The sequence below is a fragment of the Xenia sp. Carnegie-2017 genome, unplaced genomic scaffold (genome assembly GCF_021976095.1).
Source record: "Xenia sp. Carnegie-2017 unplaced genomic scaffold, XeniaSp_v1 HiC_scaffold_3, whole genome shotgun sequence".
Taxonomy (NCBI): domain Eukaryota; kingdom Metazoa; phylum Cnidaria; class Anthozoa; order Malacalcyonacea; family Xeniidae; genus Xenia; species Xenia sp. Carnegie-2017.
Genome location: NW_025813493.1, coordinates 8,721,905 through 8,842,656, shown reverse-complemented (window position 1 = coordinate 8,842,656; position 120,752 = coordinate 8,721,905). Strand labels below are relative to the sequence as shown.

Here is a 120,752-nt window from a genome sequence, read left to right as displayed (position 1 = left end):
GATATACAGCACCGAGTTGCCTACGTAGTAAAGTGGACATACTGTTTATTCTTTACACAGTAATAGTGCAATATTGACTTCAAAATTGTGCATGGCATTGCACAATTATGGAACACATTAATAATTTTGGAACAGATCAACTGCCTTGGTTTGTTTTAACGGTCGTATTCACAAGAATATTCTTTAACTCAAAAGTAATTATTACTTTTTAACTGCATAAGACCAAGGAGAACAGTATGTTTTGTTTGACCGAGACCCCGTTGTATCTCGAGGCGAACAATGCCTGTCGATATATCCATCTAGGGTCAATAAAACATATTGTTTCCCGAAGTTAAGTCCTACAATGTAAATTTTTCAGCAAAATTAGTATCCACTTTTTTAGAAAATTATTTTCATTTATTGTTTTTCCAATAATTTGCATTGCATTGTACACTTGTGAAAAACTGCTGGCTCCACCACTGTTTCCGAGATTTCAGTCAACATATAATTTGAAACAAATTGGAAAGAAGCAAGACATCTTGAGATTGCAAAATATGTATCAAATTAAGACGAGAAGTGAACTGTAAATTTTCGATATTTAAAACCATACATACACATATATATTTACAATGCATGAAATAATTAAACGGAAGTAAGCAATAGAAATTAAATAGTGTGCTTACAAAGGCAGAGTTGGAAGAGGTGTAGTATTTCAAAGGATGAATTGAAACTGCCGACCCGACTAGTAAAACAAGAGTACTCTTCTTTAAGAGAAGTTGTAATTTTTGCTAGCATTAAGTCTCGTGTTGAGAAAAGGTTTGTTATGTTTGATAAGAGTGCTTCAAGAAAAGCAAGAATGTGGTAGTTGTTAGATTTGGTTGAGTGATGTATTTTATAGTTGTTGACTACAAGGTTTTATAGGAGAGAGTTATGGGAGGTGGAGGGAGATCATTGTGTTGTGAGGACTCGATGTGCTGAATGTTGTGATGAACTAGATGTGTTGAAACTAGGACTCAGATATGGTCTTCCCATTTGACTGAACAAACTAGAAATCATGGCTATTGCTGAAGACGTCTGGAGACAAATTTCAAGACTGGATTCTTTTAAGGAAGGACGATATGTTGAAGATAAGGTTAAAAACTTCCTTCGCTCTTTTACATACAATTATATTGATTTATACCTAAAAGAATTTAAGTTAGGGCGCATGAAGTGATATATTCTGAACAAATTAACCGAAACTTTCGCCATTCTCAAACCTGACAAGGGAAATAGCATTGTACTTATAAACCGCTCTGATTATCTATCTTATGTCGAATTCCTGTTCTCTAACCCCTCTAAGTTTAAGAAATTAAATCACGACCCGGCACTAACCAGTCTGGTAACTTCATTCTCTTCAAGACTACCTTCGTAAACTCAACAAACGATCATTTTGACTCTCTTGAACCTGTTACAGCACAATTTGGTAGAGCACATGGTTTACCAAAGACACACAAGAAATATAATACTTTACCAAAATTCAGACTGATAATTGACAGAAATAACACTCCTCACTCCATCTTGGCAAATTTTTATCTTCCCTACTACAACCTCTAGCTTTAAATTATTATTCCCTTTTTGACTCTTTTAATGTAGTAAGTAATATTAATAATATTCCTAAATATCTGTTCGCTGAAGCGTGTCAATTTGTTTCATTCGGCGTTGAATGCCCTTTTACCAACGTTCCATTGTCTTGCACAGTCAAAATCATTTTAGACCGCATTTACGATTAACACATAATTTCAACAACTTTAAAAAATTCCACACAAAAAACTCATATTAGATTGCTGCAACAAAACTGCCTTTTCGTTTAATAACACCATTTCTACCCAAAAAGACGGCGTTCTTATGGGTTCCTCATTAGGACCTGTCCTTGTTAATATAATTTTAACCGAATTTGAAAAATTACTAGTTTCCGATCTAATTAATGATGGCACAATAGTGAGTTTAAGATGCAATAGCTACGTTAAACGACTACCGTTGACCGAGAAAAAAGGACTGCGATGAGTAATAATGCGCATGTCTGAAATGCTAAATTATACCGTCATTATTCTACGACGGTTGGTTTTGGAGCTGTTGAGCGCAGTAAATACGACGGTCAAAATCTAGTTGAAAATAATGACAGGTAAGATTAATATTCATATAATATTCATAATAGTCATGTCTTCCGAATGGTTGAATTTGATCTACTCGATGTAATGAATCATACATTATGTGGATGGCTATACATAGTTCTAGTATGTTATGACAAATTTATTTATGATATTGATATGCTTATACTTTTAGTACGATTTTCTTGCCAGCAAATCCTTTAAAAAAAAATTGGTAAAAGAAGAGCTACGAAATAAGTAAGAAGAAGAAAATTATTGGCTTGATAACATGCTAACAAGACAAATATTTGTATTATTGTTTGTCCTTTCAATGTCAAGTTTTAGGCTTCACAGTTTTCTGATTTTTTTTATAATCACTGAAGTCAATATGTGTACATGCTTTTTGTTTCAGTGGAACATTTAAATGGACAAAGGAAAGAGATGTGCTATTTCTCAGATAAGTGTTGTTTACTCAACCATTTGCTTATAAACCTGGGACTCAAGAGGCTGGTGTTAAGTGGACTGAAGTGTCCAATAAGATAAATGGCTATCCACTTTTCTCTAGTGTACCTAGGGATCAAAAAAGTGTAAGAGAACACTTTTCTCGGTTATTGACAGAGCACAAAGAATTTAGAGAAGAGGAATCAAGTAGTGGTATTGCCCTAGACGCAACAGAAAAGAAGGAAATAATGGAAGAAATAGTGGAGATTATGAAATCACCTCAATACCGACAAAGAATAAAAAGAAAGAAGAGCAAAAGAAAATTGGCTTTGGATTGTAGAGATAAGGCTATTATAACATGGGCCAAAGCAAAGAAGAATGAAGACCGTGATTCAGACGCAGAGGAGGTAAGTGAGAAGGAAGTCCGAGTAAAAAGGCGCAAGAGAAGAGGTAGCTCTGATGCCCTGACATTTTTGGCAGAAAAAGCAGAGAGAGACACAGAGTTGCAAAAAGAAAAACTTGCTCTGAGAAGGGAAGAATTACATCTTCAAGGTGAAGTTTAGAGGGTTCAATTGAAAATGCAAAATGACCAGCTTAAGTTGATGACAGACATTTTGGGGAAATTAGCCAAGTAAATTTTTAACTACCATTTCCTAAAACATTATACTCACTTCCTTTGTTATCTATGTCAAACATTGAGATTGAATGTATTGTTATGTTTAATAAAGCAAGTAAAATACATATTTGAATACCCTGTAACCTTTCGTTTAAGCTAAATAATGACAAACTGTTGGATGCTTCATGTGAGTAACGTTTCCATAAAAGCAAGTAAGAATGTTTCTAAACAAAGCACTGACTATGTATTGTTTTCTTACAGAACTTAACTCTAGCTTCAAATTCTTCTTAAAGTCAATGAACTTAAAATAGTCAGACACATCTCTGAATAAACAGTCAACACAAACTCTCACAGAGCTCATACTTTCCTTAAATGCTTTCATATTTGCTGTAAATACAGGAACCTCTCCAAAACGGTAGGGACACATCAAATTTGGTCGCAGTGGGTATGCAGAATCACCATATATGCATAGCAAACCTCCAGCAGGGTAAACAGCAACTTTTTCCAACAATTCTAGAAGATAAGACTCTCTTAGCATGCGGGAATCATGGCAACTGCCTTCAACAGGGCCATAGAGATTTCCTATCAAACCATTAGAGGAAGTGCCACGGATTGCATGTAAACGTTTGTGCCCATTATACACAATTCTTTGGTTCTTTCCTGGTCTACAAATAGGGCGAACTGTCCCATCCACGACGCCAAAGCAATTATTTAAAGGACATCCTTTCCTCGAAATGGAATTGGTGTATTCTTGCAGAGAAACGTTTGACAGAAATGGTTGAATCCAAGATCTTAGACAAAAGCCATGATTTTCGTAAATCCAGTCTAATACAGAGTTCGATAGCATACACAGTTCGGCACAGGCCTAGAAAATGTTGGAATCATGTCAAAATATCTCCACGGATACGCCAACCTCTTTAACAATGTACATGGCCACTTTAAACCACTGCATCGAGTCCCTTGGGAGCACACAAAGTGATCAGGAAGGCGTAGATATTCGACTAACAGTGGAATATCTTCTTTTGCTAATCTGAAGTTTGATTCACATTCACACAAAGTTATGCTATCCAAAGAAAAAGAATCATATTCCAAGTAAGGGCACGAGGGATTTGTTGACTTATACTCGTTATATAAAACGAGGAACTCTTCTTCAGTCGAAAACCTATCCGCAAAAGCCAAATTTAAAGCTGTTCTAAGTTGTTCAAAAGACATTTTATATTTTACCGTCGTGAGCACCACACGTTTCTTAAAGTAAACAACGGTTAAATTTCGCGTGCACATTGACCGTACTCGCCTCAGTCTACCTATTACACGGCCACCGTAGCCGTTAATCGTAGCAGTTGCATCTTAAACTCTCTAATAAAATTCTACAACCGTTACGTTGATGACACGCTTCCTTTTGTCAAAACCTTCAATATTTCCGCTGTCTTATCAAAATTTAATAGTTTTGAGGCCAATCTCACATTCACAGTTGATACATTTCACAATGGCATAATTGATTTTCTAGATATAAAAATTTCGGTTGATGGAACTGACATTTACCGAAAAGACACTCACACTGGTCAGCACTCACATTTCTCTAGCTTCGACCTTTTCATCAAAAAATTGCATGGGTAAAATCTCTTTACCACCGTGCCTTCAAAATTTGTAGCAATAAAACACTTTTCCACAATCAAATTGAAATAATCAACTCTTACATGTTTTGGAACGGTTACCCTAACAGCGTTATATACTTTGTACATACAATGATTCTATTCCCATTACAACCGCTCTTCTATAGATGATAACCTCAATCTAAGGAATATCAATATAAGGAATACGAGCGTGCGTGGCGATTTCCTCTTAAAGTCCTGTGCCCATTAAAGTCCTGTGCACATTATTCAACGCCCCATGTGGAAATCAACTTGTATGTTGACAATGGTAAGCGTGTTAAAATAAAATTATCTATCTATCTATCTATCTATCTATCTATCTATCTTTCCTGTTTTAAGAAAATGCAAAGACATCTTTGTCAACCGGTGAAATTTGTTAATATTTATGACACTAAAAAACTGTCCTATTTTGTCTATAACATCGACAAACTTCCTTCACTTTTTCGCAGCAATCTTCTATACAAAATAACTTGCCCTGGCTGTGGTAAAACCTACATCATCATGACACGAAGACGTCTGTCTGTACGGCTGAGAGAACATGAAACCAGACTCTCTTCTAGTGCAGTTGGCCATCATTTCTCTGAGTGCGAAAACGCTCAATTCATGGCTACTCTACAAAACCAGTTCTCACAACTCAATGATCTCCCTCCACCTCCCAGAACTCCCTCTACTATGGAAAACCTTGTATTCAACAACTATAAAATACATCACTCAACCAAATTTAACAACTACCACATTCTTGCTTTTCTTGAAACACGAAACACTTCTCATCAAACATAACAAAACTTTTCTCAACACGAGACTTAATGCTAGCAGAGAATTACAACTCTTCTCTTAAATTATAATACATTTATTTTACTAGTAGGGTCAGCAGTTTCAATTCATCCTTTGAAATACTACACTTCTTCCAACTCTGCCTTTGTAAATATCACACTATTTAATTTCTATTGCTTACTTCCGTTTACTTATGTCATGCGTAGTAAACATATATGTGTATGTTTGGTTTGAAATATCATTCTGTCTGAGGATGACTTTGAAATAAAGTCGAAAATTTACAGTTCTCTTCACGTCTTGTTTTGATTTATATTTTGCAATCTTAAGATGCCTTGCTTCTTTGGAATTTGTTTTATATTACATATTTTTTGGTCATGGCTTTTTCAGTCAGCATGTGTTTTATTATGTACCAATTTTTTAAAGAGAAAAGTGACAACAATGTAAATATTGACTTTCCTAAAAGAATATGTGAACAAACAACATAAAAATATTTTTGTAAAGGCGCTGACCGAGGTCGGTCATATTTTTGACTCACACGTGACCCGCTCTCGACTAATGAAACAGTAGGAAAAATAAACTTTCAAAATTAGTAATATGAAATTATTATTCGCTTATGCAAATAACTCCTTTGTTGTTCACTCATTGATCACAGGAAAAAGTGAGCAGAGAAGAAAGAAAACTGTTTCCAATTTTAACACTAATGGGAAATGCATTCGCATAAAACAGTATTTTTTCACCTAATGAAACAAATCCGGGCGAGTTATAACAGTAAATAATACGCATTGTAAAGATTACTGTATTATAATAAACTAAATAGTAACAAACTTTCCCAGTAATTTTGTATATTTTAAAGTGTGTTCCTCCCTCTTATCGTTTCTCCCTGATTAACATATCTCCTATTTACAATTTAAGATACAAAATAACGCGCGGAAGCAATAAAATTATTATTCGCTTATACAAATAACTCCTTTGTTGTTCACTCATCGATCACAGGAAATAGTGAGCAGAGAAGAAAGCGCCAATTTTCACACTAATGGGAAATGCATTCGCATAAAACAGCATTTTTTCACCTAATGAATTAAATCCGGGCAAGTTATAACAGTAAATGATACGCATTGTAAAGATTACTGTATATATACGTTTTTATGTGCAAAGTGTATACTTTTGTACATTTTCCTATAGGCAAAGGAAATGTGCAAAAGGAAAAGACATATTATTTATAGCGAGCAAAGAGTTTCTTATGTTATATTTTTCCACAATGGAAAAATAGTTTTCCTAAGCCAAATGCTTAAGATCAGCTGTCCAGTTGGTTAATGTCACAAATCACACCTCAAAACATTTTGCATAAAAGAAAATTTGGCATACTTATTCAAACTTCAACCATACTAATCACAATGCTAATTATATCACTTATAACTAATTATAAGTGTTTTGTTATTTTTTAAAATTGATTGATTTATGGAATTGATTGAAAGAAATCAAATTTACAAAACGAAATATACTTGGTTCGCGTGCTTTTTCAATGATGTTTGAGAAAAACTCGTGGAGTAATTAATCATAGCTGAAAGTCATATCTATTACCATATCCGTGTTTTACCCTTTCTGGTAAAAACCCTTGAAACACACGTTTTGTATGATATTAGCTCCTACGTCTTTCCGTCCGTCTTCGAATGTCATCCGTCCGTAATTTTTCATCCGCAGTAATTGTCCATCCGTCCGTATCCGCGTTTTACCCTAACCCTTGCCTAGACCGCATTCTTTTACTAGTGTATATTTATACCAAAGTGCGCTCGGAAATATACAATCACCTACATGTCCTCAGTTGCGAAATAAACGTAAGTATAAGCACAAGATTACCCAACTCTCCGTTATTCTTATGTTTATACCAATGTTTATGTCGCAAGTTAGGACCAGGAGTAAGTGCTGATAATTGAAATTCGTTTCGTGCTGTCGAGTTTATTTATTGTAATACCTATAGTAAGATGTTGTAATACCTTAAGACAATCTTACAATCTGTAAAATCGTCATGTTCGCTGAAATCATCTTGCAAAAACTGTTTAAATGCAAGTGTCTGTGTGAATGTATTAGCTATGTAAGTGAAAACATTTAGCACCTATGTATCGCTAAAACAATGTATATTAACGTCATATGCAATCACTTGGTTAAACGTGACCTTGTGCCTCAAAAAGCAGTGAAGTGTAGCAAATGACTACGTGTAAAACATTAGAAAAGTTGTCTTAAAGGTCATTACTGATTTGATATCATCAGGCTTCGGAAGAGCTTGCGATAAGAAGTTGACAAGTTTGCTAAAAAGTCAAAGGTAAGCTTGCTAATTTTTGTTATAAGATGCTTTCTTTTCTAAATCTAGTGGTCGCACTTTGACAATTAACGTAAATTAACCAAAGTAAAGAACTACTGCCTTGCCACGTAGTAGGAGGTTTAATTTCAATACGTTTTGTCGTAGAACATTTCAAATAAAGATTTACAAAATGTCCGTAAAAGCGAGATGACGGTGAAATGGGAGTTTGTGTAAGAATGTAATTGAAAACGAATGAAAATCTTGGAAAATCCTGTTCACAAATTTGATTTGAATGAGTAAAGATTTTTAATAATTTAAATAAGCCAAGGTTTGAGCGGAAATTGTAACAAACTGCGTCGACATAAGCACAAGAATTAACTAAAAGAGCATAAACCGAAAAAAAATAAAAGTAAAACAATTCTGGAGCGAAACAAAAATTAAGAGAAATTCTGGCTGTTGAGGCGTGCTCTTGGGTAGACCAAATAATTTAAAGACAAAAATTTGCATAAGCAATCTCGTACAATGATTGCTTTGTATTCTTTTTCTGAGTGCCACTGACTTAAGACAATCTTACAATCTGTAAAATCGTCATGTTCGCTGAAATCATCTTGCAAAAACTGTTTAAATGCAAGTGTCTGTGTGAATGTATTAGCTATGTAAGTGAAAACATTCATCACCTATGTATCGCTGTAAAAATTTATATTAACGTCATATGCAACCAATTGGTTATACGTGACCTTGTGTCTCAAAAAGAAGTGAAGTGTAGCAAATCACTCCGTGTAAAACATTAGAAAAGTTGTCTTAATGGCCATTACTGATTTGATATCATCAGGCTTCGGAAAGCTAGCGATAAGAAGTTGACAAGTTTGCTAAAAAGTCAAAGGTAAGCTGTCTAATTTTTGTTATAAGATGCTTTCTTTTCTAAATCTAGTGGTCGTACTTGACAATTAACGTAAATCAACTAAAGTAAAGAACTACAGACTTGCCGTAGTAGGAGGTTTAATATCAATACGTTTTGCCGTAGAACATTTCAAATTAAGATTTACAAAATATCCGTAAAAACGAGATGACGGTGAAATGGGAGTTTGTGTAAGAATGTAATGGAAAACGAATGAAAATGTTGGAAAATCATGTTAACAAGTTTGATTTGACTGAGCAATGATTTTTAACAATTTAAATAAGCCAAGGTTTGAGGGGAAATTGTAACATCTGCGTCGACGTAAGCACAAGAAGTAATTAGAAGAGCATAAACCGAAAAAAATAAAACTAAAACAATTCTGAAGCGAAACAAAAATTAAGATAAATTCTTGCTGTTGATGCGTGTTCTTGGGTAGACCAAATAATTTAACGACAAAAATTTGCATAAGCAATCTCGTACAATGATTGCTTTGTATTCTTCTTTTGTGCGCCACTGACTTAAGACAATCTTACAATCTGTAAAATCGTAATGTTCGCTGAAATCACGCGAAATCACTTAATGAAGCAGTATAGTTTGATTCAGTATTTACCCATTATCATCTCATTATTGAAGACAAGAAATGTTGTCTGAATTGTTCAATACCTACGATGTTTTGATTATTTGTACAATACCTTTATTAAATCGCATGCTATGTTTTAAGTATATAGTATTACTGATTTTACGTTTTACATACGTAAAAATACTATATAATATATCTAGGTAAAACTTTACGTATTGCTTAAGAAGTACCAAGATAAATTAAAACATACGAGGCTACGAGTAGAAACAGCTGAGTATACTCACAAAATATCGCATTCAAATTGTGTTGTAAAATTAGATTTTTAAGTCAAAGAGTCAACAAAAGAATCGTTTATTACCTTCTGCTGCGAAGTATTAATAGCGCGTCATAAGGAATATCAAATTTCTTTCTTCGTCAATAAAATGCTATCTTTAATAGTTTCCACATTCACAAAACCTATTATTCTTTTTATTAAATAAAATTTTTACCTTAAAACTGATAATTCGCATTAGAAAGATGTTAGTTTCTGACTTCCAACCAAAAAATGAGAAGATCGTTTAAAATAAAAGAGTCTTTGTCATAAATATTGTGCTCTTTGGCGGAGGTCACAAGCATTGACTGCAAAAATTAAAGGAAAGGCCGACTCGCGGACATAAATATATATAAACGCCTTTTTTCACTTTTCCGGGCTAACATTTACTTTAATTGTATCCAGTCAATAACCAAGACTGCATTTAATAATGATGAAGTATTTAGTGGGTTTTACAAAGAGCTTTTCTTGAAATATTCCATATCCTCCAGGAAATTCACGTAATTCCAGTTATTATTTCAAATATAGGTGAAATTTCATTGAATTTGTTGCTGACGTATACAACAACGTAAACATTCTTGTTTTAGCAAAATGCCTGGTAGGTCGTAATTATAAAGTGTTATATATAGCTATGTCACATATCTCATTTAATTTCCGGTTCACTTTATGATTATAAATTGTAAATATTTAACAATAATATGAAATGAAAGTCGTGTTTCATAGGGCTTAATCTTGGATTTGAATTATTTGCCGAAAAGTTTGGAAAAAAAGAGCTCGAGAGGAGGATAAAAGATGAACACACGGTATATTTTTACCTTTTTTGAATTTTATGTGTAAAAATTGGCACACCACATTCCACAAGATAACTATGAAGAGACTTGTGTTAGCTGAAGTTTTTTTTTCTTGTATTGAAGTACTAAGATAGACACGTACCATTCTACTTCTATAACTTTATTTCTACTCCTATAAACAGTATAAAATACCGTTTGATCCTGGATTTCTTTGTAGTGTTTAAAACTGCACTAAAAATTCTCAAGTATCACGGGAAAAAAATTCCAGGTTGTCAGAAGCGTTTCCATCTGTAGCTAAAAGTTACTCTGCAAGTTTTGAGGAATTTAAATTTGCACTAAAAAAACTCAATGGGCTATTTTTTCTCTGTTATGTAAAATGGTTTTTACGTCATACCCAGAACCTGTTTGATATAATTTCCACTTCTTTCTTTTAAGCCACCACGGAAATACCCAATATTTGGAGGACTTAAATTAGAGCTTCAAAAACAGAAGTTCGAAACTATGTTTACACTAGCGACAATGTTGGGTGGTTTTCGTAGAGCAACACACACAGTTGGAACTGGTGGTGTTGGCAAAATAAAGATTGTTGATGATCCGAAATTTCCAGAACATGAATTTTTTAAAGCTGGTGAGAACTAAATCACATTTTTTAAATACTTTTTTTACAATCTTTGGTTTTGGTTGCCTGTTAACTTAAAGTAAGATTCCGCACATTTATTTAAAATCATGATAATTTGATGTGATTTCTTTATTTCGTAACAAATATATGTTTTATATGAGCAATCATGTACATTTTAAATCTGTTGGAGGTGCTCATATCATGTAATTGGGTAATAAGACTTTTGCATTCAATATCTTCAAAAGTATGTGTAGTTGTCTTTTTTTATTACACATCATTATTCTTAAAATTTTGTTATTTTCGCAACGACATTGAAGGGGTCCAATGGAGGGCTCTAAAAATTATGCTTTCTTTAATGGGGAAGATGTTCGATTTACGAGCACCCTTCTGTTGTAAGAAAGACGTAAGATGTCGTGTGAAGAATTTAAATGCACTTTTGCATGAAAAGCTTTCATTGTCTACTGATATCAGAAAGATCATGAAAACCGTGCATTCACAATAATTAAAACTAGAAATACGGTGCATTAAGTTCATACCATGGATTGAGGCAATTTATAGAAATAATTAACTAAATAATTTATAGAAGCTTCCAAAAGCATGTATAAGATATCGCTCACAAAAATAACGCAGTTTATTTTTTAAATTTTTCTTTTTTTAAATTTTATGCATGATGTGACATGGACCACAAGCAACTTTGCTCTTATACACATCACAGATAAAAGGAATGCATTGTAGCTATAACTACAGAGCCACGCAGATGAAGCAGAAACTACATATAGAACTAAAACTACATATGACTCATCAAAGACAATATTGTTTGTAAAAATTTTAAAGTTGATAAAACCATTTTTGAACAAATAGGTCGCCAATTCGATGCAAGGTTGCGACATGGAAATCTCAAATTCACTGATGATGCTGGAGCTGACGCCAGATCATTTTCAATAAAATTTGCGGACGCCGACGACAAAAGTCCTCTGGATATCGTCATGAATACAGGCGAGGCCAACATCTTTTGGGATGTCAGCAGTTTAGACGACTTTGTTCCAGTAAATGAAGGAGACACAGCAAAAGAATACGTTTACAAAAATCCTTACTAGTAAGCATTTGTATCACCAGATATGCAGCCGAAAACTTTAAAATAAATAAAGCTATGCAACTTCATTTAATATGGATATATCATTTACTTATAGATTATTTCATTTACTAGCCTGCTAGCAGTAGGATAGCCATCCTGAAGATTTACTCCAGCTATGTAAATTTTAAATATTTACCATCATTCATTTCTCTAGAAATATATTGTTCTCACAATATTAACTGTTAATACAAAAATATTTGCATAGCGAGTAAAGAGTCGGGCTAGCTACGCTACAGCCTGCAAGTAAAAACAACGATTATCTTTATATTTTTCTTTATTCTAATAAATTTTTCAAAATGAAACTAAAAATCTCCTGACACCATCCTAACTTTCACATTTTCATAAAGATCATGGTTCTTGCATAGTTTCTTATTTGTATAAAAACGTATTATGGACTATATTCACCATGCATAATTAAAACCTGAAATCTTGATCATTCGAAACATTGTCTGTTTTGCTAGTTACTACAATTTTGTGGAGGCACTACGTCGAGCACCTGACTCATTTGCTCATCTCTACTATTATTCTCAGTTAACCATGTATTTCAAAGCAAAAGATGGTAAAGTTCGATATTGCAGATATCGAGCAGTTCCAGGTGATATCAATATTAAGGAAGAAAATGAAAGCGGAAGATTGACTGCAGACGAACAAAGAAATATTTGGTTTGTGTATTTCTTTGGAAAGCATTTCCTATTTTAAGTCATACACATATGCTTTCTTCATAATACTGAACTGAAGAAAAGACGAACAATGTTGTTTGATTATTAAGTAAAGAATACATTAAATGAAACGTAAACTAAATAGTTATAAAATGTGCTCATGAGTTAACGACACCCATCTCTACTTGAATTAAATGATAGTTTCACAGTAATATACTTCTATAGCATGAGCTAACATGGTTTGGTCAGACTAAATCATAACAAGAACGTCCAAATGTCTTTTAGCAATACGAGAGTATGCGATTCAATCTAACAGTAGCTTCCAACACATTTGAATTATTTTGGCAGATATCAGGGTGATGCAGGCTTATAACTAATTGTGTTCATTGTAGTATAGTAGAATGTGGATTTGATATAGATTCATGGATAATAATAGAGATTATAGAATTAGAAATAGAAATTGAAAAAATAACTTCAAAATTATTTAATAAAATACACTCTCGTTTTTTTTAAGGATTTTTAGTCGTCACGAGAATGAGAAGCGACCAGATGATTACCTTCGTAAGGAATACGTTAAACGTCTGAAAAACAAACCGATTACTTATCACTTGCAAATCCAAATTCACGATAAATCCCCTGAAGACACAGCAACCATTTTTCACGCAGGGATCTTATGGGATAAGGACACACATCCATGGCTTGACTTAGCCACTGTCACCATAAAGACTCGTTTATCCCCAGATGTAATAGAACGGTTAGTTCGACAGCAGCAAGCTATAATTGTGAACATAATTTTGTGCTGCAATTACCAAACTAGTCTCGATAAAGAGCGTTATGTGTGTGTATTGAATATTAATATCGATTGATTTAAGATCATTTATTCCTTCTAATTAAATATTAATGTTCTAAATTATATGTAATAAGATTAATTAACAAGCCTTTACAAACAATAATTTTCACTCATCATGTCAAAGCTATTGTATAAAAGTTTTAAAAGATTTTGTTACTCTTCACTCTTCTGTGTATGATGAATGTAGCAAAGAAAACGTATTTAAGTCATTGATAGTGTGCAAAATACACTACTTTACGTGGCAAATAATTTTATTAATTCAATGTTTACATTTAGTACGACTTTCAATATCGTGCGTCAGCCGGAATCACTTGGATTGTTGGAAGCCGAGTCACCCGAAGATTATAACAGCATTGGTGAAATAAGAGTTAGAGTTTATGATCGTGTGCAAATGCTAAGAAAATTGAAGATAGGCTCAATTACTCCAGCTGATCAAAATGCTATTTACACAATTGAAATTAAAACGGGCAACAGAAAGAATGCTGGCACCGATGCCACCGTGTATATCAGACTAACAGGTACCAAAAAGGGTGTATGTTTACCATACGAGGATTTAGAATGGAGAAATCGTTACTGTTCATTTATACACATCATAACTTATAAAACTGTTTGTGCATTGTGCATGGCATACCATTAAATTAAGATTGTATCATATTTTTGTCATTAAGGTTTAAAAGGTCGCACAGAGTATTTGAAACTTGATAAATCATTTCACAATGATTTTAAACGTGGAAGTAAAGAGGTTTATAGAGTGGAAGCATTGAATGTTGGTGAAATTGAACTGGTTGAGCTTAATGCACGTCCGGCTTGGATTACAGTTACAACTAAAGACCCAGACTGGTTTGTTGAAAAGGTATAATTTGATGGACCTCGTGATTAAAAAAATATTGACTCCATTGCAAATAAAAAATTTCCAAAAATATTTTCTCTAAGGTAACTGTCATGAGTTCAAGACATAGTGGTGTTTTTTCCTTCCCTTGTTACAGATGGGTAATCAATGAAATTGTTCTGCTGCCTGGAAAAGGTAATGCGTTATACATTTGTTATTTTGATCAGAGATATTTTTCTATATGATTGGTTTACTTTGATCTTAAGTGGAAGGAAATCAGGGGATGTCTGTGATATGATTTCGATAGTTTAAATTACAAATAAGTCTTCACACTTATCAACAATTTACCTGAAGAAAAAAGTGCGTAAGATTCTGATATTCTTCTCATCTCAACACAGGCAGATACAGTTAAACCTAATATATTGATACAGAATACATTATTTCATGACAAATTGAAAAAAAAACTTAAGCAAACTAATTAACTGTTACTAAAAAGCAATAAAGTATTCATGTTTGTGGATGAAGAACGTCCAGGTTAGTAGAGTCTTGAGAAGGACTGTTGGTATTGATGTAGACTGACGTTTTGACATCCTTGGCCGGAGTCATCTTCAAAGTCACTGGCAAACATGTTACGATACTCCCTGGGTTCAAACCATTTATTTTAGTATTCATTTTGTTATATAACATTGCTATTGGTAAGATTAATGTTGAAGTTTTTAAATGAATGTGGCTTTAAAATTACAAAACAATCAGCAGTTACAACATTTAAAACAATCAGTAAAGGCTTTCGTAAAATGTTGCCAGTTCAATAAAGAGTAAAAGTAAAATTTGAATTGTCAAATTTCTTGTTGCGTTTTATTCAAACATGAATGGTATAAAAGTATTCACATTATGAAAAATCTAATCCAAACATTTGTATACCGTGTAGCAACTTTACCATTCCATGATATGCCACCGGTAGTTGCCGAGCAACGCCAAAAAGAACTAAAGCAAAGAAAAGAAATATATCAATGGGATTGGGTAACAGAGCACATGCCTGGGAGCATTAAAGCTGAAACTCATGCCGATCTTCCTAGAGATGTCCAGTTTACTGATGAAAAATCAAGGTCAGAGCAGGGAATTATAAACTACGAATGCATTATTAAATTGGTGTTTTTGTATTTGTTTATGTGCATAAACATGTTAATTGTTGAACATTTTATTTAATGATAAATCTGTGCATTTTTTAAAAATAAGTCAAAATTCAACCACCGTAGAGTTAAATTTTTACAATGAAGTTATACAATGTGTTACTGACGCAACCCTTGCCATATTTATTTAAAAATTCGAAAGTAATGGTGTTACCTATATAATGTATCTGATGTTATGCTAATTATGTTAATAACTGTATTTACACCCTGAACTCTCAAAAAAAATTTTTCATAGATGATGGTATGGATGTTTTGATGGAATATATTATCACAAAAGCAAATATTTTAATCCATGCTTATTCATGGTCTTTGATAACTCCAATATATATGACTAAATGTGTAATATTAATCTACAGCTGTGTTGTAAAATAAACTTTATATCGCACATCAGCAATATTATGTTCAAAAAATTCTATTTATATACTTACCAGATCCTATAAGAGGAGCAGATTGACTGCTTTAGCCAATTTGGGCCTCAGTAAATTTGCAACGCTATTTGAAGATTGGGACAATTTTGACGATTACAAAATTCTATATCACAAATGGCTACTAGGTGATCTTCCAGTTTATGAAAGCTACTGGGATCAAGATCGCTGGTTTGCCTACCAGTTCTTGAATAGTGCTAATCCAGTTAGTATCACACGATGTGACGCTATACCAAAGAAATTCCCCGTAACTGACAATGATGTCAAGGCGTTTCTTGATAGAGGAAAGTCTTTGAAAAAAGAAATAAAGGTTAGCAAGTCATATATGTTGTACTTGTGATACTTTTACATAGAGAAGTGGTTTCAAATTCATGAATTACTCGACCTTTTTATATGTTGGTTACAGCACAATAAAAGATCTGAATACTTACTTTGAATCTACATTATGGCACTGTTGCTACATCACTATGGAAACTCCTTAGCTAATCTGGACTTTAAATTACAACCTTCTTACACAAAATGTGATATTTAAAGTTTATAATAACACTTTGCTGTACCACGATGCATAGTTTTCGAAACGGGGGCTATAAGAAAACATATTCTACAGACTTATGAAATCTTGCTAAGATAGAAAAATATGCTCAAAAAACATATTATGTCACGTTATAAACATTTGTCTTAAAAATATTTCGTCATGCTCTCAAGCAGCAAAACGAGACATCATTTCTCCATGCATGCCCCGATCGACAATATTTTAAAGTTAAGTATACTTAACATCCCTAAAACGATTAGTTAACTGCTCACCCAGCTTACGTTTAAAAAGAAAAAATGGAGATATATCATTATATTTATAACCGTACATCCTTTGTCCCAAATGCAGGAGTCACCATTGCACTATGGTGATAGCCTTGAGGGCACATTGTATATACATTTTGTATATACTCAGAACTGTCATATTTTATTAATAAGTATAAAAATTTTGACTTATTTTATGTAGAAAGGCCATATTTATATTGTTGATTATGAAATTTTGGTTGGATGTAAAACATACGGTGGACCTGTTCTTGATGATTTTGGTTACCAAGCCCCTGATCATCTTAAACATGATAAAGCTGATGTAAGATACTGCGCAGCCCCAATTGCTCTATTCTATGTGAATAAACAAGGACATCTCATGCCAATAGCAATCCAAATTAATCAAGAGCCAGGTCCTGAGAACCCAATATGGACGCCACACGAACCAAACCCATATGATTGGATGCTAGCAAAGCTTTGGCTTCGTGTTGCTGAATCTAATTTCCACCAGGTTTGTTTGTCTGAGTTTACACAGCAAACTACGGACTATTTTTTTCAGCTACATAATTCATCTGCACAAAGATGACTTGAACATTAAAGTGCATTCTTTCAAAGTTAAAAGACTTGTTAAATATTACACAAGAATTTTATTGCAGATAATTGAAGTATTTAACGTCTTTTTTGTAGCTTTGTACGCATTTACTGCGCACTCACTTAACAACCGAACCATTTGCATTGTCAACATGGCGTAATCTTTCATCAGCTCATCCAATATTTAAGTTACTTCAACCTCACATCTATGGAGTGCTAGCAATTGATACTATTGGCAGGAAAGAGTTGATTGGTAAAGGAGGAATTGTTGATCTGTCTTTGTCACTGGGAGGTGGTGGTCACGTGACGTTCATGGAGAAATGCTTTAAGCAGGTTTGTTGCCTCTTTTACAAATATAACATCAATCAAATTTCAAATTAAAATTGTATTACGAAATCATTTGGCAAAACGTTTTCATACATTAAATTTCCCTTTAAAAGACCACCACTTCATTTGCCTTTATTAGACCACATTTCAGGATTACAATTTACCAAAGAATCTAAAAAAACGTGGAGTTAATGATCCATCAAAACTTCCTGAGTATTATTATCGTGACGACGGACTCGCCCTGTGGGAAGCCATTGAAAAATTTGTAGGTGAAATAGTTGGTATTTTCTATAAAAGAGATGACGACGTCAAGAAAGATGATGAAATTCAGAATTGGATACTTGATGTTTATAAAAATGGCTGGCGTGAGACGCTTGGAAATCCAACCCACGACCTCCCCGCCAAGTTTGAGTCTCGAGAGCAACTTGTAGAATTGTTGACTTGTTTGATATTTACGTTTTCTTGTCAACATGCAGCAGTAAACTTCAGTCAAAAGGATCATTATGGTTTCACACCTAATGCTCCTGCTATCATGCGTAAGCCACCGCCAAACAAGAAAGGAGAAGCAACATTAAAGTCCATTCTATCAACTCTTCCAAATAAATCTCAGGCAGTCAAGGCAATAGCGACAGTTTATATATTGACCAAATTTTCAAAAGACGAGGTATTGATTTGTTCCTTTGTTATTAATTAGTGACAATTATTTATATTCCTGTGATTGCTTCGTTCCGTCTAAGTAAGAGTCAAAGAATTTCTTGAAAGGAAAAGCACTATCACATTTACACAGTCAATCTAATGCATTTTTGTATTTCTAGTTACTCATGACCAAAAGTAATACTATTAATCATTGTCTTTTGAAAACCCGAGTTTATGCATTTAATTTAATATTAATTGGTATAGATTTTGTGTATAGAGTTATGTGTGTATGGCCTAGATAACAATACTATATTAAGACTCTAACTGGTAAACTAGCTCTTTTAAAAAATTAATTAATTAAGTATTTCTATATATTTTAGCGTTATTTAGGTAATTACAGCTGCACTGCTTGGGAGGATTTGGAAGCCCTTGGTGCCATATCACGCTTCCAAAATAATCTGGAGAATATTTCCGAGAAAATCAAAAAGCGAAATAAAGATTTGGAAATTCCGTACATTTATCTTCTTCCTGAACGTGTTCCAAACGGAACAGCAATTTGAACTTCACTCAATTTTTGTCAAGTTTCTCATTTTCCACGTGACTGCTAGTAAACTTATCGATATTAGGCCTAATAATTTGAAGGAAACGTATAATGTAATTATTCTTATACATAATTATTTTGGTCCTCACTTGGACAGCTTAGATGATCTGACTGCACACCATAATTCTGGGTATAGTCATTGATTAGTTGATATAACTGCACAACACCTTGTGGTACAGTCATGGCAAAGTTGATATCACCGTACATCATTTTTGTGAAACAAATATGAATTAGTTGATATTAAAAAAGTTTCCTTATTAATTTTCTTTTAATTTCCTTCATTTTTTTGTTCTTTCCGTTTATGCATGTGCATATGTCGACTTGATGAGTTATGGAGTTTTTTATTAACGGCTTTTTTCTATATTGCTTGTATTTATTTCATCAGTGAGAATAAAGCCTTAAGACTGCAGTTTTTAAAAGTGGAATATTTTATTCTAAGGCCCAGTTCAAACGTCGCATTTTACATGCGCCGAATCAAATGCGAGAATTATGTGCATGTAAAATGCGACGTTTGAATCAATTAAATTCAACGGATTTTAATTTAATGCGACTTTAGTCGTATATTCGACAGAGTTAGTCCAATATTCGACGAAAATTCGATGTTGATTCAAACGTCGCATTTTACATGAGCCGAATTTAATGCATAATTTTTTTAAAGATATTTCTAAGCAAAAAGCAATTATTTCCATGCTAAATGCCATGCGCAAAGTTGTAAAAACATGGCGGCGGCGAGTGATGGTAATGGCCCTCGTATTTCGTGCACAAGTTTAACAAAATACACTTGTTTAAAGTGCAAAATTTTTATGTACAAGGTGCTCTATTTTGAAGACGACGAAGAGAGTGTTGGTTGGAAAGCAGAACGAGCGGTTTCTCGTTGCAATGCATGCTTTCGTGAAAAGATTGGGAGTGAGGAAGTCCATCAGTAAATTGGTAGGAGTACATATTTTCGGGCGAGCATACGTTCATTTCGACTGTCCTCTTGTGAGAGCACCGAAGGCGAAGTAGAATCGACCAAGGCCATTAAAACAATTGAATAAAAACTCTTGTAGTTATGATATTCTTTGCACGCTTGAAGACCACCGGAATTTTATAGGAATATGAAAACAATCCAAAGCATCCCAGATACAGGGAAATTGCAATAATTCTTCCATGTCCACGATTTTTTTCTTGAAATCAGTCTGACATTTCGGCATGTTTTTTGAAATGATTTCATTCCATAAGTATTCAACGCGAAGTTGACATACCTGCTGCACAATAGTGCTCACCGTTGATACCCCTCCTCCTGCCATTTCAGCGATGGTGTAGAAGTAATCTCCTCGTCCCAATCTGTAAAGGCATATACCAAGTCATTCCCCCGGAGAAATGGGTACCTCTGTGACAGTTTGCTTTTGAAGTATAGGTCGAATACGACTTAAAATAAAAAGAAAGTTTCCTCGAGATACACGAAATGTTTTTTTGAATCGAAGATCAGAAAAAATACTCCCAACTTTCTTCCACCAGCCGGAATTTCTATCTTGTCTTCGACATGATCGATAAGGAGGGCTACGTATGAAAGCATTTTTTTTGACCAATTAACCGTAGAAAAACATGGGAAATTTGCAGAAGCTGCCGTCTCGTTTCCAATAGTTTATTTGCTGTAACATGCATCAATATTCGTCTTTTCCTATTAACACGAATTATATTTGAAATGCATAAACTCAACATTTTCCTGTTCGCCATTTTAGGAAATTAGTACAAGAAAATGAATAAACTATGAAAAAGTGGAAGCATAACAATAATAAGTGCGACTATTAAATTCGACGTCTGAATCAAACTACGCATAAAACTATTTTAGTCGACTAAAACTCAGATTTGATTGGCGCATGTAAAATGCGACGTTTGAACCGGCCCTAAGGTCTGTTTCAAACGTCGTATCTCACATGCGCCTAATGCAATTAAAACAAAAGATATTGAGGAATTTTATGTCATTTTCTATTGTTTTAAATGCATTCCGCGCGTGAAAATTTGACGTTTGAAATGGGCCGAAGCTCAGAATACATTACAGAAGCTTTTGTAATAGACACTCCCAAATGCGTATCTAGGGCACGTAAAAATAAATTGCTACATCGCAGTTTTGAATAAATTCACATTTCTAAGCACCTTAGAGGCAAATAATCCAAACCCATTGTTATAATGTTGTGCTTTCAAAATTCACAACAAAAGTATTATTCTAAAGACACTTTGAATTTAAAATTGGCAGCTATAGCTTCTTTCATGAACGCTAAGATCCGGTATAGTGGCCCACCAAGCGAAGAAATATTGGTTTTCAAAGAAGTGAGATAAAAGTCAATTTATAAAACAATCACGGCTTTTAAAGGACCGGTAATTTGCAGCAAATTTGATAGTCTGTTAGCCACATATCTAAACAATCTACTAGAAAGAACATTGACTTTGGGATGATAAAGACATAAACTTTATCTTTTTGGTGAAAAATGAAATATTATTATCATTACAGCAAATTACTTGAGTAAATATAACTTATCAAGCATTTGAAGCATTTTTGATATCTTAATTATATTGCATAAAAATTGCAAACAAACAAAAAAACATTTATATCTATAGCGTTGGTTCATCATCATATTGTTATTCCATTTGGAACACATTCTGGCAGAAGATAAGTGTAGGGAACTTCCAATGTTTTATTTCGTTTTTCAATCTTCTCAGAAATTCTTTTTAGGCTATCCTGAAATCGAGAAATCGCACTTCGTACATCTTGCTCGGTCCAGTGAGTGCCACGGTAGTCACCCATACAATACTGCAAAAAATTCAAAAAACTTAATTTAATAAAATACCACTGAAATAAAATGTTACAATGTTATTGCTTAGCTGAGATAAATAGCTCATATAAAAACAACAACAAAACAACCATCTGCATCCACTCGTCTGGTACATAAAACACGGCAATGAATTGCGTTTAAATTTTCTCATTCTAAAAGACTCTCACTTTTTCTATATCTTGGTCAGTAGAAATGATAAAACAAAGTCTTTCTTCATTATAATCAATAACCGAGTGCACTGCCTAAAACAAGTTTTTTGTAATACTTTAAGAAAAATTTCTTAGTACTCAAAGCAATAATTCAATTTGTGTTTTTACAAGAGAAATGCAAAAAAATTGCGAATATTCTTACTCAACGGAAAGAGTGGACTACACAATCACACGTTCATTTGAAATGAAAACGTCCCTTAAGCTTTCCTCAGTAAGCAATGTTGCTAGTATTGGTGTTCATCATACCTCATCTTTTGAAAAGTTTGAAATTACACTGATTGTTGATATTGCTTTAAATGCCTGCTCTTTGTTTGGAAGTGTTAACAAAATGGACAAATTTGATGCCTCTCCTCTTTTTGTGGGTGGTGGCTTGCGCATGATAGCCGGAGCGTTAGGTGTAAATCCACAATGATCCTTTTGACTGAGTTTTACTGCTGCATGTTGACAGGACCAAGTAAATATCAAAATAGTCAAGATTCTTACAAATTGTTCCGAGATTCTAACTTGGATGGGAGGCCATGGTAGGCAGCTTTCTCCCTCCAGCCATTTTCATAAACGTCAAAGATCCAGTTTTGAACTTCATCATCTTCATTGACGTCTTCATCACTCCTATAAAAAATGCCAACCATCTCACTGACAAATTTTTGAATGGCTTCCCACAGGGCGAGTCCATCGTCACGATAATAATACTCTTGAAGTTTTGACGGATCATCAACTCCACGATTCTTCAAAGAATTTGGGAAGTTGTAATCTTCAAAATTCATCTGTTTAATAAATCAATATGAAATAATTTAGCGGCTTTGAGAAATGGCAAAATGATTTACATATTTCCTTTTTTCATAAACGACGCGGTCTCGCATGCAGGGACGTAATGAAGTCTAGGTGCTTTAGAGGAGTCTGGGCGTAAAATTTTCTGATAAATTGGGCGTGGCATGGGCGTTATTTTGGTGTAGTTACTAATATAATACTGAAATTTGTTAAAAATTATCGATAGAGGAACATGAGAGGGGGTCCGTTACTCCCCTAGACCCTGCTAACTACGACACCCCTGCTCATATAACAAACAAACCTTTTTAAAACATTTCTCCATGAATTCCATATGACCACCACCACCAAGAGATAGGGTTTGGTCGACAACGCCACCTTCACCAAGTAGTTCTTTTCGACGTATTGTATTACATGCCAGCAAATCTTTGATATGTGGTAGAAGTAGCTTAAATATGGGGTGTGGGGATGCAAGATTGCGCCATGCCGATACTGCGAACGGTTCTGTGGCCAAGTTAGTGCAGAGTAAATGTGTACAAAGCTGAAAATAGAGGTATACACATACATGAATATTACGCCTTTTTGAAGTCAATACAGGAAAGCACGTCAACATTTGGGTCAAAGACCATTCAATAAAACGTAAATGCGTTGATTTGTGACAATTAGACAATAACTAGAACAAAAAGTTTATTCAATAAAGAAATTTGAATATTCTCAAGCATTCATTAACGTCTTTGGGAGTTCAATGCAAAAAATAAGCGTACAGTAGCGTGGACTTTCTATTCATGCGCACTTATTCATTTCTCATCAGCGCAAAACTGCGATCAATTAAATGAATATATTGTTTATTAGGATTTGTTTGCACGAACGTTCATTCAATAACGTCAATGAGCAGTCATTAAAAAGGTTTTTATTATCAATAGGAGTTTAACTATAACATTGACGTCTTTGGTTCGTTCATTAAACACAAATAATTTTTCAATACAACATAACGTAAAATGAAAATCTACGTGAAAATGCTCTCTGTATACAATCCATTATCAATACACCAAGTGCTGAATACCGGTTATACAGAAGTTATATAAGAGAGTGATCACTGCGATGTAGCAGTTGGATCCTGATGAGGAAGTCATTTTCGTATTGGATGGTGAACCAGCACATAACTATTTCACCAATTCAAGGCTCTCATACTGAATTACAAAAACTACCAGCATACAGTCCATTCGTAAATATAGTGGAGCAAGCTATCAAATCCCTCAGAGAAGCAATACAAGTCAATTTTGCCAGACCTGAAATTTAGCTTTTTGTCAGCAATAGAGTGGGCAGCAAGGAGTCAAGGCTTACAATTATGAGAATTTATGACTCGCCTTCTCTTTTGAAGCACTCCACCGTAATATTAGCACGATAACTGCAGCCACGTGCATCCAATGGTACCGTTTCATGAGACATACATACCACGATGCTTAAACGGCGAAAACATTCCCGTCCAAAAGAATTTAGGATCGTTTACAAGACATTTTGCGTTGTGTTGTATTGAAAAATTATTTGTGTTTAATGAACGAGCCAAAGACGTTAATGTTATTGTTAAAATCTTATTTACTCTAAACACGTTTTAGCAACTGCTCATCGACTTTATTGAATGAACGTCCTTACATACAAATCTAAGGAGTTGTTTACATGATCCCGATTATCCGGGATTCAGTGAGGCGTAAAATGGGATTCGAAGGATTGATAGGGCAAAAATTCAAGGTTAAAATTGGAGCTGTTTGTTAAATTCCGCAATTCATTCCTGTTGTAATTCTCAAATTAGGCCAAATTGATTGTTTTAATTTTAAATATTTTGCGTAGTTATTAAATCAGAATATTGTGAAATTGCTCGAGAAGATTTATCTGATGATAAGTATCGAATCGTTTCCATTCGCTAAAATCATTTAACGCTTGGCTGGATCCCGGGAAGCGTAGAACTTTTATAGCACTGCTTAAAATATATACAACAATGAGTGCATGACTAGTATCTGCAATGTACAACTGGGATTCTACCGAGCTGTGTGAAATATCATTTCAAAAATTTTGTCGTCTACTTTACTTAATTTTGCAATGTGTTGGCAGGTCCGCTTCAAACTATAGCAAGAATAACCTGGTCGTTTCATGGAAGGAATTTCATATTTGTCACAGGGGTAGTGCCAAAAACTTTAGAGGGCTGAGCTGTTAAGTAAGTGACGTAAGACAATGTAAGGGTCCAGAATTAGGCCGGTCTAATATAAAGAAGTGTATAAAGTTGAAATTATGCTTTGAAAAATTCAGTTCAACTGTACTACTGATTTATTTTTCTAATAATTGAGGAGGAAGTGAGAATTTTTCTTAGAGAGGTGAACAATATAATTAGGGGGGTGAAATTTGATGTTTCAAGTGGTGGGATTGCAACCCCTGCACCTCTATTAAGTCCGTCTCTGTATGCTCGATGTCCAATTCATCTTTGTACAGATAAATTATGTGGCTGAAAAAAGTTCGTGATTTGCTGTGTAAGCTCGGATAAACTAACCTGGTGAAAATTAGATTCAGCAACACGTAGCCAAAACTTTGCCAACATCCAATCATTTTGGTGTTCTTCGTGTGGTGTCCATATTGGGTTCGCAGGACCTGGCTCTTGATTAATTTGGATTGTTATTGGCATGAGATGTCCTTCTTTATTCACATAGAACAAAGCAAGAGGGGCTGCGCAGTATCTTACATCAGCTTTATCATGTTTAAGATGATCAGGAGCTTGGTAACCAAAATCATCAAGAACAGGTCCACCATATGTTTTACATCCAACCAAAATTTCATAATCAACAATATAAATATGGCCATCCTACGTAAAATAAGTCAAAATTTTCAAAGTTATTCATTTGAAATTTAAATTCCTAAAAAGATTAAACTAACATTACAAGAAAATATGAACGTCCTCTTTCTGAGATAATTTAAATGATATTATACAAATAAATATGATTATCAATACAAAACATTTGAGTCTAATTGATTGAGGGCAATTCTTGAGAACAGATGCATCATAACATGTACATCCAAAAAAAATTTCAAAGTTTACGATGTAAATGTGGCCATACCACGAATGACGAAACTTCGTTTTGATTGAGATTAAAAACCGTGGTGCTGGCAAGATTTCTTTGGAGGGGGGCAAAATCCCTAAGATGTCATTATAATTAGATGGCATATATTTCACGCATTGTTTGATATTACTGACATTGTTAAGCAACATATATGAACACCTTAATATGGGAAAAAATATACAATCTTCTTACGTTTATTTCTTTTTCCAAACTTTCTCCTCTGTCAAGGGACGCCTTCACTAAATCATGGGTTACTGGAAAATTTTCAGGAAGAGAGTTACAGCGAGTTATTGAAACTGGATTCACACCGTTTAAGAACTGGTAAGCAAACCAGCGATCTTGTTGCCAACGCTTTGCCATAGTTGGATGTGACGACCAGTGATCATGTAAAATGTGGTAGTCACTATAGCTATCCCAGTTTTCACAGTAGCTCAAGTTCACAGGGGTACCTTTTCCTCGTGCATGGTAGGATCTAGAAAAAATGCAAGTAATATTTACTTCAATATAAATATACCAATTATACTCCTTCATAGTTTAAATCTACGTTACAAGGAGGCTAATGTCATAATACAAGCTATCCTATTAATGAGTTAAGTATATATTCATGCACCACTGCAAAGATCGACAATTGGAATGTTTTTTTAATGGTCATAAGTACTTCGAAAAGTTTATGCAATGTACTTCGAATATTATGTGTCTGGATATTTTGGATTAATATTTGAACGGTCGACATTAACTTTTTTATGCATTAGATCTATTTTGGCGGTCTTCATGTTTATTTGGCACATTAAGGGAAATTTTCATATTTGCACGTGATACTTGGAGTTCATAAACATGCGAGCCTCTGGTAGATATCTTTGCATCTTTAACTTAATTGTGTTAAAACATGCCGAATTTTGCTTTGTGCTGTTTTTACTTTTGCTGCAAATCAAATATAGAGAGAAGCAAATATTTCTTATTTTGTCGATAGATGCATAACAAAATAATTAAATAAGCATAAAGCTCGCCGTTTGAATTGACCACACACGTTGTGCCAACAATGTGATAAGTTCGACTTATTTGACCATAAGCTGCGTCAAACTTAATTTAATGATTAAGTTCGCTGTTTGAACTACAGTAGGCCTAGACGTAAACGTATACTACATAGTAAATATCAGTTCAAAATAGAAGCTAATCAAACCTTTTAGCATTTCCCCCATTAACAGTTCTCATAAAATTGTACAAGATCGTTTTGTGTGAAGACGTTTTTTCTCCAGTTCATTGTAGTCATGTTCTAGTTGCTTATAGTCATTGTTGTTCGGATTCTCAGCTTGACCTTTTTTGACCAGTTTCTCAATTCGTTTTAGCTCCTTCTCATACTCATGAAACATGTTTCTTGTTTTCTATGAAACAGGTATAGCAATGAAAATTATGCAAACGTCGTAAAAGACTGGAGAATGATTGAATGATGACATACATTATGAATATTTTGGAATCTAACAATAAAACACTTTTATAATGTAAATGATAGATTGGCTATTTCATTGAACATTTTGTCTTTCATCATTTTTCACAAAATTTTGCACACGTAACACGAAGAAACTTTTGCGTTTTATAATTATCTTTAGTGATCAGTTGAACAAAAAGATGAAACTAAATGTTAGCTACTCAAGATACACGAGACTCATTTAAAAAACGATTTCATCTATTCAATCCCTTCATTTCAAAATTAAAAGATGTGTACTGTCTTTGCATAGGCTTATGCAAACCGGGGAGACCTTTGGGACAACTCAAGAAGTGATCAGTGCAATAAACTGCTTAATTGCATTAGAGCAAGTATACTTGAATTTTCCAGCTGCAGTTACAGTAATGGTTCCTGATGAAATGAAGAATTATTTAATAAAAATATAAAGATAGAGCGATAATAAAGCTTTTATTTCCTTCTTCCATTCCCTCCTCTAATCTTAAATTCAAGTCCAAGTTTTAAACATTCGACAGCCGAAGTTCGAGAATCACAGATTTGGTTGGTCGAAATTGTTCCTCATGAACCATTTGTTATAATTTGACAGCGGATTGAACTGGCAGATTATTGTGTTTTCCCTACTTTGAAATAGGCGAAACGTGGAGAAAAACGAGAGCAAGTTCTTAGTTTGCAACCTCAGCGTTCATTTTCATAGGTTACTTTATATTCTAATAATATACATGAAAAAAATTTCTCAATTCTGATTGGTTAAGAGAAGTGCAAGTTATCGTAAATACCAGTGCAAAAATGTGAAACACAGTGCAAAAAAAAAAGATATACAGTGCAATTTCTTTTTGGAAAATGCGCTCCTGATTGGTTAGTCAAACAAAGAAATGATGTAAGAGCCAATGAAATTAAAACATTTCAAAAGCTGGAAAGTTAAATTATTGTAAACAAGCAATTACAACGGCTGCGTAAGTTTTAAGTAAATTTTCTTTAGCGAAGCAGTTTACAGTTCACCGTTTGCAAGATGTTTTTGGATGAAAATAACAACACTGCTCAAAGTAGATACTTTGCTCAAGCTGCGTGTGCGGAAGCTATGGTGTTGTGAAAAGTAATATCCGACGGAATTGAAAAATACGTCAATTTTGATAGTTTTGAAAAACTTACTCGTGCATGTTTTTCCCAATTGCACTCGAAACCATGCTATTACCTATACAAACGCATCAAACCAGATAAAAAAATTCAGCTAGCTCTTTCATCAGCACAGAACGTTTATCTAAGACAGACATTTATTTCGATGGTTGAATCACTCGTCGCAACAACATACGTCATGTCACATTGGAATTATATATTTCAAAAGTAAATATTTGTAATCATAACCTAAATTTGAGTAAATTTCTATTCGCGTTTTTGTTCTGCAAGTTTGATGACAATATACCAAAGTGCTCAAGAGCGATTCGACTATTTAATGAAGGTAAAATATAATACAATTTTCATCCAGTAACATTTTGAATTCCTCGAAATTTATTTCCCAATAAAGAATTTAAGAGCAGATCCACGATTTCAGTCGGGGAGGGTGTGTGATTTCGAAATGCTTACCGCGGAATCCCAGTTGTTATCTTTAGCGTCATTTTCTATATTTTCGAACTTTTTTTCAAGACACATCATGTTATAGCGTATCACATCTAACGATTCTTTACTTTCAAAGTACAGGAAAAATTCCTCCACAATTTCTGTGACAATCGTAATTTCTTCATTGACAGAAGCTTTCAACAGAATCTTTTAAGAGAAAAGATGGCAACAAATGAGGCAAACAGCATCAAGCAAACGAATTCGCATTCTACTTAAATAATTTACTTACAAGACTCTAGAGAATATTGCTCGTCCTTAAACTGTTTTATTAACGCGTTGGAGCTTTCCTTAATGAACAGCAGAGATTTGCACTCCCAATAGGCTAATAAAACGCTGTAATAAAAGAGACATATACGTCAAATACCGAGAATGTTTAATGCAATACTCGGAAATCTCTGAACGGCTGAAGAGGCTCATATTCAAATAAGGATGATATGCTGTAAGTTTCTTTCGAAATCAATTGTTTTTTACTTTTTTACTGACTATCATAAGAATGTGTCAATATGAAAATTATCGACCTTCGGAGGTCTTGCAACTGTTACAGTATAGGTAACAGACAGTAGGGCCACTCAAATGAATTTTTAGTGCCACGCATACCTCATTTTGCACGTGATCAACATAACGGCAGCCAGTCAATTGAATTTTCTGACCAATATAAGAACGCTGAGATGGTCAACCGCAGGCGGTAATTTAGTAAGATATACAGATGCCTACGTAGTAAAGTGGACATACTGTTTATTCTTTACACAGTAATATTGCAATATTGACTTCAAATTTTACACCAAGTATATTGGCGAATATTGATGTGTTCCAAAATTGTGCATGGCATTGCAACACATCAACTGACTTGGTTTGTTTTAACGGTCGTGGTCACAAGAATAATCTTTAACTCAAAATAATTATTACTTTTGACTGCATAAGACCAAGGAGAACAGTGTGTTTGTTTGCAGAGACCCCGTTGTTTCCCGAGTTGAACAATGCCTGTCGGTATAGCCATCTAGGGTCAACAAAACATACTGTTTCCCGAAGTTAAGTCCTACAATGCAAAATTTTCAGCAAAATTAGTATCCACTTTTTTAGAAAATTAATTCCATTTATTGTTTTTCCAATAATTTGCATTGCATTGTACATTAGTGAAAAACGGCTGGCTTTAACACTGTTCCCGAGATTTCAGTCAACATGTGTTTTATCATGTACCAATTTTTTAAAGAGAAAACTGACAACAATGTAAATATTGACTTTCCCAAAAGAATATATGAACAAACAACATAAAAATATTTTTGTAAAGACGCTGACCGAGGTCGGTCATATTTTTGACTCACACGTGACCCGCTCTCGACTAATGAAACAGTAGGAAAAATAAACTTTCAAAATTGGTAATATGAAAAAAACATTTGTTAAAGTTGTCCCAAACAATGCAATGGCGAATCTAACGTAAGTCAATAGATTAGTTTTTACAATTCTACATAGACTGCTAGTTTTTGGAGTGGTAAAAATACACTTTCTCAAAATTTCACAATCAGGCAACATTGTTTTGAATTTGCATATTTTGTACTTCCATGTTACTAGCAATGGTTCATTCTTGACATAATGTGTCCAGGAAAATTAATCTTCAAGGAGATAAATTGTGGAAGGTAATTACAAATAATTTAACACGTGAAAAAAGCAGCTCTCAGGATCCTACTTAAGATTTTCTTTAAAAATGTACTAAGAATTTTTTAGGATCTTGCTTACGATTTCAACCAGAGTTGGCTCAATTTACTATTACAATTACTACTTATAAGGAGTATAACTTGTGTCAACTAAATAATTGGTTTTTAACTCTTTAAACTTAAAATTAACTCTAAATGAGTGGAAAAAATTATTTAAATAGACCACATTAGGCTTTAACATAACTAAACAATCAAACATCAATACTTATAATCTTCCATAGAAACCAACCAATCGATACTTAAAATTGTTAAATTTGACAATGCCCCCCTCCCACTGTACATACACACTTGTGAGAAATATTACTGAAGTGGCCTGGTTTAAGATGAGCCCCCTAGCATTATAATCAAACCCAATTATTCAAACTGCAAAATAATTTACTAACTACTTAGACAACATATAAACATATAGGATGGAAATTAAATTTCAATGAAGACAAATGTATAAGTTGAGATGTGGGGGAGACAAATGTGTGTATTTAAGATGTACATAATAGTGAAGTATATATTGTAAGTCAAAATTTCTTATAAAAGTTTAGTTATACAATTTGAAATTGCCTATCTTGATAAAAAAGTATTGGCTACAAATTTGTCTAGAACATAATTTTACTGATGTACAATATGAAACATACTCTGAATAAAAAGTTCTTGTTTAACTTAATAATTGAGAACAAGGCAATTTTTTATCTTACCAGTAATATAATTTCAAATTTATTGCAAATTCATCAGACCTATATGCAGTTGTTTCGTACTATACTTCATAAAATTGCTTGCTTTTAATGGATTTTGGTTTAATTCTACTGCTTCATTTGCCTCTGAGGTATATAGAGTGGTAATGTATGTCGGTAAAATAAATCCATACAAAATTGAGTTGCAATAATTTAGTGTGACATAAATTACATACAACACTTGTGTGGGTGATCATAGCTAAACCCTGACAACTGAACTTACCACCAGGCTTCACCATATTATTTTAAGTAGGTTAGCTGCTAAACAACAAACATGTACCACCACACTTGTGAAAAAGTTCCATCAATACAAGTCTCATTGTACCATTATACTCAGGTTTATCTCTAGCTCTATAGCTACTCTATTTGTACTTCAAACTATTTGCAATTCAAAAATCACATTGAAATAAGACATTTTGTCCCTTTTCATATGCAAGCAATACCAATATATTGTAGTTAAGATTCTTGAAGCATTTCTTAAATTATAATTGACTTTGGACGCTAAGTCATGGACAGTTGAGAACTTTGTATCAACAGAGGGTCGTACGAATCTGATCAGTGGGAAGAAATAGCTTTGTGTCAATGTTCCTGATGCCAGAATCCTTATTCATACTGATTAATAAAACATCTTGTCGCCGGTGGCAGGCAAAATTAGCAATGTCTATCGTGTACCGTTTGTACAGAAGACAAGATGTTACATCTCATTCATTCTTTATCGCTCTTAGCTCTGTTCGTTGACGCGCTCTTTACACACATTTTTATTAAAGAAGATCATTTCAACACCAACTTACCCCGAAAAGACAACGTAAAGACCACTAAACTTCTCTTCTGACAAAAATAACATGAACGTGAAGCGAAATTGATTGTTATTCATGACATGCCACAGTTCATTGCAATTTTGTCATGTCGACCGGATGTTTTAATTTTTGAGTCCTTGAGAAGTTGACCTGGAGGAATTAGTGATGGATTGAATTTCACTTGACGCCGTAATATAAATTTTTAACCACAGGTTCTTTCTCTGATCGTTTTACTCCTTAGCTTTGGGAAATGTTTGAGAGAAGAAAAACTACTTTGACAAATTTAAATTAATAATGGCTTGTACGAACTGATCTCGAGAACATTCGATCGTTGTTTAGCATCTTTTTATGCGTACAATCCGTATTATAATGTTGGAAACTTTTACTTTATGTAAATTAAAGATATAATGGTTTGTCATTTCCGAAAATATTTTATTCTTTACAATTATTTTCGTCAAAAAAACTGAAAACAAAGTATCTAACTTACTTGACCTACAATGTAAATAGCTCAACACGCTAACATTGTTGGCAAAAAATTCATTATAGTCATGTAATATCTTCTATTTAGAGGCGTTAAAATTGGCACTTTCAGCCAAACATTTTTTATTTTAAAAAAATATTAGCACCAAAAACAAATTGATAAAGACATCAATGTCTTGAGAAAGAAATGTTTCATGTAATAACATACGATGCCTTTAGCAGGAAAATCTGCTTCATTATGTGTGTAAAGCGAGGTTTGATTAAGTGTTGCCTTTCAAAACAAAAGAATCGAAAAGTTGAGCATGCCGCATGCTGTTCCACCTATCATGAGAAATGTAGTGATTACAAACCTACTACCAACTACTTGCTACAGCACAATTCTGTGCAGATACACGAGAACGATACCAAATTTGATCACCTATACTTACACCTCAGCATACCAAGGCACCGCAACTAACGTACCTCATATGTTTAAATGCACTAGGAACACGCTTCCATCCTGTTCCTTGGGGATTACTGATTGAGATGCCTAAAAAATAAGAAACATGCATTTTTAATAAATTATTGCTGGTGCTTTTTGCTCAAAACTGCGCTTATTTATTGGAGATAACAGTTAGAATAATCTTTAGTAACTTTATCGTGTCTTAATTGTGTTTAATGGTATTTACATACAACATATATTTAAAAATGTCAGTATTGTGAGAAAATTTTGCAAACATCAGCCATTTATTTTAGTAATAATTAAATACCTGTACGACAATAAATCTTATTGTAAAATCTGTTCACTCCATATACAATCCTTTCTGGACCAGAATCAATTTGTTTGAACTTTCCTGAGATTTGTTTCCAAGATGATCCTCACAAATAGAAATAAATGTCATCATGCTTATATACTCCCCAAACACCAGCTGCACCAACAGAAACGTGTTTTATGCTTCCATAAATTTGTCCACGAATAACCTTTGTTAATGCGGAAAACATTGCCATGACGGTTCACACCTCACTCACGCTCAGAGAGTCCGTGATCAATCTGTTTCAAGGAGCCTGCGTTCAAACGCCATTGTTCTGTTTGAAGATTATCAATAGAAAAAATGAGTATAGTATGATTAAATGCGCATGCAGCTTGTTACTCGTTGTCGGCCAGTCTTTAGGGAGAACGTAAAAATGAATGCCCGTTAATCTGTAAGCTTTATACAGAATAAATACGTGCGAGAAGACTACTATTAATCCCTGTTTAGCATTTTAAATAGTGTCATTAGACGGTTTGATTTTAAACGGTGGATAGGCAAAAATTAAGCGGTGGAAGGAGTTATATGGGCTTTGTAGAACGCGATATTTCAAACGTTTGAAATTTATGCATAAGATAAATCATGAGAAATCTTTTCATTTTTCATACGTAGCTAGAATGCATACAAAAACCGGTCATGTCTTTTTTTCACAACGCAAATATATACGTACATAGAAAGATTAAGGAGGAAGTCCATTGGACAAATAATATTACAAGAGGCACCCATAATATATTAAAATCGGGTAAAATTCATGTATAAAATTTATTTTATATCTATAACTCTTTACTGCTAATCCTTTCGTAACATTTAAGTTTTTAAATATTCTTTAGAATTTGGCAAAAAAACAGTGTTGTTGTTGTATTTTCAACTAAAAACACCTGCCATAATGTATTATGACATAACCTAGATGCTAGATCACCAATGTGAAAACAGTTTGCCGCCCACTGAAACAAAAGAGAGTAAAATCGATAATTTGAGACCTGCTCAAACATATTCTGGAAGGAGAAGCAAACGCATTCAAGATTGACACATTTAAATGTAAGTGAGTGGTGCTGTTTTTAAAAATAGAGTGATGTTTGTAGATTGTGCAGAAATACCCTTCTTTCATTTTCAGAAAAGGAGAAGTGTCTCCTTATTTTGAATGGCAAAAACTGGCATTTAAAAAATATATACAAAATTTATTTTGTTTGGACATAACACATAAGTATCAGCAGCAGCTGAATGAGTTTTAGAGTTACGCCACTTAGGAAGTTGAATTCCAATATTTTCTTTTTGTCCTTTCTCTTTAGTGAAATTCCTGCAATGAAACTAATAACCTGTAATGCCATTTTTCAAACATTTATGTAGAATGAATTTAATGACAATTTACATGTACTTCATTTGCATGAAAATTTTCTTATTCACTCTATACAACGAGAGTAAATTGGTTTTGTTTTAACATTTGTTACAAGTATTGCAAATTCTCGAAAAAATATCACAATTATCAAAACACGCTAACCTCAGATAATTAATGATAAAATGACCGGATACAATAGAATCAAAACACTGCTTCCATTGAATCCTTTAAGCAGATAAGGTTTGATGAAAAAGATTGGATATTAGGTATGATAAATGGTATCTTCATTCAAAGAACAGTTAGACCATTTGGCCATACTGTATATTATATTAGATCATTGGCAGCGCTTGGCTAGCTCATTGTTCCTAAACTTCCTATTGATCAGACAGAAAATACCATGGTATGGGTACCATGAATGCATATTCATAGATTCCATTGTGCCCAACTGATTTCTTTTGAAAGTGATTTGAATTTCAAAAGAGGTCAGTAGGGCACAACTGAATGTATTAATATACACACACACCCCAATTAACGTTCTAGTAATACCATGACCTCCATAGTATACCATGGTATTTTAAATACATACATGCCTGATAAAATAGGCGTTAAAAGTATGGAAATGCTCTATGCTCTCAATACTGTGGGCATCTTACTAAACAAAGTATCTGAGTAAGTACTTAATCAGTGTATAGGTAATAAATGCTATTTGACATCATATCACATTACTGATATCGCCATTAATGCTCAAAATATAAATAAACTATTACTGTCTACAATGCCTCACAGAAAGAGCATATTTTGTGAGCGACAGATATATTGCTGATGATATCCAGTATACTATTTGCGAGCTAAAAGATCTTTTGCGTTCTGGGTTCGGGTACTCTTTGTGTCAACAACAATCTAGGGATCCTATAAGGATAATGCAAACATCACATTTCGATTCAAAAAGCAAAAAACGCTCAACATGCCAAATGTATTAGCCTTGATAAGATAAACTAATGAGAATAAATGAAGAACAGCAAAGTTAGTAAGAACCTTACGAAAAAAACACACTTCTGGTGCAACACCAATATCATAGCTAAGTTTCGATCGACTGACCAATATCATAGCTTAGTTTCGATGAGCACCATCATGTTCTTGGTCTTAAGTGAGATTGCTTTATAGTATGAAAAATAATAGAAATATTAAAAAATCAAGATTAATCAAAATCATGATTATGTATAATTTTTTTAAAATAGCTGGGCTATCTTTGTCAATTAAAAAGAAGAAAATATACGTTTAGTTCGTAACCTGTTTGAAAGAGATCAACAGGAAATCCCATCCAAAATAGAAGAAATTAAAGACATATGCTCAAAAGAAAGACCGTCTATTTGAAATTTGATGGAAGATCTGAAGTTTTACAAATCAGAAAATTGATTTATAAAATAAGTGAATCTTACGTCTAAACTATCATCTCAGACTATCTAGAGTAAATATAAAAAGAACTCTAGCTCACATAGTACTAATTGAAGATATTCAAATATGCTTACAGAGGCGTAACTATAACGTTAAGTGGGGTGTTTGTGTATATTTATATATTCAGTTGTGCCTTTCTGACCTCTTTTGAAATTCAAATCACTTTCAAAAGAAATCAGTTGGGCACAATGAACTATGAATGCATCCCTCCCAATTAACATTCTAGTTACTCCTCTGTGTGCTATGGATCATACATAGGTTTCTGATACTCTGCATTAGATTCTTTTAATTCAAGCTAAAATCAGTGATCTTACGCATGAGTATTATTAGCCTTCATTGTAGATTTGTCAAATCATCTTTGAGACTTCAACAGTAAAAATAAAACTTCCTACAAAATGTACACAAACAGTAGAGGGTTTTAGCTGTTTGTAGGTGTTAGAGGAAACCTATGGGAAAAACTATAAGTGCACTGGAATTGTAGGGGAAAGAAAATCCTTTTAAAATGAGAAAGTCTGTTCTCATTTTTTGTCCAAAATACTCTTCTCTTCCTGTGTTCTTACTATTTGACAAGTGTTTGCAACAGAATCTTTCATTTGGGTCATTTTGTGACCATATATGGCAATAGAAGATTAGGAATTTAGCATAAATTGTGAATCATTTGCGTCACTTGTATTTGATTACTTCCTACGCCAAATTACTAACTTAATCATCCAGATGTTCTCAGTTTTCTATGTGATCTTATTTATGTATTACTTTTTCAATGAAACATAGGTATATAATAGGGGGATATGTTGCTGTGCAGTGGAAAAGTAGGGAAAACAAGGAAAATGGTCGTAGGGGGATTCTAAATTGTAGTAGGGGAAATGTGCATGTACAAAGAGGAAGCCTTTCTCAACACATTATATGCGCACTTGAAAGTCATTGTACAAAGAGTGCGTGACGGCACTTCAAATATGAGCCCAACATTCCTGTTTGGCACGAAATTATTTCAATACTTATTGCTTCAATACTTGCTCGCGTCTTTGAAGTTGTAATTTAATCCTTTGTTTAGAATTTTAGTTTGCTGTTAAGTTAGTGGTTTGCTTGAGATGTTTGTGACCCATTCGTTTGATTTAGGATGAAGTTGTTTGAATGATCTTGCTCCTGTAATTTCCGTTGGAGTTTGTGGTATCTTTTGTTCTATATGTGGATGTTGCTTTTTTCATATATTATTAGTATATTATTATTACTTTTATATATATTTATCAAACATTGCATTTTGTATTGCCACACGTAGCTTCCGTATGTGGTCTTTGATTAAAAATAATTTTTTGCCAAGAAAAAATTGTAAACAAAGCACTTGTTCTTCTGAACACTTCAGCTTCACATATTTGGCTGGAGAAATAAAAAATAAAACATTTATATAGATATAGTCACTCAATTTTCTGACTCCCAGCTCAAAATGATGTCGATAACATTTGAAATATATATGGATTTCATATGTGCAAAGTCGTCTATCTATCAGTATATATTCGTCGGATCCCTACCACATTGATGCACCATGGCATAAATATTTGAAATAAAAAAGGCTGTGTTTCATAATGACCTTAACGCGTGACCACGTTAAATGTAAAAATCTAAGAAGACATAAGCATGAGAACAAAGAAAGACAAAAGAAATTACAAAAGAGGACAAGGAGAAGACTGACACAAGCTTCAGCATAAGCATAAACATAACCACAGCAACTTGACATAAGCATAAAGGCTGAAACACACTGGGCAGTCGCTTCAGTCGCGCGTCCAAAGCGAATTGATGCGCACGCGTCAATCGCTTGAACGCTAGAAACACACATGCAGCGACCATCGCGACATTTACCGTGGCGTCTATTGAACATGGCGAAGATTTTAGTTTGTTACAGACACAGATATCACTTAAACTTTTTATTTTGGCCTTTATTATAGCTACTAATATATGAATATTTACTCAGTACAAACTACTATGTGGAGAAAAGAGAACAAGCCAGTTAAAACACGCCTATATGATCATAGCACATTACGCGTATATCGTGGATAATCTTATTCTGTGCATTTAGGTTGTGCATTAGGGTTCCAGTTTGTAGCTTCTATTGTCCCTATTTGATAAGTCATATAAAAACTGAAAGATTCCAGTGTGAATTCACCATACATTGCCTTCGTTTTCCAAGGTATAATAATCTATAAATTTCGTATGATGCTTATGACAGGAAATATGATATGCATTTAGGAAGTTAAAATGTATCTATTGGCCAATCAGTGTAAAGCGACTGAAGCGAGCAAAGTCAAAAGTTCAACATGTTGAACTTTCAAAGCGACCAGTTGACGCGTCTACGCTACTCGCGCGACTAAAGCGACTGCCCAGTGTGTTTCAGCCTTAAGGCAGAACAAAAACAAATTGAAACAAAAATTCCTTTTCTTTTATTTCCTCCAAGCTGTAGAAAATATTCTTTGCTTTGTTTTGTCGCTTTGTCGAAAACAAAATGAGAGCAAAATTTTGCAAATAAACAGTCTTTGTGTTTGTATATTTCGTTGTTTTTTTGATATTGGATGGGATTTCCTGTTCATCTCTTTAAATAAAGGTTGCTTGAGGTGCTTGTGTAACATGTTGATGCATTAATGCAACTGTTGGACTTTACAGGTAATGTAGTAAAAAACAACAGTAGAAAGCGTGATTTTCTAGGATGCGTTGTCCACTAGTACTTTTGATAGAAAAATATACCACATGTTGGAGAGTAAATTCAGACTTTGACATATATCACCATCTTCATATTCAAATTATTCCGTTACAGTTTCAGCCATTTGCGAAATATGAAGATGCTGTGCTTTTTGCTTTTTGTCCATGTGCTGTTTTTGACAGGTAAGCAGAAATAACTCAACAACACTAATTTTTTTCTTCAAACTAATTATATACAGAAAAGTACGAATTTCAAACATACACAATGCCATAGTAGACTTTATAACAATAACCTTATCTTGTATGCTATTTGCCTTTATATTTCATCATTACTTTTGTTCATAGGTGTTGAAAGTAGCAATCCAAACTGGTCTTTGCTATCTGGAAGACTTAAACAACTTGATTTAAGTCCGTACAACATTCTTTGGGGTGTGAATAGTGGTCATGCAATTTGGGTACGTAAAGGCAGTGGATGGACCAGAGTCGGTGGTGCATTAAAACATGTTAGTGTTGGAAACGGTGGAGTTTGGGGAGTGAATAAACATGATAATATTTACTTTCGTGAAGGAGTGACATTCAGCTCGCCAGTTGGCACAAGCTGGACTCAAATATCTGGTACGTATAAATCTTAATTTTAATTCATATATTATTTTAACGAAGACAAACGCAAAGTTACAATAGTATAGCTTTGGGGAACAGTTACACTAGATACACGAGGAATTCTATCAAAAAATGCCACTGGTGATCTATATAGACTATAATTTAAGGATTGGGTATTATTATAGTTGTAGTAGAAAGTCGTTTTAAGAAAAGAAGAAAAACAATTCAATTGAATGTTTTGTCGAATAGAAAAGTTATTGTTACTGAATTTGATTACAAAAAGTATGCACTGGCTTTATACTTCATTTGATGTATTACTTGCGGGTGGATGATTATTTGTAGGCAGCTTGAAGAGGATTCTTAAGAGGACCACTGGGGAAGACGGTGTAAAGCAGAGTTCCCCTTGCCGGATATTGAATTATAATTACATTATGAAGGACGATCGACAATGACTACTTGATATTGTCCAAGTACTTAATTTGAAACACGTTATGTTTGTCACTAGGGATTTCAATGACGCGCTTTCATGACAAATGTAAACAGTAAACACACCATCGAAAATTTCATCTTGTCTGGATATTTTGACTGGCCAAATCTCACCTAAGTTGTTTTTAGTTCTAATGTTAATTTTTTCTTTATTATTCTACATTTTCATCAAGTGTCTTGTCTCGATTAGGCTAAGCCCTCTATAAAATTGTGCTACAGGAAAAAGCTGAGTTCCCTTTGCCGGATTTTAAAATATAATATATAGGATGATTGACAATGCCTACTTGAAATACCTTAAGTATATTATTATGGTTTCATTGACGTTTCAATGGCAAATTTTAACAGTGAACCCACCTCAAAACATTTTGCATTAAAGAATCCACATTTGACATAAGTTTTTCACGACTTCAAAACCACACTAATCATAATGCTAATTATTCACTTCATAATTCTCCATATTAAGTGTCTTTCTTTTTAGTTTAACTGGTTCCATAAAATTGGCTGAAAGAAATCAAGTCTTTCTAAAACTAGAAATATACATTTTACTTGTGCTTTTTCAATAATGTTTGAGAAAAAATTCGTGGAATAATTAATCATTTCTTGAAAATCATATCTAATACCATATCTCCTACGACTTTCCGTCCGTCACGAATGTCATTGTCCGTAATTTTTATCCGCAGTTATTATCCGTCCGTCCGTATCAGCGTTTTCCTTAACCCTCGCCTTTTACATAGTGCACTTGGAACTATACTATCACCTACATTTCCTCAGTTGGAAATCAACGTAAGTATAAGCACAAGATTATCAACTCTCCGTTATTCTTATGTTTAAACCAATTTTATGTTGCAAGTTAGGATCAGCAGTAATTGCTGATAATTGAAATTCGACTCGTGCTGTCGAGTTTATTTCTTGTAATACCTATAATAAGATCTTGTTATGGCTCTGCTTAAAAGTAATAATTAAACGTAAGTTTGTTCTCTTGAACATTCGTAACCTGTAAGTGAATATTGCAACTATTCTGATAGTTTTTGTTTTTGATTTTTATTAGAATATGCCTTATTATTTATAGATATATTACAATGATAAATTTGTGTTCAAGTTTGCTTTCACCTGTATATGATTGAAAACTGTAATATCTGCGTCGACGTAAGCACAAAAAATTAATTAAAAGAGCATAAATGAAAAAATAAAACTACTGCCTTCCCGTAGTAGGAGGTTTACTTTCAATACGTTTTGTCGTTGAACATTACCAATTAAGATTTACAAAATGTCAGTAAAAGCGAGATGACGGTGAAATGGGAGTTTGTGTAAGAATGTAACTGTAAGCAAATGAAAATCTTGGGAAAATCCTGTTACCAAATTTGATTTGACTTAGCAATGATTTTTCATAATTTAAATAGCCAAGGTTTGAGCAAAAATCTTAACACCTGCGTCGACGTAAGCACAAGAAGTAATTAGAAGAGCATAAACCGAAAAAAATAAAACTAAACCAATTCTGAAGCGAAACAAAAACTAAGAGAAATTCTTGCTGTTGATACGTGTGCTTAGGTAGACCAAACAATTTAAAGACAAAAATTTGCATGAGCAATCTCGTGCAATAATTGCTTTGTATTCCTCTTTTCTGCGCCACTGACTTAAGACAATCTTATAATCTGTAAAATCGTCATTTCACTGAAATCATCTTTCAAACTGTTTAAATAAAGTATCTGTGTGAATGTTTTAGCTATGTAAGTGAAAACATTCAGCACTATTCGCTGTAACAATGTATATTAACGTCATATGCAATCAATTGGTTAAATGTGACATTGTGACAAAAAGCAGTTTAAGTGTTAGCAAATATGCCTTAGACTATGTGTGAAATAACATAGTATAGTTGTCTTAAAGGCTCATTACTGATTTGAAATTATTGAGAGATGCTTTCTTTTCTAAATCCATTGGTCAACTTTGACAATTATTGCAAATCTCTTGTGTTTGAAATTAAAGAACTACTGCCTTGCCGTAGTGGGAGGTTTTTAATACGTTTTGTCGTTGAACATTTCTAATTAAGATTTACAAAATGTCCGTAAAAGCGAGATGACGGTGAAATGGGAGTTGTGTACGAATGTAATTGTAAGCAAATGAAAATCTTGGGAAAATCCTGTTACTAAATTTGATTTGACTGAGCAATGATTTTTAATAATTTAAATAGCCAAGGTTTGAGCAAAATCTTAACACCTGCGTCGACGTAAGCACAAGAAGTAATTAGAAGAGCATAAACCGAAAAAATAAAACTAAACCAATTCTGAAGCAAAACATGCAACAAGGAGAAATTTCTTCTGTTGATACGTGTTTTTGGGTAGACCAAATAATTTAAAGACAAAAATTTGCATGAGCAATCTCGTACAATAATTGCTTTTCATTCTTCTTCTGTGCGCCACTTACTTAAGACAATTTTACAATTTGTAAAATCGTCATGTTCGCTGAAATCTTCTTGCAAAAACTGTTTAAATGCAAGTGTCTGTGTGAATGTATTAGCTATGTAAGTGAAAACATTCAGCACCTATGTATCGCTGTAACAGTATGAACGTCATATGCAATCAATTGTTTAAATGTGACATTGTGTCTCAAAAGCAGCGAAGTGTACCAAATGACTATGTGTGAAATAACAGAATAGTTGTCTTAAAGGTCATTACTGATTTGAAATTATAAGATGCTTTCTTTTCTACATCCATTGGTCGCACTTTGACATTTATTGCAAATCGACTAAATTAAAGAACTACTGCCTTGCCGTAGTGGGAGGTTTTTTTTCCATACGTTTTGTCGTTGAACATTTCAAATTAAGATTTACAAAATGTCCGTAAAAGCGAGATGACGGTGAAATGGGAGTTTGTGTACGAATGTAATTGTAAGCAAATGAAAATCTTGGGAAAATCCTGTTACTAAATATGATTTGACTGAGCAATGATTTTTAATAATTTAAATAGCCAAGGTTTGAGCAAAAATCTTAACACCTGCGTCGACGTAAGCACAAGAAGTAATTAGAAGAGCATAAACCGAAAAAAATAAAACTAAACCAATTCTGAAGCGAAACAAAAACTAAGAGAAATTCTTGCTGTTGATACGTGTTCTTGGGTAGACCAAACAATTTAAAGACAAAAATTTGCATTGGCAATCTCGTGCAATAATTGCTTTGTATTCTTCTTCTGTGCACCACTGACTTAAGACAATCTTACAATCTGTAAAATCGTCATGTTCGCTGAAATCATCATGCAAAAACTGCTTAAATGCAAATGTCTGTGGGAATGTTTTAGCGATGTAAGTGAAAGCATTCAGCACTGATGTATCGCTGTAGCAATGTATAATAACGTCATATGCAATCAATTGGTTAAATGTGACCTTGTGTCTCAAAAAGCAGTGAAGTGTAGCAAATGATTACGCGTAAAATACCAGAAAAGTTGTCTTAAAGGTCATTACTGGTTTGATATCATTAGGATTCGGAAGAGCTAGCGCTAAGAACTTGACAAGTTTGCTAAAAATTCAAAGGTAAGCTCGTTAATTTTTATTATAAGATGCTTTCTTTCTACATCCATCAGTTGCACTTTGACTATTAACGTAAATGAACTAAATTAAAGAACAGTATACTGCCTTGCCGTAGTAGGTTTAATTTCAATACGCTTTGTCGTAGAACATTTCAAATTAAGATTTGCAAAATTTCCGTAAAAGTGAGATGACTGTGAAGTGGGAGTTTGTAAGAATGTAATTGAAAGGAATGAAAATTTTGGAAAATCCTGTTAACAAATTTGATTTGACTGAGCAATGATTTTTAATAATTTAAATAAGCTAAAGTTTGAGCGAAAACTGTAACACCTGCATCGGCGTAAGCACAAGAATTAATTAAAAGCGCATAAACCGAAAAAAAGTAAAACTAAACCAATTCTGAAGCGAAACAAAAACTAAAAGAAATTCCTTCTGTTGATACGTGTTTTTGGGTAGACCAAATAATTTAAGCAAATGACTACAATTTGACATTATCAGGCTTCGGTTAAGCTAGCGTTAAGTAGTGGACAAGTTTGCTAAAAAGTCACAGGTAAGCTGGTTAATTTTAGCTATAAGATGCTTTCTTTCTACATCTATTGGTCGCACTTTGACAATTAACTTAAATTAACTAAATAAATGAAGAACATCAAGGTTTGTAAAAATTTTCCGGAAAAAACACTTCTGGTGAAAGACCAATATCATAGCTAAGTTTATATAGACGGACCAATATCATAGCTTAGTTTCGATGAGCACCACCATGCTCTTGATCTTAATTGAGATTGCTCTATAGTATGAAAAATATTAGGAAAATATAGAAAATCAAAATGAATCATAATCAAAATCAAGATTAAGTATATTTTTCTTGATATAACTGGGCTATCTTTGTCAATTAATAAGTAGGAAATATACGTTTACTTCGTAATCTGTTTGAAAGAGATAAACAGGAAATCCCATCCAAAATAAAAAAGAAATAAAGACATATGCTCAAAAGAAAGACCGTATATTTTAAATTTGATGAAAGATCTGAAGTTTTACTCATCCGAAAATTGATTTATTAAACAAAGTGAATCTAAGTCTAAACTAACATCTACAATAAGCATATACTAAGAGGCAGCACTTCAAAGCACATTATATGCGCATTTGAATGTCATTATTACAAAGAGTGCCTGACGGCACTTCAATTATAATAACATTTCTGGGATGTGTATTGTCCACTAGTACTTTTGATAGAAAATATAGCACATGCTAAAGAATAAATTAAGACTTTGACATATATCACCATCTACATAATCAAATTATTCCGTTACAGTTTCAGCCATTTGCAAAATATGAAGATGCTGCTTCTTGCTTTTTGTTCATGTGTTGTTTTGACAGGTCAAGAAATAATTCAACAACACTAATTGTATACATATTTTTTTATACGAACTAATTGTATACTTAAAAGTACGAATTTCAGCATACACAAAGCCATAGTAGACTTTATAACAATAACGTTATATTTCATGCTATTTGCCTTTATATTTCATCATTACTTTTGTTCATAGGTGTTGAAAGTAGCAATCCAAACGGTCTTTGCTATCTGGAAGACTTAAACAACTTGATTTAAGTCCGTACAACATTCTTTGGGGTGAATAGTGGTCATGCAATTTGGGTACGTAAAGGCAGTGGATGGACCAGAGTCGGTGGTGCATTAAAACATGTTAGTGTTGGAAACGGTGGAGTTTGGGGAGTGAATAAACATGATAATATTTACTTTCGTGAAGGAGTGACATTCAGTTCGCCAGTTGGCACAAGCTGGACTCAAATATCTGGTACGTATAAATCTTAATTTTAATTTATATATTATTTTAACGAAGACAAACGCAAAGTTACAATAGTATAGCTTTGGAACATTTACACTTGATACACGAGGAATTTCTATCAAAAATGCCACTGGTGATCTATATAGACTATAATTTAAGGATTGCGTATTATTATAGTTGTAGTAGAAAGTCGTTTTAAGAAAAGAAAAAACAATTCAATCAAATGTTTTGTCGAATAGAAAAGTTAATGTTACTGAATTTGATTACAAAAGTATACTGGCTTTATCCTTCATTTGATGTACTTGCGGTGGAGGATTATTTGCATGCAGTTTGAAGAGGATTCTTAAGAGGACCACTAGGGAAGACGGTGTAAAGCAGAGTTCCCTTGCCGGATATTGAATTATAATTACATTATGTAGGACGATCGACAATGACTACTTGATATTGTCCAAGTACTTAATTTGAAATACGTTATGTTTGTCACTAGGAGTTTCAATACGCGCTTTCATGACAAATGTAAACAGTAACACACCATCAAAAATTTCATCTTGTCTGGATATTTTGCCTCGCGTCTCACCTACGTTGTTTTTAGTTCTAATGTTAATTTTTCCTTTATTATTCTACATTTTCATCAAGTGTCTTGTCTCGTTTAGGCTCCGCCCTCTATAAAATTGGCCCGCTACAGAAACAAGCTGAGTTCCTTTGCCGGATTTTAAAATATAAAATATAGGATGATTGACAATGCCTACTTGAAATACCTTAAAGTGCTTATTACGAATTTTAGCCCCTTTTTAGCTTAATTGAAAAGTTATTGAAGAAATGACATGTCGCTGGACTTAAACAGATAAATATAAGTTCCTTAATTTTGCCTCCAAGTCGGGTACTATTTGCGATTTTTACGACGCCATATTGATACTTGTGACGTAGATAGTTGAACACTCTGTTTCCGTCAATATAATATTAAATTATAGGAGGTGATTTTGTTGTCGTTTTTTCTTGTCTTAAAACAAATAATGACAGTATTTTCAATAAAATTTAAAAAACAAGTTTTCCGGAAAGTATGGCCTCAAAATCAGTGCTCAGATAATTCAATTCGATGTCTGAATGCGTATCTGATTTGAGCTCGGAATCCGTGGGTTATGTCAGCATTTAAACGACTTCGCATATGACGATGAACCGCTCGCAGGAGATGGTGATGAAGTGCATACTCCAGATGATCATGGAATTCTCCATGCGACATTAGAACAACGAAGTGATGGCGTAATTCCACTCGGTGAATGGTAAGTTGTTGTTTTCTCCTGTTTGTAATATACATAAAGTTACTTTATAAACCAGAATGCTCCCACGTTTCAGGTGTAATTGTCAATGCTGTCATACCGATTTGTTAGAAGGCGCATTAGAGTACTGATGCTGTAAGGAAATTGACCACTTTGCAGAAAATGACATTCGATAGCATTGAGAAAATATCATGCATAAGGCATGCCAAATTTGGGCCTTTAGTTCATGAGCTGTCCTAAAACGTCGGGCCACTATTGAGGATAGGAATGGACGTGCTTATCGCCGCCAAGCATCACAATTTTAAATATATAGATTGTAAATTGTATGAGAAACAATTTAATCAACATTGTTTCATCAACAATAATTAGTCCAACCTTTTATTTACTTCAGGTACTTGAGAGCTGTGGCATACAGATGGTTGATGCGATGGTTTTGTGGGTCTATGGGATGGGAGAATACGGCCTTTACCTGCTTGTGTTTAACTTTATTGGAAAGCATATCAAGTGGTAACACAACAGGTTAGATACCATCAGAGGGCGTGATGGAAAGTCTTTTAACTTGTACTGTAGAGAATGTTGACCTATTTGCTGATTTTGGAATGGTCAGGAAATATGCCTAGATGAAAACCAAATAGGAGATACATGGATGCACTATAAAGTTGACATGCAGTATGGTTTGAAACAAGAGTAAACAATAAAAACAAATTGGTGCAACAACTAGAGGTTAAGCTGAAAAATTAAATGAAAGAAAATCTTTTCTTCAGTGTCAGTCTGGGAAAAAGACAAAAGAAAAATATATGGAATTAATCATAGCATAAATGTAAAATGGAAAATAGAAGCCGTTCATATGGCGAATCATTTGCTTCCCAGTGCATACTTCAACATGCTCAGCTCCATCACTAGTAGATGGTACTTCCTCATTGAGAGAACATGTTTCCTTCAGCTGATGGCTTATGGAGAGTATGTCGAATAATCTACAAAACTTATATCGAATTTACATATGACAAAAGAAAAATCATAAAAAGCATAAACTTACTTGTCTTGATTTCGATCGGTTATTTCGTCCTGTAAGGTTCAGGAATCCCAGCCACGTCAATGGTTGGGGTCAGCATCTTTCAACCTTCTTTTGAGCTTGACTTGAACGCTCAAATTAAAGTCAAAACAAGAATCTTCAAAATGCGCAGAATACAGACACGCAGGTAGGGATGCCTCAAAACCGGTCTATGTTTACCAAAATTTACCATTTCTATGTCTTTGCGTCTCTGTTCTTTTTAGGATGCATCGACATTCCTTCGGTTTTGAATACTGGCGCAACTAATTTGATTAGGTCCGCCAGCACAGCGTTTTCCTCCTCGTTTCTTATTAAGATTACTAGTAGAATACGCATGTTGATATATGTGTTCAAATTTCTACGTCACAAGTCAATAGCTTACCGATCAAAAGTTCGCAAAAATGCTGAAAATCGTGACTTTGACGTCCGTAAAATCACTTTCACCAATCAATTTCAATTATAATTGCAGATTTAAAATCACAAACAAGGTCTTTCAACTTAGCCTAATGAAAAGGGGCTAAAATTGTATTATAAACACTTTAAGTATATTATTATGGTTTCATTGACGCTTTCATAGCAAATGTAAACAGTGAACACACCATCAAATGATATTCATCTAGTTTGGATATTTTGTCAATCCACATTCGACCTAGTTTTTGACAAAGGGAACCACACTTCTTAGTTTCATGAATTAATTTTCACTTCTTCTTCACCATTTTTATTAAGTTTTATCTTGTCTCGTTTAGTCTCCGCCTTCTATAAATTGGCCTTTACAGGGGAAACAAGTCTGCTTCTTTACAGCAACTAGAAGCGTAGACAGTTTTACAACACTAGTGGCAAAGGCCATCACGATCTTTACCCATTAACATAATTTTCAACAAAAACTATAATTTATTTCATTGAAAATTCAATTTCATTTATAATTGTCTTCCAGTGATTCTACAAAAATATTTGCATTGTGAAGACAAAAATGAACTGGCTTCGCAACAGTCTAAGACTTGCATCATGTAGTCAGTCAACAAACTTATCACCGCTCTTTTCACAAGAGTATTTGTAATTTATATTCACTTCTATTTTACAGCTATGTCTATTGGTTTTCAATAGTTCTTTGAAGAACTATTCAATTTTCATTCACTACGACAAATACATTTTAAAAGCAATTTTCACTCGTTGTAGAGTTAAGTATTTGCATTAACTTTTATTCAGGAAGATTAATGCAAATTGATTCGGGACCTACAGGAATTGTGTATGGTATAAGATTTGGGTATAGCATATACTGCAGAACTGGAATGCATCCAATCTCAAAGGAACTGGCTGGAAACGTGTTCAGGGCATTAAAATATGTCAGCTTTGGAAAATTTGGCTGCTGGGGTGTAAACAACAACAATTATATCTATTTTCGAACGGGAGTAACTCTTCTAAATGTCAAGGAGATACTTGGAAACGTATTCAGGATCCTAAAACAAATTGGGTCAGCATTTTTGATAATTGTGATTTTTTGGCTGGAATTTTGTAACAAATATAAAACAAAGCCACTATCCTTTTGTTTTATTGTAATTTTTATGGAAATGATAACTGTATAAATTGATATTAAATTCATTCTTTGAAAAATTGAACACATATGAGTTTAATTTCAGGAATTTTACAAAATTTGCTTACCGAAACTGTACTCTTTTCTATCCGTTAACGTTAGACAGACTGCTTTTTATCTTGTATTCCCTTTGAAATTGGTCTTCTTTAATCGAGTTGAATCTTATTTGATCAAACGTATGTATACAAAGTAATATGTGAAAGTTTATCAGCAATACTTAATATTAAGGAATAGGTATGAACTTTGAAGAACAATATTGCAACTAACAAGCAACTGTATCAAAACATACCGGAGCAAAATATTATAATACAGGGCTTGCTCAACCCTTTAAAAACAAATTCAGTTTTGTGATAAACATATGTTATCTTCAAACAAAATATAATTGGTATATATTTTGATAATGCCAATTCAATGCCATTTAAAATGAGAGATCCTGCTCCAAGAAAGAGGTGTTCTCCCATCTCCATACGCTACCCCATCTTTACATACAACACCACTCGCTTGCACTAAAAATGTGTACCAACTTTTTATTTATAGGCGACAGCAAGTGGTGCTGTTTACGGTGTGAACATTCACAGAACATTATATGTTCGTGAAGGAATTCGCTCCTGTAATCCTACTGGAACACATTGGAGATCCATTGCTGCTCCCAAGTTTGATCACGTGTCAGCTAGCTTATCTCATGTATTCGGAATTGTCAAAATGACAAAATCTTTAAGTTTAATGGTAAGTAGAAGTATGCCTTAGTAGGTAGTTTCTTGATCATTAACATAGTAAGATTTTGTGAGAGGGCAGTGGTTGCTCATATTTATTTATGTATGTTTTATCTATTGAGAAAAACGAATTTCAAAGTCTTGCATATATGAATATGTATACTTCTCCAATATCGATCTTACAACGCTCTTGTGTTTGAAATTTTAGTAGCAAATTCTTTGCACATTGATGATTTGGTTATGTTAGAATTCATTTTGGTTTGTTGCCAAATTCTAAACAATATTTAAAACCGTAAATGTGTCCAAAGGATTAATTAGCAGTAAAGAATTGTGAATTATACACATGAATTTTGACCAAACTGTAATATGTTATGGCTTTTCTCGTAATATCATTAGTCCAGTGGTCTTCCTCCTCGATATTTTGCATGTACGTATATACTTTCACTGAGCTGTTTTTTATGCACTAAACGTATAAAAAATGAAAGGATTTTCCATTATTTATCAATTTATTTTATTCAGTATGGTCTCATACATCATTGAAAATTTGCGTTGTTTCCGACACTATAACAGGACACTATTAAAGAAACAGAAAATATTTTCCGAGTTTCTGTAGAGTTTTAAAACATGCAAGAAAGAGAGAAATGAATACTTTCATAAGCAACTTCAAGTTTTTTCCAAATTTCACAAGTGTTTCTATCATTAAATACGAAAAAGTATTAGATGTCGTATACTTCTATTATATCATAGGCATTTTGTAAACAACATGAAAAGACTAATATACAAATTTTAATAATAAATAGTCTTTATTTTCGTCATTAAAATTTCCCACCGAACCACAAAACCTATCAGTTTATTGCCTAAATAAATTTCTCATGCATTACAGAACAATGGCGTTTGATCGCAGGCTCATTGAAACAGATTGATCACGGTCTTTCTGTTGGTGTGTGGGGTGTGAACCGCCATGACAATATTTACCGCCTTAAAGAAGATTATTCGTGGACTCAAATTTCTGAAGCCTTAAACACGTTTCTGTTGGTGCAGCTGGTGTTTGGGGAGTAAATAAACACGATAACATTTATTATAATTTGGGGGGACATTCTTGGAAACAAATCTCAGGAAAGTTGAAACAAATTGATTCTGGTCCAGAAGGAATTGTATATGGAGTGAACAGTAACGATAACATTTATTGTCGTTTAGGTATTTACTTATTATTTTTATAAGTGGCTGATGTTTGCAAAGTTTCTCACAGTACACTAATATTTTCTAACATAAGTAGTATGCAGGTACCCTATGCAGATAAAAGTTATTCTAACTGTTATCTCCAATAAACAAGCGCATTTTGAGGAAAAGCGCCAGCAATACTTTATTGAAAATGCATGTTTCTTATTTTTCTAGGAATCTCAACTAATAACCTCCAAGGAACAGGATGGAAGCAAGTTCCTGGTGCATTGAAATACGTTAGTTGCGGTGCCTTGGGATGCTGGGGTGTAAATAGACATAATCAAATTTGGTATCGTTCTGGTGTATCAACACAGAATTGTGCTGGAACACGTTGGACTCGTATCGGAGGAAGCCTTAAGCAAATCGAGGTTTGTAATCACTACATTTCTCATGATATGTGAAACAGCATGCTGCATGCAGCTTTTCCTGCTAAAGGCATTTTGTGTTATTGTATGAAATATTTTTGTGACAAGACATTTGCTTTTGAATTGTTTTTTTCTTAATAAAAACTTATGTTAGGCTAAAATTGGCAATTCTTAACGCCTTTAAATAAAATATATCGCAAGATTGTAATGACTTTCTTTCAACAATAATGTTAGTATGTTGAGCTATTTTAATTTTATGTCATGTAATTTAGATTATTTGCTTTCTGTCTTTGACAAGAATATATGTGAGAACGAATACATTAGCAAATTAAATAACTAACATTTCAGTCTTCAATTTACTTAAAGGAAAAGTAATGTTACGAAGGAAGCATGCAAACTTTTATTTTGAAAGAAAAGTAAAACTGTCCTATCTTTAACGCTTTGTACTGTGATTAGCTTTCATTAAGACACATTCTGTTTTATTTTATTGCATTCTCCTTCTAATGAGGTAGTATTCAATTGTTTATAACCAATGTGGGCTTGGTAGCTCAACAGGTAGAGGGCGGACTACTATCCCGAAGGTGCAGTTCAAATCTCGAGTTCAAGTCGCATGTTTTCATGTGCATATTAAAACCTTGTTAGGATTAATATATTATAACCACTACGGTTCCTATAAAGTTAATATTTCCTATCTTTAGTGAAGAATTTTAAAAATATTCTTTTTAAGGCTGGAGAAGTTGGTGATGTATATGGGTAAATAAGTAACTCGTGGTCTACCGTCGAACTGGGTATAACTACGGCATCTCAATGGGCTCAGGTTGGGAAGTTGCTTTGTCGTATGCTTCATTCGTGACCACTGGCCTGAATAATAAGTATGTTTTGATAAATGGAGCAATTTTTGAATCCAAGGTATGTGTATAATACTTGATGAAAATAACGAGGCGTATTTTCAATTAATAAGCCATCGATAACCGAGCGCGAGGTCGGAAAAGTATCGGACCGAGGTCCTTTTGTACAGAGTTTGGTCTGTACAAAAGACAGAGGTCAGATATTTCTCAGACCGAAGAAAGTTAGGTTGTTAGAAGGTTTATTACATGGCATTATTTAACCTGGAACGAAGCTTGCTTTCTTTCTCGTCTTGGCTGTTTTCTACGGGTTGACATTCACTTTTCTAGTTTTTGTCAGTAAAAATTTAACGGTTTCCAATTGTATCGTTTTTTTGACTTACATTTGTAAATGGTTTTCCGTTTTGCTGTTTGAAAACTACGCGATTTGGACCTTGGTCCATTACGGAAGATTATGGATCAGTTAAAATGTTTCTGTGCCAATCAACTGAGCCTAGAAAATAATGTATTTCATAGTTTGCTTTTTTTTACCTTACTTTGAAAATTTAAAACTTAACTATGTTTTTTTATAGCTTGTCGAAAGCAATTTCCTTGAAAATTCAGCAAAATTCAACAGTAACGTGATGAAAGAAAAATGATTAACATTTTCCAAATCTAGCGTAGTTGTTCTATTTGTTTCTTGATAGTTTGTATGAGTGCTATGTAGCGTAAAAATAAAACGTACTTTTTTGTTATAATAAAAACCGTATCGCAAAAAAACCTGCTCTTCTTGAACTTTTTCATTTTACAGTGAAAAATATATGACGTACAGCTCCTTCCTCATTAACCCTCCCCTCTCCTCATTATTTCTTATTGTTATAATAAGTTGAGATCAGGGGCGGATCTAGAGTATGTCAAATCCGTCGCGCGACTGATGTTTGAAATTCAAAAATTACTATTCATATTAATTAAAAACTCATTAATTATTCTTACTTTATTATCGAATTTACTTCGTTATGAAAATCCAGCTTTATTTATTATTGAAAACTAATGACTAATCCAATGAATATCTCGTTGGTAACCAGATCAGTTGAATTTTAATTGACCTGGAATAACCGACTGATAAGCGGGGTGGCTTGACTGGTTCGACGGATAAAGGAGTCTATGAACGCCAAAAACGCTTATTTTATTGGTCAATGGCCAGATCAGTGGACAGTCTGGAATGGTCTCGACTGATAATAGGGGTGGCCGGACGTATAAGGGAGTCCAATTGCTATCTTACAATTGGTTCATTTGAATTTTTGTTTCATTGTGATTGGTTTGACGGATTTCGACTGATAGCCAACTGAACTAACATAGTCAAGCTCACTGTCTGAATTGAATGTTTGATCGTTTCATGGTAATTTTTATAAGCATTATAGAAACTAAACTACAATCAGATGGAATTTATGGAAATCTTTTACAAATTCATATATTGACACGAATACTGCTGTCCAAACTGTGAATTTTTTCAAGAGGGTGAAAAATTTATGGATAAATTGTAAATGCTTGGCAAAGACGATCTCGCGAGCGACATTTCAGTCACTGATGTTCAAAAGAAAGCCAACATTGTTTTGAGTTTTATCAGCAGAAATTTACATCCAAAATTGTAAGTAAAGGACAAGTGAAGTGTATGCATGAATGTAATATATCAAAGTCAATTTATGCGAGTGTGTGATGCGATTTATGTCAATATGGCGTAGGGTAAGCAGATTGATGCTTCTAAAATTGTTGTTGCCGAAGGACTTTTAGCTATGATTTCTTTAGTGCTTGGGGAATCGTGGCCGTTATATGGCAGCGAAATCCTACATTCCTGCAAATATATTTCAATGGACAAAAAATCTGTAGCCATAAGGCGCCATACTATTATTTACTTTATCATAAACAAATGTTTGAGGCTTTTCAGTTTATCATCATTGATCATTCAATCATTGGACAGTTATACTACATATTGTTTAAGATTTGAGAAAACTAACATTGATTGCATGAGAAGCTGTTTACTATAACCTGTGATTTTGAGTCTTCTGATCCATGAAGCTTTTTATTTTGACAATTTGACTGAAATGGTATTAAACCTGAGTATTTCACATGCATGAAATGTTGTCACATGTCACATATTGTCCCCTTTTCTAACTGAACACCTCATGTACAGATGCAAAGGTGTGTTAATCTACGGCTCATACCAGATTGTTTGCCATAAATTCCAAAGGGCTATTGATGTATGAAAAGCATTTTCTATAAAGTAAACATGTCTTTCTATGTATGCAGATAAACCTTGAAATTTGGCAAAACAGCAAAGTATTTTTCATGATCACTAGGTAATTTTTCTGATGATCATTGTAATTTCTAAACTAAATTATTTCAGATTTACATTTAAACGAGCTTTGATCATATGAAAAGATATTTATCATAACCAGTAAGCATGACACATGAACCAATTTTAACATTCATGTAATTATATAATTAAAGACATGCTGGTTACATTCTGTTTGTATTTGCAAATACAATACTACTAGTGATTGCTATATAGCACACCTTGCATATACTTACAGAAGATAATAGTCTAGTGAAATGCGTAATAAACATTTATGGCATTAAGCTGTCCTTAACTGCAAATTTTCACTCTGATAATTTTTGCTTAATCTTTGGCAGAAAAAAAATTTGAGTTTTTTCTCAAAAAGTGAATTTGCTGGCATTGATGTGGAGATGGGTAAAGGGTTACAATAAACTTGCATGGTTTGAAGTCTGAGCTTTTCTATATCTATGAACTGTCACTTGTAGTACCAAATTTCTAACTTAACTCATTACAAAGAGGTTTGAATGGGGGTCTCTAGGGGGAGTCTATGCCTGACAACTTGGTAGAAATTTTTAAAGACTATATCTGTTTTTGAATAGCATTATTGTAAAATAAATTTTACGTTCCTAGACATGCTAATGAGCCATATATTTGGCATGATAATGAGCCTAAATATTGGGCAAAACATTCAAGTATTGTTCACTTCAATATTTTTTTGAAAAAACGTAAGAAAAATGTGTGGTTTTTACGCAAAAACGATACCCACAAAATACATTTTGTATTGCTCTAAAACGCTGAAAATGTCATTTTCAAGGCTCTGAAATTCAAAATTTCTCAGGGGAGAATGCCGCAGACCCTCCCCCGGGTGCGGAGCGCCTCCGACGTTTTATGACTGATGTTTGAAAAATCCTAGATCCGCCCCTGGTTGACATGTTCATTTGTTTTATATATTCTAAGACTTAAAGATTCCAATCCCACTTGCCGTTAATTTCAGTGGAACGATTGACATTAACATGCTTATAATGCGTGCCATATAATTTTAAAATTTGAAAGGGAGTGATCAATTTATAATGAAAGAAATTTGTTGCTTTTTTCAAGATATGAGAATGCTTTGCAAAACGACTGCACTTGGCGTCAGTTGATTTTGACTTAGATTGGGTATGCCATCTTCGAGTCTTTGTTTTCCTATCTCCTTTGAATGAATTATGACATGCGTTTCATAATAAGCAAATATATATATAACTGCAGTTGGAAACGTTCCCAATAAGCAACATAAATGCACAAGTAAAATGTAGTTTATGTTCAATTTTTACGCTTTATACATTAAGTATTGTTTGAAAAGCTTGACAACGGCTCTTTTAAATCTGACTGTACCAAACACGTAGAATATTGGGTTGAAACAACTATTGAGAGATGAAAAAGTGTAAATTCTCGATCGATTTGTCATTTGTTGGCTGTTATGGGCACCTTTCAGTAATGATGCGTATGCAATGTAAGTAACAACTGGAAAGAACGTCATAAGATAAAAATACACTAGGATAAACGTATTCAATGTTATCTTCAGCATAACGTGATATTTCAGTCGAGCGCACCTTGACGCTGTTTGACTTCTCCAAAACCGTTTTCCTTGCTTGTATGAAGAACAAAATATAGGCACATAGGTTAATGTTATCAAAATCATCAGTACTAAATGAATAGAAACCCAGAATATCAACCAAAGATGATATTGTTTACAAATATACGCAAATGTGTTAATTATTCCTATACCCAGAAGTACAAACCAGCACGCGATGACCATTTTCAAAACTGTCTTCTTTACAATCATAGTTTTGTATTTCAATGGTAACATTAAAGCCAAATAACGATCCAAAGCAATAAGAAAAATATTTAATCCACTGCTTAATTGAACGAAAATATTAAGACTTTCGTGATAAAAATAATAGTCATCCTGTATGCGACCGGACTGAATGGTTATTGTCAACCAAGTTTGGAAAGTTGCTAAATATATAAAATCTGCGATAGCCAGGTTTAAAATGAGAACATCATTTGGATATCTTCTAAGTTCGTAAACAAGCAAAAAAGTTGCGACAACAAGCATGTTGAAAAATCCACCGATGATGATATGAAGATAATTAAACATTAGGAGAATAAGTCTCTCTTCTTTAGCCATGATCAGTTCATATTTTTCTGAACTTTCATTATCGTAGGAGCTCATTTTTTATTTACTGATGGTTCACAAACAATTTTTTCATAAATAATTTATATGTTTTCTTTATGTCTACAAGCCAGCTACTTTGACACTGGCAATTATAAAATGCAACACTTGATAATTTATTTAAAATTTGTGAATAATAATATCAATAAGGCGTTATACCCTAATTGGCAGTATTTGCTACGTATATTGCCTGCTTATCAACATAACTAATATGCACTGGCTGAATGCACCTGATGTATTTTCTCTAAATCAGGGGATAACATCTCGGAAAAAAAGTGGGAGAAAGTTTTCTAGTGTTTGGTTTAACAGAAAAGACAACAATTTTAGCAGGACCAATATTTTTGTTCTCTCTCAGTTTTTAGACAAACTTCACTTTATTTTTTACTAAATCTGTATGAAACTCACCCATTCCCACTCCCCTTCACTACACCTCCCAGAGTCTAAGTGTTGTCTCAAGCTGAAACTTTCATGTACGGTGATGAAAACTGTTGAGTATAGATTTAAATATTTGTTTGAATAAAAACCAAAATAGTGGAAAAGAAATATGTCATAAAATCTGATTGACTGTTTGCAAAAGTAAGTTGCTTTCAAATGATTTAAAATGTTTTTGGCTTTAACAATACCTTTATTACAGTCAGGTAAATAACTTCTTCAGTTAGAGAAACTGGTTTTAAGAACATTTGAAATATACTTGACTGATTGAAAGTTTTATCTAACTGTGTTTGTTGGGTTTAGAAGTACAAGAAATGACGTACATTGAAGAGCACGCTTGCTTCGTAAGTGTAAACACAGTATACTATTATCGCAATTCAATTGGAAATAGCGTTCAAATTGTTCTACTTTTTAAAATGTTCATTATTTACTATACTCCCGTGTCATAAAAGCCTTGTCTTTATTTTATGTGTTCTTTAATGTACCTCACTTCCGGTGCTGAGTTATCAACATCAAGGCCAAAAGGCCCACGACAATATAGGAATATACAGTAGGGCCACTTTGCTGTTCAACAGGCAGCTGTATATTTAATAAGTTTACTGGCTGTCGTTTGCCATATCGTCAATCCTATTGGTCACACAATACAATTTACTGGCTGCCAATTTAGTAATCACATGCGTAATAAGATATGCGTGGCCCGAAAAGATTTAATGGAGTAGCCCTACTGTATATTGTTTATAATGTGCCCACGACGATACCAATTTCGTTCGATAAAAGATATTGAGAATGTTTTTAAAGTTGATTTAACTATGTAAAAGTCATTTTCCTTTTTGTTTTCCTTTTTCTTTTTCTTTTTCCTTTTGTCTTTTTTCTTTTATTTGACTTTGATAAATATTTAACAATACATTTGGTGAGGATAGACACGATATTCAAAGGCAAAGAAGTAAAAACTGTCTTCTACATTTTATGTTTGTCGTTTTAAGCGTTATTGAAGCTTGGGTGGAAATTAGATTCAAAACAGCATGTTTCACGATATTTTGCCACGAGTTATGTTTCTCTTTGAACGTGCACATAGTGCAAGTCATTACACATTGTATACACCATGACAAACTATTTCAATTTTCAATTAGCAACATCATAGAAAACGCGATTTGATCTTTCCGATTAGTCTTAACTGATAAATTTACTTAATGTAGAAGGCGTATATTTATTTAAAATTGATCATTTATACATACATTCCATTTTATGTTTTGATATAATATAAGAATGGCAGCCTCGTAAAACTATAGCATATTTTGAATTGTCAATAATTTGCAGTTATTCCGAGCGGATTAGAACGGATTTTGAATCTAATATTCATCAGTTCAATCTTGATAAAGCTATTAACGACAAGGCCCTAAAACTTTTACTTGACGAGAACCGATACGTAACTGCACACGACATCCTGGACGAGCAGAAACAGATGATTGTATTAAATGCTCGAAGACATTTCATTGATAAAATTCTAGTGAGAGAATCATTTTCAATTCTAGCTGACGAATCATCAGACGTATCTAAAAAAAGAACAGTTGTCCTTCTCCGTAAGGACCTGTGATGATAATTACGAAGTATCAGAAGATTTTGTTGGAATTTATGAATGTTCGCAAGGACTTTCGTCTGATGCATTACTGCACTACACCAAAGATATCCTTCTCGGATGTGGTATGGAAGGTCACAAAATGGCAGCTATGAGCTTTGATGGGGCTTCAGCAATGAAATCCCTCGCAAAGAAAGATATTGCACCAAACGCAATTTATGTTCATTGTTTCAGTCACTGCAATGAACTTATTATACAGGATGCAGCTAAGCAATCTAATTTATTGTCTACATCACTGGATTTATGCCAATTCCTGTATGCAATCGTAGGTGCCCTTCCAAAACGTATTTTATTGTTCGAAGAAATACAGGCAGATTTTAGAAACGAAACAGGAACAAACGTTTACAAAGATCTACGACTCCAAAGTCTTTCTACAACGAGATGGACAACAAGAGTAAAGGCGGCTGACGTCATCTTCGAGAAAACAGCTGAACCACATGCAACCCTTGAAAAATTGCAGGAAGATCCTAGCATTTCGACAGACACAAAAGCAAAGATTAGAGGAATATTAAGGCGACAACTGTCTTCCTTAATCGTCATCTTTAATTTAAACGCGACAAGAAAGCTATTGGCTTTACTCGAGAAGTTTTCTAAAGAGCTCCAAACGGTTGATATTTCAGCTGAGTACGCTCTATTTTCAATAAGACATGTCCTGCAACGTCTTCATGAGATGAGAAGCGAAGAAGAGTTTGAGCGTACACTTGATGACGCTAAGAAAGTTTTTCGTGTTATGATGTCGTTTCCACTGGAATTTAAGGAAAATTTTGGCACTGGCACTAGACTAACAAAAGTTCCAAGATGGATGAATAATGAAGAAATGTTAATAACAGAAAGCCTCACGTCACAGATGCCTCAGTTTAGAACAGTGCGAATATAACACCAATGCGAAGCTCGTACTACCAAGCCATTGATGCAATCATCTCAGGTCTAGGATCGCGATTTGAACAAGACGATCTTTTCCAGATCAAATGTATCGAGAAACTGTTACTTAACTCTATGAAAGAAAGAGGAGTATCTTTAGATGGATTAAGCAATTCTTTGATTGATAAAGATGCTCTAAGAAAGCAGCTTGATGATCTTCCCACCATTCTTGGGCTTTACAACGTGGATCAGAAGAAAAAAATAACAGAAGTCACGCGTATTTCAACAATAGCAGAGATATTCAATGCCATGCCGTCAGCAAAGAAAAGGTGCTCTGAGATCCACAAACTAATTATACTATACTACACAGTGCCGCTCTTATCTGCCTCGTGCGAACGCACATTCAGCGTAATGCGTCGTCTCAAAACATGGCTGCGGTCAAACACTGAAGGAAATCATCTGAATGATATTATGTTCTCCAACATTCAGAAGCAACACATGGATATGGTGGAAATAGACGTAATTGCCAAAGAGTTTCACAGAGAAATGAAAGAAGAATTAAATATTTTAGAAAATACAATACATGACAAATTGTAAATTAGTTGCGTTACATCGTTTAATAGTTATATTATTGTTAATATTTATCGACCAACACTGCGGACATGTGCTTCTGTACAGTGTATTGCATGTAGCACATCTCTTTGCTGTTTATCAATATAAGATTATTTTTAGTATATTTGACTAAAGTGCCCTTCCACAAAGGCTTGCCCCTTCTGCCCTTTTGCCATTCCGGCATCCCTGGTTATTCGTAAAGCCATTCATGATTAAATTGATAATGCAAATTCGATCAATTAGCATCTTTATATCCTTATTAATTTTTATGAATTTTTAGTGCCACGCATATCTTATTTTGCACATGACCAACATAACGGCAGCCCATCAATTGATTTTTCTGACCAATATAAGAACGCTGAGATGGTCAACCGCAGGCGGTAATCTAGTAAGATATACAGCACCGAGTTGCCTACGTAGTAAAGTGGACATACTGTTTATTCTTTACACAGTAATAGTGCAATATTGACTTCAAAATTGTGCATGGCATTGCACAATTATGGAACACATTAATAATTTTGGAACAGATCAACTGCCTTGGTTTGTTTTAACGGTCGTATTCACAAGAATATTCTTTAACTTCAAAGTAATTATTACTTTTTGACTGCATAAGACCAAGGAGAACAGTATGTTTTGTTTGACCGAGACCCCGTTGTATCTCGAGGCGAACAATGCCTGTCGATATATCCATCTAGGGTCAATAAAACATATTGTTTCCCGAAGTTAAGTCCTACAATGTAAATTTTTCAGCAAAATTAGTATCCACTTTTTTAGAAAATTATTTTCATTTATTGTTTTTCCAATAATTTGCATTGCATTGTACACTAGTGAAAAACGGCTGGCTCCACCACTGTTCCCGAGATTTCAGTCAACATATAATTTAAAACAAATTGGAAAGAAGCAAGACATCTTGAGATTGCAAAATATGTATCAAATTAAGACGAGAAGTGAACTGTAAATTTTCGATATTTAAAACCATACATACACATATATATTTACAATGCATGAAATAATTAAACGGAAGTAAGCAATAGAAATTAAATAGTGTGCTTACAAAGGCAGAGTTGGAAGAGGTGTAGTATTTCAAAAGGATGAATTGAAACTGCCGACCCGACTAGTAAAACAAGAGTACTCTTCTTTAAGAGAAGAGTTGTAATTTTTTGCTAGCATTAAGTCTCGTGTTGAGAAAAGGTTTGTTATGTTTGATAAGAAGTGCTTCAAGAAAAGCAAGAATGTGGTAGTTGTTAGATTTGGTTGAGTGATGTATTTTATAGTTGTTGAATACAAGGTTTTTATAGGAGAGTTATGGGAGGTGGAGGGAGATCATTGTGTTGTGAGGACTCGATGTGCTGAATGTTGTGATGAACTAGATGTGTTGAAACTAGGACTCAGATATGGTCTTCCCACTTGACCGAACAAACTAGAAATCATGGCTATTGCTGAAGACGTCTGGAGACAAATTTCAAGACTGGATTCTTTTAAGGAAGGACGATATGTTGAAGATAAGGTTAAAAACTTCCTTCGCTCTTTTACATACAATTATATTGATTTATACCTAAAAGAATTTAAGTTAGGGCGCATGAAGTGATATATTCTGAACAAATTAACCGAAACTTTCGCCATTCTCAAACCTGACAAGGGAAATGGCATTGTACTTATAAACCGCTCTGATTATCTATCTTATGTCGAATTCCTGTTCTCTAACCCCTCTAAGTTTAAGAAATTAAATCACGACCCGGCACTAACCAGTCTGGTAACTTCATTCTCTTCAAGACTACCTTCGTAAACTGAAAAAACGATCATTTTGACTCTCTTAAACCTGTTACAGCACAATTTGGTAGAGCACATGGTTTACCAAAGACACACAAGAAATATAATACTTTACCAAAATTCAGACTGATAATTGACAGAAATAACACTCCTCACTCCATCTTGGCAAATTTTTATCTTCCCTACTACAACCTCTAGCTTTAAATTATTATTCCCTTTTTGACTCTTTTAACGTAGTAAGTAATATTAATAATATTCCTAAATATCTGTTCGCTGAAGCGTGTCAATTTGTTTCATTCGGCGTTGAATGCCCTTTTACCAACGTTCCATTGTCTTGCACAGTCAAAATCATTTTAGACCGCATTTACGATTAACACATAATTTCAACAACTTTAAAAAAGTCTACATTGAAAAAACTCATATTAGATTGCTGCAACAAAACTGCCTTTTCGTTTAATAACACCATTTCTACCCAAAAAGACGGCGTTCTTATGGGTTCCTCATTAGGACCTGTCCTTGTTAATATAATTTTAACCGAATTTGAAAAATTACTAGTTTCCGATCTAATTAATGATGGCACAATAGTGAGTTTAAGATGCAATAGCTACGTTAAACGACTACCGTTGACCGAGAAAAAAGGACTGCGATGAGTAATAATGCGCATGTCTGAAATGCTAAATTATACCGTCATTATTCTACGACGGTTGGTTTTGGAGCTGTTGAGCGTAGTAAATACGACGGTCAAAATCTAGTTGAAAATAATGACAGGTAAGATTAATATTCATATAATATTCATAATAGTCATGTCTTCCGAATGGTTGAATTTGATCTACTCGATGTAATGAATCATACATTATGTGGATGGCTATACATAGTTCTAGTATGTTATGACAAATTTATTTATGATATTGATATGCTTATACTTTTAGTACGATTTTCTTGCCAGCAAATCCTTTAAAAAAATTGGTAAAAGAAGAGCTACGAAATAAGTAAGAAGAAGAAAATTATTGGCTTGATAACATGCTAACAAGACAAATATTTGTATTATTGTTTGTCCTTTCAATGTCAAGTTTTAGGCTTCACAGTTTTCTGATTTTTTTTATAATCACTGAAGTCAATATGTGTACATGCTTTTTGTTTCAGTGGAACATTTAAATGGACAAAGGAAAGAGATGTGCTATTTCTCAGATAAGTGTTGTTTACTCAACCATTTGCTTATAAACCTGGGACTCAAGAGGCTGGTGTTAAGTGGACTGAGGTGTCCAATAAGATAAATGGCTATCCACTTTTCTCTAGTGTACCTAGGGATCAAAAAAGTGTAAGAGAACACTTTTCTCGGTTATTGACAGAGCACAAAGAATTTAGAGAAGAGGAATCAAGTAGTGGTATTGCCCTAGACGCTCCAACAGAAAAAGAAGGAAATACTGGAAGAAATAGTGGAGATTATGAAATCACCTCCAATACTTGTGACAAAGAATAAAAAGAAAGAAGAGCAAAAGAGAAAATTGGCTTTGGATTGTAGAGATAAGGCTATTATAACATGGGCCAAAGCAAAGAAGAATGAAGACCGTGATTCAGACGCAGAGGAGGTAAGTGAGAAGGAAGTCCGAGTAAAAAGGCGCAAGAGAAGAGGTAGCTCTGATGCCCTGACATTTTTGGCAGAAAAAGCAGAGAGAGACACAGAGTTGCAAAAAGAAAAACTTGCTCTGAGAAGGGAAGAATTACATCTTCAAGGTGAAGTTTAGAGAGATCAATTGAAAATGCAAAATGACCAGCTTAAGTTGATGACTGACATTTTGGGGAAATTAGCCAAGTAAATTTTTAACTACCATTTCCTAAAACATTATACTCACTTCCTTTGTTATCTATGTCAAACATTGAGATTGAATGTATTGTTATGTTTAATAAAGCAAGTAAAAATACATATTTGAATACCCTGTAACCTTTCGTTTAAGCTAAATAATGACAAACTGTTGGATGCTTCACCTGTGAGGTAACGTTTCCATAAAAGCAAGTAAGAATGTTTCTAAACAAAGCACTGACTATGTATTGTTTTCTTACAGCACTTAACTCTAGCTTCAAATTCTTCTTAAAGTCAATGAACTTAAAATAGTCAGACACATCTCTGAATAAACAGTCAACACAAACTCTCACAGAGCTCATACTTTCCTTAAATGCTTTCATATTTGCTGTAAATACAGGAACCTCTCCAAAACGGTAGGGACACATCAAATTTGGTCGCAGTGGGTATGCAGAATCACCATATATGCATAGCAAACCTCCAGCAGGGTAAACAGCAACTTTTTCCAACAATTCTAGAAGATGAGACTCTCTTAGCATGCGGGAATCATGGCAACTGCCTTCAACAGGGCCATAGAGATTTCCTATCAAACCATTAGAGGAAGTGCCACGGATTGCATGTAAACGTTTGTGCCCATTATACACAATTCTTTGGTTCTTTCCTGGTCTACAAATAGGGCGAACTGTCCCATCCACGAAGCCAAAGCAATTATTTAAAGGACATCCTTTCCTCGAAATGGAATTGGTGTATTCTTGCAGAGAAACGTTTGACAGAAATGGTTGAATCCAAGATCTTAGACAAAAGCCATGATTTTCGTAAATCCAGTCTAATACAGAGTTCGATAGCATACACAGTTCGGCACAGGCCGAGAAAATGTTGGAATCATGTCAAAATATCTCCACGGATACGCCAACCTCTTTAACAATATACATAGCCCCTTTAAACCACTGCATCGAGTCCCTTGGGAACACACAAAGTGATCAGGAAGGCGTAGATATTCGACTAACAGTGGAATATCTTCTTTTGCTAATCTGAAGTTTGATTCACATTCACACAAAGTTATGCTATCCAAAGAAAAAGAATCATATTCCCAGTAAACATACGAGGGATTTGTTGACTTATACTCGTTATATAAAACGAGGAACTCTTCGTCAGTCAAAAACCTATCTGCAAAAGCCAAATTTAAAGCTGTTCTAAGTTGTTCAAAAGACATTTTATATTTTACCGTCGTGAGCACCACACGTTTCTTAAAGTAAACAACGGTTAAATTTCGCGCGCACATTGACCGTACTCGCCTCAGTCTACCTATTACACGGCCACCGTAGCCGTTAATCGTAGCAGTTGCATCTTAAACTCTCTAATAAAATTCTACAACCGTTACGTTGATGACACGCTTCCTTTTGTCAAAACCTTCAATATTTCCGCTGTCTTATCAAAATTTAATAGTTTTGAGGCCAATCTCACATTCACAGTTGATACATTTCACAATGGCATAATTGATTTTCTAGATATAAAAATTTCGGTTCATGGAAATGACTTTTACCGAAAAGACACCCACACTGGTCAGTACTCAAATTTCTCTAGCTTCGACCTTTTCATCGAAAAATTGCTTGGGTAAAATCTCTTTACCACCGTGCCTTCAAAATTGGTAGCAATAAAACACATTTCAACAATAAAATTGAAATAATCAACTCTTACATGTTTTGGAACAGTTACCCTAACAGCGTTATAAACTTTGTACATACAATGATTCTATTCCCATTACAACCGCTCTTCTATAGATGATAACCTACCTAAAATCTGGGCTCGTATTCCTTATCTTGGCGTGCGTGGCAATTTCCTCTTAAAGTCCTGTTTTTAGGAAATACAAAGACATCTTTCTCAACCGGTGAAACCTGTGCCCATTAAAGTCCTGTGCCCATTAAAGTCCTGTGCACATTATTCCACGCCCCATGTGGAAATCAACTTGTATGTTGACAATGGTAAGCGTGTTAAAATAAAATTATCTACCTATCTATCTATCTATCTATCCTGTTTTAAGAAAATGCAAAGACATCTTTGTCAACCGGTGAAATTTGTTAATATTTATGACACAAAAAACTGTCCCATTTTGTCTCTAACAACGACAAACTTCCTTCACTTTCTCGCAGTAATCTTGTATACGAAATAACTCGCCCTAGCTGTGGTAAAACCTACAACGTCATGACACAAAGATGCCTGTCTGTACGGCTCAGAGAACATGCAACCAGACTCTCTTCTAGTGCAGTTGGCCAGCATTTCTCTGAGTGCGAAAACGCTCAATTCCTGGCTACTCTACAAAACCAGTTCTCACAACTCAATGATCTCCCTCCACCTCCCAGAACTCCCTCTACTATGGAAAACCTTGTATTCAACAACTATAAAATACATCACTCAACCAAATTTAACAACTACCACATTCTTGCTTTTCTTGAAACACGAAACACTTCTCATCAAACATAACAAAACTTTTCTCAACACGAGACTTAATGCTAGCAGAGAATTACAACTCTTCTCTTAAATTATAATACATTTATTTTACTAGTAGGGTCAGCAGTTTCAATTCATCCTTTTGAAATACTACACTTCTTCCAACTCTGCCTTTGTAAATATCACACTATTTAATTTCTATTGCTTACTTCCGTTTACTTATGTCATGCGTAGTAAACATATATGTGTATGTTTGGTTTGAAATATCATTCTGTCTGAGGATGACTTTGAAATAAAGTCGAAAATTTACAGTTCTCTTCACGTCTTGTTTTGATTTATATTTTGCAATCTTAAGATGCCTTGCTTCTTTGGAATTTGTTTTATATTACATATTTTTTGGTCATGGCTTTTTCAGTCAGCATGTGTTTTATTATGTACCAATTTTTTAAAGAGAAAAGTGACAACAATGTAAATATTGACTTTCCTAAAAGAATATGTGAACAAACAATATAAAAATATTTTTGTAAAGGCGCTGACCGAGGTCGGTCATATTTTTGACTCACACGTGACCCGCTCTCGACTAATCAAACAGTAGGAAAAATAAACTTTCAAAATTGGTAATATGAAATTATTATTCGCTTATGCAAATAACTCCTTTGTTGTTCACTCATCGATCACAGGAAAAAGTGAGCAGAGAAGAAAGAAAACTGTTTCCAATTTTAACACTAATGGGAAATGCATTCGCATAAAACAGTATTTTTTCACCTAATGAAACAAATCCGGGCGAGTTATAACAGTAAATAATACGCATTGTAAAGATTACTGTATTATAATAAACTAAATAGTAACAAACTTTCCCAGTAATTTTGTATATTTTAAGAGTGTGTTCCTCCCTCTTATCGTTTCTCCCTGATTAACATATCTCCTATTTACAATTTAAGATACAAAATAACGCGCGGAAGCAATAAAATTATTATTCGCTTATACAAATAACTCCTTTGTTGTTCACTCATCGATCACAGGAAATAGTGAGCAGAGAAGAAAGCGCCAATTTTCACACTAATGGGAAATGCATTCGCATAAAACAGCATTTTTTCACCTAATGAATTAAATCCGGGCAAGTTATAACAGTAAATGATACGCATTGTAAAGATTACTGTATTATATACGTTTTTGTGTGCAAAGTGTATACTTTTGTACATTTTCCTATAGGCAAAGGAAATGTGCAAAAGGAAAAGACATATTATTTATAGCGAGCAAAGAATTTCTTATGTTATATTTTTCCACAATGGAAAAATAGTTTTCCTAAATAGCCAAATGCTTAAGATCAGCTGTGTAGAAATGGCCAGTTGGTTAATGTCACAAATCACACCTCAAAACATTTTGCATTAAAGAAAATTTGGCATACTTATTCAAACTTCAACCATACTAATCACAATGCTAATTATATCACTTATAACTAATTATAAGTGTTTTGTTATTTTTTAAAATTGACTGATTTATGGAATTGATTGAAAGAAATCAAATATTATAAAACGAAATATACTTGTTTCGCGTGCTTTTTCAATAATGTTTTGGAAAAACTCGTGGAGTAATTAATCATAGCTGAAAGTCATATCTAATACAATATCCGTATTTTACCCTTTCTGGTAAAAACCTTCAAAACGCACGTTTTAAATGACATTAGCTCCTACGTCTTTCCGTCCGTCTGCGAATGTCATCCGTTCGTATTTTTTCATCCGCAGTTATTATCCGTCCGTCCGTATACGCGTTTTACCCTAACCCTCGCTTAGACCGCATTCTTTCACTAGTGTATATTTATACCTATGTGCACTCGGAACTACACTATCACCTACATGTCCTCAGTGGCGAAATAAACGTAAGTATAAGCACAAGATTATCCCAACTCTCCGTTATTCTTATGTTTATACCAATGTTTATGTCGCAAGTTAGGACCTGGAGTAAGTGCTGATAATTGAAATTCGTTTCGTGCTGTCGAGTTTATTTATTGTAATACCTATAGTAAGATGTTGTAATACCTTAAGACAATCTTACAATCTGTAAAATCGTCATGTTCGCTGAAATCATCTTGCAAAAACTGTTTAAATGCAAGTGTCTGTGTGAATGTATTAGCTATGTAAGTGAAAACATTTAGCACCTATGTATCGCTAAAACAATGTATATTAACGTCATATGCAATCACTTGGTTAAACGTGACCTTGTGCCTCAAAAAGCAGTGAAGTGTAGCAAATGACTACGTGTAAAACATTAGAAAAGTTGTCTTAAAGGTCATTACTGATTTGATATCATTAGGCTTCTGAAGAGCTGACGCTAAGAAGTTGACAAGTTTGCTAAAAGTCACAGGTAAGCTGGTTAATTTTAGTTATAAGATGCTTTCTTTTATACATCTACTGGTCGCACTTTGACAATTAACGTAAATTAACCAAAGTAAAGAACTACTGCCTTGCCACGTAGTAGGAGGTTTAATTTCAATACGTTTTGTCGTAGAACATTTCAAATAAAGATTTACAAAATGTCCGTAAAAGCGAGATGACGGTGAAATGGGAGTTTGTGTAAGAATGTAATTGAAAACGAATGAAAATCTTGGAAAATCCTGTTCACAAATTTGATTTGAATGAGTAAAGATTTTTAATAATTTAAATAAGCCAAGGTTTGAGCGGAAATTGTAACAAACTGCGTCGACATAAGCACAAGAATTAATTAAAAGAGCATAAACCGAAAAAAAATAAAAGTAAAACAATTCTGGAGCGAAACAAAAATTAAGAGAAATTCTGGCTGTTGAGGCGTGCTCTTGGGTAGACCAAATAATTTAAAGACAAAAATTTGCATAAGCAATCTCGTACAATGATTGCTTTGTATTCTTTTTCTGAGTGCCACTGACTTAAGATAATCTTACAATCTGTAAAATCGTCATGTTCGCTGAAATCATCTTGCAAAAACTGTTTAAATGCAAGTGTCTGTGTGAATGTATTAGCTATGTAAGTGAAAACATTCATCACCTATGTATCGCTGTAAAAATTTATATTAACGTCATATGCAACCAATTGGTTATACGTGACCTTGTGTCTCAAAAAGAAGTGAAGTGTAGCAAATCACTACGTGTAAAACATTAGAAAAGTTGTCTTAATGGCCATTACTGATTTGATATCATCAGGCTTCGGAAAAGCTAGCGATAAGAAGTTGACAAGTTTGCTAAAAAGTCAAAGGTAAGCTGTCTAATTTTTGTTATAAGATGCTTTCTTTTCTAAATCTAGTGGTCGTACTTGACAATTAACGTAAATCAACTAAAGTAAAGAACTACAGACTTGCCATAGTAGGAGGTTTAATATCAATACGTTTTGCCGTAGAACATTTCAAATTAAGATTTACAAAATATCCGTAAAAACGAGATGACGGTGAAATGGGAGTTTGTGTAAGAATGTAATGGAAAACGAATGAAAATGTTGGAAAATCATGTTAGCAAGTTTGATTTGACTGAGCAATGATTTTTAACAATTTAAATAAGCCAAGGTTTGAGGGGAAATTGTAACATCTGCGTCGACGTAAGCACAAGAAGTAATTAGAAGAGCATAAACCGAAAAAAATAAAACTAAAACAATTCTGAAGCGAAACAAAAATTAAGAGAAATTCTTGCTGTTGATGCGTGTTCTTGGGTAGATCAAATAATTTAACGACAAAAATTTGCATAAGCAATCTCGTACAATGATTGCTTTGTATTCTTCTTTTGTGCGCCACTGACTTAAGACAATCTTACAATCTGTAAAATCGTAATGTTCGCTGAAATCACGCGAAATCACTTAATGAAGCAGTATAGTTTGATTCAGTATTTACCCATTATCATCTCATTATTGAAGACAAGAAATGTTGTCTGAATTGTTCAATACCTACGATGTTTTGATTATTTGTACAATACCTTTATTAAATCGCATGCTATGTTTTAAGTATATAGTATTACTGATTTTACGTTTTACATACGTAAAAATACTATATAATATATCTAGGTAAAACTTTACACGTATTGCTTAAGAAGTACCAAGATAAATTAAAACATACGAGGCTACGAGTAGAAACAGCTGAGTATACTCACAAAATATCGCATTCAAATTGTGTTGTAAAATTAGATTTTTAAGTCAAAGAGTCAACAAAAGAATCGTTTATTACCTTCTGCTGCGAAGTATTAATAGCGCGTCATAAGGAATATCAAATTTCTTTCTTCGTCAATAAAATGCTATCTTTAATAGTTTCCACATTCACAAAACCTATTATTCTTTTTATTAAATAAAATTTTTACCTTAAAACTGATAATTCGCATTAGAAAGATGTTAGTTTCTGACTTCCAACCAAAAAATGAGAAGATCGTTTAAAATAAAAGAGTCTTTGTCATAAATATTGTGCTCTTTGGCGGAGGTCACAAGCATTGACTGCAAAAATTAAAGGAAAGGCCGACTCGCGGACATAAATATATATAAACGCCTTTTTTCACTTTTCCGGGCTAACATTTACTTTAATTGTATCCAGTCAATAACCAAGACTGCATTTAATAATGATGAAGTACTTAGTGGGTTTTACAAAGAGCTTTTCTTGAAATATTCCATATCCTCCAGGAAATTCACGTAATTCCAGTTATTATTTCAAATATAGGTGAAATTTCATTGAATTTGTTGCTGACGTATACAACAACGTAAACATTCTTGTTTTAGCAAAATGCCTGGTAGGTCGTAATTATAAAGTGTTATATATAGCTATGTCACATATCTCATTTAATTTCCGGTTCACTTTATGATTATAAATTGTAAATATTTAACAATAATATGAAATGAAAGTCGTGTTTCATAGGGCTTAATCTTGGATTTGAATTATTTGCCGAAAAGTTTGGAAAAAAAGAGCTCGAGAGGAGGATAAAAGATGAACACACGGTATATTTTTACCTTTTTTGAATTTTATGTGTAAAAATTGGCATACCACATTCCACAAGATAACTATGAAGAGACTTGTGTTAGCTGAAGTTTTTTTTTCTTGTATTGAAGTACTAAGATAGACACGTACCATTCTACTTCTATAACTTTATTTCTACTCCTATAAACAGTATAAAATACCGTTTGATCCTGGATTTCTTTGTAGTGTTTAAAACTGCACTAAAAATTCTCAAGCATCACGGGAAAAAAATTCCAGGTTGTCAGAAGCGTTTCCATCTGTAGCTAAAAGTTACTCTGCAAGTTTTGAGGAATTTAAATTTGCACTAAAAAAACTCAATGGGCTATTTTTCTCTGTTATGTAAAATGGTTTTTACGTCATACCCAGAACCTGTTTGATATAATTTCCACTTCTTTCTTTTAAGCCACCACGGAAATACCCAATATTTGGAGGACTTAAATTAGAGCTTCAAAAACAGAAGTTCGAAACTATGTTTACACTAGCGACAATGTTGGGTGGTTTTCGTAGAGCAACACACACAGTTGGAACTGGTGGTGTTGGCAAAATAAAGATTGTTGATGATCCGAAATTTCCAGAACATGAATTTTTTAAAGCTGGTGAGAACTAAATCACATTTTTTAAATACTTTTTTTACAATCTTTGGTTTTGGTTGCCTGTTAACTTAAAGTAAGATTCCGCACATTTATTTAAAAATCATGATAATTTGATGTGATTTCTTTATTTCGTAACAAATATATGTTTTATATGAGCAATCATGTACATTTTAAATCTGTTGGAGGTGCTCATATCATGTAATTGGGTAATAAGACTTTTGCATTCAATATCTTCAAAAGTATGTGTAGTTGTCTTTTTTTATTACACATCATTATTCTTAAAATTTTGTTATTTTCGCAACGACATTGAAGGGGTCCAATGGAGGGCTCTAAAAATTATGCTTTCTTTAATGGGGAAGATGTTCGATTTACGAGCACCCTTCTGTTGTAAGAAAGACGTAAGATGTCATGTGAAGAATTTAAATGCACTTTTGCATGAAAAGCTTTCATTGTCTACTGATATCAGAAAGATCATGAAAACCGTGCATTCACAATAATTAAAAACTAGAAATACGGTGCATTAAGTTCATACCATGGATTGAGGCAATTTATAGAAATAATTAACTAAATAATTTATAGAAGCTTCCAAAAGCATGTATAAGATATCGCTCACAAAAATAACGCAGTTTATTTTTTAAATTTTTCTTTTTTTAAATTTTATGCATGATGTGACATGGACCACAAGCAACTTTGCTCTTATACACATCACAGATAAAAGGAATGCATTGTAGCTATAACTACAGAGCCACGCAGATGAAGCAGAAACTACATATAGAACTAAAACTACATATGACTCATCAAAGACAATATTGTTTGTAAAAATTTTAAAGTTGATAAAACCATTTTTGAACAAATAGGTCGCCAATTCGATGCAAGGTTGCGACATGGAAATCTCAAATTCACTGATGATGCTGGAGCTGACGCCAGATCATTTTCAATAAAATTTGCGGACGCCGACGACAAAAGTCCTCTGGATATCGTCATGAATACAGGCGAGGCCAACATCTTTTGGGATGTCAGCAGTTTAGACGACTTTGTTCCAGTAAATGAAGGAGACACAGCAAAAGAATACGTTTACAAAAATCCTTACTAGTAAGCATTTGTATCACCAGATATGCAGCCGAAAACTTTAAAATAAATAAAGCTATGCAACTTCATTTAATATGGATATATCATTTACTTATAGATTATTTCATTTACTAGCCTGCTAGCAGTAGGATAGCCATCCTGAAGATTTACTCCAGCTATGTAAATTTTAAATATTTACCATCATTCATTTCTCTAGAAATATATTGTTCTCACAATATTAACTGTTAATACAAAAATATTTGCATAGCGAGAGTAAAGAGTCGGGCTAGCTACGCTACAGCCTGCAAGTAAAAACAACGATTATCTTTATATTTTTCTTTATTCTAATAAATTTTTCAAAATGAAACTAAAAATCTCCTGACACCATCCTAACTTTCACATTTTCATAAAGATCATGGTTCTTGCATAGTTTCTTATTTGTATAAAAACGTATTATGGACTATATTCACCATGCATAATTAAAACCTGAAATCTTGATCATTCGAAACATTGTCTGTTTTGCTAGTTACTACAATTTTGTGGAGGCACTACGTCGAGCACCTGACTCATTTGCTCATCTCTACTATTATTCTCAGTTAACCATGTATTTCAAAGCAAAAGATGGTAAAGTTCGATATTGCAGATATCGAGCAGTTCCAGGTGATATCAATATTAAGGAAGAAAATGAAAGCGGAAGATTGACTGCAGACGAACAAAGAAATATTTGGTTTGTGTATTTCTTTGGAAAGCATTTCCTATTTTAAGTCATACACATATGCTTTCTTCATAATACTGAACTGAAGAAAAGACGAACAATGTTGTTTGATTATTAAGTAAAGAATACATTAAATGAAACGTAAACTAAATAGTTATAAAATGTGCTCATGAGTTAACGACACCCATCTCTACTTGAATTAAATGATAGTTTCACAGTAATATACTTCTATAGCATGAGCTAACATGGTTTGGTCAGACTAAATCATAACAAGAACGTCAAATGTCTTTTTAGCAATACGAGTATGCGATTCAATCTAACAGTAGCTTCCAACACATTTGAATTATTTTGGCAGATATCAGGGTGATGCAGGCTTATAACTAATTGTGTTCATTGTAGTATAGTAGAATGTGGATTTGATATAGATTCATGGATAATAATAGAGATTATAGAATTAGAAATAGAAATTGAAAAAATAACTTCAAAATTATTTAATAAAATACACTCTCGTTTTTTTTAAGGATTTTTAGTCGTCACGAGAATGAGAAGCGACCAGATGATTACCTTCGTAAGGAATACGTTAAACGTCTGAAAAACAAACCGATTACTTATCACTTGCAAATCCAAATTCACGATAAATCCCCTGAAGACACAGCAACCATTTTTCACGCAGGGATCTTATGGGATAAGGACACACATCCATGGCTTGACTTAGCCACTGTCACCATAAAGACTCGTTTATCCCCAGATGTAATAGAACGGTTAGTTCGACAGCAGCAAGCTATAATTGTGAACATAATTTTTGTGCTGCAATTACCAAACTAGTCTCGATAAAGAGCGTTATGTGTGTGTATTGAATATTAATATCGATTGATTTAAGATCATTTATTCCTTCTAATTAAATATTAATGTTCTAAATTATATGTAATAAGATTAATTAACAAGCCTTTACAAACAATAATTTTCACTCATCATGTCAAAGCTATTGTATAAAAAGTTTTAAAAGATTTTGTTACTCTTCACTCTTCTGTGTATGATGAATGTAGCAAAGAAAACGTATTTAAGTCATTGATAGTGTGCAAAATACACTACTTTACGTGGCAAATAATTTTATTAATTCAATGTTTACATTTAGTACGACTTTCAATATCGTGCGTCAGCCGGAATCACTTGGATTGTTGGAAGCCGAGTCACCCGAAGATTATAACAGCATTGGTGAAATAAGAGTTAGAGTTTATGATCGTGTGCAAATGCTAAGAAAATTGAAGATAGGCTCAATTACTCCAGCTGATCAAAATGCTATTTACACAATTGAAATTAAAACGGGCAACAGAAAGAATGCTGGCACCGATGCCACCGTGTATATCAGACTAACAGGTACCAAAAAGGGTGTATGTTTACCATACGAGGATTTAGAATGGAGAAATCGTTACTGTTCATTTATACACATCATAACTTATAAAACTGTTTGTGCATTGTGCATGGCATACCATTAAATTAAGATTGTATCATATTTTTGTCATTAAGGTTTAAAAGGTCGCACAGAGTATTTGAAACTTGATAAATCATTTCACAATGATTTTAAACGTGGAAGTAAAGAGGTTTATAGAGTGGAAGCATTGAATGTTGGTGAAATTGAACTGGTTGAGCTTAATGCACGTCCGCTTGGATTACAGTTACAACTAAAGACCCAGACTGGTTTGTTGAAAAGGTATAATTTGATGGACCTCGTGATTAAAAATATTGACTCCATTGCAAATAAAAAATTTCCAAAAATATTTTCTCTAAGGTAACTGTCATGAGTTCAAGACATAGTGGTGTTTTTTCCTTCCCTTGTTACAGATGGGTAATCAATGAAATTGTTCTGCTGCCTGGAAAAGGTAATGCGTTATACATTTGTTATTTTGATCAGAGATATTTTTCTATATGATTGGTTTACTTTGATCTTAAGTGGATGGAAATCAGGGGATGTTTGTGATATGATTTCGATAGTTTAAATTACAAATAAGTCTTTACACTTATCAACAATTTACCTGAAGAAAAAAGTGCGTAAGATTCTGATATTCTTCTCATCTCAACACAGGCAGATACAGTTAAACCTAATATATTGATACAGAATACATTATTTCATGACAAATTGAAAAAACTTAAGCAAACTAATTAACTGTTACTAAAAGCAATAAAGTATTCATGTTTGTGGATGAAGATCGTCCAGGTTAGTAGAGTCTTGAGAAGGACTGTTGGTATTGATGTAGACTGACGTTTTGACATCCTTGGCCGGAGTCATCTTCAAAGTCACTGGCAAACATGTTACGATACTCCCGGGTTCAAACCATTTATTTTAGTATTCATTTTGTTATATAACATTGCTATTGGTAAGATTAATGTTGAAGTTTTTAAATGAATGTGGCTTTAAAATTACAAAACAATCAGCAGTTACAACATTTAAAACAATCAGTAAAGGCTTTCGTAAAATGTTGCCAGTTCAATAAAGAGTAAAAGTAAAATTTGAATTGTCAAATTTCTTGTTGCGTTTTATTCAAACATGAATGGTATAAAAGTATTCACATTATGAAAAATCTAATCCAAACATTTGTATACCGTGTAGCAACTTTACCATTCCATGATATGCCACCGGTAGTTGCCGAGCAACGCCAAAAGAACTAAAGCAAAGAAAAGAAATATATCAATGGGATTGGGTAACAGAGCACATGCCTGGGAGCATTAAAGCTGAAACTCATGCCGATCTTCCTAGAGATGTCCAGTTTACTGATGAAAATCAAGGTCAGAGCAGGGAATTATAAACTACGAATGCATTATTAAATTGGTGTTTTTGTATTTGTTTATGTGCATAAACATGTTAATTGTTGAACATTTTATTTAATGATAAATCTGTGCATTTTTTAAAAATAAGTCAAAATTCAACCACCGTAGAGTTAAATTTTTACAATGAAGTTATACAATGTGTTACTGACGCAACCCTTGCCATATTTATTTAAAAATTCGAAAGTAATGGTGTTACCTATATAATGTATCTGATGTTATGCTAATTATGTTAATAACTGTATTTACACCCTGAACTCTCAAAAAAAATTTTAATAGATGATGGTATGGATGTTTTGATGGAATATATTATCACAAAAGCAAATATTTTAATCCATGCTTATTCATGGTCTTTCATAACTCCAATATATATGACTAAATGTGTAATATTAATCTACAGCTGTGTTGTAAAATAAACTTTATATCGCACATCAGCAATATTATGTTGAAAAAATTCTATTTATATACTTACCAGATCCTATAAGAGGAGCAGATTGACTGCTTTAGCCAATTTGGGCCTCAGTAAATTTGCAACGCTATTTGAAGATTGGGACAATTTTGACGATTACAAAATTCTATATCACAAATGGCTACTAGGTGATCTTCCAGTTTATGAAAGCTACTGGGATCAAGATCGCTGGTTTGCCTACCAGTTCTTGAATAGTGCTAATCCAGTTAGTATCACACGATGTGACACTATACCAAAGAAATTCCCCGTAACTGACAATGATGTCAAGGCGTTTCTTGATAGAGGAAAGTCTTTGAAAAGAGAAATAAAGGTTAGCAAGTCATATATGTTGTACTTGTGATACTTTTACATAGAGAAGTGGTTTCAAATTCATGAATTACTCGACCTTTTTATATGTTGGTTACAGCACAATAAAAGATCTGAATACTTACTTTGAATCTACATTATGGCACTGTTGCTACATCACTATGGAAACTCCTTAGCTAATCTGGACTTTAAATTACAACCTTCTTACACAAAATGTGATATTTAAAGTTTATAATAACACTTTGCTGTACCACGATGCATAGTTTTCGAAACGGGGGCTATAAGAAAACATATTCTACAGACTTATGAAATCTTGCTAAGATAGAAAAATATGCTCAAAAAACATATTATGTCACGTTATAAACATTTGTCTTAAAAATATTTCGTCATGCTCTCAAGCAGCAAAACGAGACATCATTTCTCCATGCATGCCCCGATCGACAATATTTTTAAAGTTAAGTATACTTAACATCCCTAAAACGATTAGTTAACTGCTCACCCAGCTTACGTTTAAAAAGAAAAAAATGGGAGATATATCATTATATTTATAACCGTACATCCTTTGTCCCAAATGCAGGAGTCACCATTGCACTATGGTGATAGCCTTGAGGGCACATTGTATATACATTTTGTATATACTCAGAACTGTCATATTTTATTAATAAGTATAAAAATTTTGACTTATTTTATGTAGAAAGGCCATATTTATATTGTTGATTATGAAATTTTGGTTGGATGTAAAACATACGGTGGACCTGTTCTTGATGATTTTGGTTACCAAGCCCCTGATCATCTTAAACATGATAAAGCTGATGTAAGATACTGCGCAGCCCCAATTGCTCTATTCTATGTGAATAAACAAGGACATCTCATGCCAATAGCAATCCAAATTAATCAAGAGCCAGGTCCTGAGAACCCAATATGGACGCCACACGAACCAAACCCATATGATTGGATGCTAGCAAAACTTTGGCTTCGTGTTGCTGAATCTAATTTCCACCAGGTTTGTTTGTCTGAGTTTACACAGCAAACTACGGACTATTTTTTTCAGCTACATAATTCATCTGCACAAAGATGACTTGAACATTAAAGTGCATTCTTTCAAAGTTAAAAGACTTGTTAAATATTACACAAGCATTTTATGCAGATAATTGAAGTATTTAACGTCTTTTTTGTAGCTTTGTACGCATTTACTGCGCACTCACTTAACAACCGAACCATTTGCATTGTCAACATGGCGTAATCTTTCATCAGCTCATCCAATATTTAAGTTACTTCAACCTCACATCTATGGAGTGCTAGCAATTGATACTATTGGCAGGAAAGAGTTGATTGGTAAAGGAGGAATTGTTGATCTGTCTTTGTCACTGGGAGGTGGTGGTCACGTGACGTTCATGGAGAAATGCTTTAAGCAGGTTTGTTGCCTCTTTTACAAATATAACATCAATCAAATTTCAAATTAAAATTGTATTACGAAATCATTTGGCAAAACGTTTTCATACATTAAATTTCCTTTAAAAGACCACCACTTCATTTGCCTTTATTAGACCACATTTCAGGATTACAATTTACCAAAGAATCTAAAAAAACGTGGAGTTAATGATCCATCAAAACTTCCTGAGTATTATTATCGTGACGACGGACTCGCCCTGTGGGAAGCCATTGAAAAATTTGTAGGTGAAATAGTTGGTATTTTCTATAAAAGAGATGACGACGTCAAGAAAGATGATGAAATTCAGAATTGGATACTTGATGTTTATAAAAATGGCTGGCGTGAGACGCTTGGAAATCCAACCCACGACCTCCCGCCAAGTTTGAGTCTCGAGAGCAACTTGTAGAATTGTTGACTTGTTTGATATTTACGTTTTCTTGTCAACATGCAGCAGTAAACTTCAGTCAAAAGGATCATTATGGTTTCACACCTAATGCTCCTGCTATCATGCGTAAGCCACCGCCAAACAAGAAAGGAGAAGCAACATTAAAGTCCATTCTATCAACTCTTCCAAATAAATCTCAGGCAGTCAAGGCAATAGCGACAGTTTATATATTGACCAAATTTTCAAAAGACGAGGTATTGATTTGTTCCTTTGTTATTAATTAGTGACAATTATTTATATTCCTGTGATTGCTTCGTTCCGTCTAAGTAAGAGTCAAAGAATTTCTTGAAAGGAAAAGCACTATCACATTTACACAGTCAATCTAATGCATTTTTGTATTTCTAGTTACTCATGACCAAAAGTAATACTATTAATCATTGTCTTTTGAAAACCCGAGTTTATGCATTTAATTTAATATTAATTGGTATAGATTTTGTGTATAGAGTTATGTGTGTATGGCCTAGATAACAATACTATATTAAGACTCTAACTGGTAAACTAGCTCTTTAAAAATTAATTAATTAAGTATTTCTATATATTTTAGCGTTATTTAGGTAATTACAGCTGCACTGCTTGGGAGGATTTGGAAGCCCTTGGTGCCATATCACGCTTCCAAAATAATCTGGAGAATATTTCCGAGAAAATCAAAAGCGAAATAAAGATTTGGAAATTCCGTACATTTATCTTCTTCCTGAACGTGTTCCAAACGGAACAGCAATTTGAACTTCACTCAATTTTTGTCAAGTTTCTCATTTTCCACGTGACTGCTAGTAAACTTATCGATATTAGGCCTAATAATTTGAAGGAAACGTATAATGTAATTATTTTTATACATAATTATTTTGGTCCTCACTTGGACAGCTTAGATGATCTGACTGCACACCATAATTCTGGGTATAGTCATTGATTAGTTGATATAACTGCACAACACCTTGTGGTACAGTCATGGCAAAGTTGATATCACCGTACATCATTTTTGTGAAACAAATATGAATTAGTTGATATTAAAAAAGTTTCCTTATTAATTTTCTTTTAATTTCCTTCATTTTTTTGTTCTTTCCGTTTATGCATGTGCATATGTCGACTTGATGAGTTATGGAGTTTTTTATTAACGGCTTTTTTCTATATTGCTTGTATTTATTTCATCAGTGAGAATAAAGCCTTAAGACTGCAGTTTTTAAAAGTGGAATATTTTATTCTCAGGCCCAGTTCAAACGTCGCATTTTACATGCGCCGAATGAAATGCGAAAATTATGTGCATGTAAAATGCGACGTTTGAATCAATTAAATTCGACGGATTTTAATTTAATGCGACTTTAGTCGCATATTCGACTGAGTTAGTCGAATATTCGACGAAAATTCGATGTTGATTCAAACGTCGCATTTTACATGAGCCGAATTTAATGCATAATTTTTTTAAAGATATTTCTAAGCAAAAAGCAATTATTTCCATGCTAAATGCCATGCGCAAAGTTGTAAAAACATGGCGGCGGCGAGTGATGGTAATGGCCCTCGTATTTCGTGCACAAGTTTAACAAAATACACTTGTTTAAAGTGCAAAAATTTTTATGTACAAGGTGCTCTATTTTTGAAGACGACGAAGAGAGTGTTGGTTGGAAAGCAGAACGAGCGGTTTCTCGTTGCAATGCATGCTTTCGTGAAAAGATTGGGAGTGAGGAAGTCCATCAGTAAATTGGTAGGAGTACATATTTTCGGGCGAGCATACGTTCATTTCGACTGTCCTCTTGTGAGAGCACCGAAGGCGAAGTAGAATCGACCAAGGCCATTAAAACAATTGAATAAAAACTCTTGTAGTTATGATATTCTTTGCACGCTTGAAGACCACCGGAGGGCATTTTATAGGAATATGAAAACAATCCAAAGCATCCCAGATACAGGGAAATTGCAATAATTCTTCCATGTCCACGATTTTTTTCTTGAAATCAGTCTGACATTTCGGCATGTTTTTTGAAATGATTTCATTCCATAAGTATTCAACGCGAAGTTGACATACCTGCTGCACAATAGTGCTCACCGTTGATACCCCTCCTCCTGCCATTTCAGCGATAGTGTAGAAGTAATCTCCTCGTTCCAATCTGTAAAGGCATATACCAAGTCATTCCCCCGGAGAAATGGGTACCTCTGTGACAGTTTGCTTTTGAAGTATAGGTCGAATACGACTTAAAATAAAAAGAAAGTTTCCTCGAGATACACGAAATGTTTTTTTGAATCGAAGATCAGAAAAAATACTCCCAACTTTCTTCCACCAGCCGGAATTTCTACCTTGTCTTCGACATGATCGATAAGGAGGGCTACGTATGAAAGCATTTTTTTGACCAATTAACCGTAGAAAAACATGGGAAATTTGCAGAAGCTGCCGTCTCTTTTCCAATAGTTTATTTGCTGTAACATGCATCAATATTCGTCTTTTCCTATTAACACGAATTATATTTGAAATGCATAAACTCAACATTTTCCTGTTCGCCACTTTAGGAAGTTAGTACAAGAAAATGAATAAACTATGAAAAAGTGGAAGCATAACTATAAAAAGTGCGACTGTTAAATTCAACGTTTGAATCAAACTACGCATAAAACTATTTTAGTCGACTAAAACTCAGATTTGATTGGCGCATGTAAAATGCGACGTTTGAACCGGGCCTAAGGTCTGTTTCAAACGTCGTATCTCGCATGAGCCTAATGCAATTAAAACAAAAGATATTGAGGAATTTTATCTCATTTTCTATTGTTTTAAATGCATTCCGCGCGTGTAAAATTTGACGTTTGAAATGGGCCGAAGCTCAGAATACATTACAGAAGCTTTTGTAATAGCCACTCCCAATGCGTATCTAGGGCACGTAAAAATAAATTGCTACATCGCAGTTTTGAATAAATTCACATTTCTAAGCACCTTAGAGTCAAATAATTCAAACCCATTGTTATAATGTTGTGCTTTCAAAATGCACAACAATAGTATTATTCTAAAGACACTTTGAATTTAAAATTGGCAGCTATAGCTTTTTTCATGAACGCTAAGATCCGGTATAGTGGCCCACCAAGCGAAGAAATATTGGTTTTTAAAAGAAGTGAGTAAAAGTCTCTTTATCAAGATAAAATTTATGAAACAATCACGGCTTTTAAAGGACCGGTAATTTGCAGCAAATTTGATAGTCTGTTAGCCACATATCTAAACAATCTAATAGAAAGAACATTGACTTTGGGATGATAAAGACATAAACTTTATCTTTTTGGTGAAAAATGAAATATTATTATCATTACAGCAAATTACTTGAGTAAATATAACTTATCAAGCATTTGAAGCATTTTTGATATCTTAATTATATTGCATAAAAATTGCAAACAAACAAAAAAACATTTATATCTATAGCGTTGGTTCATCATCATATTGTTATTCCATTTGGAACACATTCTGGCAGAAGATAAGTGTAGGGAACTTCCAATGTTTTATTTCGTTTTTCAATCTTCTCAGAAATTCTTTTTAGGCTATCCTGAAATCGAGAAATCGCACTTCGTACATCTTGCTCGGTCCAGTGAGTGCCACGGTAGTCACCCAGACAATACTGCAAAAAATTCAAAAAACTTAATTTAATAAAATACCACTGAAATAAAATGTTACAATGTTATTGCTTAGCTGAGATAAATAGCTCATGTAAAAGCAACAACAACAAAAACAACCATCTGCATCCACTCGTCTGGTACATAAAACACGGCAATGAATTGCGTTTAAATTTTCTCATTCTAAAAGACTCTCACTTTTTCTATATCTTGGTCAGTAGAAATGATAAAACAAAGTCTTTCTTCATTATAATCAATAACCGAGTGCACTGCCTAAAACAAGTTTTTTGTAATACTTTAAGAAAAATTTCTTAGTACTCAAAGCAATAATTCAATTTGTGTTTTTACAAGAGAAATGCAAAAAAATTGCGAATATTCTTACTCAACGGAAAGAGTGGACTACACAATCACACGTTCATTTGAAATGAAAACGTCCCTTAAGCTTTCCTCAGTAAGCAATGTTGCTAGTATTGGTGTTCATCATACCTCATCTTTTGAAAAGTTTGAAATTACACTGATTGTTGATATTGCTTTAAATGCCTGCTCTTTGTTTGGAAGTGTTAACAAAATGGACAAATTTGATGCCTCTCCTTTTTTTGTTGGTGGTGGCTTGCGCATGATAGCCGGAGCGTTAGGTGTAAATCCATAATGATCCTTTTGACTGAGTTTTACTGCTGCATGTTGACAGGACCAAGTAAATATCAAAATAGTCAAGATTCTTACAAATTGTTCTCGAGATTCTAACTTGGATGGGAGGCCATGGTAGGCAGCTTTCTCCCTCCAGCCATTTTCATAAACGTCAAAGATCCAATTTTGAACTTCATCATCTTTCTTGACGTCTTCATCACTCCTATAAAAAATGCCAACCATCTCACTGACAAATTTTTGAATGGCTTCCCACAGGGCGAGTCCATCGTCACGATAATAATACTCTTGAAGTTTTGACGGATCATCAACTCCACGATTCTTCAAAGAGTTTGGGAAGTTGTAATCTTCAAAATTCATCTGTTTAATAAATCAATATGAAATAATTTAGCGGCTTTGAGAAATGGCAAAATGATTTACATATTTCCTTTTTTCATAAACGACGCGGTCTCGCATGCAGGGACGTAATGAAGTTTAGGTGCTTTAGAGGAGTCTGGGCGTAAAATTTTCTGATAAATTGGGCGTGGCATGGGCGTTATTTTGGTGTAGTTACTAATATAATACTGAAATTTGTTAAAAATTATCGATAGAGGAACATGAGAGGGGTCCGTTACTCCCTAGACCCTGCTAACTACGACACCCCTGCTCATATAACAAACAAACCTTTTTAAAACATTTCTCCATGAATTCCATATGACCACCACCACCAAGAGATAGGGTTTGGTCGACAACGCCACCTTCACCAAGTAGTTCTTTTCGACGTATTGTATTACATGCCAGCAAATCTTTGATATGTGGTAGAAGTAGCTTAAATATGGGGTGTGGGGATGCAAGATTGCGCCATGCCGATACTGCGAACGGTTCTGTGGCCAAGTTAGTGCAGAGTAAATGTGTACAAAGCTGAAAATAGAGTTATACACATACATGAATATTACGCCTTTTTGAAGTCAATACAGGAAAGCACGTCAACATTTGGGTCAAAGACCATTCAATAAAACGTAAATGCGTTGATTTGTGACAATTAGACAATAACTAGAACAAAAAGTTTATTCAATAAAGAAATTCGAATATTCTCAAGCATTCATTAACGTCTTTGGGAGTTCAATGCAAAAAATAAGCGTACAGTAGCGTGGACTTTCTATTCATGCGCACTTATTCATTTCTCATCAGCGCAAAACTGCGATCAATTAAATGAATATATTGTTTATTAGGATTTGTTTGCACGAACGTTCATTCAATAACGTCAATCAGCAGTCATTAAAATGGTTTTTATTATCAATAGGAGTTTAACTATAACATTGACGTCTTTGGTTCGTTCATTAAACACAAATAATTTTTCAATACAACATAACGTAAAATGAAAATCTACGTGAAAATGCTTTCTGTATACAATCCATTATCAATACACCAAGTGCTGAATACCGGTTATACAGAGGTTATATAAGAGAGTGATCACTGCGATGTAGCAGTTGGATCCTGATGAGGAAGTCATTTTCGTATTGGATGGTGAACCAGCACATAACTATTTCACCAATTCAAGGCTCTCATACTGAATTACAAAAACTACCAGCATACAGTCCATTCGTAAATATAGTGGAGCAAGCTATCAAATCCCTCAGAGAAGCAATACAAGTCAATTTTGCCAGACCTGAAATTTAGCTTTTTGTCAGCAATAGAGTGGGCAGCAAGGAGTCAAGGCTTACAATTATGAGAATTTATGACTCGCCTTCTCTTTTGAAGCACTCCACCGTAATATTAGCACGATAACTGCAGCCACGTGCATCCAATGCTACCGTTTCATGAAGACATACATACCACGATGCTTAAACGGCGAAAACATTCCCGTCCAAAAGAATTTAGGATCGTTTACAAGACATTTTGCGTTGTGTTGTATTGAAAAATTATTTGTGTTTAATGAACGAGCCAAAGACGTTAATGTTATTGTTAAAATCTTATTTACTCTAAACACGTTTTAGCAACTGCTCATCGACTTTATTGAATGAACGTCCTTACATACAAATCTAAGGAGCTGTTTACATGATCCCGATTATCCGGGATTCAGTGAGGCGTAAAATGGGATTCGAAGGATTGATAGGGGCAAAAATTCAAGGTTAAAAATTGGAGCTGTTTGTTAAATTCCGCAATTCATTCCTGTTGTAATTCTCAAATTAGGCCAAATTGATTGTTTTAATTTTAAATATTTTGCGTAGTTATTAAATCAGAATATTGTGAAATTGCTCGAGAAGATTTATCTGATGATAAGTATCGAATCGTTTCCATTCGCTAAAATCATTTAACGCTTGGCTGGATCCCGGGAAGCGTAGAACTTTTATAGCACTGCTTAAAATATATACAACAATGAGTGCATGACTAGTATCTGCAATGTACAACTGGGATTCTACCGAGCTGTGTGAAATATCATTTCAAAAATTTTGTCGTCTACTTTACTTAATTTTGCAATGTGTTGGCAGGTCCGTTTCAAACTATAGCAAGAATAACCTGGTCGTTTCATGGAAGGAATTTCATATTTGTCACAGGGGTAGTGCCAAAAACTTTAGAGGGCTGAGCTGTTAAGTAAGTGACGTAAGACAATGTAAGGGTCCAGAATTAGGCCGGTCTAATATAAAGAAGTGTATAAAGTTGAAATTATGCTTTGAAAAATTCAGTTCAACTGTACTACTGATTTATTTTTCTAATAATTGAGGAGGAAGTGAGAATTTTTCTTAGAGAGGTGAACAATATAATTAGGGGGGTGAAATTTGATGTTTCAAGTGGTGGGATTGCAACCCCTGCACCTCTATTAAGTCCGTCTCTGTATGCTCGATGTCCAATTCATCTTTGTACAGATAAATTATGTGGCTGAAAAAAGTTCGTGATTTGCTGTGTAAGCTCGGATAAACTAACCTGGTGAAAATTAGATTCAGCAACACGTAGCCAAAACTTTGCCAACATCCAATCATTTTGGTGTTCTTCGTGTGGTGTCCATATTGGGTTCGCAGGACCTGGCTCTTGATTAATTTGGATTGTTATTGGCATGAGATGTCCTTCTTTATTCACATAGAACAAAGCAAGAGGGGCTGCGCAGTATCTTACATCAGCTTTATCATGTTTAAGATGATCAGGAGCTTGGTAACCAAAATCATCAAGAACAAGTCCACCATATGTTTTACATCCAACCAAAATTTCATAATCAACAATATAAATATGGCCATCCTACGTAAAATAAGTCAAAATTTTCAAAGTTATTCATTTGAAATTTAAATTCCTAAAAAGATTAAACTAACATTACAAGAAAATATGAACGTCCTCTTTCTGAGATAATTTAAATGATATTATACAAATAAATATGATTATCAATACAAAACATTTGAGTCTAATTGATTGAGGGCAATTCTTGAGAACAGATGCATCATAACATGTACATCCAAAAAAAATTTCAAAGTTTACGATGTAAATGTGGCCATACCACGAATGACGAAACTTCGTTTTGATTGAGATTAAAAACCGTGGTGCTGGCAAGATTTCTTTGGAGGGGGGCAAAATCCCTAAGATGTCATTATAATTAGATGGCATATATTTCACGCATTGTTTGATATTACTGACATTGTTAAGCAACATATATGAACACCTTAATATGGGAAAAAATATACAATCTTCTTACGTTTATTTCTTTTTCCAAACTTTCTCCTCTGTCAAGGGACGCCTTCACTAAATCATGGGTTACTGGAAAATTTTCAGGAAGAGAGTTACAGCGAGTTATTGAAACTGGATTCACACCGTTTAAGAACTGGTAAGCAAACCAGCGATCTTGTTGCCAACGCTTTGCCATAGTTGGATGTGACGACCAGTGATCATGTAAAATGTGGTAGTCACTATAGCTATCCCAGTTTTCACAGTAGCTCAAGTTCACAGGGGTACCTTTTCCTCGTGCATGGTAGGATCTAGAAAAAAATGCAAGTAATATTTACTTCAATATAAATATACCAATTATACTCCTTCATAGTTTAAATCTACGTTACAAGGAGGCTAATGTCATAATACAAGCTATCCTTTTAATGAGTTAAGTATATATTCATGCACCACTGCAAAGATCGACAATTGGAATGTTTTTTTAATGGTCATAAGTACTTCGAAAAGTTTATGCAATGTACTTCGAATATTATGTGTCTCGATATTTTGGATTAATATTTGAACGGTCGACATTAACTTTTTTATGCATTAGATCTATTTTGGCGGTCTTCATGTTTATTTGGCACATTAAGGGAAATTTTCATATTTGCACGTGATACTTGGAGTTCATAAACATGCGAGCCTCTGGTAGATATCTTTGCATCTTTAACTTAATTGTGTTAAAACATGCCGAATTTTGCTTTGTGCTGTTGGTTACTTTTGCTGCAAATCAAATATAGAGAGAAGCAAATATTTCTTATTTTGTCGATAGATGCATAACAAAATAATTAAATAAGCATAAAGCTCGCCGTTTGAATTGACCACACACGTTGTGCCAACAATGTGATAAGTTCGACTTATTTGACCATAAGCTGCGTCAAACTTAATTTAATGATTAAGTTCGCTGTTTGAACTACAGTAGGCCTAGACGTAAACGTATACTACATAGTAAATATCAGTTCAAAATAGAAGCTAATCAAACCTTTTAGCATTTCCCCCATTAACAGTTCTCATAAAATTGTACAAGATCGTTTTGTGTGAAGACGTTTTTTCTCCAGTTCATTGTAGTCATGTTCTAGTTGCTTATAGTCATTGTTGTTCGGATTCTCAGCTTGACCTTTTTTGACCAGTTTCTCAATTCGTTTTAGCTCCTTCTCATACTCATGAAACATGTTTCTTGTTTTCTATGAAACAGGTATAGCAATGAAAATTATGCAAACGTCGTAAAAGACTGGAGAATGATTGAATGATGACATACATTATGAATATTTTGGAATCTAACAATAAAAACACTTTTATAATGTAAATGATAGATTGGCTATTTCATTGAACATTTTTGTCTTTCATCATTTTTCACAAAATTTTGCACACGTAACACGAAGAAACTTTTGCGTTTTATAATTATCTTTAGTGATCAGTTGAACAAAAAGATGAAACTAAATGTTAGCTACTCAAGATACACGAGACTCATTTAAAAAACGATTTCATCTATTCAATCCCTTCATTTCAAAATTAAAAGATGTGTACTGTCTTTGCATAGGCTTATGCAAACCGGGGAGACCTTTGGGAGAACTCAAGAAGTGATCAGTGCAATAAACTGCTTAATTGCATTAGAGCAAGTATACTTGAATTTTCCAGCTGCAGTTACAGTAATGGTTCCTGATGAAATGAAGAATTATTTAATAAAAATATAAAGATAGAGCGATAATAAAGCTTTTATTTCCTTCTTCCATTCCCTCCTCCTAATCTTAAATTCAAGTCCAAGTTTTAAACATTCGACAGCCGAAGTTCGAGAATCACAGATTTGGTTGGTCGAAATTGTTCCTCATGAACCATTTGTTATAATTTGACAGCGGATTGAATTGGCAGATTATTGTGTTTTCCCTACTTTGAAATAGGCGAAACGTGGAGAAAAACGAGAGCAAGTTCTTAGTTTGCAACCTCAGCGTTCATTTTCATAGGTTACTTTATATTCTAATAATATACATGAAAAAAATTTCTCAATTCTGATTGGTTAAGAGAGTGCAAGTTATCGTAAATACCAGTGCAAAATGTGAAACACAGTGCAAAATACAGTGCAATTTCTTTTGGAAAATGCGCTCCTGATTGGTTAGTCAAACAAAGAAATGATGTAAGAGCCAATGAAATTAAAACATTTCAAAAGCTGGAAAGTTAAATTATTGTAAACAAGCAATTACAACGGCTGGCGTAAGTTTTAAGTAAATTTTCTTTAGCGAAGCAGTTTACAGTTCACCGTTTGCAAGATGTTTTTGGATGAAAATAACAACACTGCTCAAAGTAGATACTTTGCTCAAGCTGCGTGTGCGGAAGCTATGGTGTTGTGAAAAGTAATATCCGACGGAATTGAAAAATACGTCAATTTTGATAGTTTTGAAAAACTTACTCGTGCATATTTTTCCCAATTGCACTCGAAACCATGCTATTACCTATACAAACGCATCAAACCAGATAAAAAAATTCAGCTAGCTCTTTCATCAGCACAGAACGTTTATCTAAGACAAACATTTATTTCGATGGTTGAATCACTCGTCGCAACAACATACGTCATGTCACATTGGAATTATATATTTCAAAAGTAAATATTTGTAATCATAACCTAAATTTGAGTAAATTTCTATTCGCATTTTTGTTCTGCAAGTTTGATGACAATATACCAAAGTGCTCAAGAGCGATTCGACTATTTGATGAAGGTAAAATATAATACAATTTTCATCCAGTAACATTTTGAATTCCTCGAAATTTATTTCCCAATAAAGTATTTAAGAGCAGATCCACGATTTCAGTCGTGGAGGGTGTGTGATTTGGAAATGTTGAAATACAATAAGCTATTAAATCCATCAATCTGTAGCCTGAAGGCTGCATCCTCTAACCCCCTCCTTTACTGGCTCCACCAATGTGGTATAAACTGTTTTTTCAATAGGCAGACTGGCGATTTAGTTCAGTATTAGTGAAAGGTGATAATGTATAAAAACGATCAGAAAATGCTTACCGCGGAATCCCAGTTGTTATCTTTAGCGTCATTTTCTATATTTTCGAACTTTTTTTCAAGACACATCATGTTATAGCGTATCACATCTAACGATTCTTTACTTTCAAAGTACAGGAAAAATTCCTCCACAATTTCTGTGACAATCGTAATTTCCTCATTGACGAAGCTTTCAACAGAATCTTTTAAGAGAAAAAGATGGCAACAAATGAGGCAAACAGCATCAACAAACGAATTCGCATTCTATTTAAATAATTTACTTACAAGAGTCTAGAGAATATTGCTCGTCCTTAAACTGTTTTGTTAACGCGTTGGAGCTTTCCTTAATGAACAGCAGAGGATTTGCACTCCCAACCATGGCTAATAAAACTGTAATAAAAAGAGACATATACGTCAAATACCGAGAATGTTTAATGCAATACTCGGAAATCTCTGAACGGCTGAAGAGGCTCATATTCAAATAAGGATGATATTCTGTAAGTTTCTTTCGAAATCAATTGTTTTTTACTTTTTTACTGACTATCATAAGAATGTGTCAATATGAAAATTATCGACCTTCGGAGGTCTTGCAACTGTTACAGTATAGGAAACAGACAGTAGGGCCACTCAAATGAATTTTTAGTGCCACGCATATCTCATTTTGCACGTGATCAACATAACGGCAGCCAGTCAATTGAATTTTCTGACCAATATAAGAACGCTGAGATGGTCAACCGCAGGCAGTAATCTAGTAAGATATACAGATGCCTACGTAGTAAAGTGGACATACTGTTTATTCTTTACACAGTAATATTGCAATATTGACTTCAAATTTTACACCAAGTATATTAGCGAATATTGATGTGTTCCAAAATTGTGCATGGCATTGCAACACATCAACTGACTTGGTTTGTTTTAACGGTCGTGGTCACAAGAATATTCTTTAACTCCAAAATAATTATTACTTTTTGACTGCATAAGACGAAGGAGAACAGTGTGTTTTGTTTACCCGAGACCCCGTTGTTTCCCGAGTTGAACAATACCTGCCGGTATAGCCATCTAGGGTCAACAAAACATATTGTTTCCCGAAGTTAAGTCCTACAATGCAAATTTTTCAGCAAAATTAGTATCCACTTTTTTAGAAAATTAATTCCATTTATTGTTTTTCCAATAATTTGCATTGCATTGCACATTAGTGAAAATTGGCTGGCTTTAACACTGTTCCCGAGATTTCAGTCAACGTGTGTTTTATCATGCACCAATTTTCAAAAAGAAAACTGACAATGTAAATATTGACTTTCCCAAAAGAATATATGAGCAAACAACATAAAAATATTTTTGTAAAGACGCTGACCGAGGTCGGTCATATTTTTGACTCACACGTGACCCGCTCTCGACTAATGAAACAGTAGGAAAAATAAACTTTCAAAAATGGTAATATGAAAAAAAACATTTGTTAAAGTTGTCCCAAACAATGCAATGGTGAATCTAACGTAAGTCAACAGATGAGTTTTTACAATTCTACATAAACTGCTAGTTTTTGGAGTGGTAAAAATACACTTTCTCAAAATTTCACAATCAGGCAACATTGTTTTGAATTTGCATATTTTGTACTTCCATGTTACTAGCAATAGTTCCTTCTTGACATAATGTGTCCAGGAAAATTAATCTTCAAGGAGATAAATTGTGGAAGGTAATTACAAATAATTTAACACGTGAAAAAAGCAGCTCTCAGGATCCTACTTAAGTTTTTCTTTAAAAATGTACTAAGAATTTTTTAGGATCTTGCTTACAATTTCAACCAGAGTTGGCTCAATTTACTATTACAATTAATACTTATAAGCAGTATAACTTGTGTCAACTAAATAATTGGTTTTTAACTCTTTAAACTTAAAATTAACTCTAAATGAGTGGAAAAAATTATTTAAATAGACCACATTAGGCTTTAACATAACTAAACAATCAAACATCAATACTTATAATCTTCCATAGAAACCAACCAATCAATACTTAAAATTGTTAAATTTGACAATGCCCCCACCCTCCCACTGTACATACACACTTGTGAGAAATATTACTAAAGTGGCCTGGTTTAAGATGAACCCCCTAGCATTTTAATCAAACCCAATTATTCAAACTGCAAAATAATTTACTAACTACTTAGACAAATATAAACATATAGGATGGAAATTAAATTTCAACGAAGACAAATGTATAATTTGAGATGTGGGGGAGACAAATGTGTGTATTTAAGATGTACATAATAGTGAAGTATATATTGTAAGTCAAAATTTCTTATAAAAGTTTAGTTATACAATTTGAAAACGCCTATCTTGATAAAAAAACTATTGGCTACAAATTTGTCTAGAACATAATTTTACTGAAGTATAATATGAAACATACTCTGAATAAAACGTTCTTGTTTAACTTAATAATTGAGAACAAGGCAATTTTTTATCTTACCAGTAATATGATTTCAAATTTATTGCAAATTCATCAGACCTATATGCAGTTGTTTCATACTATACTACATAAAATTGTTGGCTTTTAATGGATTTTGGTTTAATTCTATTGCTTCATTTGCCTCTGAGGTATATAGAATGGTAATGTATGTCGGTAAAGTAAATCCATACAAAATTGAGTTGCAATAATTTAGTGTGACGTAAATTACATACAACACTTGTGTGGGTGATCATAGCTAAACCCTGACAACTGAGCTTACCACCAGGCTTCACCATATTATTTTAAGTAGGTTAGCTGCTAAACAACAAACATGTACCACCACACTTGTGAAAAAATTCCATCAATACAAGTCTCATCATACCATTTTACTCAGGTTTATCTCTAGCTCTATAGCTACTCTATTTGTACTTCAAACTATTTGCAATTCAAAAATCACATTGAAATAAGACATTTTGTCCCTTTTCATATGCAAGCAATACCAATATATTGTAGTTAAGATTCTTGAAGCATTTCTTAAATTATAATTGACTTTGGACGCTAAGTCATGGACAGTTGAGAACTTTGTATCAACAGAAGGTCGTACGAATCTGATCAGTGGGAAGAAATAGCTTTGTGTCAATGTTCCTGATGCCAGAATCCTTATTCATACTGATTAATAAAACATCTTGTCGCCGGTGGCAGGCAAAATTAGCAATGTCTATCGTGTACCGTTTGTACAGAAGACAAGATGTTACATCTCATTCATTCTTTATCGCTCTTAGCTCTGTTCGTTGACGCGCTCTTTACACACATTTTTATTAAAGAAGATCATTTCAACACCAACTTACCTGAAAAGACAACGTAACGACCACTAAACTTCTCTTCTGACAAAAATAACATGAACGTGAAGCGAAATTGATTGTTATTCATGACATGCCACAGTTCATTGCAATTTTGTCATGTCGACCGGATGTTCTAATTTTTGAGTCCTTGAGAAGTTGACCTGGAGGAATTAGTGATGGATTGAATTTTACTTGACACCGTAATATTAATTTTTAACCACAGGTTCTTTCTCTGATCGTTTTTCTCCTTAGCTTTGGGAAATGTTTGAGAGAAGAAAAACTACTTTGACAAATTTAAATTAATAATGGCTTGTACGAACTGATCTCGAGAACATTCGATCGTTGTTTAGCATCTTTTATGCGTAAAATCGGTATTATCCTGTTGGAAACTTTTACTTTATATAAATTAAAGATATAATGGTTTGTCATTTCCGAAAATATTTTATTCTTTACAATTATTTTTGTCAAAAAAACTGAAAACAAAGTATTTAATTTACTTGACATATGTCGCAGAATTCACTGAGTTCGTCCAGAAAATTGATCTGCACTCTGATTCGGTTTGTTTTATGGAGTTTATTAGCAATGAACAATCTACACAATCTCTCCGACTATTACAATGAGTCTATTTATATGTTTACATTTCGTGACTTACGTGCACTACTACAACATGAATTAATTAAGAGAGAAAATACTTAGGAAGTGTTAAGTATATACACCCTAATTTTTAATTATAATTTTGGCACACATAAAACTCTGCATGGGAACTTATAAAATCTGGCATGCAATAAAAAAAATATAAATGAAATATCCTAAATTATGCAACAACATACAATTTAAATAGCTCAACACGCTAACATTGTTGGCAAAAAATTCATTATAGTCATGTAATATCTTCTATTTAGAGGCGTTAAAAATTGGCACTTTCAGCCAAACATTTTTTATTTGAAAGAAATATAAGCACCAAAACCAAATTGATAAGGACATCAATGTCTTGTGAAAGAAATGTTTTATGTAATAACATACGATGCCTTTAGCAGGAAAAGCTGCTTCATTATGTGTGTAAAGCGAGGTTTGATTAAGTGTTGCCTTTCAAAACAAAAGAATCGAAAAGTTGAGCATGTAGCATGCTGTTTCACCTATCATGAGAAATGTAGTGATTACAAACCTACTACCAACTACTTTTACAGCACTTCTGTGCAGATACAAGAACAATATCATTATTTGCATACATATACTGGTGCATATATTGTAACTGAATGTAACATATAATTGTGATTGAAAATTTTGCAAACATCAGCCATTTATTTTAATAATAATTAAATACCTGTAGGACAATAAATCTTATTGTAAAATCTGTTCACTCCATATACAATCCTTTCTGGACCAGAATCAATTTGTTGAACTTTCCTGAGATTTGTTTCCAAGATGATCCTCACAAATAGAAATAAATGTCATCATGCTTATATACTCCCAAACACCAGCTGCACCAACAGAAACGTGTTTTATGCTTCCATAAATTTGTCCACGAATAACCTTTGTTAATGCGGAAAACATTGCCATGACGGTTCACACCTCACTCACGCTCAGAGAGTCCGTGATCAATCTGTTTCAAGGAGCCTGCGTTCAAACGCCATTGTTCTGTTTGAAGATTATCAAAAATTAGAAAAAATGAGTATAGTATGATTAAATGCGCATGCATCTTGTTACTCGTTGTCGGCCAGTCTTTAGGGAGAACGTAAAAATGAATGCCCGTTAATCTGTAAGCTTTATACAGAATAAATACGTGCGAGAAGACTACTATTAATCCCTGTTTAGCATTTTAAATAGTGTCATTAGACGGTTTGATTTTAAACGGTGGATAGGCATAAATTAAGCGGTGGAAGGAGGTATATGGGCTTTGTAAAACGCGATATTTCAAACGTTTGAAATTTATGCATAAGATAAATCATGAGAAATCTTTTCATTTTTCATACGTAGCTAGAATGCATACAAAAACCGGTCATGTCTTTTTTTCACAACGCAAATATATACGTACATAGAAAAGATTAAGGAGGAAGTCCATTGGTCAAATAATATTACAAGAGGCACCCATAATATATTAAAATCGGGAAAATTCATGTATAAAATTTATTTTATATCTATAACTCTTTACTGCTAATCCTTTCGTAACATTTAAGTTTTTAAATATTCTTTAGAATTTGGCAAAAAACAGTGTTGTTGTTGTATTTTCAACTAAAAACACCTGCCATAATATATTATGAGATAACCTAGATGCTAGATCACCAATGTGAAAACAGTTTGCCGCTCACTGAAACAAAAGGGAGTAAAATCGATAATTTGAGACGTGCTCAAACATATTCTGGAAGGAGAAACAAACGCATTCAAGACTGACACTAGTGTTCTTCAAGGCGATCCCTTGGTGCCTTTTCTATTTATCATTGTTCTTGATTACGCACTCCGCACTTCCATCACCTGCAATGACAGACTCACACTCAAGCTGCGCCGAAGTAGCGGTTACCCAGCTGAAAAACTTGCCGATTTGGACTACGCTGATGATATTGCTCTTCTTGAAGATTGTATTGAAGCTGCTCAAGATCTCCTAAAGCGTGTAGAGAATGCCGGTCAAGAGGTTGGTCTGCACCTCAACGCTCCAAAGACTCAATACATGCATCTGAATCCATCATCTAACATTTCCCTGTTTTCATCAGATGGCTCAAAAATCAACTGTGTTGAAGACTTCAAGTACCTTGGCGGTTATTCAGATACTGAGCATGATATGTCTGTCAGAATAGCGTTGGCATGGAGTGCGCTGCATTCTCTTCAGGGAGTTTGGAAGTCTCCAATCAAGAAGTCAAAAAGACTAAAGTGTTCAAGGCTTGCATTGAAACCATCCTTCTCTACGTGTCAGATTCATGGACGCTAAATGTGAAACATAAAAAGCGTCTCGAAGGCACATACCCAAGAATGCTTAGACACGCCTATGACATAATTTGGAAAAGCCGTCCCACCAACAAATCTCTGTACGGTACGCTTACTCGTGTGTCTGAAACGGTTCGTCAGTGGCGTTTGACTCTTGCGGGCCATGTTAGTCGTCATGAAGAGCCCACTGGTAGGCTTCTGCTATGGACATTCTCAGCAAAAAGAAGAATTGGGCGCCCGTTTGTCACCCTCAAGAACATCATTGAGGATGAAACTGGCTTGTCTGGACAAGACCTGTTGACTGCAATAGCAGATCGCCAACGCTGGCACTTGGAATACGTTTATGTTTCACCTGAGCCATCTGGCATTGGATGACGCAAGGCAAGGAAAAATATTCGTAAATGTAAGAGATGCAGCAGTGTTAAGCTCCTTTGAAATACGTTTTTCTCAATGGATTACAACATACATAAATGAATATGAAACTCCCCTTTTAACTTACCAGTAAACTTAAAGATTTTGTCATTGCCATCAATTTCAAAATACATGATATAAGCTAGCTGACACATGAACCAACATGGGGGCTGCAATAGATCTCCAATAGGTTCCAGCAGGCTTAGAGGAGCTAATTCCTTCACGTACATAAAAATTTCTTTCTTTGCTCACCCAATAAACATCCTCACTGACTGTTGCCTTTAAATAAAAAGTTTGTAAACATTTAAATGTAAGTGAGCGGTGCTGTTTTTAAAAATAGGGCGATGTTTGGAGATTGCGCAGAAATACCCTTCTTACATTTTCAGAAAAGGAGCAGTGTCTCCTTATTTTGAATGGCAAAAACTGGCATTTAAAAAATATATACAAAATTTATTTTGTTTGGACATAACACATAAGTATCAGCAGCAGCTGAATGAGTTTTAGAGTTACGCCACTTAGGAAGTTGAATTCCAATATTTTCATTTTGTCCTTTCTCTTTAGTGAAATTCCTGCAATGAAACCAATAACCAGTTATGCCATTTATCAAACATTTAACTAGAATGAATTTAATGAAAATTTTCTTATTCACTCCATACAACGAGAGTAAATTGGTTTTGTTTCAATATTTGTTACAAGTATTGCAAATTCTCAAAAAAATATCACAATTATCAAAACACGCTAACCTCAGATAATTAATGATAAAATGACCGGATACAATAGAATCAAAAACACTGCTTCCATTGAATCCTTTAAGCAGATAAAGTTTGATGAAAAAGATTGGATATTAGATATGATAAATGGTATCTTCATTCAAAGAACAGTTAGACCATTTGGCCATACTGTATATTTTATTAGATCATTGGCTGCGCTTGGCTAGCTCATTGTTCCTAAACTTCCTATTGATCAGACAGAAAATACCATGGTATGGGTACCATGAATGCATATTCATAGATTCCATTGTGCCCAACTGATTTCTTTTGAAAGTGATTTGAATTTCAAAAGAGGTCAGTAGGGCACAACTGAATGTATTAATATACACACACACCCCAATTAACGTTCTAGTAATACCATGACCTCCATGGTATACCATTTTAAATACATACATGCCTGATAAAATAGGCGTTAAAAATATGGAAATGCTCCATGCTCTCAATACTGTGGGCAGCTTACTAAAAAAAGTAGTATCTGAGTAAGTACTTATCAGTGTATTGCTAATAAATGCTATTTGACATCATATCACTTTACTGATATCGCCATTAATGCTCAAAATATAAATAAACTATTACTGTCTACAATGCCTCACAGAAAGAGCATATTTTGTGAGCGACAGATATATTGCTGATGATATCCAGTATACTATTTGTGAGCTAAAAGATCTTTTGTGTTCTGGGTTCGGGTACTCTGTGTCAACAACAATCTAGGGATCCTATAAGGATAATGCAAAGTTTCGATTCAAAAAGCAAAAAACGCTCAACATGCCAAATGTATTAGCCTTGATACGATAAACTAATGAGAATAAATGAAGAACAGCAAAGTTAGTAAGAACCTTACGAAAGAAAAACACTTCTGGTGCAACACCAATATCATAGCTAAGTTTCGATCGACTGACCAATATCATAGCTTAGTTTTGATGAGCACCATCCTGTTCTTGGTCTTAAGTGAGATTGCTTTATAGTATGAAAAATAATAGAAATAGTAAAAAATCAAGATTAATCATAATCAAGATTATGTATAATTTTTTAAAATAACTGGGCTATCTTTGTCGATTAAAAAGAAGAAAATATACGTTTACTTCGTAACCTGTTTGAAAGAGATCAACAGGAAATCCCATCCAAAATAAAAGAAAATAAAGACATGTGCTCAAAAGAAAGACCGTTTATTTTAAATTTCATGGAAGATCTGAAGTTTTACACATCAGAAAATTGATTTATAAAATAAGTGAATCTTACGTCTAAACTAACATCTCAGGTTATCTAGAGTAAATATAAAAAGAACTCTAGCTCACATAGTACTATGGATCATACATAGGTTTCTGATACTCTGCATTAGATTCTTTTAATTCAAGCTAAAATCAGTGATCTTACGCATGAGAATTATTAGCTTTCATTGTAGATTTGTCACCTCATCTTTGAGACTTCGACAGTAAAAATAAAACTTCCTACAAAATGTACACAAACAGTAGAGGGTTTTAGCTGTTTGTAGGTGTTAGAGGAAAACTACGGGAAAAACTGTAAATGCACTGGAATTGTAGGGAAAGAAAATCTCTTTAAAATGAGAAAGTCTGTTCTCATTTTTGTCCAAATACTCTTCTCTTCCTGTGTTCTTACTATTTGACAAGTATTTGCAACAGAATCTTTCATTTGGGTCATTTTGTGACCATATATGGCAATAGAAGATTAGGAATTTAGCATAAATTGTGAATCATTTGCGTCACTTGTATTTGATTACTTCCTACGCCAAATTACTAACTTAATCATCCAGATGTTCTCAGTTTTCTATGTGATCTTATTTTTGTATTGCTTTTTCAATGAAACATAGGTATATAATAGGGGGATATGTTGCTGTGCAGTGGAAAAGTAGGAAAACAAGGAAATGTGCATATACAAAGAGGCAGCCTTTCACAACACATTATATGCGCACTTGAAAGTCAAAGAGTGCGTGACGGCACTTCAAATATGAGCCAACATTCCTGTTTGGCACGAAATTATTCCAATACTTATTGCTTCAATACTTGCTCGCGTCTTTGAAGTTGTAATTTAGTCCTTTGTTTAGAATTTTAGTTTGCTGTTAAGTTAGTGGTTTGCTTGAGATGTTTGTGACCCATTCGTTTGCTTTGGGATGAAATTGTTTGAATGATCTTGTTTGAATTTCCGTTGCAGTTTGTGGTATCTTTTGTTCTGTATGTGGATGTTGCTTTTTTCACATATTATTCATATATTATTATTACTTTTATATATATTTATCAAACATTGCATTTTGTATTGCCACACGTAGCTTCCGTATGTCGTCTTTGATTAAAATTAATTTTTTGCCAAGAAAAAATTGTAAACAAAGCACTTGTTCTTCTGAACACTTCAGCTTCACATATTTGGCTGGAGAAATAAAAAATATAACATTTATATAGATATAGTCGTTGTCCATAATGATGTCGATAACATTTGAAATATACATGGATTTCATATGTGCAAAGTTGTCCATCTATCAGTATATATTCGTCGGATCCCTACCACAATGATGCACCATGGCATAAATATTTGAAATAAAAAAGGCTGTGTTTCATAATGACCTTAACGCGTGACCACGTTAAATGTAAAAATCTAAGAAGACATAAGCATAATAACAAACAAAGAAAAAAGAAATTACAAAAGAGGACAAGGAGAAGACTGACACAAGCTTCAGCATAAGCATAAACATAACCACAACAACTTGACATAAGCATAAAGGCTGAAACACACTGGGCAGTCGCTTCAGTCGCGCGTCCAAAGCGAATTGATGCGCACGCGTCAATCGCTTGAACGCTAGAAACACACATGCAGCGACCATCGCAACATTTACCGTGGCGTCTATTGAACATGGCGAAGATTTTAGTTTGTTACAGACACAGATATCACTTAAACTTTTTATTTTGGCCTTTATTATAGCTACTAATATATGAATATTTACTCAGTACAAACTACTATGTGGAGAAAAGAGAACAAGCCAGTTAAAACACGCCAATATGATCATAGCACATTACGCGTATATCGTGGATAATCTTATTCTGTGCATTTAGGTTGTGCATTAGGGTTCCAGTTTGTAGCTTCTATTGTCCCTATTTGATAAGTCATATAAAAACTGAAAGATTCCAGTGTGAATTCACCATATATTGCCTTCGTTTTCCAAGGTATAATAATCTATAAATTTCGTATGATGCTTATGACAGGAAATATGATATGCATTTAGGAAGTTAAAATGTATCTATTGGCCAATCAGTGTAAAGCGACTGAAGCGAGCAAAGTCAAAAGTTCAACATGTTGAACTTTCAAAGCGACTAGTTGACGCGACTACGCTACTAGCTTAGTAACCACGCAAAGCAGTAGTTTTAGACGCGCGACTAAAGCGACTGCCCAGTGTGTTTCAGCCTTAAGGCAGAACAAAAACAAATTGAAACAAAAATTCCTTTTCTTTTATTTCCTCCAAGCTGTAGAAAATATTCTTTGCTTTGTTTTGTCGCTTTGTCGAAAACAAAATGAGAGCAAAATTTTGCAAACAAACAGTCTTTGTGTTTGTATATTTCGTTGTTTTTTTGATATTGGATGGGATTTCCTGTTGATCTCTTTAAATAAAGGTTGCTTGAGGTGCTTGTGTAACATGTTGATGCATTAATGCAACTGTTGGACTTTACAGGTAATGTAGTAAAAAACAACAGTAGAAAGCGTGATTTTCTAGAATGCGTTGTCCACTAGTACTTTTGATAGAAAAATATACCACATGTTGGAGAGTAAATTCAGACTTTGACATATATCACCATCTTCATATTCAAATTATTCCGTTACAGTTTCAGCCATTTGCGAAATATGAAGATGCTGTGCTTTTTGCTTTTTGTCCATGTGCTGTTTTTGACAGGTGAGCAGAAATAACTCAACAACACTAATTTTTTTCTTCAAACTAATTGTATACAGAAAAGTACGAATTTCAAACATACACAATGCCATAGTAGCCTTTATAACAATAACCTTATCTTGTATATTATTTGCCTTTATATTTCATCATTACTTTTGTTCATAGGTGTTGAAAGTAGCAATCCAAACTGGTCTTTGCTATCTGGAAGACTTAAACAACTTGATTTAAGTCCGTACAACATTCTTTGGGGTGTGAATAGTGGTCATGCAATTTGGGTACGTAAAGGCAGTGGATGGACCAGAGTCGGTGGTGCATTAAAACATGTTAGTGTTGGAAACGGTGGAGTTTGGGGAGTGAATAAACATGATAATATTTACTTTCGTGAAGGAGTGACATTCAGTTCGCCAGTTGGCACAAGCTGGACTCAAATATCTGGTACGTATAAATCTTAATTTTAATTTATATATTATTTTAACGAAGACAAACGCAAAAGTTACAATAGTATAGCTTTGGGGAACATTTACACTTGATACACGAGGAATTTCTATCAAAAAATGCCACTGGTGATCTATATAGACTATAATTTAAGGATTGCGTATTATTATAGTTGTAGTAGAAAGTCGTTTTAAGAAAAGAAGAAAAACAATTCAATCAAATGTTTTGTCGAATAGAAAAGTTAATGTTACTGAATTTGATTACAAAAAGTATGCACTGGCTTTATCCTTCATTTGATGTATTACTTGCGGGTGGAGGATTATTTGCATGCAGTTTGAAGAGGATTCTTAAGAGGACCACTAGGGAAGACGGTGTAAAGCAGAGTTCCCCTTGCCGGATATTGAATTATAATTACATTATGTAGGACGATCGACAATGACTACTTGATATTGTCCAAGTACTTAATTTGAAATACGTTATGTTTGTCACTAGGGATTTCAATGACGCGCTTTCATGACAAATGTAAACAGTAAACACCATCAAAAATTTCATCTTGTCTGGATATTTTGCCTCGCCAAATCTCACCTAAGTTGTTTTTAGTTCTAATGTTAATTTTTCTTTATTATTCTACATTTTCATCAAGTGTCTTGTCTCGTTTACGCTCCGCCCTCTATAAAATTGGCCCGCTACAGGGGAAACAAGCTGAGTTCCCTTTGCCGGATTTTAAAATATAATATATAGGATGATTGACAATGCCTACTTGAAATACCTTAAAGTGCTTATATTACGAATTTTAGCCCCCCTTTTTTATGAGCTTAATTGAAAAGTTATTGAAGAACTATGACATGTCGCTGGACTTAAACAGATAAATATAAGTTCCTTAATTTTGCCTCCAAAGTCGGGTACTATTTGCGAATTTTTTACGACGCCATATTGATACTTGTGACGTAGATAGTTGAACACGTCTGTTTCCGTCAATATAATATTAAATTATAGGAGGTGATTTTGTTGTCGTTTTTCTTGTCTTAAAAACAAATAATGACAGTATTTTCAATAAAATTTTAAAAAACAAGTTTTCCGGAAAGTATGGCCTCAAATCAGTGCTCAGATAATTCGAATTCGATGTCTGAATGCGTATCTGATTTGAGCTCGGAATCCGTGGGTTATGTCGAGCATTTAAACGACTTCGCATATGACGATGAACCGCTCGCAGGAGATGGTGATGAAGTGCATACTCCAGATGATCCCGATGGAATTCTCCATGCGACATTAGAACAACGAAGTGATGGCGTAATTCCACTCGGTGAATGGTAAGTTGTTGTTTTCTCCTGTTTGTAATATACATAAAGTTACTTTATAAACCAGAATGCTCCCACGTTTCAGGTGTAATTGTCAATGCTGTCATACCGATTTGTTAGAAGGCGCATTAGAGTACAGATGCTGTAAGGAAATTGGACCAGCTTTGCAGAAAATGACATTCGATGGCAGCATTGAGAAAATATCATGCATAACAGAGCATGCCAAATTTGGGCCTTTAGTTCATGAGGCTGTCCTTGAAAACGTCGGGCCACTATTGAGAGATAGGAATGGACGTGCTTATCGCCGCCAAGCATCACAATCATTAAATATGTAAGATTGTAAATTGTATGAGAAACAATGTTATAATCAACATTGTTTCATCAACAATAATTAGTCCAACCTTTTTATTTACTTCAGGTACTTGAGAGCTGTGGCATACAGATGGTTGATGCGATGGTTTTGTGGGTCTATGGGATGGGAGAATACTCGGCCTTTACCTGCTTGTGTTTACCACTTTATTCGGAAAGCATATCCAAGTGGTAACACAACAGGTTAGATACCATCAGAGGGGCGATGATGGAATAGTCTTTTAACTTGTGCACTGTAGAGAATGTTGACCTTCTTTGCTGAGTTTGGAATGGTCAGGAAATATGCCTAGATGAAAACCAAATAGGAGATACATGGATGCACTATATAAGTTGACATGCAGTTTAATGGTTTGAAACAAGAGTAAACAATAAAAACAAATTGGTGCAACAACTGAGAGGTTAAGCTGAAAGAATTAAATGAAAGAAAATCTTTTCTTCAATGTCAGTCTGGGAAAAAGACAAAAGAAAAATATATGGAATTAAATCATAGCATAAATGTAAAAATGGAAAATAGCAAGCCGTTCATATGGCGAATCATTTGCTTCCCCAGTGCATACTTCAACATGCTCAGCTCCATCACTAGTAGATGGTACTTCCTCATTGAGAGAACATGTTTCCTTCAGCGATGGCTTATGGAGAGTATGTCGAATAATCTACAAAACTTATATCGAATTTACATATGACAAAAGAAAAATTAACATAAACAAGCGTAAACTTACTTGTCTTCGATTTCGATCGGTTATTTCGTCCTGTAAAAGTTCAGGAATCCCAGCCACGTCAATGGTTGGGATAGCATCTTTCTTCAACCTTCTTTTGAGCTTGACTTGAACGCTCAAATTAAAGTCAAAACAAGAATCTTCAAAATGCGCAGAATACAGACACGAGGTAGAGGATGCCTCAAAACCCGGTCTATGTTTACGCACAAAATTTACCATTTTCTATGTCTTTGCGTCTCTGTTTCTTTTTTAGGATGCATCGACATTCCTTCGGTTTTTGAATCACTGGCGCAACTAATTTGATTGGGTCCACCAGCAACACAGCGTTTTCCTCCTCGTTTCTTATTAAGATTACTAGTAGAATACGCTATGTTGATATATGTGTTCAAATTTCTACGTCACAAGTCAATAGCTTACCGATCAAAAAGTTCGCAAAAAAATGCTGAAAATCGTGACTTTGAACGTCCGTAAAATCACTTTCACCAATCCAATTTCAATTATAATTGCAGATTTAAAATCACTGAAACAAGGTCTTTCAACTTAGCCTAATGAAAAAGAGGGGGGCTAAAATTCGTAATATAAACACTTTAAGTATATTATTATGGTTTCATTGACGCGCTTTCATGGCAAATGTAAACAGTGAACACACCATCAAATATATCATCTAGTTTGGATATTTTGTCAATCCACATTCGACCTAAGTTTTTTTTCACGAGAAGAGAACCACACTTCTTAGTTTCATAATTAATTTTCACTTCATTCGTCTCCATTTTTATTAAGTTTTATCTTGTCTCGTTTAGTCTCCGCCTTCTATAAAATTGGCCCTACAGGGGAAACAAGTCTGCTTCTTTACAGCAACTAGAAAGCGTAGACAGTTTTACAACACTAGTGGCAAAGCCATCACGATCTTTTACCCATTAACATAATTTTCAACAAAACTATAATTTATTTCATTGAAAATTCAATTTCATTTATAATTGTCTTCCAGTGATTCTACACAAAAATATTTGCATTGTAGAAGACAAAAAAATGAACTGGCTTCGCAACAGTCTAAGACTTGCATCATGTAGTCAGTCAACAAACTTATCACCGCTCTTTTCACGAAGAGTATTTGTAATTTTATATTCACTTCTATTTTTACAGCTATGTCTATTTTGGTTTTCAATAGTTCTTTGAAGAACTATTCAATTTTCATTCACTACGACAAATACATTTTAAAAGCAATTTTCACTCGTTGTAGAGTTAAGTATTTGCATTAACTTTTATTCAGGAAGATTAATGCAAATTGATTCGGGACCTACAGGAATTGTGTATGGTGTAAATTCTGGGTATAGCATATACTGCAGAACTGGAATCACTGCATCCAATCTCAAAGGAACTGGCTGGAAACGTGTGTCAGGGGCATTAAAATATGTCAGCTGTGGAAAATTTGGCTGCTGGGGTGTAAACAACAACAATTATATCTATTTTCGAACGGGAGTAACTCCTTCTAAATGTCAAGGAGATACTTGGAAACGTATTCCAGGATCGCTAAAACAAATTGAGGTCAGCATTTTTTGATAATTGTGATTTTTTGGCTAGAATTTTGTAACAAATATTAAAGCAAAGCCACTATCCTTTTGTTTCATTGTAATTTTTATGGAAATGATACTGTATAAATTGATAATAAATTCATTCTTTGAAAAATTGGCATTGTTACATATGAGTTTAATTTCAGGAATTTTACAAAATTTGCTTACCGAAACTGTACTCTTTTCTATCCGTTAACGTTAGACAGATTGCTTTTTATCTTGTATTCCCTTTGAAATTGATCTTTATTAATCGAGTTGAATCTTATTTGATCAAACGTATGTATACAAAGTAATATGTGAAAGTTTATCAGCAATACTTAGTATTAAGGAATAGGTATGTGAACTTTGAAGAACAGTATTGCAACTAACAAGCAACTGTATCAAAACATACCGGAGCAAAATATTATAATACAGGGCTTGCTCAACCCTTTTAAAACAAATTCAGTTTTTGTGATAAACATATGTTATCTTCAAACAAAATATAATTGGTATATATTTTGATAATGCCAATTCAATGCCATTTAAAATGAGGAGATCCTGCTCCAAGAAAGAGGGGTGTTCTCCCATCTCCATACGCTACCCCATCTTTACATACAACACCACTCGCTTGCACTAAAAATGTGTACCAACTTTTTATTTATAGGCGACAGCAAGTGGTGCTGTTTACGGTGTGAACATTCACAGAACATTATATGTTCGTGAAGGAATTCGCTCCTGTAATCCTACTGGAACACATTGGAGATCCATTGCTGCTCCCAAGTTTGATCACGTGTCAGCTAGCTTATCTCATGTATTCGGAATTGATCAAAATGACAAAATCTTTAAGTTTAATGGTAAGTAGAAGTATGCCTTAGTAGGTAGTTTCTTGATCATTAACATAGTAAGATTTTGTGAGAGGGCAGTGGTTGCTCATATTTATTTATGTATGTTTTAATCTATTGAGAAAAACGAATTTCAAAAGTCTTGCATATATGAATATGTATGACGCCCTCTCCAATATCGATCTTACAACGCTCTTGTGTTTGAAAGTTTTAGTAGCAAACTCTTTGCACATTGATGATTTGGTTATGTTAAAATCTATTTTGGTTTGTTACCAAATTCTAAACAATATTTGAAAACGTAAATGTTTCCAAAGGACTAATCAGCAGTAAAAATTGTGAATTGTACACATGAATTTTGACTAGACTATAATATGTTATGGCTTTTCTCGTAATATCATATCAATGGTCTTCCTCCTCAATATTGCATGTACGTATGTACTTTCACTGAGCTGTTTTTGTATGCATTAAACGTATAAAAAATGAAAGGATTTTCCATTATTTATCAATTTATTTTATTCAGTATGGTCTCATACATCATTGAAAATTTGCGTTGTTTCCGACACTATAACAGGACACTATTAAAGAAACAGAAAACATTTTCCGAGTTTCTATAGAGTTTTAAAACATGCAAGAAAGGGAGAAATGAATACTTTCATAAGCAACTTCAAGTTTTTTCCAAATTTTACAAGTGTTTCTATCATTTAATACGAAAAAGTATTAGATGTCGTATACTTCTATTATATCATAAGCATTTTGTAAACAACATGAAAAGACTAATATATAAATTTTAATAATAAATAGTCTTTATTTTCGTCATTAAAATTTCCCGCCAAACCACAAAACCTATCAGTTTATTGCCTAAATAAATTTCTCGTGCATTACAGAACAATGGCGTTTGATCGCAGGCTCATTGAAACAGATTGATCACGGTCTTTCTGTTGGTGTGTGGGGTGTGAACCGCCATGACAATATTTACCGCCTTAAAGAAGATTATTCGTGGACTCAAATTTCTGGAAGCCTTAAACACGTTTCTGTTGGTGCAGCTGGTGTTTGGGGAGTAAATAAACACGATAACATTTATTATAATTTGGGGGGACATTCTTGGAAACAAATCTCAGGAAAGTTGAAACAAATTGATTCTGGTCCTGAGGGAATTGTATATGGAGTGAACAGTAACGATAACATTTATTGTCGTTTAGGTATTTACTTATTATTTTTATAAGTGGCTGATGTTTGCAAAGTTTCTCACAGTACACTAATATTTTCTAACATAAGTAGTATGCAGGTACCATTTACCACAAGACATGATAATGTTATTAAAAGTTATTCTAACTGTTATCTCCAATAAACAAGCGCATTTTGAGGAAAAGCGCCAGCAATACTTTATTGAAAATGCATGTTTCTTATTTTTCTAGGAATCTCAACTAATAACCTCCAAGGAACAGGATGGAAGCAAGTTCCTGGTGCATTGAAATACGTTAGTTGCGGTGCCTTGGGATGCTGGGGTGTAAACAGACATAATCAAATTTGGTATCGTTCTGGTGTATCAACAAAGAATTGTGCTGGAACACGTTGGACTCGTATCAAAGGAAGCCTTAAGCAAATCGAGGTTTGTAATCACTACATTTCTCATGATATGTGAAACAGCATGCTGCATGCAGCTTTTCCTGCTAAAGGCATTTTGTGTTATTGTATGAAATATTTTTTGTCACGACAAGACATTTGCTTTTGGTGTTTTTTTTTTCTTAATAAAAACTTATGTTAGGATAAAAGTGGCAATTCTTAACGCCTTTAAATAAAATATATCGCAAGATTGTAATGAACTTTCTTTCAACAATAATGTTAGTATGTTGAGCTATTTTAATTTTATGTCATGTAATTTAGATTATTTGCTTTCTGTCTTTGACAAGAATATATGTAGAGAACGAATACATTAGCAAATTAAATAACTAACATTTCAGTCTTCAATTTACTTAAAGGAAAAGTAATATTACGAAGGAAGCATGCAAACTTTTATTTTGAAAGAAAAGTTAAAACTGTCCTATCTTTAACGCATTGTACTGTGATTAGCTTTCATTAAGACACATTCTGTTTTATTTTTATTGCATTCTCCTTCTAATGAGATAGTATTCAATTGTTTATAACCAATGTGGGCTTGGTAGCTCAACAGGTAGAGGGGCGGACTACTATCCCGAAGGTGCGAGTTCAAATCTCGAGTTCAAGTCGCATGTTTTTCATGTGCATATTAAAACCTTGTTAGGATTAATATATTATAACCACTACGGTTCCTATAAAGTTAATATTTCCTATCTTTAGTGAAGAATTTTAAAATATTCTTTTAAGGCTGGAGAAGTTGGTGATGTATATGGAGTAAATAGTAACAACGTGGTCTACCGTCGAACTGGTATAACTACGGCATCTCCAATGGGCTCAGGTTGGGAAGTTGCTTTGTCGTATGCTTCATTCGTGACCACTGGCCTGAATAATAAGTATGTTTTGATAAATGGAGCAATTTTTGAATCCAAAGGTATGTGTATAATACTTGATAAATAACGAGGCGTATTTTCAATTAATAAGCCATCGATAACCGAGCGCGAGGTCGGAAAAGTATCGGACCGAGGTCCTTTTGTACAGAGTTTGGTCTGTACAAAAAGACAGAGGTCAGATATTTCTCAGTAAGACCGAGAAAGTGAGGTTGTTAGAAGGTCTATTACATGGCATTATTTAACCTGGAACGAAGCTTGCTTTCTTTCTCGTCTTGGCTGTTTTGTACGGGTTGACATTCAAAATCAACGGTTTCCAATTGTATCGTTTTTTTGACTTACATTTGTAAATGGTTTTCCGTTTTGCTGTTTGAAAACTACGCGATTTGGACCTTGGTCCATTACGGAAGATTATGGACCAGTTAAAATGTTTCTGTGCCAATCAACTGAGCCTAGAAAATAATGTATTTCATAGTTTGCTTTTTTTTACCTTACTTTGAAAATTTAAAACTTAACTATGTTTTTTTATAGCTTGTAGAAAGCAATTTCCTTGAAAATTCAGCAAAATTCAACAGTAACGTGATGAAAGAAAAATGATTAACATTTTCCAAATCTAGCGTAGTTGTTCTATTTGTTTCTTGATAGTTTGTATGAGTGCTATGTAGCGTAAAAATAAAAAGTACTTTTTTGTTATAATAAAAACCGTATCGCAAAAAAACTTGCTCTTCTGGAACTTTTTTATTTTACAGTGAAAAATATATGACGTACAGCTTCTTTCTCATTAACCCTCCCCTCTCCTCATAATTTCTTATTGTCATAATAAGTTGAGATGTTCATTTGTTTTATATATTCTAAGACTTAAAGATTTCAATCCTACTTGCCGTTATTTTCAGTGGAACGAGTGACATTAACATGCTTATAATGCGTGCCATATAATTTTAAAATTTGAAAGGGAGTGATCAATTTATAATGTAAGAAATTTGTTGCTTTTTTCAAGATATGAGAATGCTTTGCAAAACGACTGCACTTGGCGTCAGTTGATTTTGACTTAGATTGGGTATGCCATCTTCGAGTCTTTGTTTTCCTATCTCCTTTGAATGAATTATGACATGCGTTTCATAATAAGCAAATATGTATTATAACTGCAGTTGGAAACGTTCCCAATAAGCAACATAAATGCACAAGTAAAATGTAGTTTATGTTCAATTTTTACGCTTTATACATTAAGTATTGTTTGAAAAGCTTGACAACGGCTCTTTTAAATCTGACTGTACCAAACACGTAGAATATTGGGTTGAAACAACTATTGAGAGATGAAAAAGTGTAAATTCTCGATCGATTTGTCATTTGTTGGCTGTTATGGGCACCTTTCAGTAATGATGCGTATGCAATGTAAGTAACAACTGGAAAGAACGTCATAAGATAAAAATACACGATGATAAACGTATTCAATGTTATCTTCAGCATAACGTGATATTTCAGTCGAGCGCACCTTGACGCTGTTTGACTTCTCCAAAACCGTTTTCCTTGCTTGTATGAAGAACAAAATATAGGCACATAGGTTAATGTTATCAAAATCATCAGTACTAAATGAATAGAAACCCAGAATATCAACCAAAGATGATATTGTTTACAAATATACGCAAATGTGTTAATTATTCCTATACCCAGAACTACAAACCAGCACGCGATGACCATTTTCAAAACTGTCTTCTTTACAATCATAGTTTTGTATTTCAATGGTAACATTAAAGCCAAATAACGATCCAAAGCAATAAGAAAAATATTTAATCCACTGCTTATTTGAACGAAAGTATTAAGACTTTCGTAATAAAAATAATAGTCATCCTGTATGCGACCAGACTGAATGGTTATTGTCAACCAAGTTTGGAAAGTTGCTAAATATATAAAATCTGCGATAGCCAGGTTTAAAATGAGAACATCATTTGGATATCTTCTAAGTTCGTAAACAAGCAAAAAAGTTGCGACAACAAGCATGTTGAAAAATCCACCGATGATGATATGAAGATAATTAAACATTAGGAGAATAAGTCTCTCTTCTTTAGCCATGATCAGTTCATATTTTTCTGAACTTTCATTATCGTAGGAGCTCATTTTTTATTTACTGATGGTTCACAAACAATTTTTTCATAAATAGTTTATATGTTTTCTTTATGTCTACAAGCCAGCTACTTTGACACTGGCAATTATAAAATGCAACACTTGATAATTTATTCAAAATTTGTGAATAATAATATCAATAAGGCGTTATACCCTAATTGGCAGTATTTGCTACGTATATTGCCTGCTTATCAACATAGCTAATATGCACTTGCTGAATGCACCTGATGTATTTTCTCTAAATCAGGGGATAACATCTCGGAAAAAAAGTGGGAGAAAGTTTTCTAGTGTTTGGTTTAACAGAAAAGACAACAATTTTAGCAGGACCAATATTTTTGTTCTCTCTCAGTTTTTAGACAAACTTCACTTTATTTTTACTAAATCTGTATGAAACTCACCCATTCCCACTCCCTTCACTACACCTCCCAGAGTCTAAGTGTTGTCTCAAGCTGAAACTTTCATGTACGGTGATGAAAACTGTTGAGTATAGATTTAAATATTTGTTTGAATAAAAACCAAAATAGTGGAAAAGAAATATGTCATAAAATCTGATTGACTGTTTGCAAAAGTAAGTTGCTTTCAAATGATTTAAAATGTTTTTGGCTTTAACAATACCTTTATTAGAGTCAGGTAAATAACTTCTTCAGTTAGAGAAACTGGTTTTAAGAACATTTGAATTATACTTGACTGATTGAAAGTTTTATCTAACTGTGTTTGTTGGGCTTAGAAGTACAAGAAATGACGTACATTGAAGAGCACGCTTGCTTCGTAAGTGTAAACACAGTATACTAATATCGCAATTCAATTGGAAATAGCGTTCAAATTGTTCTACTTTTTAAAATGCTCATTATTTACTATACTCCCGTGTCATAAAAGCCTTGTCTTTATTTTATGTGTTCTTTAATGTACCTCACTTCCGGTGCTGAGTTATCAACATCAAGGCCAAAAGGCCCACGACACAATATAGGAATATACAGTAGGGCCACTTTGCTGTGCAATTGGCTGCTGTATATTTAATAAGTTTACTGGCTGTCGTTTGCCATATCGTTAGTCCTATAGGTCACACAATACAATTTACTGGCTGCCAATTTGGTAATCACATGCGTAATAAGATATGCGTGGCCCGAAAAGATTTAATGGAGTAGCCCTACTGTATATTGTTTATAATGTGCCCACGACGATACCAATTTCGTTCGATAAAAGATATTGAGAATGTTTTTAAAGTTGATTTAACTATGTAAAAAGTCATTTTCCTTTTTGTTTTTCCTTTTTTCTTTTTTCTTTTTCCTTTTGTCTTTTTTCTTTTATTTGACTTTGATAAATATTTAACAATACATTTGGTGAGGATAGACACGATATTCAAAGGCAAAGAAGTAAAAACTGTCTTCTACATTTTATGTTTGTCGTTTTTAAGCGTTATTGAAGCTTGGGTGGAAATTAGATTCAAAATAGCATGTTTCACGATATTTTGCCACGAGTTATGTTTCTCTTTGAACTTGCACATAGTGCAAGTCATTACACATTGTATACACTTTGACAAACCATTTCAATTTTCAATTAGCAACATCATAGAAAACGCGATTTGATCTTTCCGATTAGTCTTAACTGATAAATTTACTTAATGTAGAAGGCGCTATGTTATTTAAAATTGATCATTTATACATACATTCCATTTTATGTTTTTGATATAATATAAGAATGGCAGCCTCGTAAAAACTATAGCATCTTTTGAATTGTCAATAATTTGCAGTTATTCCGAGCGGATTAGAACGGATTTTGAATCTAATATTCATCAGTTCAATCTTGATAAAGCTATTAACGACAAGGCCCTAAAACTTTTACTTGACGAGAACCGATACGTAACTGCACACGACATCCTGGACGAGCAGAAACAGATGATTGTATTAAATGCTCGAAGACATTTCATTGATAAAATTCTAGTGAGAGAATCATTTTCAATTCTAGCTGACGAATCATCAGACGTATCTAAGAAAGAACAGTTGTCCTTCTCCGTAAGGACCTTTGATGATAATTACGAAGTATCAGAAGATTTTGTTGGAATTTATGAATGTTCGCAAGGACTTTCATCTGATGCATTACTGCACTACACCAAAGATATCCTTCTCAGATGTGGTATGGAAGGTCACAAAATGGCAGCTATGAGCTTTGATGGGGCTTCAGAAATGAAATCCCTCGCAAGAAAGCTCAAGGAAGATATTGCACCAAACGCAATTTATGTTCATTGTTTCAGTCACTGCAATGAACTTATTATACAGGATGCAGCTAAGCAATCTAATTTATTGTCTACATCACTGGATTTATGCCAATCCCTGTATGCAATCGTAGGTGCCCATCCAAAACGTATTTTATTGTTCGAAGAAATACAGGCAGATTTTAGAAACGAAACAGGAACAAACGTTTACAAAGATCTACGACTCCAAAGTCTTTCTACAACGAGATGGACAACAAGAGTAAAGGCGGCTGACGTCATCTTCGAGAAAACAGCTGAACCACATGCAACCCTTGAAAAATTGCAGGAAGATCCTAGCATTTCGACAGACACAAAAGCAAAGATTAGAGGAATATTAAGGCGACAACTGTCTTCCTTAATCTTCATCTTTAATTTAAACGCGACAAGAAAGCTATTGGCTTTACTCGAGAAGTTTTCTAAAGAGCTCCAAACGGTTGATATTTCAGCTGAGTACGCTCTATTTTCAATAAGACATGTCCTGCAACGTCTTCATGAGATGAGAAGCGAAGAAGAGTTTGAGCGTACACTTGATGATTCTAAGAAAGTTTTCCGTGTTATGATGTCGTTTCCACTGGAATTTAGGGAAAATTTTGGCACTGGCACTAGACTAACAAAAGTTCCAAGATGGATGAATAATGAAGAAATGTTAATAACAGAAAGCCTCACGTCACAGATGCCTCAGTTTAGAACAGTGCGAATATAACACCAATGCGAAGCTCGTACTACCAAGCCATTGATGCAATCATCTCAGGTCTAGGATCGCGATTTGAACAAGACGATCTTTTCCAGATCAAATGTATCGAGAAACTGTTACTTAACTCTATGAAAGAAAGAGGAGTATCTTTAGATGGATTAAGCAATTCTTTGATTGATAAAGATGCTCTAAGAAAGCAGCTTGATGATCTTCCCACCATTCTTGGGCTTTACAACGTGGATCAGAAGAAAAAAATAACAGAAGTCACGCGTATTTCAACAATAGCAGAGATATTCTATGCCATGCCGTCAGCAAAGAAAAGGTGCTCTGAGATCCACAAACTAATTATAATATACTACACAGTGCCGCTCTCATCTGCCTCGTGCGAACGCACATTCAGCGTAATGCGTCGTCTCAAAACATGGCTGCGGTCAAGCACTGAAGGAAATCATCTGAATGATATTATGTTCTCCAACATTCAGAAGCAACACATGGATATGGTGGAAATAGACGTAATTGCCAAAGAGTTTTCACAGAGAAATGAAAGAAGAATTAAATATTTTGGAAAATACAATACATGACAAATTGTAAATTAGTTGCGTTACATCGTTTAATAGTTATATTATCGTTAATATTTATCGACCAACACTGCGGACATGTGCTTCTGTACAGTGTATTGCATGTAGCACATCTCTTTGCTGTTTATCAATATAAGATTATTTTTAGTATATTTGACTAATGTGCCCTTCCACAAAGGCTTGCCCCTTCTGCCCTTTTGCCATTCCGGCATCCCTGGTTATTCGTAAAGCCATTCATGATTAAATTGATGATCATTCATGATCAATTAGCATCTTTATATCCTTATTAATTTTTATGAATTTTTAGTGCCACGCATATCTTATTTTGCACATGACCAACATAACGGCAGCCCATCAATTGATTTTTCTGACCAATATAAGAACGCTGAGATGGTCAACCGCAGGCGGTAATCTAGTAAGATATACAGCACCGAGTTGCCTACGTAGTAAAGTGGACATACTGTTTATTCTTTACACAGTAATAGTGCAATATTGACTTCAAAATTGTGCATGGCATTGCACAATTATGGAACACATTAATAATTTTGGAACAGATCAACTGCCTTGGTTTGTTTTAACGGTCGTATTCACAAGAATATTCTTTAACTCCAAAGTAATTATTACTTTTTGACTGCATAAGACCAAGGAGAACAGTATGTTTTGTTTGACCGAGACCCCGTTGTATCTCGAGCCGAACAATGCCTGTCGATATATCCATCTAGGGTCAATAAAACATATTGTTTCCCGAAGTTAAGTCCTACAATGTAAATTTTTCAGCAAAATTAGTATCCACTTTTTTAGAAAATTATTTTCATTTATTGTTTTTCCAATAATTTGCATTGCATTGTACACTAGTGAAAAACGGCTGGCTCCAACACTGTTCCCGAGATTTCAGTCAACATATAATGTAAAACAAATTGGAAAAAGCAAGACATCTTGAGATTGCAAAATATGAATCAAATTAAGAGGAGAAGTGAACTGTAAATTTTCGATATTTAAAACCATACATACACATATATATTTACAATGCATGAAATAATTAAACGGAAGTAAGAAATAGAAATTAAATAGTGTGCTTACAAAGGCAGAGTTGGAAGAGGTGTAGTATTTCAAAAGGATGAATTGAAACTGCCGACCCGACTAGTAAAACAAGAGTACTCTTCTTTAAGAGAAGAGTTGTAATTTTGCTAGCATTAAGTCTCGTGTTGAGAAAAGGTTTGTTATGTTTGATAAGAAGTGCTTCAAGAAAAGCAAGAATGTGGTAGTTGTTAGATTTGGTTGAGTGATGTATTTTATAGTTGTTGAATACAAGGTTTTCTATAGGAGAGAGAGTTATGGGAGGTGGAGGGAGATCATTGTGTTGTGAGGACTTGATGTGCTGAATGTTGTGATGAACTAGATGTGTTGAAACTAGGACTCAGATATGGTCTTCCCACTTGACCGAACAAACTAGAAATCATGGCTATTGCTGAAGACGTCTGGAGACAAATTTCAAGACTGGATTCTTTTAAGGAAGGACGATATGTTGAAGATAAGGTTAAAAACTTCCTTCGCTCTTTTACATACAATTATATTGATTTATACTTAAAAGAATTTAAGTTAGGGCGCATGAAGTGATATATTCTGAACAAATTAACCGAAACTTTCGCCATTCTCAAACCTGACAAAGGGAATGGCATTGTACTTATAAACCGCTCTGATTATCTATATTCTGTCGAATTCCTCTTCTCTAACCCCTCTAGGTTTAAGAAATTAAATCACGACTCGACACTAACCAGACTTCATTCTCTTCAAGACTACCTTCGTAAACTCAACAAACGATCATTTTGACTCTCTTAAACCTGTTACAGCACAATTTGGTAGAGCACATGGTTTACCAACGACACACAAGAAATATAATACTTTAATAAATAAATTCAGACTGATAATTGTCAGTACTAAAACTCCTCACTCCAATGTTGGCAAATTTTTATCTTCCCTACTACAACCTCTAGCTTTAAATTATTATTCCCTTTCTGACTCTTTTGACAAAGTAAGTAATATTAATAATATTCCTAAATATCTGTTCGCTGAAGCCTGTCAATTTGTTTCATTCGGTGTTGAATGCCCTTTTACCAACGTTCCATTGTCTTGGACAGTCAAAATCATTTTAGACCGCATTTACGATTAACACATAATTTCAACAACTTTAAAAAAGTCTACATTGAAAAAACTCATATTAGATTGCTGCAAGAAAACTGCCTTTTCGTTTAATAGCACCATTTCTACCAAAAAGACGCCGTTTCTATGTGTTCCTCATTAGGACCTGTCCTTGTTAATATAATTTTAACCGAATTTGAAAAATTACTAGTTTCCGATCTCATTAATGATGGCACAATACTAAGTTTAAGATGCAATAGCTACGTTAAACGGCTACCGTTGACCTAGAAAAAGGACTGGGATAAGTAATAATGCGCATGTCTGAAATGCTAAATTATACTGTCATTATTCTACGACGGTTAGTTTTGGAGCTGTCGAGCGTAGTAAATACGACGGTCAAAATCTAGTTGAAAATAATGCATTTAGAAGCGTGTTTTTTTTTGCGAAATTATCGATGGAAATGATATAACTGATAGGTAAGGTTAATATTCATAAATATTTTCAAGTCATGTCTTCCGAATTGTTGAATTTGATCTACTCGATGTAATGAATCATACATTATGTGGATGGCTATACATAGTTCTAGTATGTTATGACAAATTTATTTATGATATTGATATGCTTATACTTTTAGTACGATTTCTTGCATGCAAATCCTTCAAAAAAAATTGGTTAAAGAAGAGCTACGAAATAAGTAAGAAGAAGAAAATTATTGCCTTGATAACATGCTAACAAGAAAAATATGTGTATTATTGTTTGTCCTTTCAATGTCAAGCTTTAGGCTTCACAGTTTTCTGATTTTTTTTTGTGATCACTGAAGTAAATATGTGTACATGCTTTTTGTTTAGGTGGAACATTTAAATGGACAAAGGAAAGAGATGTGCTATTTCTCAGAGAACTGTTATCTACTCAACCATTTGCTTATAAACCTGGGACTAAAGAGGCTGGTGTTGAGCGTACCTAGGGATCAAAAAAATGTAAGATAACACTTTTCTCGGTTGTTGACAGAGCACAAAAAAAGTTTAGAGAAGAGGAATCAAGTAGTGGTATTGCCCCTGACGCTCCAACAGAAAAAGAAGAAAATACTGGAAGAAATAGCGGAGATTATGAAATCACCTTCAATACTTGTGACAAAGAATAAAAAGAAAGAAGAGCAAAAGAGAAAAATGGCTTTAGATTGTAGTGATAAGGCTATGACAACATGGGCCAAAGCAAAGAAGAATGAAGACCGTGATACAGACTCAGAGGAGGTAAGTTAGAAGGAAGTCCAAGTAAAAAGGCGCAAGAGAAGAGGTAGCTCTGATGCCCTGAAATTTTTGGCAGAAACAGCAGAGAGAGATACAGAGTTGAGAAAACAAGAGCTTGCTCTGAGAAGGAAAGAATTACATCTTCAATCTGAAGTTCAGAGAGCAATTAAAATGCAAAATGATCAGCTTAAGTTGATGACTGACATTTTGGGGAAATTAGCCAAGTAAATTTTTAACTACCATTTCCAAAACATAATACTCACTTCCTTTGTTATCTATGCCAAACATTGAGATTGAATGTATTGTTATGTTTAATAAAGCAAGTAAAAATACTTATTTGAATACCCTGTAACCTTTCGTTTAAGCTAAATAATTATGTTTGAGGCTTCACCTGAAACACCTGTGAGGCTAACTGTTGGAAGCTTCACCTGAAACACCTGTGAGGTAATGTTTTCAAAAAAGCAAGTAAGAATTTTTTAAACAAAGCACTTACTACGTAATGTTTTCCTACAGCACTTAAGTCTAGCTTCAGATTCTTTTAAACTCAATGAACTTAAAATAGTCAGACACATCTCTGAATAAACATTCAACACAAACTCTCTCAGAGTTCATACTTTCATTAAATGCTTTCATATTTGCTGTAAATACAGGAACCTCTCCAACAAGGTAGGGGCACATCAAATTTGGTCGCAGTGGGTATGCAGGATCACCATATATGCATAGCAAACCTCCAGCAGGGTTAACAGCAACTTCTTCCAATGATTCTAGAAGATGAGGCTCTCTTAGCATGCGGGAATCATGGCAACTGCCTTCAACAGGGCCATAGAGATTTCCTATCAAACCATTAGAGGAAGTGCCACGGATTGCATGTAAACGTTTGTGCCCATTATACACAATTCTTTGGTTCTTTCCTGGTTTACAAATAGGGCGAACTGTCCCATCCACGAAGCCAAAGCAAATATTTAAAGGACATCCTTTCCTCGAAATGGAATTGGCGTATTCTTGCAGAGAAATTCTTGACAGAAATTGTTGAATCCAACATCTTAGACAAAAGCCATGATGTTCGTAAATCCAGTCTGATACAGTGTTCGATAGCATACACAGTTCGGCACAGGCCGAGCAAATGTTGGAATCATGTCAAAATATCTGCACGGATACGCCAACCTCTTTAACAATATACATAGCCCCTCTAAACCACTGCATCGAGTCCCTTGGGAGCACACAAAGTGATCAGGAAGGCGTAAATATTCGACTAACAGTGGAATATCTAATTTTGCTAATCTGAAGTTTGATTCACATTCACACGAAGTTACGCTAACCAATCAAAAGAATCATATTCCCAGTAAGGATACGAGGGATTTGTTGACTTATACTCGTTATATAAAACGAGGAACTCTTCTTCAGTCAAAAACCTATCCGCAAAAGCCAAATTTAAAGCTGTTCTAAGTTGTTCAAAAGACATTTTATATTTTACCGTCGCGAGCACCACACGTTTCTTAAAGTAAACAATGGTTAAATTTTGCGCGCACATTGACCGTAATCGCCTCAGTCTACCTATTGCACGGGCCACCGTAGCCGTTAATCGTAGCAGTCGCATCTTAAACTCTCTAATAAAATTCTACAACCGTTACGTTGATGGCATGCTTCTTTTGGTCAAAACCTTCAATATTTCCGCTGTCTTATCGAAATTTAATAGTTTTGATGCCAATCTCACATTCACAGTTGGTACATTTCACGATTGCACAAATCATTTCCTAGATAAAAAAATTTCGGTTGATGGAACTGGCATTTACCGAAAAGACACCCTCACTGGTCACAAGAATTACAACTCTTCTCTTAAATTATAATACATTTATTTTACTAGTAGGGTCGGCAGTTTCAATTCATCCTTTTGAAACACTTCTTCCAACTCTGCCTTTGTAAATATCACACTATTTAATTTCTATTGCTTACTTCCGTTTACTTATGTCATGCGTTGTAAATATATATGTGTATTTATGGTTTTAAATATCATTCTGTCTGAGGATGACTTTGAAATAAAGTCGAAAATTTACTGTTCACTTCTCGTCTTGTTTTGATCCATATTTTGCAATCTCAAGATGTCTTGCTTCTTCGGAATTTGTTTTATATTACATATTTTTTGGTCATGGCTTTTTCAGTCAGCATGTGTTTTATTATGTACCAATTTTTTAAAGAGAAAAGTGACAACAATGTAAATATTGACTTTCCTAAAAGAATATATGAGTAAACAACATAAAAATATTATTGTAAAGGCGCTGACCGAGGTCGGTCATATTTCTTACTCTCACGTGACCCGCTCTCGACTGATGAAACAGTAGAAAAAATAAGCACATTTTTAATGATATCCATTGTTTTACCTTTTTTAAACCAGAATGAGCAATGACAAATCATGAAAGTCATACTTTTTGCGTTATTGTCC

General features: G+C 34.0%; 5 protein-coding genes, 1 long non-coding RNA gene and 1 pseudogene across 10 annotated transcripts; 5 read left to right on the top strand and 2 right to left on the bottom strand.

The window, feature by feature from the left end:
- Nucleotides 1-7,760: 7,760 nt before the first annotated feature.
- On the top strand, nt 7,761-19,384 carry LOC124454847 (allene oxide synthase-lipoxygenase protein-like). 3 transcript variants are annotated; one of them, XM_047005596.1, is made up of 17 exons: nt 7,761-7,908; nt 8,720-8,770; nt 10,204-10,273; nt 10,399-10,478; nt 10,902-11,094; nt 11,947-12,181; nt 12,682-12,882; nt 13,394-13,633; nt 14,006-14,247; nt 14,398-14,582; nt 14,663-14,753; nt 15,487-15,664; nt 16,180-16,483; nt 17,171-17,479; nt 17,656-17,892; nt 18,026-18,550; nt 18,903-19,384. In XM_047005596.1, exons 3-17 carry the CDS (start codon nt 10,267-10,269, stop codon nt 19,080-19,082), a joined length of 3,207 nt encoding a protein of 1,068 aa, XP_046861552.1. In that variant the 5' UTR covers nt 7,761-7,908; nt 8,720-8,770; nt 10,204-10,266; the 3' UTR covers nt 19,083-19,384. The 3 variants fall into 3 exon arrangements, with proteins under 3 accessions (XP_046861552.1, XP_046861555.1, XP_046861553.1); XM_047005599.1 differs by lacking the exon at nt 8,720-8,770; XM_047005597.1 differs by lacking the exon at nt 7,761-7,908 and having other exon boundaries at nt 7,915-8,770.
- Nucleotides 19,385-21,581: 2,197 nt separating this feature from the next.
- LOC124454851 lies at nt 21,582-29,389 on the bottom strand (annotated as a pseudogene).
- LOC124454859 (lectin L6-like) lies at nt 23,434-40,243 on the top strand. 2 transcript variants are annotated; one of them, XM_047005614.1, is made up of 6 exons: nt 23,434-23,444; nt 37,172-37,175; nt 39,006-39,041; nt 39,193-39,260; nt 39,423-39,692; nt 40,020-40,243. In XM_047005614.1, the coding sequence occupies exons 4-6, from the start codon at nt 39,212-39,214 to the stop codon at nt 40,127-40,129; spliced, it is 429 nt and encodes a 142-aa protein (XP_046861570.1). In that variant the 5' UTR covers nt 23,434-23,444; nt 37,172-37,175; nt 39,006-39,041; nt 39,193-39,211; the 3' UTR covers nt 40,130-40,243. The 2 variants fall into 2 exon arrangements, with proteins under 2 accessions (XP_046861570.1, XP_046861569.1); XM_047005613.1 differs by lacking the exons at nt 23,434-23,444; nt 37,172-37,175 and having other exon boundaries at nt 38,959-39,041.
- Nucleotides 40,244-43,592: 3,349 nt separating this feature from the next.
- On the top strand, nt 43,593-110,000 carry LOC124454855. Its single transcript, XM_047005608.1, has 9 exons — nt 43,593-43,685; nt 101,525-101,592; nt 101,755-102,024; nt 105,678-105,952; nt 106,622-106,811; nt 107,684-107,998; nt 108,215-108,408; nt 109,143-109,326; nt 109,814-110,000. The coding sequence occupies exons 2-9, from the start codon at nt 101,544-101,546 to the stop codon at nt 109,834-109,836; spliced, it is 1,500 nt and encodes a 499-aa protein (XP_046861564.1). The 5' UTR covers nt 43,593-43,685; nt 101,525-101,543; the 3' UTR covers nt 109,837-110,000.
- LOC124454861 lies at nt 49,941-52,614 on the top strand. Its single transcript, XR_006951623.1, has 4 exons — nt 49,941-50,126; nt 50,997-51,310; nt 51,509-51,702; nt 52,427-52,614. It is a non-coding gene; the product is annotated as an uncharacterized LOC124454861 (long non-coding RNA).
- LOC124454853 (allene oxide synthase-lipoxygenase protein-like) lies at nt 69,809-76,625 on the top strand. The gene is made up of 11 exons (XM_047005605.1): nt 69,809-69,860; nt 71,296-71,365; nt 71,491-71,570; nt 71,993-72,185; nt 73,040-73,274; nt 73,777-73,977; nt 74,487-74,726; nt 75,101-75,342; nt 75,493-75,676; nt 75,755-75,845; nt 76,574-76,625. The coding sequence occupies exons 2-10, from the start codon at nt 71,359-71,361 to the stop codon at nt 75,756-75,758; spliced, it is 1,386 nt and encodes a 461-aa protein (XP_046861561.1). The 5' UTR covers nt 69,809-69,860; nt 71,296-71,358; the 3' UTR covers nt 75,759-75,845; nt 76,574-76,625.
- Nucleotides 82,683-93,723, bottom strand: LOC124454854 (allene oxide synthase-lipoxygenase protein-like). 2 transcript variants are annotated; one of them, XM_047005606.1, is made up of 9 exons: nt 93,604-93,723; nt 90,599-90,703; nt 90,338-90,516; nt 88,310-88,511; nt 87,320-87,599; nt 86,563-86,871; nt 84,322-84,558; nt 83,737-84,018; nt 82,683-83,018 (listed from the first exon to the last, which is right to left on the bottom strand). In XM_047005606.1, the coding sequence occupies exons 4-9, from the start codon at nt 88,339-88,341 to the stop codon at nt 82,839-82,841; spliced, it is 1,320 nt and encodes a 439-aa protein (XP_046861562.1). In that variant the 5' UTR covers nt 88,342-88,511; nt 90,338-90,516; nt 90,599-90,703; nt 93,604-93,723; the 3' UTR covers nt 82,683-82,838. The 2 variants fall into 2 exon arrangements, with proteins under 2 accessions (XP_046861562.1, XP_046861563.1); XM_047005607.1 differs by lacking the exons at nt 88,310-88,511; nt 90,338-90,516; nt 90,599-90,703; nt 93,604-93,723 and adding an exon at nt 87,860-87,863.
- Nucleotides 110,001-120,752: the final 10,752 nt, after the last annotated feature.

What these genes read in the sequence shown, in the direction of transcription:
- LOC124454847 (XM_047005599.1), top strand. An exon ending in TCCCCAGATGTAATAGAACG is followed by an intron (nt 13,634 to 14,005) that starts GTTAGTTCGACA and finishes GTTTACATTTAG; the next exon opens with TACGACTTTCAATATCGTGC. An exon ending in TGTTCTGCTGCCTGGAAAAG is followed by an intron (nt 14,754 to 15,486) that starts GTAATGCGTTAT and finishes TATACCGTGTAG; the next exon opens with CAACTTTACCATTCCATGAT.
- LOC124454859 (XM_047005614.1), top strand. Translation starts at nt 39,212, where the DNA reads ATGAAGATGCTGTGCTTTTTGCTTTTTGTCCATGTGCTGTTTTTGACA. An exon ending in CCATGTGCTGTTTTTGACAG is followed by an intron (nt 39,261 to 39,422) that starts GTAAGCAGAAAT and finishes TTTTGTTCATAG; the next exon opens with GTGTTGAAAGTAGCAATCCA. An exon ending in AAGCTGGACTCAAATATCTG is followed by an intron (nt 39,693 to 40,019) that starts GTACGTATAAAT and finishes GATTATTTGTAG; the next exon opens with GCAGCTTGAAGAGGATTCTT.
- LOC124454853 (XM_047005605.1), top strand. An exon ending in ACATGAATTTTTTAAAGCTG is followed by an intron (nt 72,186 to 73,039) that starts GTGAGAACTAAA and finishes TTGAACAAATAG; the next exon opens with GTCGCCAATTCGATGCAAGG. An exon ending in TCCCCAGATGTAATAGAACG is followed by an intron (nt 74,727 to 75,100) that starts GTTAGTTCGACA and finishes GTTTACATTTAG; the next exon opens with TACGACTTTCAATATCGTGC.
- LOC124454854 (XM_047005606.1), bottom strand. Translation starts at nt 88,341, where the DNA reads ATGAGAACTGTTAATGGGGGAAATGCTAAAAG. An exon ending in AATGGGGGAAATGCTAAAAG is followed by an intron (nt 87,600 to 88,309) that starts GTTTGATTAGCT and finishes ATTTTTTTCTAG; the next exon opens with ATCCTACCATGCACGAGGAA. An exon ending in GTTTGGAAAAAGAAATAAAC is followed by an intron (nt 86,872 to 87,319) that starts GTAAGAAGATTG and finishes TATTTTACGTAG; the next exon opens with GATGGCCATATTTATATTGT.
- LOC124454855 (XM_047005608.1), top strand. Translation starts at nt 101,544, where the DNA reads ATGAAGATGCTGTGCTTTTTGCTTTTTGTCCATGTGCTGTTTTTGACA. An exon ending in GATCGCTAAAACAAATTGAG is followed by an intron (nt 105,953 to 106,621) that starts GTCAGCATTTTT and finishes TTTTATTTATAG; the next exon opens with GCGACAGCAAGTGGTGCTGT. An exon ending in CAAAATCTTTAAGTTTAATG is followed by an intron (nt 106,812 to 107,683) that starts GTAAGTAGAAGT and finishes CGTGCATTACAG; the next exon opens with AACAATGGCGTTTGATCGCA.